Source organism: Arachis hypogaea, chromosome 2, assembly GCF_003086295.3.
Source record: "Arachis hypogaea cultivar Tifrunner chromosome 2, arahy.Tifrunner.gnm2.J5K5, whole genome shotgun sequence".
In the NCBI taxonomy this organism is placed as follows: domain Eukaryota; kingdom Viridiplantae; phylum Streptophyta; class Magnoliopsida; order Fabales; family Fabaceae; genus Arachis; species Arachis hypogaea.
The window spans coordinates 7,788,940-7,932,291 of NC_092037.1; the positions used below are offsets into that span (position 1 = coordinate 7,788,940).

At 30.6% G+C, this 143,352-nt stretch overlaps 12 protein-coding genes and 3 long non-coding RNA genes across 27 annotated transcripts in view; 7 read left to right on the forward strand and 8 right to left on the reverse strand.

Moving 5' to 3' along the window:
• Positions 1-2,036: 2,036 nt before the first annotated feature.
• On the forward strand, positions 2,037-5,378 carry LOC112735765 (uncharacterized). Of its 5 annotated transcripts, none has more exons than XR_011870847.1 (3): positions 2,039-2,181; positions 4,111-4,298; positions 4,390-5,378. XR_011870847.1 is itself a non-coding variant. In XM_029291226.2 (3 exons), exon 3 carries the CDS (start codon positions 4,129-4,131, stop codon positions 5,242-5,244), a length of 1,116 nt encoding a protein of 371 aa, XP_029147059.1. In that variant the 5' UTR covers positions 2,039-2,181; positions 2,845-3,425; positions 4,111-4,128; the 3' UTR covers positions 5,245-5,378. The 5 variants fall into 5 exon arrangements, 4 of the variants coding, with proteins under 4 accessions (XP_025641060.1, XP_025641066.1, XP_029147059.1 ...); XM_029291226.2 differs by adding an exon at positions 2,845-3,425 and having other exon boundaries at positions 4,111-5,378; XM_025785284.3 differs by adding an exon at positions 2,273-2,369 and having other exon boundaries at positions 2,047-2,181; positions 4,111-5,378.
• A 9,317-nt stretch (positions 5,379-14,695) lies between these two features.
• Positions 14,696-21,239, forward strand: LOC112735793 (acid phosphatase 1). The gene is made up of 3 exons (XM_025785290.3): positions 14,696-15,300; positions 15,661-15,873; positions 20,806-21,239. Exons 1-3 carry the CDS (start codon positions 14,906-14,908, stop codon positions 20,981-20,983), a joined length of 786 nt encoding a protein of 261 aa, XP_025641075.1. The 5' UTR covers positions 14,696-14,905; the 3' UTR covers positions 20,984-21,239.
• A 12,398-nt stretch (positions 21,240-33,637) lies between these two features.
• On the reverse strand, positions 33,638-37,648 carry LOC112735804 (uncharacterized). The gene is made up of 5 exons (XM_025785296.3): positions 37,061-37,648; positions 36,255-36,416; positions 35,897-36,076; positions 35,425-35,595; positions 33,638-34,083 (listed from the first exon to the last, which is right to left on the reverse strand). The coding sequence occupies exons 1-5, from the start codon at positions 37,367-37,369 to the stop codon at positions 33,745-33,747; spliced, it is 1,161 nt and encodes a 386-aa protein (XP_025641081.1). The 5' UTR covers positions 37,370-37,648; the 3' UTR covers positions 33,638-33,744.
• Positions 37,649-53,353: 15,705 nt separating this feature from the next.
• LOC112735816 (serine/threonine-protein phosphatase PP1 isozyme 1-like) lies at positions 53,354-57,439 on the reverse strand. Its single transcript, XM_025785303.3, has 3 exons — positions 56,971-57,439; positions 54,929-55,488; positions 53,354-53,744 (listed from the first exon to the last, which is right to left on the reverse strand). The coding sequence occupies exons 1-3, from the start codon at positions 57,137-57,139 to the stop codon at positions 53,577-53,579; spliced, it is 897 nt and encodes a 298-aa protein (XP_025641088.1). The 5' UTR covers positions 57,140-57,439; the 3' UTR covers positions 53,354-53,576.
• An 8,242-nt stretch (positions 57,440-65,681) lies between these two features.
• LOC112735829 (uncharacterized) lies at positions 65,682-74,471 on the forward strand. The gene is made up of 15 exons (XM_025785310.3): positions 65,682-66,081; positions 66,674-66,801; positions 67,020-67,152; positions 68,528-68,684; positions 68,763-68,841; positions 69,116-69,156; positions 69,246-69,362; positions 70,497-70,577; positions 72,485-72,547; positions 72,621-72,672; positions 73,288-73,362; positions 73,460-73,507; positions 73,932-73,967; positions 74,052-74,126; positions 74,233-74,471. The coding sequence occupies exons 1-15, from the start codon at positions 65,922-65,924 to the stop codon at positions 74,290-74,292; spliced, it is 1,305 nt and encodes a 434-aa protein (XP_025641095.1). The 5' UTR covers positions 65,682-65,921; the 3' UTR covers positions 74,293-74,471.
• Positions 74,472-75,187: 716 nt separating this feature from the next.
• Positions 75,188-80,436, reverse strand: LOC112735840 ((+)-neomenthol dehydrogenase). Its single transcript, XM_025785318.2, has 6 exons — positions 80,108-80,436; positions 78,974-79,747; positions 77,147-77,387; positions 76,608-76,682; positions 76,346-76,522; positions 75,188-75,697 (listed from the first exon to the last, which is right to left on the reverse strand). Exons 2-6 carry the CDS (start codon positions 78,991-78,993, stop codon positions 75,320-75,322), a joined length of 891 nt encoding a protein of 296 aa, XP_025641103.1. The 5' UTR covers positions 78,994-79,747; positions 80,108-80,436; the 3' UTR covers positions 75,188-75,319.
• A 1,305-nt stretch (positions 80,437-81,741) lies between these two features.
• Positions 81,742-84,632, forward strand: LOC112735853 (uncharacterized). The gene is made up of 4 exons (XR_003168579.2): positions 81,742-82,184; positions 82,287-82,331; positions 82,461-82,535; positions 82,620-84,632. It is a non-coding gene; the product is annotated as an uncharacterized lncRNA (long non-coding RNA).
• Positions 84,633-91,315: 6,683 nt separating this feature from the next.
• On the forward strand, positions 91,316-92,350 carry LOC112735863 (uncharacterized). Its single transcript, XR_011869273.1, has 3 exons — positions 91,316-91,405; positions 91,583-91,683; positions 91,921-92,350. It is a non-coding gene; the product is annotated as an uncharacterized lncRNA (long non-coding RNA).
• A 2,558-nt stretch (positions 92,351-94,908) lies between these two features.
• Positions 94,909-99,268, reverse strand: LOC140178282 ((+)-neomenthol dehydrogenase-like). Its single transcript, XM_072214036.1, has 5 exons — positions 98,797-99,268; positions 97,161-97,401; positions 95,843-95,917; positions 95,581-95,757; positions 94,909-95,401 (listed from the first exon to the last, which is right to left on the reverse strand). Exons 1-5 carry the CDS (start codon positions 98,814-98,816, stop codon positions 95,024-95,026), a joined length of 891 nt encoding a protein of 296 aa, XP_072070137.1. The 5' UTR covers positions 98,817-99,268; the 3' UTR covers positions 94,909-95,023.
• An 8,188-nt stretch (positions 99,269-107,456) lies between these two features.
• Positions 107,457-112,662, reverse strand: LOC112735873 ((+)-neomenthol dehydrogenase). Of its 5 annotated transcripts, none has more exons than XM_025785329.3 (7): positions 112,495-112,662; positions 111,797-112,037; positions 110,612-110,686; positions 110,161-110,337; positions 108,624-109,010; positions 108,455-108,492; positions 107,457-107,933 (listed from the first exon to the last, which is right to left on the reverse strand). In XM_025785329.3, the coding sequence occupies exons 1-5, from the start codon at positions 112,512-112,514 to the stop codon at positions 108,633-108,635; spliced, it is 891 nt and encodes a 296-aa protein (XP_025641114.1). In that variant the 5' UTR covers positions 112,515-112,662; the 3' UTR covers positions 107,457-107,933; positions 108,455-108,492; positions 108,624-108,632. The 5 variants fall into 5 exon arrangements, with proteins under 5 accessions (XP_025641114.1, XP_025641117.1, XP_025641126.1 ...); XM_025785332.3 differs by having other exon boundaries at positions 107,457-107,938; XM_025785341.3 differs by lacking the exon at positions 108,455-108,492.
• Positions 112,663-115,251: 2,589 nt separating this feature from the next.
• LOC112735928 ((+)-neomenthol dehydrogenase) lies at positions 115,252-117,860 on the reverse strand. Its single transcript, XM_025785352.3, has 5 exons — positions 117,687-117,860; positions 117,266-117,491; positions 116,661-116,735; positions 116,336-116,515; positions 115,252-115,771 (listed from the first exon to the last, which is right to left on the reverse strand). The coding sequence occupies exons 1-5, from the start codon at positions 117,704-117,706 to the stop codon at positions 115,397-115,399; spliced, it is 876 nt and encodes a 291-aa protein (XP_025641137.1). The 5' UTR covers positions 117,707-117,860; the 3' UTR covers positions 115,252-115,396.
• A 1,577-nt stretch (positions 117,861-119,437) lies between these two features.
• On the reverse strand, positions 119,438-121,384 carry LOC112735973 (uncharacterized). 2 transcript variants are annotated; one of them, XR_003168662.3, is made up of 7 exons: positions 121,259-121,384; positions 120,756-120,821; positions 120,515-120,573; positions 120,311-120,358; positions 120,085-120,214; positions 119,836-119,994; positions 119,438-119,745 (listed from the first exon to the last, which is right to left on the reverse strand). It is a non-coding gene; the product is annotated as an uncharacterized lncRNA (long non-coding RNA). The 2 variants fall into 2 exon arrangements; XR_003168658.3 differs by lacking the exon at positions 121,259-121,384 and having other exon boundaries at positions 120,756-120,897.
• An 833-nt stretch (positions 121,385-122,217) lies between these two features.
• LOC112735952 ((+)-neomenthol dehydrogenase) lies at positions 122,218-130,041 on the reverse strand. 4 transcript variants are annotated; one of them, XR_011870867.1, is made up of 6 exons: positions 129,328-129,881; positions 128,642-128,776; positions 128,303-128,345; positions 128,097-128,210; positions 123,284-123,363; positions 122,218-122,548 (listed from the first exon to the last, which is right to left on the reverse strand). XR_011870867.1 is itself a non-coding variant. In XM_072214049.1 (4 exons), exons 1-3 carry the CDS (start codon positions 129,796-129,798, stop codon positions 128,337-128,339), a joined length of 615 nt encoding a protein of 204 aa, XP_072070150.1. In that variant the 5' UTR covers positions 129,799-129,881; the 3' UTR covers positions 128,075-128,210; positions 128,303-128,336. The 4 variants fall into 4 exon arrangements, 3 of the variants coding, with proteins under 3 accessions (XP_072070150.1, XP_025641150.1, XP_025641147.1); XM_072214049.1 differs by lacking the exons at positions 122,218-122,548; positions 123,284-123,363 and having other exon boundaries at positions 128,075-128,210; XM_025785365.3 differs by lacking the exons at positions 122,218-122,548; positions 123,284-123,363; positions 128,097-128,210; positions 128,303-128,345 and adding an exon at positions 129,899-130,041 and having other exon boundaries at positions 128,394-128,776; positions 129,328-129,706.
• On the forward strand, positions 124,548-127,557 carry LOC112735940 (zinc finger CCCH domain-containing protein 48-like). Its single transcript, XM_025785357.3, has 7 exons — positions 124,548-124,669; positions 124,900-125,443; positions 125,534-125,821; positions 125,901-126,047; positions 126,133-126,312; positions 126,436-126,533; positions 126,633-127,557. Exons 2-7 carry the CDS (start codon positions 124,904-124,906, stop codon positions 126,772-126,774), a joined length of 1,395 nt encoding a protein of 464 aa, XP_025641142.1. The 5' UTR covers positions 124,548-124,669; positions 124,900-124,903; the 3' UTR covers positions 126,775-127,557.
• Positions 130,042-142,243: 12,202 nt separating the features above from the next.
• The window catches only part of LOC140176522 (uncharacterized), a 1,297-nt gene continuing 188 nt past the window's right edge, over positions 142,244-143,352 (forward strand). The window contains exons 1-4 of the mRNA XM_072208058.1: positions 142,244-142,493; positions 142,611-142,831; positions 143,012-143,158; positions 143,247-143,352. The exon at positions 143,247-143,352 is cut by the window's right edge and continues 188 nt beyond it. Of these exons, the coding sequence (XP_072064159.1) occupies positions 142,244-142,493; positions 142,611-142,831; positions 143,012-143,158; positions 143,247-143,352 (724 nt within the window). The remainder of the gene's footprint in view (positions 142,494-142,610; positions 142,832-143,011; positions 143,159-143,246) is intronic.

Sequence of the window (143,352 nt, forward strand, 5' to 3'; positions counted from 1 at the left end):
GTAGGGTAAAGATGACGTACCTCTAAAGAGGGGTAGGTCCCTTCCCATTTATACCTTGTACTTCAGGTGGGCCCGCCTCTCTGAAAGCTTTTGCCATCTATCCAGGTCCTTATTGAGGGGCAAGGTGGCGCGCGGGTCACCTTTTCATGCATGGGTCATGGACCCGTCAAGTAGGGGTGTTCAAATTTAAACCGATCCAGAATAAACCGTTTATCCAATCCAATTTAAACCGAAAACCGATTAAAATCGTACTAATTCGGATTTGATTGGATTCTATTTTTTGCAAATTGTTGGATCGAATCGGATTTTGAATCTAATTTTCATAACCGATCCGATCCAATCCAATCCAAATCGCACAATGTGCTACAATATTATTATTTTATTATTATATTTACAATTATACTTATAACATGTTCAATTTTTTATATATTTTTATATTATTTATGTATTATTATTATTTAATAAATATTTTATATTCAAAATTTTATTTATTTATTTATTTTAACTAATCTATAATTTTATTTCTATTGTTATGTTATTGTTGGCTTTTTAAGATATTGTTGAGACTTGTTATGTCATTGTTGATTATTTAAAATTTGATGTTGAGACTTGTTATATTTATTTATTTTTTTTAATTTATAAAACCGCAAATCCAATCCAATCCAAACCGCTTGAAATTGGATCGGATTGGATTGTTTTTTTTTAAAAAGCATCCAATACAAACCGCACCGCAAGTTAAATGAGTGTTCGGATCAGATGAATTTTTTACTCAAAACCAATCCAAACCGCACCACAAACACCCCTACCGTCAGGTTGATAGTCCGTAATACGGACCTCCGACCCTTATTGAGTTGGGCCGGAACAAAATTAAATTAAAGTTGAAATTAAAATATAAATATATTATATTACAAATTTAACAACTAAACTATGTCACTTGACACTAAAATTAAAATGAAATATTTCTCTCCAAACTTAATAAACTCTCTTCCTCCACCATCTTATCCAGTATCTACCTCTCTTCCCTCCTCTATTTTTCTTTATCATTCACGCTCTATATATAACTTATAATTTATATTACTAATTTGACAAATCAAAATGTGTGACGAGATTTTCTTTCATTACAATTAAAATAAAATCTTTTTATCCAAAATTAACAAACTCTCTCTCTCTCCTTCTTCTTCGTTATCTTTTTCTCTCTCTCTTCTTTCTCATTCTCTATCTCTATTTACTTTTTTTATCTAAAATAAATAAATAAAATTAATAAAATAATATAATTTAAATAAATTCATAAAATTATAAAAAATATTAAATTTATAATTAAAAACATTTCGTAATATTATTCACATAAAAAATATATTATTATATGCATATGTTTTTATTTTTTATTTTTATTTAGATTTAAATTTTTACCGCTTATATTTCTAATATATATTTTCACTTCTCTTCTTTCAAATTTTTATTACATATAATTTAGAGAGAATGCTAATGTTATGATTAATAATTAGAACAAAAAAATTGAGTTAATTTTACAACTATCAATATAAATTTTTTTATTACTAATATCTAATTATATTTTATACATATAGAGACAAAAATATTATTTTTAAATATTAAACATGAAAATTAATTATTTTTATTTGTACAACAAACTTAACACTTAATCAAATATAAAATTATACACATTAAATTATTTTAAGTTTTAGATAATAAATATTAAAATTAATTATTAATAAAAAATTAAACTCTTTTACATAAAAATAATAACTAAAAAAATTATTATTTAATTTTTTATCTACAAAAGTTTTTATCTTCTATAATCTTTTTATAAAAATAATTTAATTTTATAAGTCTTTTTTGTAATAATCTATAATATTAAAACAAAAATAACATAATTCAAAAAATTTATATTCCCATCATTCAATAAAATGGACACAAATACTAGTAATTATGTAAATACTCACACAAATATTTATCAAATAAATTCTTTTACAAGTTAATTTCTTTTATTATATACATTGATTTACTCTAGGTTTTATAAGAGCCAAACATTAGCACATTGGTTTTTTAGCCGGGCTCCTCTTAGGACATACATTCGACATTGCTGGTTGACATTCTTCTCTTCTCTCCAAACTTTACCTTTCTGCTATTGGCTTCACCTTCCTTCCTCAAAATCAAATGCAGGTTCCTTCTCTTTCTCGCCCCAATTTCTACCCCTATCTCACCTTCAATGATTCACTAACCATCTTACTGCTATTTACCATTTTTATTGTAGTTTTTTCCCCTTCGTCTCATGATTTTTGCGACAAATTAAGGGTTAATTAACTCTGGGAAAATTGCATTTGATGAATCCTTTCAAGTACGGTCAAAAGGTGTGCGTTTGTGGGATGGGATTTGGGGCAAAGTTCTGACATAAAATGTTTCTTCTTTTTTGAATGAGTGTTATGCCAATTCAATAGATAATATATGCTGTTGTAGATTCATGCATGTTAGGTCTCTATTGTTCCATATAATATTTCAATCGTGTCTAACAATTTAACAGCTTATGAATGGGTTCTCTATGTTCTTCAATTCCCAAAGAGGATTATTTTGATGCATGTGAAAATAGTACTCTGTGTCATTCACAAATCAAGCTCAATAATAACTGTAAGATAGGGCACTCGCTATTACAGCTTAAGTCCATTGTTCCTTGATGATAGCTTCAAGTTCCCTATGCTCTACCAGCTAAGGGGCATGCAATGAAATTTTCTTGAATATTGAGATCCTGTTTGTTTAGTTGTTGTGAAATGAAGCAATCTGCCACTTTTCTTTGATTTGTGTTCCTTTTTGCACTTTTCGTTTGTGCAGCGAGTTTTGCTACAATAATCGAAGTCTTGAATTTCAGTGCTTCTGAAAAAGTATTAAACATCATGTGGAGGACAATTCCGACTGCATACAAGCACATTAGTATATATTAGCATAGTGTCTGACTCTATAACTCTTTTTTAACAAGCACCTTCATAGATAGTCCTATTCTCCTCCATTTGAAACTTTCTAGGTTTCCTGTTTAAGATATTGGAGTTTGATAATACAACTTTGAGTGGTATGTGGCATTTGAAACATTCTTAGACTTTTCTGCTGGGGCTTTTAAACATTGGAAAACTAATGTTCAAGACCAACTGAATTAGGTCAAATGCCACAATATATAGCAGCTTTGCTTGATACTGGCTGATACACTTAGTGCATAACTGGATTAGTGATAACAAATTGTGTACAAAATATGATAGATCTATCTGCACTAGCACATAGTATTCTTTTTTAATTTCAGAAGGTTCTTCATCACTTTCAACAAATTGAACTTTACAATTATTTTGTTGAAGTAGATATACCAACTTATGGCTTGCTAGCTTGGAAACCTTATCATGATCAGACAAGTGTGAAGCATTGTGGTTGGTTGATCTGAATTCACTTTTGTTGTTTACTGGAAGTTTCCATCTCTGGTTTAAAATTGGATTGGGCTGCCTTGCTTCATTCCCATTTTCCTGCTTCTTTGGTTTTGTTTTGCTGTCTTAGAAGACACATTGACATATCCATTTAGTAGACCCCACCTTGTGGATAAGGACTTTGTTGTTTGTTATTGTTCTTCTTCTTCTTATTGAATTACTGTTTTAGTTTCTCAATCCCCAGGATGGGTTTCTCAAAGTACTTGCTACTTCCTTCTCTTTCTATATAGGGGTAAAAATAGAAAAAGAAAAAATAGTAGCCCTGGTAATGTAAGAGTGGTATAAGTGTTCAACATAAATTGGTCAGTGTATAAGAGAAGAGTGGTAGTGCTTTTGTTGGCTTCTTCTCTGGTGTTTGAATTTGCTGGGTAACTTGTTGATATTGTGTTTTACAGCATGCATGGCTTATGCCAATCTGGAAACATAAGTAGTGCAAGTTTTCTTGATGGTTAACTTATAATTATTTCCAAATACTATACCTTTGATATGGGAATGAGATATTCTCAATTTTTACAGTGGCTGCTGATTTTGCTAATTGAATACTCAATGCAAATCTAAATAATTTATTTGATTGCTTGATCAATGGTATAAACTATTATCAGTTTAATTTATATTTTTGGCGAAAATGCAGTGATTAAAACACTATAATATGGACAAGCAGAAGGATGTTAATGCGACAGACATCTGCTCCTGTAGTTGCTCTCAATCTCAGATCAAAAGGCAACTGAATGTTGCTAGTACAGTCTGCCTCACTGAAGACATAATCTTTTTTAATATCTTGACTAGGCTTCCTGCTACATTCCTCTTTTCAAGTGCAAGGTTAGTTTGTAAGGCTTGGGCTGCTATAATCTGTAAAACTCAATTTGTTGATGCACACCTTCGTCATGCAAAATCTGGTGTTTTCCTCCAGAGCACAAGACCAACATATGGTGCTCGCTTCCTAGAGTTTAAAGACAATGGAGCGTATCAAGTTACCCGCTTAAGTTCTAAATATCCAGGGCGGATTTTGAATAGTTGTGATGGCTTATCACTATTTTTACAATATTCTACAGGAGCTCTTCATGTTTCGAACCCTGTTACCAATCAGGAGGAAAGAGTTCCGTATCTACTAGGGGGAGATAACCCGATGTACCCTCCATGTGCTATTGCCCGTGTTCCACGTGGAGAGTTCAAGTTGTTTGCAGCTAATGTAGAGAAGCAAGCTGGAGTTTCTGTTTGCCATTGGTATGTTTTAAGACTTGGAATAGATAATTCATGGAGAAAAATTGGTACAGAATCCGGCGACTTTGATTTTAAATGCATTCCAATTTACACCGGAGGTTATGATCTCTACTGGGTAACCGAGCGCAGAGTGATTGTGATGGATGTTGCCAAGGAAACATTTAAGACTTTTCAGCTTCCCCAAGAGCTACAATGGCACCCGCATTACCTAAAGATGGGGGATCATCTCTCTTCCATTATCTTTGTAGAACAAGGATTTCAAGTATACACATTTGAGCCAAAGTCAGGAAAATGGACTTTGTATCATCAGATAGGGCATCTCAATTATCCCAACGGCCATGAAGTTCTGTCTGAGTTCTTCTGTGTTTGGGTAAACCAAGAAGTAATTATTAAATCAACTCTTGCACCTTCTTTGAGGACATTGATTTTTGGTTACAATGTGAAGACAAGAAATCTGAGGATGCTAGATGCCATAGAGGTGGGTGCGTATGACTTGGCGCATCATTCCAATAGTTTGGTTACATGGAAAACTGCTTTGCCATAGCCGAGAGCAGAAATTCTATGTTGTCCCATGATATGTGCTTTCTCTGTTTTGTTTCAATAACATAGTTGTCTGCTATATGGAATGTTATATATGCGACATTAACTGTCTATATAGTTTGGTGTTTTTCTTGTGCATGCTCAAGGGTATTGATATATGCAACTGACATATTATATTAGTTTATCCATTATAATTTTTTTATATATTATAAAATGAAGAGATAGAGGATGATGTAAATTAATAAATTATAGAATTTGAATGGGTTATTCGTATTTTTTGGTGACTGAATGGGTTATTCGTATGTAACTAAAAGAGATACCTTCAAAAACTTTTTAAGGTATGTTTTTCTACATTGCCATTATATTACCTGCATAATTTTGAGTTGAATGTATTTGTTGCATAAAAACCTTTTTAAAGTAATAAATTTAAAATCTGAACTGCTATCATTATAATAATGTTGATTACTTGATTTAAAATGATAATCTACTTCCATTACTGTTAACAACATCTCGGTGAAATTAATTCAAACTTTTATTATGCTAGTTAAATTCATCCAAATACTATTAATAGGCTAATAGCTAAGGGTGAAATTTATAGTTGCTTTTTTTTTTAATTAAAAATCATAGATAGGTGAATTTAAGAATATTCATAATGAACTCCTGTAGCTAAGGCCACCACCGAGAAAGGGTCGACCTCATTTTGATCAAAGAGGAAGACATTTCTTCTCAACCAAATTCGCCTAAGTAATAAACCTGCAAAGTCCAATCTCTCCTCAGCATAATCTTAGCTTAAAGCATAGAAGTGTCAAACCAGGGGGGAGAATTATTTGTTAAATGTAACCATTTGTAATTGTTATGAGATTCCAATTCCAATGTGGTTTGTGGAACTAAAGAGTGAAACCTCAACCGGCTCTTAACAAATTCACAAAATTTTTTTCTGTCCCTTAACGAAAACATAATTTCATTGCCACCCCCAACAATTAATTTTGTGAGATGTTGTCTACGTGGCCAGTTAAGTCAACAATTTAATGGACAAATTGCCCCTTCTTCTTTTCTTTTCTCCTCTCCTCTCCTCCTCTATGCAAACCAGAATACCACCATGCCAACTCTCCTCCCTCCTTCTCCTCAACATTATTTTCGACCACTATCATCACTAACATCCACTACCATTCTCTGTTATCGCTGTACCAATCCACTGTCACTTCTTCCTTCTTCTTCTTTGCACCAACCTATTGCCATCTCCTTTTAATTGAGTAATTTTATTTTCTTAAATACTTGAATTTGATTTGGGATATATTCTTACGAGTTGTCCTTTTTTGAATTCTGATGATTGAGTATAGATATTTACTTAAAGTATCGATTTTTATGTGAAAGAGTGATTTGGTGATTATGGGTGCACTGGTATTTTAATTTGTTCAATGTAAGGTTCTCTACTTGGGATGTAGATTTGAAATTTAGTGTGAAGCCAAATAGAGACAGGGGCAAGCTAGTGAGAGAGGGATTGTGAGGATAAGGAGAAGAAAAAGGGAGAGAGGATAGCTGTGACGGCGCGGGATTACCGATGGTGAACAGGAAAGTAGAGGAGAGATAGGACTTCGTGGTTTTGGTTCGGTCAAAAAGAAGAAGAATGATGGCAGTGGTGCAGCGAAAAAAAGAGAATGGTGGTGGATGTTGGTGATCAGTGGCGAAGCTAGACAATTTTTACTAGAGAGCTAATATTTTTTTAATTTTTTATTTTAACAAAAAAAGTTAAAAATAACTCTATATACAATTTTAATTAAAAATAACAACTAAAACTTAAAATTTACTTTTATAAGATAACTGAAAATATTGTATATTAAAATAATCAAACACAAATATCTGAAAACTAATTTTAAATATTATAAATATAAGTTGTTACATACTTGTTTTTAGAATCTTCAAATACTATTTAATTTCTTTTTTGGACGTTTCCTGCAAAATTATTAAAAAAATGTATTATGTTTCAACCTTCATGTAAATAATTTAAATCACAACCATAACTTATGCAATAAAAAATTAGTAACAATATTATTAGAATTGAAATAAATTAAATTTTGCAACTTACATAGATAATTGAGCTGGACGTTTTTTCCTTGATTCAAAGTCATCTATTATTGAATCTGTACTGAAAGTAGCTACAATTTCTTTCTCAATGTAAATGACTAAATTATCTGCAAAAAATTCGTCTACCATTTTATTCCGAAGCCTTATTTTAACAATTTTCATTGTCGAGAAAACTCTTTCTGCTGTTGATGTAGATACTGAAAGAGTCAAGACATTGCGAATTAGTCTATCAACCAAATGATAAGTTCTTAATTTTTCTGTTTCTTTCAATCTTTGACATAACTCAAAAAGTGTCCCAACATCTTTTAGATGATTCGGTATATCAAACTCATAATGTTGCAATTGAGCATTCAAAAGAATCCTTTCTTGATCAGAAAAATCTGAAGGATAAAACTTTTAAGCTAACTTGCATATATTCTGAATATTAAACAACTTAAAATTGTCTTTAGGGTCCAAAGTAGTACTTAAAGTCAAAAGCTCCATGATTTTCTCATTGAATCTACTATTTAACTCTTGAATTTGAGAAATCAATTGCCGCCAAAAACACATCTACTCGATAATGATGCTCGATTGTTATATTTGGTTGACGAGATCGACCTCTTCCAACCGTGTATTGTATACTCATATCAGGGATATCAATTTCATGTTTCTCACAAAACTTCTTAACAATCTCAAGTAAATTATCCCTCAATTTTTGAAGAAGTAGTTTTGATGTGGAAACAACATGCATTGCATTTAAAATATCTTAAGATTTTTGTTGTAATGCTTGGCACAAAATATTAGTAATCCCCATAATTTCCTTCATCAAATGCAACAAAAAAATAAATTCAAACGAGGATAGTACTTTGTTGACACTATAAGCCTCACCTCTTTGAGCAAAAGTTGTACCATCATCAATAATGTTATTAAGAATGGTATGAGTAGCTGCAAACATTCTTATCAAGCTACAAAAAGAATGAAAGTGAGAACTTCATCTTGTATCTCCAGCTCTTTGTAAAGTGCCCATTTAGTTTGCACCTTGACCTGTTTTTAGCTCATCATTGGCAATCAATTTTGCATTTTCAATTTCTTGAGTTTCTTGTAGTTGATCATGTCGTTTGCAAGATGCACCAATAATATTGACAAAAGTAGTCAATTGTGTAAAAACCTCATGAATTTGAAGTACTTTCCTTGAAGCAGCAACCAGTGCTAACTGTAATTTATGAGCAAAACAATGCACATAATATGCTTGTCGGCAATCATTGAGAAATAAAGCTTGTAAACCATTCTATTCCCCTCTCATATTGCTAGCACCATCATACCCCTAACCTCGAAGATTTTCAATTTGGAGATTATAAATAGAAAGCACACTAACATGTACAAGATCAAAAAAGCGTTCACGAACAAAATTATTCATATCAACAAATCTCAAAACAATAGCCATTTGCTCTTTTTTAGATTCATCACGGGCTTCATCAATGATAATACAAAATTTGACATCTCCAATATCCTTTCTAATTGAGTTTCTTACCATTATAGTAAGAACATGTAGAATTTCTTTCTGAACATCACTTGAAGTATATTTAGCAAATCTAGGAGAATTTTCCAAAACAAGCTTCTGAATACTACTATTGTAAAAACCCAAAAACTTTAACAATTCAATAAAGTTACCTCGATTATCTGAACTCGAACTTTCATCATGGCCTCTATAAGCGCAACCTTGAAAAATCAACCATCTAATATAATCAATAGATGCTCCAAGTCTACGTCAATTATTCTCAATTTTCTCTTATTTGTCGTTTCATAAGTATATCAACATGTTGTGATTGCTTCATCAAATCATCACATGATTTTGTTGTCCTATGATGGGACGAATTGGGACCTTTGCCAATGTGATTCAAAAGAGGACAATCTTTTTCACTATTTACCTTCTTCCAATTCCTGAAGCCGTTTTCAATGAAAGCATTTGATTGAAGATTTCATAGCAAATAGGTAGCATGGTAAACAATATACAGCATCATCTTCAATAGAATACTCTAACCATGAAGGATATAATTCAAACCAAGAAGCTTGAAAACGACGACGATGATTTGCATCGCTCAAGAATGGATACTTATCAAGTATTGGTTGATTTGGTCCAGCTTTAAGATAAGTTCGATGAATTTCATCTCTTTTACTTGGATGAAACTTCCAAATCATTGGTCAAATTCTTGGGTCTCTTACCAAATGATATACTTCCATTTGTTCAGGATTAAGTCGTGAGTGCTTTGACTTTGAACTATCTTGTTGAGGAGCTAAAGTATTCATGTTTGATGCCTCAAGTATTGAAGAGGTTAGTATTGATGTAACAACATTAGAAATATTTTCACTCTTCTGGCTAGTCTTTTTGAAAAAAGTATCTATTGTTTTCATCTTGCTCATAATTCAACTAAATTCTTACAATTAAGAATTGAAAAAGTCTAGGGGGCCAGCAACTTTGTTAAATTCTGGCCAACATGTAACCAGCAAAACAAAGTGAGACATTGGATGAAATCTCACACCAATCTCACACCATTAAAATTATCATTGATGGCTATTTGATGGTTACAAATCATAAAAGTTACTGCCCCCTAGCATTGCTCTTAAGAATTTACATAGATAATAAGATAAAGATTATGCAACTTAACTAAACTCAATTTATTTTATTTTTTACAAATCAATAATATCAATGTCACAAACAATTAATAATGAGGAAAAAAATTAAAAACAGTACAAGGATAACATTATAATTACATGATTATCATCTTCAATTTTTTTCAAAAACCTAAATTATTATTATAATATTATAAATTAGATAAATAAATAAATATATATAAATTATTCATACAAACAAATAAAATAAATAACTTACAAAAGAAAGAAAAATAAAAGATGATAGGAAGATCAAAGATTATTTGCTATCTTCTAAGTTGTAATAATAATAAAAATATGGAATAATATTTTATTTTCTGATTGAAAGAAGAGGAAAAAATAGAAGAAGTGATTTGTTGACTTTTTTATTGACTTTTTTATATTTTTCACTTCTAATATGGATTATGTCTTTTTTTTTTAATTAACCATATGATCCACTGTCCATAACCTAAATAACACACTACTTTTCAATCTATTTCTTGAATGGAATTACGGACAAGATATATTTTCTAAAGGAGGGAGGCCTACTTTTTTTTAAGGGGAGTCACTCTTTGATTTTTTTTATTCTTATAAACAAATTTTTTTTGGGGGCCACTGTCTCCCCTAGAACATATGAAGCTTTGTTCTTGATAGTGATGATGGTAGCTAAAAATGGTGGAGAGAAAAAAGAGAAAATGCAAAAAAATGTAATAGATGTTGGTGATGATTAAAAGTTAGGTTAGAATTATAATTCTTTTATTGACAGAAATTTTGACAGAAAAATCAGAATATCTAACAAAAATAATAAATAGGAGTCGCAATAGATTATACTTTCGTTAAGGAATAAAAAAGATTTAATAAAATTGTTAAGAGTTAGAGTAAAATTTCACCCAAAAATTAAATTACAAAATCTTATCCATCTCACAACTATTTTCGATAAGTTATCCATCTCACTTCTCCGTGTAAAGATGAGTAACGTTTCAAATGAAGAATTTTAGTTTGAGTCATATTAGAGTTTTAAAAATTAAGAGTATTGTTTGTACGAAAAGTATTGGTAAACAATATTAGTATCCGCCAATGACATATGGATATCAATATGTCCCTTACTATTTTGATAACCTTTTGTCTCAAATCTAATTTTAATTCACGGACATCATTTTGTTTGTTACGTTCATTACAGTTTTTAGTATTTTTCCTTTGCAAATTTGGCAATTGATAAAATATATTTTTCCCAACTTGTAAATACAAAAAACAATTAACTAATTTAGGTAGGTCACTCATCCGTATATTTAAATAAATATCAGAAATTTTGAATTTTATTTGTGGCTAATAACAAATTTTTATGTGAAATTTAGATTTAATTAACACCCGATTGACTGATATCGTAAAAAATAAAAAAAATACAAAAAATTAGCAAAAGTTCCTTCTATAAATGTTTTTTCTTTCAATTTTTCTAAATTTTAGAATCAACAATAGCCGCCAATAGTAACGGCGAAGAAAATATTCTATTTCTAATAAATGTTTAAAGAATTTAGTGAATTATGTCAAAAAATAGATAGAAATTATTATATTTAATAAAAAAACGTTAAAAATTAATCTGTTTATTAATTTTTTTGGATTAAAATGTCCATTTTTAAATTTTTGGGAACGCCATTTGAATAAATATTTTGCCAAAAAATAATGAATTGAGATTAATTTGTCTATCAGAATAAAATTTTAGAGGTATTTTGTTTATTATTTTCTTCTTAAAAATTAAAATATCTACTTTAAAATCTTTGGAGATTGATTTAGATAATTACTATTTTTTTCTTATTTTAACTTTAGTAGTTCAGATTCCGTCTAAGAAAGGTTAGTTTTGAAAATATATATATCACGTGGAATAATATTATTTTATGATAATTTTTTTTGAAATAAAAAGAGTTCAACACAATAAGATGGAGCATTAAACTAAAAATAAAATAGCAAATAAGTGACAACTTAAAGTTCATATCAACCTCTAGTCATTTTTGACATTGTCATTAATAATCAAAGGGTTCACCACTAATTCATTTATCAGAGAAATTAAAAGACCTATTCATAATTTTCACTACATTTAGTGATATTTTATGATAAATTAGTATAATTTGACCAATAATAGAGTGATATTTTAGTTTAAATTTGATAAATTAAAAATAGAACAGTACTACATTGCCAATAAATATTATTTTTTATCAGTATTTATTTAATAATAATTTATATCCATATTTACAGACATTTTTATACATAAAAAATATATAATTTATATCTATATATTTATTAGAATATTATACATATAAATTAATACAATTTGTATCTATATTTTTTAGATTTTAATATATATTAATTAATAAAATTTATTTATTAAAAATAATTTAATATTTATGGTGGTGAAATAATAATAAAAAAATACTAAAATTGATGGTCCCAAAATATTTCTCTTAAAAAATACTCCAGTTATTATTTTTTTTAATTGATTCTCATTATCATATTTGGTTATAAAATATAAAATACTATTTGATCTTAACAATCCACAAAATAATTTTTAAATGGTAATTAGGTGGGTGTAATATCTCAAAGTGATTAATTTGGATGATATTTGCTAACATAGTGATAAAGAAAAAAAAAATACATAAACAAAAAGACAAAAATTAAAATTGAATAAAAAAATATTAAAATAAAAATAAAAATAAAAATATAGGTTAAAATTGAATATAAAAAAATCATTCTATTTTTTATTTAATCTTTTGATGTACTAAAAAAATGATTTTTTAATCTAATTTGTCTACACCATTATTTTGAAACTGAATTGAAAGGATCCACTCAACTTTTTATTTAGAGAGATTTACTCAACTTTATTTATCCACACAATGATTTTATCACAAAATCAAGAAGTGTTTTGACACTCTTCTCATCACTCGATATAACAATTATAATAGTTTGAGTAAAATGACAATTAGGTTCTTGAAAATTTCGACTTCGGACTAATTAGTCCCTAAAGAAAAAAAAAGTACTAATTTATTTTTTCAGAATAGCAAACAGTGGACATATGATGCTCTTCTATCATTTCATCAACTAAAACTTAACGGTAATACTTATATGTACTGTTAATTACTCTAACATGTCTATCTATAAAAGATAGTCATGTAGATAACAATTTTTAGAAAGAAACTTCACTTGTTTCGATAGAATTTGTGATAAATAGATAGCAATTAATAAATGATATATAAAAACTCAAAAGATAATAAATGTTTCACTGTCCAGAACTACATCGTTTTTCTGCTCGTGTGATAATACACCACTGTAAATTACAAAATACATGGACAATTAGATTTTGTTTTACGCTATTCATTGACAGAAAAACATACATGTCCACTGTTTACTATCTTAAAAGACCTAATTAGTATTTTTTTTCAAAGACTAATTATTTTAAGGTCAACATTTTCGAAGATCTAATTGTCACTTTAGTTTAAAAGATATCTAACTATCTATAACTTTGTTATTAGGTTAAAATAAAAAATTCTAAATCCACAAATATAAAATCTAATTTAATAATTAAATAAATAAAATTAAAATACATCAAATTAAATTAAATATCCTAAAAATATAAACTAATAATCTTTAAATAATATTTTAACTCTTTATACCACAAATATTTAAAATATGTATTTTATATATAGTTATATTTTGTGCATATTACAAGATGATGGAGTATTTCTATGCGTCTTGCTACTCAGTTCAGCCCATTCATGCTCGTTTGGAAACGTGAAAGAGTGACCTCTATTCCACGCATATAGCTACCTATGTATATGTTTGAACTAAAATTTATAAATAAAAGTTTGTATGATTTTCTAAACTTCATTTTAATAAAAGGTAAATTAGTATTAATATGATTTGTATTTAATAACTCTATATTAAAACTATTATAGTAAAATAAATATTATCTAGATTATATTATTTAGAATTATCTTTAAATAAAAAAATAAAATATTAAATAAAATTTTTATATTATTTTATTATTTTATTTTAATATTTTTTTGTATAATATTTTTTTTATTATTTTTAGTACTCTTATTTTTAGTATTATTTTTAGACTATAATTTTTTATTAATTATGATTTTGTTATTATTTATAGTTCATTTTTTATTTAATTTATATTATAAAAAAATTATAATAATAAATAGTATACAAAAATTATAATGACAAATTTTATAAAATTAAATAAAAAAATAAAATTTATATATTTTTTATAATACTCTCAATATTCTTTTATTTTATATTATTTTAGACTATAATTTATTATTACTTATAACTCTATCATTATTTTATAATTAATTTTTTATTTAATTTATTCTTTCTAGTAAAATTAATAATTTTCAAAGTGAATTGTTCATTATTATTATTTTTTTACTAAAGTTATGATTGAGATTTGAATTGAGACCTCTACTTGAAATAGGCATTGTTCATTATATTTCTTTACAAGAAAAAGAATATAAAAAATACATAAAGACTATAAAAAAATTAACCAAGTCTTAAATTAATAAAATCTAAACAAATTATTGCCAAAGGACTTTTATCTATAATGAGTCAACTATAGTCTAACCAAAATTAATTATATTATAATTCAATTAAAATTCAGATATTATTGAAATTAAAAAAAAAATAAAAAATAAAAAAGGGAAAGATACGCACCTTTTCCTTTCGATTTCTATGAAACTTCGCTATGGACGCAACGCATACAAAGTTATGTCAATAAATGCGAGTGGGGAACTCGTCATCAGTGTGGCATCATTCTTAATGGAAATTATAGCTGTAGGACTCCGTCACCACTACACACATTTTTCATTAATCAATAATTTCCCCTCCTTATCTTTCTTTCTGTCTTTTTTTCAATAAATTTGTTTTCCATCCTGCCTCTATTGTACCAAAATTTAAAGATGATGTTAATGACGAATAAGATGGTGCGACGAGCATTTGCGGCACTGATGTATTTGCTGATGTCATCACTGGCGAAGGTGGAGGCGATGTTGCGAAGACGGAGACAAAGGCAGAGTGAAAATGATAACAACGACGGTTATTGCCTGAGCTGGAGGTTAGGAGTGGAGGCCAACAATGTGCGGTCGTGGAAGACAGTGCCACTGGAATGCTACAATCACGTGCAGCAGTACATGACTGGTGGTCAGTACCTGCAGGATATGAACCTCATCGTTAACCAAATCATTGCTTATGCTTTTCAAATTACTCTTTCCCCTGATTCCATGGATGCTTGGATTTTGGACGTCGATGATACCTGCATCTCTAACCTTTCTTACTACCAGGGACACCGATTCGGGTACTTCTATACTCATTCTTTGTTCACTCTGGTTTTAAACAGAGTTTAATAATTTTGCATTTTTTTCAATTTTAAATGTAAATTATGAATATATTATTTTTTTATCTTATTGTGAAATTCTATTTTCATTTAGGAGAATGAAACAACTAAAATTTAAACACTAATTTTTTAGTTAAAACAAACAAAAAATCACTTAAAATATATATTAAAATACAAAATATATATTAAAAATAAATTAAATAATATATATTTATAAAAAAATACATGTAGAACTAATTTTTTATATATACATAAAATTTTCGTACTCAATTATGTTTTTATTTTGGCGACATTCACTTATAAAGATAATTATATGTGCAGATGCGATCCATTTGATTCAGCAAAATTCAAGGCATGGATTATGAAGGGAATGTGTCCAGCAAATCCTGCCGTATTACAATTGTTCAAAACACTGAGAGAGAGAGGATTCAAGGTATTCTTGCTAACTGGAAGAGACCAAGCAACACTTGGTAAAATTACCACTGACAACTTGCATAACCAAGGTTTCATTGGCTATGAACGTCTTATTTTGAGGTAATTTATTCTTATTACTTTTATCACGGTTGCTTTTCATTATTTCACTCTTAATCTTATTAATAATGGATAATCTTTGTTCTGTGTTAAATTTTAAAATATATATTGTTCGACTATTTTTATATAAAAATATATTATAATAAATAAATATTGTTTAAATTACATTATTTAAAATTACATTTAAATAAAAATTATTAAAAAAATATGAATTTATATTATTTAAAATCGCATTTTTTAGCATTCTTTTTACTATAAATGTTTTTGAAAAGAACTTAAATTTATGGGTTAAAATTTAATATTTTTTAGTTATAATTTTTAGTATTCTTTTTTTGAGTACTCTTCTTTAATTTAATTTAGTCTTTCTAATAGGATTAATAATTCATATTATAAAAAATTAACAACAATAAACAAAATACACTTTAATTCAAGAACCCACTATAAAAACGAGACAAAACCAAACAAAAAAATAACAAAATTCAATTAAAAAATTTGTATTAATAGAAATGATTAAAATTTTTATATGAATATTAAGTACTAAAAATTTCATTAAAAAATAATATACATATATAATATATATGAATGAAGGATAAAGTTGGAAAAAAAACAAATAATTTTTTTCAATCATCTTGTTAACAGTAACCATTGAAGCTAAGATACAAGTTATAATTTATTACTTCAAGTAAATGAAAGTTAAGATATAAAATTATATTTGTATTAAGGAAAAAAAATCAAACAAAAAATAGAGACTTTTCAGACAATTAAATGTTAAATTAGACAAATTTATATTGTAATAAATATAACTACTCTATTTATATAGTTTAAAGAGAGTGGTTTTGATAAAAAAAAATTTTAATTATATACAATGCAATTATTAAAATAATTATTAAATTTTAAAATAATTTATAAACTACAAGATATAAAAATAACACATCTTTTTTATGGTACTTTTGATATTTAAATAAAAATAAAAATAAAAATTATCAGATTATTTTAAATAAAAAATATTTTTGTTCTTTTAAAATATAAATTAATTAATAAATTATTAAAATTTATAAATAACTGTAAAGTTAATATTAATACAAAATAAAAAATACTTAATATAGAAACTAGAAAGAAAAAAGTACATACTATATACAGCAATAAATTGAGTCTTCTGTATCTTTCGTTTTAAATATCAGATCATTGAAAATAAAAGTCAAGAATAAAAAATATATAACTAAAAAGTTACATAAAAGCATAAACTACTGTTAGATAAATGATGTCCTTAATCACCTAAGACACAAGACAGAACAGGTGGCGTAATTGATGGTTTTGAAGTGGATTCCAATTATCGATTGACCTTTGAGTAATTGTAAAGTTCCTAGAAGCAATGATCCAAAAGTCACTATCCTCTAATTTTTTTTAACATACATGTGGACAATCAAACTTCCAACAAGTACTGCACCACATGCATTTTCTTCCCTTAATTTTATAACTACTAAACCTTTATTCAGCTTTTCAAAATCTTAAATTAACCTCCCTCTCATCATTATTTTTAAGGATAAGTCTAAATAGTTGTGTTAGTTGTTTGGTGTAAACCTATTAAATATATTTCGAATACGACACATCTTTTATGCTTATTTAATATATATATTTTATATTTAATTGTATTTTAATAAAAATATTTTTTTAAATATATTTAAATATATCTAAATATAAACATGGATCAGTATGTTTAATTTTATTAATCTATATATTTAAAATAAATTTAAAAATAATATACATTATTAATTATTAACACTCCAAAATTATTTAAAATATTGTACATAATTTAAAAAAATAAAAAATAAAAGTGCAATAAAATATTAAAATCTAAGTATAATTTATACAAAATTTCTTTATATTATATATATATATATAAAACATAAATTTAACATGGGTGTGTATGTATATTTTGTATCTTATTCCATGTCCATATTAGTGTGGGAATCATCATCTATCTACGTGCACTCATGCTTTGCAATTTCCAGTTTTCCACGCATGCGTGCCTCTATTTTCTTTCTTTCTTTCTTTGGCATTCATCATTTTTAGGATTTGTATTCAGAGTTTGCATTATGCACGCATGGACTAGTCTGCAAATTAAATAACATAATAATAATCTTCAAATAAAAGTGGTTGTGGTAGGTATATATATATTGTTACAGCTTCATATGAGCTTCCAGTTTCCACACTTAAGAGTATTATTATTCCATTCAAGATAATAAGATCAATTAGAAGACACCATTTATTCAATATATTTTATAATAACGTGGTGAGAATGAGTTTAGAGAACTGTATAATGGTAGGGCCACAAATTCGGTTTGTCCAAGGCATTATCATTTTCCGTGATTCTATTTTTTTTCTCTTTTTAACATTTAGTGGATGGAGGAAACTTCCTCCTTACAAATGAAATAATAATATTAATATATATCAATGTGGATGAAGGACCAATTTTAGAAAAAAAAAATTGATATTTGTGTTTTGACTGCATATGCTAAATTGTCTTTAATGCCGACCCACTAATCTTAAACTTTATTGTTTGAGATGATGATTTAATTCACAGTAACATTTTTATTGCATGATATTATTATTTGGTAGGAGAATAATAATTCCAATCTTTTCATTTTTAATTTATTCGGACCCATCATATTGACAAAATCATTTCCCTCCTATTGATTTGTATGCTAGATAAATAACGAGAATAACTTAGTTTAGATATGACTAATTAACCGCTAACTACTACCAAATTGAAAGTCATCGTAACAATAAACGATAAAAAAGGAAAAAAAATAAATAATAATAAAGAAAATGAAAAAACAATCAGCGTATGTTTCATACTTTCATGTGTTTTTTTTTGTGACTTTATGTCTTATGTGTTTATTAATGCTATGAAACACGGACACTTCTGTTGTGTTCGTGTGTCGGACACATTTCGGACACGACATTTATCGACACTTTTTCGATATACGTGTCTGTTGTGTCCAACCGTATTTTAATAAAAAGTAAAAAAAATTTCTCTGGACACGCTTAGACACACCTAAATACCATTACGTGTCAGCGTGTCCAATCTTATTCTTAACATATATTCTTGAAATAAATTTAGATATAGTATATATTATTATTTATTAAAATAAAAAATATTTTAAATACTTGATATAATTAAAATAAGATATTAAAAATAATTAAAAAATTAATTTATATTTTAATATTAATAAAATATCAAAATATCATTACGATTTATCTAAAAAATACTTTATATTTTATATGTATATGTGTCCATATATCTTATAATATTTTAAAATTTGCATATCAACATATCTCATGTCGTATCGTGTCCCGTATCCATGTATCATAGGTTTAATGAAACATTCTAATTATTAGTTAACCATCTTTCCCTTCAGTTTATGAATATCGTTCTAATCAAAGAAAAAAATAGCTAAACTGTAATATAACAAAATTAAAATAAAGTAACAATTGTAAGGCTAAATTATGTTCATTAAAATTATAAAATGATAATTAATTTAAAATATACTAACCTTTTAAAAGGACACATGTATAGTAATAAAACGAATAAAGTAAATTAATAGAAACACTCTTTTTTTTTTCTTCTAAGCATTTCCTCACGAATTAGTTTTAATTAATAAACAAACTACACAAGAAGACTGAAAATAGAAATCATAATAAGTCGTGGACCAAGTCTACGACGGCATGCATGCTAACTGCGCCGAAATTGACCTTTTCAAAGTCAAAGACAAGGAGTACTTCTTATTATTAGTTTCCTCTTTAGTTTAAAGGTATAATTGCTCATTCTAGAATAAATTTGTATAATTTATTTTGAACGTTTTGTTCTTCTATTAATAAAAAATATAATTAATAATTGAATAATAAATCTTGTATAAAAAATAAGTGATAAGTATTCAAGGAAAAATTAAAATAACATACAAAAACAAAGAAAAATATTAAATATTATTTTTTATTTATAATATTTATTATTTTGAAGATCATAGTTATCAAAATAAAATAAAAAATTAAACCGGTCAAACTATTAATTCACTAGATTATTGGTTCAATTGTTAGGTCATAGATTAAACCCATTAATCTTATCAAAATTAAATAATTATATAAAATTTAATTTAAATTTTTATTTTTATAATAAATATTTTTTTAGTTTTATTTTGTATTAAATTAATTATTATTTTTAAATTTTAACAACTCATCAATTAGTTTATATTTATTATACTCTTTAAGTTTTTCTAGGTTTATATTTATTATGTTCTTCAAGTATTTATAGAAATAAAAAATATACTATAATTAATAAAAAAATTATCTTTTTCTTTAAATTTATAAATATAATTTAATTTTATTTATGTAATACATTTAATAAAAAATATCATGTATAAAAGATAATATTTTTTAGTTTGACTAGGTTTTATCAAATTTGACCGAGTCGAATTTAATTGGTTTGACCTTAACTGATTTTTATCATATTTAATTAAATTTGATCGGGTTAATTATTTGATCATTTTAAATAATTACCCAACTCGGATTGATAATCGAGTTTTTATTTCGGCCGACCGGATCAGACCGAATTTGATAATCATATTAAAGATTTTATTTTTGTTTAGTATATCAATATAATTATCAATATTAAATACGATTAACAATAAAAATTTTATAATACTATAAATAAGTTAGTTACATCAAATAATTTTTCAATTAATATAAACATACGCTATAAAATTATTCTTCCCAAAAATTTAAGTTAATAAGAGAAAATAATATAAATAGTTACCTTTCTGAAGTATAGATAATTAAAGTGACAATATTGTGAAGAAAAGGAAAACCAATGAGTAACAAATATCATCTAATTTAATAGATGAGTTCCACTACTAATAATTGAGTGTGATTTTGTAGGACGGCAGAATACAAAGGGCAAAGTGCAGTGAGATACAAGTCAGCAATTAGGAAGGAGATTGAAGGACAAGGTTACAGGATATGGGGCAACGTTGGAGACCAGTGGAGTGACCTCCAAGGAGAGTGTTTGGGCACTCGTACTTTCAAGCTCCCAAATCCCATGTATTTCATTTCTTGATGAATTACCTCATCAACTTTTTTTTTTTGCTAATTATCCTTCTATATAATTCAAGTATCCTACCTCTCAAATGGTTATTATTGGTGGTCCAAAATGATTTTTCCCCAATTTGTACTCAGGAAATTATGCTTAGTTTGGCCACTCAATTAATTTAGAGCTTTTCCTTATTATTAGCCGTATTTTAAATTTTAAATAATATATCACTATGCTACATCAAGTTTAAAGTAAAGAAAAAGTATTTTTGTTATGAGTTTCATGAGGTTAGTGTCTAAAAAAGAGTGTTATATGAGAGTGTTAGTTAACACTTGAAGGAGTGTAATAAGACTTTAAGCTTTTACCATAATAATGAATTTTTATGGTGATAATTATCTTATAACTAATAGTCAAGAAAAATTATACTACAAATGTTTTCTTTAGTTTTTGATATTATATTTGTTTTTCTTATACTAGTAAATGACAATACATATATGCCCTCTTATAATGATCACATATAACCACTGTTAATATCTTATTTTTCGTTCAAGTGGCCTTTTGTTATCTTTTTACCCAAAAAATTGGTGAAATTCTCCTTCTACCTTTTTGCTAATGTTTCTAAAACCTTCAACTTTCTTTTGGAAAAGGATCTTCAAGAAAAACTAATGGTACATGGGAAAGGCACAAGAAATTTAAAGGGTTAAAAAAATAAATTAAGATAAAAATAAATTAGATAAGATTTTCTTTTTGTTCTTAATATTTTAAAAAAAATTAAGAATATATCAAATATTTAATTTGATTTAATTTTGCACCTAAAATTTAAAATAAATTTTAATTCTATGGTATGCTATCATCAATATTTTTATATTCATGCAAATTATTTTTACAACTTTTAACCTTTCAATTTTATTCTAAATTTTCTTTTTCCAAATATAAATTTACCTCATCAAACACTTATTACTAATTTGTCATTGTAATGATGTCCCTGGTTAGTATTGGGATCCAAATAATCGTAGAGAGGATAGCACCAAAGTTGAATACTTTTGACTTGCTCAAAGAAAATTTTAGTAAAATAATGGAACAAATGACTATTTATACCCATAAATAAAAGAAGATAACACTGACATATGTATTCATAACAGATCGAAATTTATTTTATATTCACGGAAGATGTCTTTCGCATGATAAAAATATTCTGTTTTGGTTATACACTTACTTCGTTATTATCCGAATTTACGTGGCACCCCAACCTGTAAACTCCGCGAAATAAATAAATAATTAGTCAATAAATTAATTATTATTCAAAAAAATTAAAAAATTTATTTTTTATAATTTAGATGAGTAGAAATATAAAAAAGATGAATTTTGACACTAATTTTAAAAATTTTGATCTAAAACCGAGCTAACAAGCCAAACCGATCGAATCGAATTCAAACCGGGCCCAAGGCTCAACCCATTCACTTTCTTATAAGTGGCTTCAGCCATTTTTCTCTCAAGCAAAAGGGAATTCACACAGAGGAAGAGAGAAATTAACGTCGAGAAAACCCCAACCTTCACCATCGAAATTCAATTGTTCATAACTTTCAATCTGGAGCTCCGATTGATGAGTCGTCAGCGGTCATGTGTTCGTCTCAGAATTTTCTTTAATTCTACCTGAACAAAGTGGTAAGAAATTTGTATTTTTTGTCCAGTTCATTTTCTCCTCAAATTCGTAGGTTTTGAATTTAGATATTGAGGAATTGAATGATTTTTTGATGGTTTAGGTGAATTCTAGCAGCGAGTAATTACTGAATTTTGTCCAATTGATCCGTGGGTAAGGTAAAAAACTGTTAAACCCTTGTGAATCATTGAATTAGTAAATCCTATGATGATTATAGTGATATTGTGTGAATTAGATTATATTCTTGTTGATTGGAGTTCAATTTGACGGTTTGGAATGAAATTCAGGTGATTAAACTTGAGAAATTGACGTCTGAAAGTTTGGAGCTTGTGAAAAGAGAGGTTTTTGAGGTGTTCCAAGTTTAGGAAGGAATCGACTAAGGTATGATTTCGGTTTCTCGTAGTTAATGTTTAATGTCACGTAAAAACTTAAGCTAGAAGACCTGAAGATAGGAATGAATTGAATGAATTATTGATGGATTGTGAATATGGTTTATGATGTATGTATAAAGGATGAATGAATTTATATGTGTTGGATTATGACTTTGATCGGTATAAAATAATGGCGATTGTTGATGTGTTGAGGATTGATGGCGAATTTGTGAAATTGAATTGAATGGATTGGTTGAGAGATGTGAGAGTCAGTTTTGTAAGCAGTTTGATATTAAAGTTGGTTGTTTTTTTAACAAGATTTAATATTGAAATTGGTTTGATTTTGAAATAATTTGATATTAGGAATGATTTGAATGACTGAGAGGTGTTTGGTTTGGTGGTTGGGACTTTTAAAGGGTGACAAAAGTCTAAGTTTTAGAGGAGATGCTGTTGAAATTTTTATGAAAAATGGAAGTTTCGTTTGAAGTGGTTATTTAGAACGATTTGGTTTTAGGGAGTTTATGATTTGATTTTGAGTTATTAAGAAAACAATTACGTTTTGAGTTTGATTTATTTAGAAAAGAATGAATTAAGTTTTGAGTATGAATTTTTTATCAATGATGATGACATTGGGAGTAATTGTTGACCCTCTGTCGCAAGATGTGACTGTGCACTTTAACTCCTCGGGTTCCTCCATGGGCATATATATATATATATATATATATATATATATATATGAATTTGAGCTTGGGTGTCTCACTCATGGATAAATTGAGCTTGGGATTTTTCCATGGAATATTAAATTATTGAGTTTGGAGTTTGACTCCATGGAATATTATTGAGGTTGGAGTTTGACTCCATGGAATATTATATTTGAGATTGGAGTTTGACTCCATGGATATTATTTTTGAGCTTGGGATGCACGCACAGAGGGAAAGTCCAACGGTTAACTACTTGGATATATTGGGCTGGCTATATAATATTAACCGACAGATAAGACTCATCAGCCATAGGATATGCATACATCATATGCATTTGTTTGTTTCGTTTGAGTGTGCATTGTTTTGGTTTGCATAACTGCTTAACTATGCTTATCTGCTACTTGTTCTGCTTGCTGTAATTGCACCTCTATCTGTATTTTTCTTGTTTGAATTGTATGTGTATATTTTCTGAGAGACCCCTTTTGGCGGAGGTGTGGGGAGGGTTGTTCCACTGGTGATTTGGAGGATTGGAAGAGATAGAAAGTGGAGTGTTAGGTTAAAGTTAGATTCAGAACTTGAAATACCTTAGATAACTTACTTAATTTCTGGTTTAGTTGAATCTTTAAGCTGAAATCTGAGTGTCGGAGTTCTAGGAATGCCTCTGGCTTTACTGGGACCTTTTATATTAACTATGTGGGAATCTTTACCATGCTGAGAACAGGATCATTCTATACATTTTTCTATTGTTTTTTAGATGTAGGTCGAGAGTCACTTCGCTTAGCAACTGGAGTTTCCTGTGCAAGTGAAGTTTGGTTATCCTGGGTTGTTGTATTTTGTATTGATGCTATGTATATATGTATATAGATTCTCCTCCGTATATATTTTATGTTTGTCCCTCCTAGAGGTTGACTTGGAGACACATGTGTTTATTCTGTAGTTTTAGTTACATTATGGGTTGTATAAATATATAATTACATACTTTGGCCAACCTTAGTTTCGCAGGTCGAGTCTGGAGCTTGATATCTGTATTTTGGAACTCCGATCTGTATATTGTGTTTTTAGCTTTCTTTTGATCTTACCTATCCGTTTTACGATTAACCTTGCGAGTGTGACATGATTTTCTATTTTCGCTTTTGCTTAATTTTTTCTTCAAGGCTCCTAATTATAAATTCTTTCAACTATATTTATGTATGTATTTTACTTTTAGAGGTTGTAATACCTTAGCACCTCTACTTTACTAATTAAGCGTAAGGCTCTGTGTGGTAGGGTATTACACAACCCTCTAAAGCCTTATCCCTCTTCAATTCCATTTCTAATTTCAACCACCCATCTCTATTCCATGGTGGCAGCTTCCTCCTCCTTTGCCACCATCGCCGCTCTTCCATCCCTTCGCACCTTCGCCTCATCCCCACGCTCTCCTTCCCAACTCTCCCTCTTTTCCAAACCCTCATCCATTACCAGCGCTTGACTTTTTGCAATATCAACACCATCTATCAACCCTAGATGTGACGCGATTTCACAGGGAAATGGGACCCCTCTAAAATCGATCTTTTCCACTCCTTCCCCTCTCGAGCTACTCAAGTCTTCTGAAACTAATAGTAAGTCTTTCGAATTCCACATCAAAGTTTCAATCTTTTCAAGCCCAGGAAACTGACGATATATTATAGGAGAACGTGGTTGCTCCTTGCAGTCTTCTATGGCTAGTTGCTCGCAGTTGCTCACAGAGAACATGGTGAACTTTGTGATCTTGTCGATGGTCCCCTGGCTTCGTTAATCGTGGCACTGAGTGCGGCGTTCAACACAGAAGTGGGGCTTGGGGGGGCGATCTTGATGAGCTTGTTTTGGATGTTGACGAGGCATGAGTTTTGGTTTTCGATGTTCATGCAGGCTTGTGCAATCATGGAGTTCATGTCTTGGGTTTCGATGCCTGATGAAAGTGAAGCCTCAAATGATGAGGGTAAAAGCATGAGGATGAAAAAGAGATTAAGTAAAGTCATTATTATTTGCAAGAGTAGTGGAAAGGTAGTAGAGTATGTGTTCGTGTTTGTGTTGTTCAAAACCAGAGTAGTGGCGAAGAGCGGCGGTGGTGGCAGAAAAGGAGAAAGCTGCCACTATGGAATAGAGATGGCTGGTTGAAATTAGAATTGCAACTGAAGAGGAATATGGCTTTGGAGGGTTGGGGTGCCACGTAGGTTCGGATAATAACGAAGCAAGCGCATAACCAAAACAGGATAATTTTATCACACGGATGGCATCTTCCGTGGGTACAAGATCAGTTTCGATCTATTGTGGGAACATATGTCAACATTATCATCTTTCATGGGTACAAATGATCATTTATTCTAAAATAATGGGACTGGTTGGTCTTGGTTGTGGAAATTAAAGATTTCAAAAAAATTTAAGATGCTTATTTGGTTGGCGGTTAATAAGACCCTCCCAACTACTGTTTTTCGCTTTAGATAGAAAAGGTCTTGCTGATTCTAATATTTATCCTCGATATAACATGACCCGGTCCTACATTGTCTTAGGGAGTGTAAGGCAACCAAAGCAATCTGGAGTGTCTTGTTCTCCAGAGAAAGGACAATTTTTATGAGTGGTAGGTTAAGGAATAATATCAAGGGAAGAGAGTTTATCTTTTCATCAACAATTTGGTGGATTTGAAGACATAGATGCCAACATATTTTTGGTGCCGTTGTTGAGTGGTCTGATAGGAGGATGGCTAACCTAGCAAGATCTAAGGCAAATGAGATCCAAGGACAAAGGTTCTTCTTCTACTCGGCTAACTCTCCATAGCAAAGTTTGATTTGGCGACCTCCTCCATAGAATATGATAAAAAATTAATTGTGATGTTAGTATATATTATGATGAGTAGGGATGTGCATATTTTGGGTGTCTATTAAGGAATTATGCTGGTGCTTGGATTCTTGGTTGCTCTGGGGCTCTTCCTGTGTGGACCATAAAGAAGTGCAAACTCTTTGCGGTCTGGCATGGCCTTGTCCTACCGTGGGAGTGTGGCTTCCAACAAGTTATATGTGAAATATATAGTTTAGACGTCTTCCTTTTTCTGGGTGGTATTTGAAATTCTGATAATGCTTGTGACATAGATCTTATAAACAAAATTCAGGAGTTGCTGATTCGATATTAGAATGTTCAGTTTGATCTTATCAAGCGTGATGCTAACAATACTACTGATTGACTTGCCAAAGTTGGTGCAAAGGATAGCAGAGATTACCTGATGTGGTTAAAGCCTGTGAAGGCGCACTAGACCACCTTTTCTAGAGGGACGTTGCTAAAGCTTTTTAGCTTTTTCTCTTGTTGTCTTCTGGTTCTTGTTTAATTTGTTGATAATGATGTCGGGATGTCGTTTAAGTTACCAATCTAGGCGAGGTTAACAACCCCACTATGGTGAAAGTAGCTAAGAACCCATCTTGGTTGGCTAAGCCAAGGATGCACTTCTTACCCTCAAAAAGTCTAGAGAAAAATAAACACACAACTTATTTAATATATAACTCAATCAACTCATTCTCATAAGCAAAAGGGGTACATATGCATATTTATATTAAAAAAAAACCTTCATGACTTGGACAATGTGGAACTAAATTATAACACAATATAATAATTTATGCTAAACTAGGCTGCTTTAATTAACGACACAAATGTAAAGACATATGCTCTTGCATCATTCTCCCTGGGTTGGAAAGGGCTCATGCATTATCCTCCATGGGTTGAAAAAACCTCCGCTTGTGTTGGCAAAAGATTCTATTGGTGAGTGCATTTGGTCTTGAAAGATGTAAAAAGACATAGCTCAACTTGATTCTTTTGACCTTCTACATGTCGTAACGGAGTTAATATGATCTTCTTGCCATCTTTGATAAAATAGTATGTATTTTTGAAACCATCATGAATAGCTTGACAAGCATACTGTCAAGGACGTCCTAACAGTAAGTGACACACGTCCATCCGAATGACGTCACACCACACTTTATCCTTGTATTTACTTCCCATAGAAAATTGGATTAAATATCACTTTGTTACTTTAACTTCATTCTCCTTTTTTAACTACTGTAACTTGTAAGGATGAGGATGTAATTTGGTTGGAAGCTTAAGTGTGTCTATCATATAATTTGAGATAACATTTTCACAACTTTCGCTATCTATGATGACCTTGCAAACCTTATCTTCAACAGTGCATCTTGTGTGAAAGATGTTGTGGCGTCGCCAACTCTCGTCTTCTATTACCCTTGCAGTTAGGGGCGGAGTTAGACTAATTATTTAGGGGGCCGTGTTTAATAGTTTACTAAAAATATTTTATATTGCTATTTCTAATGATAAAATTAAAAAAATATATATATAATCTCAATTAAAGTAAGACAATAATATATAAAAGGTACCACTTACAATTTTGTATCATGAAAAGGCTATTTGACGTTTTTTTTCTATTTTTAAAATCATCTATTATTGAATTTGTGTTAAAAATATAGTTGCTAATTTTTTTTCTATATAGATGACCAAATTGTCTGCAAGAAATTCATCAACCATCTTACTTCGGAGTCTTGTCTTAACAATTTTCATTGTTGAAAAAATTCTTTCTGTTGTTATTGTAGACACTGGTAGAGTCAAAACAAGACGTATTAATCTATCAAATATGTGATAAGTTCTTGATTTTTCCGTTTCTTGTAACTTGTTGCACAATTAAAAAAGTGTACCAATGCCTTTCAAATGATTTGGTATATCATACTGATAATGTTGCAACTGAGATTTCAAAATATTTAGCTCATTAGAAGGAAAGTCAAGGGGATAAAACTTTTCAGCTAACTTGCTAATTTCTTCAATGTTAAATGATTTGAAATTGTCCTTAGGATCTAAAGCACAACTCAAAGTCAAAAGCTCTATTATTTGCTCATTAAATTTGTTATTCAACTCTTGTATCTGGGAGTCAATTGTTGCTAAGAATACATCTATTTGATAATGATGCTCAACTGTCATATTTGGTTGATGAGATCGACCTCTTTCAAAAACATATTGTGCACTCATATTAGGGACTTCAATTTTATGCTTTTCACAAAAATCTTTAACACTTGCCAAAAGATTGCACCATCCACCATCTTTTAATTGTTGAAAAAGTAACTTTGATGTAGAAAAAATATGCATTACGTTAAGAATATCTTGAGATTGTTGTTGTAGTGCTTGAAAAAGAACATTAGTGATTCCCATAATCTCTTTTATCAAGTGCAAAGTGAAAACAAATTCAAATGACAATAATATTTTACTAACACCATAAGACTCACCTCTTTGTGCATAAATTGTTCCGTCTTCAATGATATTATTGAGAACAATGTTGGTAGCAGTGAACATTTTTACCAAACTGTAAATAGAATTAAAGTGAGAGCTCCATCGAGTATCCCTAACTCTTTGTAAAGTGCTTACCTGATTCGCACATTTGCCTGTTTCTAATTCATTTTGAGCAACCAAGTTTGCATTTTCAATTGCTTGAGCTTTTTATAATTGATCATGTCTTTTTGAAGAAGCACTAACAATAGTGACAATAGAGTTTAATTGAGTAAAAAATTCATGAATTTGAAGTACCTCTCTTAAAGCTGCCACCAGTGCTAATTGTAACCTATGAGCAAAACAATGTACATAATATGCTTGTAGAGAATTTTTAAGAAACAAATCTTGCAAACCATTCCACTCACCCCGTATGTTGCTAGCACCATCATACCCTTGACCCCTAATATTTTCAACTTGAAGATTATAATGAGAAAGGACAAAAATCAATTCTTTCTTTAAAGTTGTTGCACAAATATCAGTGACATGCATAAGATCAAAGAATCTCTCTTTAACAAAACCATCTAGAGTAACAAATCTCAAAACAATGGTCATTTGCTCCTTTTTAGATTCATCTCTAACTTTATCAACAATAATACAAAATTTGGCATCTCCAATCTCTTCTCTAATTAAATTTGTCACCTTAGTAGCAAGAATATTTAGAATTTCTTTTTGGACATCATTTGTAGTATACTTAGCATTTTTTAGAGCATTTTTCAAAACATTCTTTTTTATTCTTTCTTTGTAAGATCCCAAAAATTTCAATATTTCCAGAAAGTTACCTATGTTGCTGGAACTTTGGCTTTCATCATGTCCTATGTAGGCACAACCTTAAAATGTCAACCATCTAATGCAATCTATAGATGCTCCTAGTTGAATTCGATTATTTTCAATCTCTTCTAATGTTTGCTTATGAAGAAGTCTGTCGATATGTTGTGATTGTTTCATCAAATCATCACATGATTTTAGCGCCTTATGATGGAATGTGTTGGGACTTTTGTTAATGTGATTCAAAAGAGCACAATCTTTTCCACTATTTACTTTCTTCTAATTCCTAAAATCATTCTCAATAAAAGCATTTGAACCCGTGTTGATTGAAGGTTTCTTAGCAAAAAGAAAGCATGAAAAACAATATATGGCATCATCTTCTATATAATATTCTAACCAAGATGGGAACAATTTAAACCATGAAGCTTGAAAATGACAATAATTTTTATCACCAAAAAATAGATAGTTATCAAGAATTGGTTGATTTGGCCTAACTTTAATATAAACTCGACGGATTTCATCTCTTTGATTTGGAGGAAACTTCCAAATTATTGGTCGCATTCCAGGATCTCTTTTCAAATAAAAAACATCCAATTGATCAGGAAGAAGTCGTGGACACTTTGAGCTATTCAATGAAAAACTTGAAGTAATGAAATTTGATGACCCCTCAAGTATGGAGTAGTAATAGTAGAAATATCTTCATCTCCTTGATCTATTCTTTTAAAAAATATATCAATAATTTTGAACTTACTCATAATTTAAATGGCCAAATAAGTTCCTATAATTAAAAGTATGTTTTGCAAAAAGTGAAAATTACAATCTATAATCTTTATAAAATATAAAAAGTATATTTCAATTTAAAATAAGATATTAAAATTTAAAACAATAGTACTAGCATTGTAGTATAAATAATGCAAAATTATAATTAAATAGTTAATTAATAAAAAAACTAAATAACAAACTAACGTATAATAACATAAATTTAATTAACAAATAATAGTAAACTAAGTAAATAATCAAATATATAAAAAAAACATAAAAAAATTAGGTAAGACTAATAGAAAAATAATAATAAAAAATATTAAACAAAAAATTACAACGCTAGATATATATAATTATTCTTCTTATCTTTTCATTCTATAACGTAACATTTACTAGTCCTTAAGAAATTGTAATATTAAATACAATTCATTTACTCTATTTTTGTTTGACTATGTCTTTGTTGTTAGTTCAATAATTTTCTTGAAATAAAAAAGAGTAAAAATAGAATTTTTTTTTTTTGAAAAAAAAAGTGAAGAACCACTTATTGAATTACTATCTTTTTTTTTAATCCGCAAAAAAAAGAAAAAAAGAGTTAAAGGGTTGAAGATAAAAAGATTAAAGAGATAAAGAAGGAGAAGAATAGAAAAAGTTGTTACTGCTGCAAAATAAAAGTAAAAATTTTGAGTGGACGAGGATATTGGAAGAAAAATAAAAATTTATATTTTATTTTGTAAATAAAGTGAGCTAGGCTTAAAACTATTATATTTTATTAACACTATATAAGAATGGATTTTTTTATTATGGATTAAAGGACTAATAAAGTAGCATTAGTTGAAAGTTTAGAGATAATTATATATATAGTTTTGTTAATTGTCATCATCCACTAATTTTATGAATCAAAAAATAAAATTTAGGGTGGGGCATTATCCCTTTCACTCCTATTTGTCTCTGCCCCTACTTACAGTATTCAAGTTTCGACAAACTACTAAAACTTTTCCACAATCGGCTAGAACTTCTTTAATAGCATAGTCAACCTCACATTCCTCCTCTTGCTCTTTCATTGGTTCTTTGTTTACCATTTCTTCGGTAAGAATAATAACCTTTCTATTTGGACAATCAGCAGCAATATGCCAAAAATCTTGACATTTGAAGTATTTCTTATCTGATGATCCACGATCCATGTTACTTTTAAAAGATCCTGCCCTCACTTCTTGTTGAACATCAAGGATGACTTCTTTGTCTTTCGGCAACTGAGTGTTATTCCTTTGTATCTTTTGCTTTTCAATCTTTAATGGTAGCCTAATGACATCATCCAAGGTCCAATATAATTGCAGCTGAACAACATCAAAAATTTTTTGACTCAGTCCTCCTAGATAACAAGCAATTGTTTGTTCTTCAGGCTCTTGAATGTCACATTTCATAAGCAACTCTTCAAAGTCTATTATATATTCTTCTACGGATAATGACTTTTGCTTTAATGTTCAGGAAGGAACTTGCGCTTGAGCTCAGACGCATTTTATCTCATGTCTTGATCTTTCTTCTTCCTTCTCTTTCTTGCTGACGCTTGAGATTCTCCCACTAAACTGATGCATGCTTGTTCAACTTGATTGCTATAAGCTTTACGCGCTTGTCGTCCAAAATGTCTTTTAACTTGAACACTCTTTTCATTGTACAAATCCAATCGATAAAATCATCTAGTTGGAGTCTTTCTTCAAACTCAGGAATATCAATTTTAATTCCTAAGTCTTTAGCTTTCGTGTGTCGTGCTCTTCTTGTGGACAAATCTTCAGACGAAGAAGAATAATGAAATGGATTTCCATTATCATCTTCGCTAGAATAATTATCTTCATTCTGCTTGTCATGATTCTTTTGAGCGGCTTCATATTTTGCAAGTTGTTCTTGCAACTCCTTAACTTGACGGCATAACTCCTCCATTTCAATCTCTTGAGTAGTTCTATGTTTTGGAGCCATCTTTTACTACTATGCAATGAGGTTGATGCTTGGACACCGATGTTATGATGATGATGATGATGACGATGATGATGGGAATACACCAATGATAATAATGATGGAAATGCACTAAGATCATCAATAACGGTAAAGGCACCAAAGAAGAGAAAATAACAATATTAGCCGAACTCCGCAGAAGACAATTTGCACTAACAACGACTCGTACTAATAGCGAGAGCACCTCACTAAAAATCCATACCCACGAATGAAATAAAAATTTTACTGGAATAAGATGATGACCGACCTTGCTCTGATACCAAATTGATGTTGAGACGTCATTTGGGTTACCAATCTTCGCGAGGGTAACAATCCCATTATGGTAAAAGTAGACAAGAACCCATTTTAGTTGACTAAGTTAAGGATGCACTTCTTACTCTCAGAGTCTAGAGAAAAATAAACACAGAGCTTATTTAATATATAACTCAATCAACTCCACCTCATAAGCAAAAGAGATATGTATGCATATTTATGCTAGTAGGGGAGGAAAAAATTTTCAAGACTTGGACAACGTGAGACTAATTCATAACACAATATAATATATGCTAAAATATACTACTTTAGTTAACGACACAAACATAAAGTCATATGCTCCTTGCATCAGATAATAGCAACATACAGTTCATAGAGTTAGGGACAATGACAATGATAATGACTAATGAGTATGGTTGGAGTTGGAGTTAAATTAGAGTTAATGTGTAGATTTCGATATATATTTAGGTTTAAAATTAGAGAAAAGTAAAACTGTGGAAAAAATTAATAATGACTCAGTATAAAAAAGATTAAGCGTAAGAATAGAATTAAAATTTATTTTCAAATAATTTTAAAAACAAAATTAAATTAAATTAAATTAAACGTTAATAATATTTTTTGAAATCTTTTAGCGACAAAATATGTACTTTGAAAAAATTAAAAAAAAAAGTGAATATCTGATTAAAGAAACTTGTTACAAAAATCACAAAATCGTCTGACTCATGAACAAGTTACAAAATCACTGAAAAATGAGTGTTCTGCACACACAACAACTAACCCGAACCCTCTATTCTTCTTTTACGTTTGTTAATTGGTAATAACGAGGAGAAACTGTATAAGAACTTTTTCTTTTTCGAGTTTTTGATTGGCCAAAAGTGTTACAAATTACAATGAATACATTATGCATATTTATTTATATGCATATTTATAAAGGTTTCATTATTTTTTTGCTTGCTCATCTACAGAAGCTGAGGTACAAGGAGAAACCTCATTATGATCATCTTTCGATACATTCTTATTATCTTCATGATCCTGTTCCTCTTTTTTTTCTTGTGGTCCACGAAAGATGGATAGCATGCCATTGGTATCTATAGGATATAGTTCTGTGACTTCATCCATGCCCTCCTCATCATCATCATCTAGAGACACTACATCTTGCATACTCAGTTGATGGTACTCCACGATCTCCCTTAGAAAACGATTTTCACGACAGCATGTCTCATTCTCATTCGCCAACCGAGCTTTCTCCGCCAGCAGCGTCTCTAATTGAAGCCGAATCTGTCAAATAAACAGTTTAATATTAGATAGAATAATAAAAAATTTTAAAATTACATAGAATTTTAAATAGATTAAATTTTAATAAGAATAAAAAAATCTTTTTTAATTGTTTTATTTTTTAAAAATGGATAATGTATTTTTTTTAGGAATTTAAAATTAGTGAAGTTCGATCTCTGTAAAACAACTCAAAAAACAAACCTCCTTTTTTCTCTATAAATAGAATAATAGAATAAGATATTGATAGAATTCATACGATTCTTTTTTGTCCTACAATGCTTTTGTGAAATTTGCTTCATTTTTCATATTATATTTGTCATTTAGTTTAGTTTTAATTTCAATTTTTCATTTTTTATTTAAAAAGGGAGTCTTTATATCACACTACACAGGACCTTGTTTCAAAAAAAATACGCTATCTGAAGAGTTTACCTAGACTAACTAGTAAAAAGTTTATAATCGGAAGCGAATTTAAAAATCAATCATGCTCTCGTAAAAAATCTCAATATCGTATTCGTTTAGAAGAAAAATAAGAATTGGAATAATTAGGAATTTTTCTAAAAAAAATACGAAATTTTACTTTTGGCAACAATATGTTAAAAAGTAGTAGTCCCTTATAAAGTCAAATTAATAAATTCTAAGAAGGAATATTGGAAGTCAATTTATTTAATAATTTTTAATTATTATATTTATATAAATAGTCATTTTATTTATTTATTGATTGTTATTTATATAAAGATATTTTGATAGTTAAGATGTGAGAATGTATTCATATGAATAGTGATCTTACTTATTTATTTACTGAAAATATTATATATATATATATATATTATTTAATTAATTGTTAAATTAGTCAATATATATTTTGTATTAATTTTACTAAATATATACTAAAATCAATTATAAAAAATATAAAATATATATTAAAATATAAAAATATATATTAATAATAAATTAAACTACTCACGTATTTATATTCAAATATATAATAATTAATTTTAATGTATACATAATATTTATTTATTTTGTTTATTAATATATATTTTATATTTTAATATATATTTTATATTTATAATTAATTTAATAATTAATTTTTTTATATACATATAATATGGCTGCCTATTTATATATGAAGTTATATTTTTATTCATAATTTTTTTAGAATAGTGCTAAGACTAATATAATTTATTACTTTTGTCATATAATTAATTAATAATATTTAAAAGTATTAGACTATTAACTAAAATTATTAACCAATATAAACTAAAATTGCCGATGAATTTTAAACTTTTCTCATTTCTTTGATGTAATATAATGAACAAAAAGCAATGGAAGAAGATGATGTACCAAATCATCATCTGCACGGTTTTGTCCCTTCTCACGACCCTCACGGTCCCGAAGTAACTTGTTCTCTTCTTCTAGTTGAGCACACCTTGCTTTAGCAAAAGCCAAATCTGCTTTAACGGTTTTTAGCTCCCGTAGAAGTAGTTTTGCTTTAGCAGCAGTTGCCATTGCCACCTGTAACCCAATAAAAAAAACACAAGTTGTGCTTGTCATGTCATATTAGAAAGGTAGAAACTCACTATAGTTTAAAATCGTTAGATGATTCAATTAAATTATCATCTCTAACTATCAACTTCACATAAAAATAAACACAGGTGTTTCACCTGTTAGAAACAAAAACAAACAAATAAATAAGAGAAAAATACAATGTCCTCTTCTTCTATTTCTCTACCCTCTGCGTATGAAACATATATGCATTCTGCTCTGTTTTATATATGGATGCAGATTATAATTAATTACATGGTTGCCACCTTACGTCGCGGGATGCCTTGAGTTGAGTTTCATGGATAGCGGTGGGGTTGGATGTGGGGCCTCCTGATTGCTGAGGCCATGGATTCCACGTCCCAGTGTCTTTATTTGAGTCTTCGCGATCAGGAAAACTACCATTTACATTCGCCTTTATTAATTGACTTCTCAGCTCTCCTGTTTTCCCTTCCTGAACCAACCAATTCAAACAAAATACTGTATTAGTAGTACAATAATACTACACCACCAAGAGATTGTATCGTTTTAGACCATCAATTAGTTACATTAATATTTTACATTATAATAAAGATTAATAATTAAAATTACTAAATTATAAAGGCACAAAGGAGGCATCTAAATCTAGTCACCTGATAAGGTCGAGCAGCTGGAGCAAAGGTATTATTATTAAAAGATTGCAATCTTAGTTTATCGTTGTCGTCCAGAATATCCTTGCCTTTTTGAGCCACCACTCCCCAGAAACCAGACTTGGGGTCACCTCTCCCTAAAGCATCTCCGCTAATATCATATGACTGCACGCAAACTTCGTTTCGTTAAAGTATAAAATATGTACCATTTGAACTAATTTCACATCTAACTTTAGGCTAAATAAAAAAAATTAATTATTTTATTAATTTTTATAATTTTATTCAATTTTTATTTAGATTTTTATATTTTTTTAATTGAATCTTTATATTATCTCAAATTTTGTAATTAAGTTTATGTTATGACAAAAATATTGTAACAGAATATTTTATTAAACAAAATAAATATGTCTATTATTTGATTGAATATTTTTTATAGTTTAATAAAATATTCTGTTAATTTTAATATTTTTGTCAAAAAATCTGATAAATTATAGAGATCTAATTGAAAAGATAATAGTGCTACGGGGCTAACATATTTTGTGATTTATAGCCATTAATTAGCTATTATTAATACTTTTAATAGTATGAGATTATATTTAATGGTGTGAGATTACATACATTTTTTATGATTAAATATCGACTAAATTTTAATGAGAGTGCTGGCTTCTGAAACTTTCTTTGGAAAGAAAAAAAATATAGAGAATTAATTAAAATTTTAATAAAATTATATAAACCAACGCAATAATTAAATCATAGAAATAAATCGAGGAATGATGATGAGCGATCGTAACAAATAATAATAATAAAACCTTGGATCGGTGATGTTCAGGGGCGGCAAACGAAGATTTAGTGGAGGAAAAAGAGAGGGAGGATGGATCACGAAGAGAGGCTTTGATGGCCTGAGCAGCAGCGAGAGAGGATGTCGAAGATGTTGGAGTAAAGGAAAAGGAAGAGGACAAAGTTGCTGACGAACGAAGATGACGAGAAGCATCGTTCATGTTTGTAGTTGCAATTCCATTATTTTCCAGCGATGAATCCAATGGTTGTTGCTGCAAATGAAACTCTTCCTTGAAGGTGGAAGCCCTTGACAATCCTGCTTGCTTTCTTCTATACGCCATTATTTTTTATGTAAGAATGCTCAGACTCAGCCACGGCGCGTGATCACCACGGGAACAGCCACTGCATCTACCGTGATGACAAAATAATTATGTATTCAATTCGGATTGAATACAATACCATACCACTTTCATGTTTGAATTGCATACCAACTCTTTCGCCTATAATCATATTGCAACACACAAGTGGCTGGTGGATGCCACCTTCAACGCAGGACTCGTAGAATTTCATGGGAACCATCCTCCGCCTCTCTTTTATTTATTTATTTATTTATTTTTCTTTCACATTATTTAACCACTATTAATGGTCATCAATAATATATATAGATTAACATACAAAAATCAAATTTATAATGGTTTTTGTTGCGAGCAATACTACAAGAAGAGCACACAACTTATTATTTTTAGGCAATAGTTCATTAATAATGCTACGGCCCAGCCCAGCTGGCACTTAGGCCGATTCAGCCCACGGGTAACCCGATCTTTTCGGTCGAGCTCGTGCACTCGACTCGACCGGTCTACGATCTGGACACCTTCGTTACTAACTGTATCACAGCTGTGAAGAAGGAAGCTTCTAGGAAAGAGGCCTCCTCCTCTGAGGTCTGTCCTACTGATAGGATATTTAAGGGGAGGGTCCTACCCCTCCCCCACAATACATCACTCTACCCTCAGCTCTCACATCACTTATACACATTACTGACTTGAGCGTCGGAGTGTCATTGCAGGTGACGCTTTCCTCTCCACTTGAAGTGCTCGGAAGCTCGGCTGCTCCTTCGCCCACACCACCAGCTGAAGACAGGCGGGAACCCACCTCCCCATCTCGAGGCCTCTACGAACAGTCTAGTACCCGACTTACCGTACAAATAATATTTAAAAATATTAACAAAAAAATACTGTTAGACTACTGGACTAATAATATTAAATTATTAGCAAAAAATACTTAGCAATATAAATTAAAATACTAATTTTAAAATTTTTCTCTTTTAGTATAAGTAAATATTTGAGGATAACTCTGGAATGAAAGTTGGCAACGAGATTGATTAGAAACGATTGAGAGTTGTAATATTCTACAAATAGAGTTATTTGTTATTTGGAGATGATATCTTTTAGTTTGAGACTTGAAATAAAGAGATGTTATTTGTGAAACAATCGATGCATTTACTTTTGTTAATAATTCTCACGATAACTCTAATTTTGTTGATTTTTTTGGTGCTGAAAATTTGAGACATTATGTTTTGAAAATAGCGTGTTGACTTTGGATTAATTTTGAGAGATATAAATAAAGTGACACATATCATAGCAAAGATGATAATGAGAATTCATACTCACCAAATAAAATTTTTGTGTCTTAAAAGGAGGTTAAAAGTAACAATTAATAAAACAGTCCTACTTTTTAAGTAATTTTTTATTCTTTATTTTTTCTTTCTTATTTTTTTCTTTGTTACTTTTCAGTTACCATAAAAAAAATATTTGAGGAAATTAGTATTAGCTATTAAGAGAAGTTTTCTTTTATGATAATATATTAGGAGAGATTAATTGAAAAAAATCTAATATATATATCTATTTTTTATGTACCGATAATATAAAAAAATTTATATAAATATCTAATTAAATATTTTTATATTATTAAACATAATTAATTTTTAAATTTAATGTTTACAAAATTTTATAATCAAATGGATTTAGTTAATTATATAAAACTTTTATTTATATAGTGTCAACATATATACATACGCGCATGCGTGCACATATATATGTATATGGGTGACCAATATATATTGATATGTTTAATAAAGAGTAAATAGCCAAAATCGTTCTTGAAAGATACTCCGATCTCTATTTTGGTTCTCGAAAGATAAAGATAATCAAAATCGTCTTTGAAAGATACACGATTGATCACGTTAGTCCTTCCGTCAGTTAGATGATGACGTGTCACGTTAAGTGCCACGTGGCATATGATGACGTGGATGGCTAATGCCACGTGTCAAAAGATAATTGGTTGACATGTCAGATCAGTGACACCTGACATGCCACGTGGCATTTGACATGTAAAAAAGTTATTTATAATCAAAATAATCCTTGAAAGATACCTCGTAAGTCATTTTTATTCCTGAAATTTTAAAAATTAATCAAATTAGTCTTTATATAAGTTTTTTTTATTTTTTCTTGATAATATTAAATTTAAAATATTTTTTGATACTACTAATTTTAATAGAAATGTAATTGACAATTAAAAAAATTAGTAATTGTATCTTTTCTTCTTAAAAAATTTTTCAATAAAATTACTCTCTCCTTTAATTCTTCTCAAAATCTCTGTTATTCTTTTCTATTCTAAAACTTTTTTTTACATTATTATTACATTTTGCTGGAATATATATATACTCAAAAGTCAAAATATTAAAAGTCAAAATTCAAGAAGATTCACAAATTTTGCTTCAATTTCAAACTTTACAAAATATTGAAAATTTGTTGGTTAATTATTATTATTATTATTATTATTATTATTATTATTATTATTATTATTATTATTATTATTATATATGCTAAACGAATTGCTTCTTAAGCTATTACATGCAATGATCATAATAAATTTTTGTGTGTTTCATATGTTTGAGATAGATTATATAATTTTTCTTTTAATATCACTACCATTACATCCTATATGTAAGTAACACCGTAATGGAAAAAAAAATATGTAGTAAAAAAAATAGTGGTATAACTTTGTTTAGGTTAACATACATAAATTTTGATTTTAAATATATAACTTTGTTTAGATTAATAAATACATTCATTTCAATTTTGAGTATATATATATATTCCAGCAAAATGTAATAATAATGTAAAAAAAAAGATTTTAGAATAGAAAAGAATAAGAGAGATTTTGAGAAGAATTAAAGAAGAGAGATAATTTTATTGAAAAAATTTTTAAGAAGAAAAGATACAATTACTAATTTTTTTATTGTCAATTACATTTCTATTAAAATTAGTAGTATCAAAAAATATTTTAAATTTAATATTATTAAGAAAAAAACTTATATAAGGACTAATTTGATTAATTTTTAAAATTTCAAGGATGAAAATGACTTACGTATGAACTTTGAAGGACTATTTTGATTATAAATAACTTTTCTACATGTCAAGTGCCACGTGGCATGCCACGTGTCACTGACCTGACACGTGGCATGCCAGATGTCACTAATTTGACACGTCAACCAATCATCTTGTGACACGTGGCATTAGCCCTCCATGTCATCATCTAACTGACGGAAGGACTAATGTGACGAATCGTGTATCTTTCGGGGACGATTTCGATTAACTTTATTTTTCGAAGGGATGATTTTGATTAACTTTATCTTTCGAGGACCAAAATGGAGATCGGGGTATCTTTCAGGGACGATTTTGGATATTTACTCGTTTAATAAAAGGGTTAAGTATAATTTTAGTCCCTAAGATATAAGTTGAAAATTTTTTTCGTATTTAATCTTTTTTTGCATACAAAATTATCTTTAAGGTTCAACATAATTTTAAATTCGTTCTTTGGACCAAAATACCCTTCTTTTCTTCTTTTTCTTTTTCTTCTTCTTCATCATCAGAAGCAAAAACAGAAATAGAAAGCTAATGATACCTCTTCCTATTCTAGAAAATAGAAGCAGAAACAAACACTTCATCATACTCATAGTCTCCTTCATGGTCCTCATTGCTGTTATCATTGCCGCCATCCTAGGCACCGTCTTACACAGCCGTCGTTCCTTCTCCTCCTCTTCCTCTGGCCTCTCAAAGGAGACATCTTTGCAGAAACAAAAGCATAAATAACCGCTCATGGACATGCAATAAGATCAAAGAAATAGAATCCGAATCAGAAACACAATAACAATGAAATCATAATCAGAATCAGAAGTAGAAAAAATTAGAAGCAGAAGCAGAACGAATCAGAAACAGCACCCTAGAGAGGACCAGCGGCGAGGACCGAAAGCACTGGCAACAGTGGAGGACGCAAAGCAGTAGAGGTGCTTTATTGACGGCATTGGGTTCAACGGACGGCAGCGGTGGCAGTTGGCGCGATGATGGTGATGCATGAGCATCTTCTCTATCTTTTCCTAATGACTTTGCATTCAAATTGTTGAGTTTAATCAAGATTTAAATATCTTTAGCCACTATAGATGCTACCTTGAGTTGTGTGTAATTCTATTTATTTCAGGTAGCATTCAAATGGATTTGACGGAGTTTTGTAGCAGAAAAAGAAGAAAGCGAATGATGCTATCAACCCTGACTTCCTTGCACTCAAATAGAAATAACTTGAACTACAGAGGTCCAATTGACGTGATTCTAGCGGCATTGGAAAGCTAACTTTTAGGAATTTTCAACAATATATAATAGTGCATATTTCTTCTCTAGCAATCTCTGCCTTCTCCATGCTGAACTTGGCTCCTTCCAAGTTCAGCATGGACTTGAAAACTCCAAGAGAAATCACACTCATCTCTCCACGTTGAACTTGGGATTTGTGGATTCAAAGGAAAGCACAAGTAATACACTGTATCATCCATGGTGAACTTGATATTTACCAAGTTCAGCGTGGACATTAATGTATCAAGTGGTCCCCAATACGTCAAGAGGCTGCATGAGAAGCAATTAATAAATTTTGATTTAACTTTATTTCTTTTATAAATAGGAAAGATATTATTTAGTTTTAGGAAATATATTTTACATTTATTAGGATTAGAAAAATCTCTTCTCTTCTACCTCATTTCGCAATTTACAGTTTTTACGAATCCTAGTTTTCTCTCTGAACCATGAGCAACTAAATCTCCACTGTTAAGGTTAAGAGCTTTGTCTATTGTATTGATTGATACTATTACTTTTCTGTTTTAATTTATGTACTGGTTTATAATTCAAGAATTATTTTCATTCTTTATTTCATGAATCTGGGTGGAACGGAAGTATGACATTGGTTCTAATTGAGTTCTTGTATAACTTGGAAAAGCTCTTTACTTGAACAACAGTTTGAAAACATATTCTCCTAAATTTTAATTATCTGAATTTAACGGGATACGTGACATATAATCTTCTTATATTTGGGTAATTAGGATTTTTGTGGTATATAAACTAGAATTGAACTTCACCCTCTAATTGGAATTAAGTGACAAAGGAATTGGCGGTTGATGAATTTTAGAGGAGACTAAAAAGGTCTAAGCAATTAGGATTTAGTCATATATAGTTTGTCATGAATTAAATCTTGCATGATTAAAATAGTTAGTAAGAAAAGTCAATCCGAAAAATAGATATCTCTAAAGCCTTAACTGTTTTTCCATATATTATTCACAACTTGTTTACTGCTTGCTTTCTAATATTATGAACTCATTGTTAATGCTTTTGAACTCTCTGAACATCATTTTCTTTTTGTCTAACTAAGTAAATCAATTAATCATTGCTGCTTGGTCCATCAATTCTTGTGGGTCAACCCTCATTCACTTGAGGTGCTACTTGATACGACCTGGTGCACTTGCCGGTTAGTTTGTGGTTATAAATTCCGCACCAGGCGGCGACACTCCTCCTCTACCTTCAGCTAGCGCATCTCTCTCTCTCTCTCTCTCTCTCTCTCTCTCTCTCTCTCTCTCTCTCTCTCTCTCTCTCTCTCTCTCTCTCTCTCTCTCTCTCTCTCTCTCTCTCTCTCTCTCTCTCTCTCTCTCTCTCTCTCTCTCTCTCTCTCTCTCTCTCTCTCTCTCTCTCTCTCTCTCTCTCTCTCTCTCTCTCTCTGCACGGTCAGCGACAGTGACAGATCTAGCGATGATGGAGTAGCTCAGAACGGCGACGACGATGCGGCTCAACGGCGACAATGAGCCCAATATGACGATGGCGGCCTCCCTTCCCCCTCGCATGATTTCCTTCTCCTCATCTTCCCTCTTCCTTTCTTCTTCCCTCCCCTTGCGTGATCCCTTCCCCATTTAACCCGTTTTCTTTTTTTTTCTTTTATTTTTATAATTTTTTTAGTTAGTGGTAATTTAATAATAAAAATTAACATTTTGATAAAAATAATAATTTTAAAATTAAGTTAAATTTTAGAGATGATTTTGTATGCAAAAAAAAGGTGAAGACAAAAATTTTTTTTAACCTATATCTTAGAATCAAAATCGTACTTAATCCTTGATAAAATCAACATTCTTCAGCTTAGAATGTCATTACAATCTTTTTTATTATTTAAGATTTACTTATACAGTATTTAAAAATATTAGTTATACATATATAAAAAAATTAACGAATATAAAATAAAACAAACCCTAATTAACAAATATAAAAAAAGTAATTTTTAGCTATTTCAAATTGATTTTTTATTATCTTCTAGATATTATTGTATGTTTTGACTTAAGATTTTATGTATCATTTTGGCCTAATGGTTGTCTATATTATGTTATAAATTAGTAACTATTCAATACATTAATATTTTTATTCTTATTATTCGATATGAGATAGGTAAACAAATATTTTGTGATAAATGGCTCTTTGCCAAGTACAGATATAATCATATAAAGCAATAAACAAATTAAAGATTGACACATGTTTTTGAATTTTGAGAAATTAGTCGCTGAAATTTTTTCCTAGCGTTGAAATGTCTCCATACCCATTCTTATCATCGAAATATATCTTATTAGCCCAAAAAAAGAACAAGTTCAACTTCAGCTGAAAAAACTATAGAAGGATGAGCCTAATCACAAAAGAACATGTATACTATTGTTGTAACAAACCATAAGAAAGTGGTTTGGCGCGGCGCGGCAGACACATGCGTTGAACACTTTAATTTAGTGCTGAAAACTGCGATTGCAGAGAAAATGGCGTAGATCATAATGATGAGGATTGGTATTAAACGGAATAAGGCCTTGATTCTTCTTCCCTACTTGAGTAGGAGAAAGAAAGGGACCTGTTCTTGCATTGCCATTAGAATCTGATCGACATGCGTCTTCAAATGCTGCACTACGAACTTCACATTCAAGTATTTTTCTTTTCGCTATGTTTTTGGCCGTAGGTCCTAAATCTTTAGTGAACAGCATCAAGCTATCTTTATACCCAACATCTCGCTTATTAACCTACATAACAAAATAACACAAACAACCATGAATAATAAGCATTTATGAAAATATATTATTTACATGTTATAATAAAAAATTTTTATGAATAATAATCATCACTTCAAAGGAATCAGTAACAGAAATAAAAAAGTATAGATAACAAACAATATTTTTGAACAATGTGTAAACAATGTAAATTAATAGGGTTAAAAGAGTAAATTTAATTAATAACATTAAATTAGGGTATAGTGTATTTTTATTTAATTGGTAGTTGTTCATGTTGTTCAAAATAGTCATTGTTTACCTAGCACTCTCCAACAGAAATTTGTGACACATAGAATTAAGTAATTAACTTAGCTTATCCTGTAATTATGTCACATAATATTTAATGTGATAAGTCATCATTTAACTTATAAAAAAAATCAATTTAATTTATGGATATATTTTTCAGAAAATAATATAATTACTAAAATCTTTTAAAAATTAATTTAAAAAATATATTATTTTTTTATGAATGAATTTAAATATTAACTCAAATAAAATTCTTCCAATAAAAAATGCATGGCATAAAAGGCAAAACTCACACGCTCAAGTTGGTTCAATTTACCATAAACGGTGGTAAATATTGACTCATCCTTAGTAAAAGACAAAGGCTTATAAGTACAACGCTTGTCATCCACCAAAGTTTTATATCCATTGCCCTCTTTAGAGCCTCCTGCATACAAATATATATATATATATGGCTACTTATATAAACATCTCTTCGTGTCAAAATAATAACTAAAAATTATTAAATTCAATTTCGTTAAGTAATTATTAAAAATCTAGTTAATAACAAGCCGATAAGTATTTTTGAAATACAAAATTAATAATTATTAATTTTAATTGTTTAAAGTTCGCTGGTTAAAAATTATTTACATATACTTTTTCTTATATATATATATATATATATATATATAGGTGCTGTCTGTGCTGACTAGTTAGGTTTGGTGACTAGCGTGGCTATCCCAAGTTAGCCTGTAATCAAGTGACACGTACTGGGTTGAATAAAAATGTTGACTGCACGAGTCCAAACTTAGGGAGTGGTAACTATGCTAATGACATGGTAATTATAAGCTGTTTCACTCTTTTTTTTTTTGTGAAATTTGGGCCCATACAGATATCACAGAAAACCAACTATCATAAAAAACAAGCCAATTAATATTATGAACAAAAACTAATTTCCTAAATTCAATGACACTAGCACACACTGAACTTTAATCTCTCCAAGCCAAGACTTAAAAAAACAGTTCAACTAGTTATCTAAAAAAAATGATCTTTTATTCATCATTTTATTATAATATTAAAAAATATTAAAATAAATTCATCCAATAAATTTAGTATTTTTTTAAAATTGAATGCATATTTAAAATACAAACCAAAATTTAAATTTTAAACTTTAAAATTTATGTTTTATTTTTAATATTTTTAATTAATAATAAATTATAATTTAAATACAAATTATAAAATCAAATTAAATAAAATTTGAAATTTTAATTTTAAAATTAATAAAGACTTTAAAATGAAAAAATACTAGTGCTCAAATAAATAATAAAAATTTCAACTAATACTATGATAAAAATATGTTAAATATATTTTTATTGAATAAGATCTATAAAATTTAACTTAATTATTTATTTTAATAATTTAAAAAATATTAATATTCAAATAAGTAACGAAAAAATCTAACTAATAATAAAAAAAGAAATATTAGATGCATTTTTATTGAATAAGATATAAAAAAAATAATTTTATTTTTAATTTTTAAATTTAAATTTTAGATTTATGATTTTGGATGTGTTTTAAAAATATTTTATATATAATTTAATAATTTTAGATGTGTTATAATTGAAAAAAAATTTATTAACATACATTTTAATAATTCAAAAAATATTAATGTTCAAATAAGCAATAAAAAAATCCAACTATAATAAAAAATAAGAAATATTAGATGTGTTTTTATCGAATAGGATATAAAAAAATTAATTTTATTTTTAACATTTGAATTTAAATTTTTTATTTATGATTTTGGATGTGTTTCAAAAATATTTTGTATATAACTTAATAATTTTATATGTGTTATAATTAAAAAAAAAAAACAAATTTTATGAATATAAATTTTAATTTTAAAAGCGTTAACATTTAAATATATAAATAATAAAAAAATCCAACTAATAATAAAAAAAATAAAAAATATTAGATGAATTTTTATCGAATAAGATTTTTAAAAAATAAAAAACGTATAAAAAATAAAAAATAATAAAATATCTATTTTACGAAATGGGTAAAAAATAAAAAAAATTAATATTTAAAATTTAAATTAATTTTAATTATTAATATATTTATTTACAGAATAAAAATATATTTTAATTAAATAATATTATTTAAATTAAAAAACTGATTAAAATCTAAAAATTAAAAAACAACAAGCATCTTCCAAAAGAAAAAAAAAAGAAAAAAAAGCCACGACTTGAAACCAACTGCGGTAAAAAAAACACAAGTTACTGCTTACTATGTTAATCAAACGTTAATGGTACACTCTCACAATTCAGGTGTTATCATCCTATTGCTTGGTCAGCACATAGCCATTTGTAGCCACCACTAGTATAGCCACCAGAGACACAACCGTGTATATATATATATATATATATATATATATATATATATATATATATATATATATATATATATATATAGAGGATCTTATTCTCTCGTCTTGCCTACTTATAGGAACCTCAAGATTATTATCTCTACCTTCACCATGCATAGACATAACAACTTTTGGTGTGTGTTGAATTGAGATTATGGATTTCATGTCTGCAGTTGTTGTTGAATCCCTAAAACCTCCTTGGTTTCTCCGACCAACAACTTTTCGCTTCGTTTCTGAGAACTCCAATTCAAACTTGTCTGGGCTACTTTTTAATACATCAAACACTTTCCTGGCTAGTTCTTTTATAGCACGAGCCTGCAGAATTATGAAAAGGGCTTTTAAGTTTTAACTAATTAAATCATCTCATCAAAATTGGCCCACTATATATTATTACATACCTGTCTGAAATATATGGTACCAGAAGAATTAAAATGCATTGCATTGTTGAATATTAAAAATACATCGTGCTGCGGCATAATGGTCCAAACACAATAATTGATAGCGTGTTAGATTAACCGAAAAAAGATTATCACATTCACATTAAGTATATATTATATATAATTAATTAAACCTCAAATTGTTCTAGACTCTTATACATCCCTTCATGTAGTTTAGCCCTCATTGTGCCAAAATCCATAGGCTCTTCAATTATAGTGTAATAGTCCTCAACCTTGCCACAAATTACATTAAGGTAACTTAATTAGCCATCTAAATCCCTTATTAGTGTGTGTGTGTATTATAGTACCTCATACATACCTCATTTGGATCAACCGGTTCAGCAAATATATCATAGTTGTCTTTCCTGTATATATATTGTTAAAGATATTAAATAAGTAAAGAGGAAAACTGTATTTAAATTTTATATATAAATATATACACCAATCAAACACCTTTGTAAAGTGTCAAGGACAAGTTCAAGTATTCGTTTCTCTGGAACATAAACAGAAGATGTCACCTTAATTTGTTGATCTGATACATACACACACACATAATGATAAGATTAGTAAGTTTCATTATTATAAGAATTTATTTCTGCAAATCTATTTATTTATTTGGCTATAATATATAAAAGTTGATACAAAGATTATATATAGCACATGAGGTATTGACATGTCACAACTCTATAGCATTGTCAAATATCTGATTTCAGATCATCAATATTCATGTAGGTGGCCTCTTTTTTCATTGCTTTCATATGCTTGTAAATAATTTTCTTTTTATATTGGGATCATTAATTTATCCCCTAATTTATGTCTTCATAAACAGTTATATACTTATGTGTCCACCAGGATAACAAAATTCAGCGTCACCATGACACCATAGATCATTATGTTATTCATCATCTACTATGTATAAAGAAAATTAGAGAGAAGTTTAGTGTATAAATTATTTTTAAGTGAATTAAAGTATTTATTATATGGATAAAATATTATTTTTGTCCCAAATATTTATATTAAGTCTTAATTTAGTTTTCAATATTTTAAACGTCCTATTTTATTTCCAAAACATTTCAAACATTCTATTTCGAACATTTTAAATGTTTTGATGAATAATTGCTAAGATTTATGTTGTTTTTTTTTTACGAAAAAGAGATCAAGAAGGAAAAATGTTAAAAAGATTTTGATTATATTTTTCCAACATACAAGAAGACATGACTTAACAATTATATTGTTAATATCTATGTCACTCGTTCTGTTAACTATTTATGTCAAATTTAATGGTAGAATAATATTGAATCTGTTTAAAAAATTTTAAGACCGAAATAGAACGTTTGAAATATTAAGGATCAAATTAAAATTTAATCCAAATATTAAAGATCAAAATACTACTTTACCCTTATTATATTAACTAGTCTTATATTTAATAATCAAATTATACATATTTAATGATAACATGTTAATAAATAATATACAATAAAATAAATAACATAAATATTATTTATACATCAAAATTAATTATTAAAATCAGTTATTATATATTTATATATATATATATATTATTTAATTTATTTTTAATATATATTTTATATTCATAGCTGATTTTGAAGTACACATATCAAGTTGAATAAAGAATGAAAATGACATAGACAAAACATTACCACTTTTCTTTTTGACATGTTGATGGTCGTGAGAATGTTCCTCAACCTGCAGGTACAATAAATTTTGTTTAAATCGTTTCTCAACTAGTAATTAAGCATTGCATGTTTCTGAGAAGGAAGGAAAAATCGAAATGCAAGGAAGACCTGTTCTGAGGCCATGAACTCTTGAAGTTTTCTCTTGTTTGTGGTTCGGTTGTTCTGAACACCATGGGATTTGGCCCCTGACGGCCTCATCAATTCAGATATTCGAGGACTTCTTCTTTTCCCCTCCTTTGCTGTTGCTTTTCTCAACCTTGTCATTGTTCCACGCCTTGCAAAGAGGGAGCTTCCTTGGAACCTTTATTTAAACCCAAAGAATGTTTAATTTACTGCATTTGGGTGATATCAAAATCATGCCTAACTAGTATTTCTTTTAGTTTCAATAATGTTGGGGATATCTCAATTAATATATATGATAGTGACAATGATCTTGTAGTAATTTTTGTGGGGCACTTGGTCTAGGATTATATTATTCAGTGTTGTGATCCTCAAATACAGCACGAACAAGTTTGGTATTTCCAGTGTTAAACAGCATCATCAGGGAATGAAACTATGAAAGAATCTATATGTACCATTAGGGGACGATCACAGTGAGATTTAGATCATTTTGAAATATAAATAACCACATTTAATCGGTATAATTTGTTGCCATTTGAATTGAATATATTGATTTGCTTTATCTTTAATTTACACGCTTTTATGACACTAAGGAAGTTGCCTGTTAGATATTTTGATATTTCTGTTAGAGCATTTTCTATGTGATCAAGAGTTAATATTTATATTGGTTCTCAAAATTATATTTGTGTTGTTAATTGAGTCTCTAAAATTTTGATTTATTCGGTTTGATTTTTCAATTTAGCATTTGTAATTTATGTTAGCCTCTAATTTTATTTTTGTCACATAACCGTTTACAGTAGTATGCCGAGATTAAATGATGATAACTCTGTTAGATTTTTTAATGGCTATATCAAGTGGCAATTGAAAGGTTTTTTTATCTCTATTTGCGAAATATGTAGAGTTTGTTTGGAAACCTATGAATTAGAATTCACTCAAGAATGAGAATTTTTTTCTTGTTTTAGAACAAATAAAAAGAAATGATTTCAATTCCTTTGAGAATTCAAATTCTCACTTATCCTTCGTTTACAAATCAAATCAAAAGGGTTCTGATTTTGAAATCAATTCTCACACTAAACAAGCTCAATAAGTTAAATGTAAAAAATATCTCTATTTATAATTGATTATTTCAATTTTGCCTAACACCTATTTAATTCTCTTTCGTCTCTTTATTAAGGATAAAATTGTAAAAGAAGAAAATTTAACTCATAAGAATTTTTTTTTGAACAAACGAGCTCAACACAATAAAGTGGAGCAACAGAAGCAAAAGGCTCAAACTATAAAGTAATAAAACAACCTGAACACAATCTTTATTGTTATCTTTGGATTCCACTCTCAATAACTGGTCAAAGATTTGTGAAACACCTGTTGTACATTGGCTTCCTTGTTATTAAATATCCGTCCATTCTTCTCAAGCCATACATTCCATATAACTGAAAAAAAATCCTATGTGCCATTTGTTGCACTCCTCCCTCCTGCTAATGATACCTGTGCAACTCTCAAAGTGTTCTTTCAGTGACTCCGGGACAGACCACAACCTCCCAAGTTCAGAGATCCATTCACACCACACCTGCCAGGTAAACTCACAACCAAGAAATAAGTGGTGAATATGTTCAATATCTTTTTTACATAAAACGCACAAGTTATCACCGTGGCTAATAATACTCAATCTATGCAATCTTTCTTTTGTATTTACCCTTTCTATCAAAGCAAACCAGATAAATAACTCCACTCATGGCGGAACTAAACCTTTCCATATGGTTCTGGTAAAACTGTAGCTGGTGATTTCCTCTGGTAGCGTTTCTGACTGCACCACCTGCACAAAAGAGTTAGTTGAAAAATGCCTTCCTTGTCAATCTTTCATACAACTCTATCTTACGTATCACGTGGCATCTTTACCGGCCTTAAAGACTCGAGCAATTGATACACTAATTCCAACTTCCATTGGTATAGTTCTTGCCGCCGTTGGAAGTTCCAAATCCACTCTAACCCATCTCAAAATCCACAATCCCCTATAACAGATCCTGTTTGGTTTGAAATAGAGAAGAGTCTCAGAAAACTCAGCTTAAGCGGACCACTTTATAGCCAAACATCTTCCCAAAATCGAGTTCTCCTTCCATCACCCACCTCCATGGACAACCCAGCAATCACCTTATCTCTCACAATATGGTCCTTGAACTGCAACTGACATATATCCTTCCATGGACCTCCTCTACAAGGCAATGCTTGAGCTGACAGCATCACATTGGGGTTCAAGTTGTGATAAGAGCATACAACCTTCTTTCATAAAGGACACTCCTCTTTTAAGAAACGCCACCACCACTTGAAAAGGAGAGCTGTGTTCCTTATTACGGCATCACCCACCCCCAACCCATCCAACTTTTTAGGAGTTTGAACCACTGCCCACTTGACAAGTGTCATACCATGTCTACCTTCCTCCCTACTCCATAGGAATTTTCTCTACAATGAAATCAACGTTTCTGCCACTGTCTTCAGCATCTTATATAGACTCAAATAGTACACCGGCAGACTATTCAACACAAACTTTATCAGAACTAACTTGCCCGCTTTGTTAAGGATTTTTGCCTTTCACAGCCTAAGCTTCTCTTCTACCTTATCAATTACCGGTTTCCAAGTGTTGACCCGCCTTGGGTTAGCTCCTAAAGAAATTTCCAGGTATCTCATTGGAAGGTTTGCCTCCTTACATTCCAATAAATTACACATATTGTGAGTCCACGGCTGTTCACAGTTGATTGGGATTGGATTTATCTAAGTTTATGCTTAACCCCGACATCATCTCAAAGCACCTCAGCAATCTGGTATAATTTTTTATAGTCTCCTCCTTTGGTGGGCAGAACAATATAGTGTCTTCATCTGCAAACTAAAAATGTGACAACTCTATATTATCCTTGCCAACTAGCAAAGACGAAATACGTTTGTTTCTGACTACCTCTCCTATTATTCCGTGCAGAACATCAACAACCAGAACAAACAAAAATGGACACAGTGAATCACTCATATAAGAATTATTCCAAATTAAAGAATTGAATTCTTTTCTATTAATACGTTAAAACCCTAATTCTAATTTCGCTTAAGGGTTTTAAAGATTTTTTAAGAACCAAATTGATGTTAAAAGTTTCAATTTGCCACATCAGATCGTCGTTAGGAAGTTCAGTGTAATAGTCATCAGTCATCTTAGTACGACATTAATGATTCTGTGATAGAAACAGGATTAGGGACTAATGTGAGTCATGGATACCAAATTAAAAAAATAAATTGAATAAATTGAAATTTTAAAGATCAAATTGAAATGTAAGTAAAACTTCAAAGACCAATTTAAATATTAACTTTGTGAATAACTTTAGTTGTGATCTCACCAATTATAAAATATCATTAAAATATTATACTATTAAAACTAATAATTGATCATGATTATTATGATAAAAAATGCTACACTCTTTAGTAGTTAAACAAATTTTAATTTTGTATTTATTATATTTATATCAATGACTCATTTAAAATCTATAATTTAAGATTTAAGATTTTGAATTTAAAAAATGTTGCACTCCTTATTTTCTCCCACATGCATTAGCATTTTTTTTTGTTCACTCTAGTAACAAAATAGAAGTGAGACTTATCAAGTTTTATGAAAGTGTCAGAGGTAAAACAATTTCAATTGCATCCATTAAAATTGTTTTTATATTTCGTCTCTCTTTCACAATTAATGGATTCAGTTAGGTTTATCCTTCAACATTCTTCTAACTACTTTTTTTTTTCATAAGTTATAAATTTCCATGCCCAAAAACATAAATAATATTACCAAACCTATTTAGGGTACAAATTTAAGGGTACAAGTACTATTGCAGATGGGACTTTTTTTTTTTCAGAATAATTGCTTCCACTTAAATTGTGTGAAGTTTTGTAGAGAAGAAAACTAAAGGATCACTATGTTTGCGAGATGAGATTATGAAGGGCAAGAAAGGAAGAATTAGAAGTTCCCAATAGTAATTATAAATTCATTTTACTCTTCAAACATTTTACTTTCTTTCTTGTTTTTTTCTCTTTTCCTTTTAATCTAAATTCACAATCAGCTTCTAAGTAAACAAGGGGATATATACAACTTTCTGCAGAGTTCAAAATAGCTTTTGCTTTGTCCGTTTTCTCCATTGTTGTTGTGTTACCCAAAAATAAAGAAGATTGCAGCTATTGCTACGGGGTCTTTGCTGTCAATGGTTTGAGAATCTGAAAGGAACAGAGTAAGGTTTCATCCACACACATAAGTGCTCCTGCATTGTTGAACTCTCCACAATAGTTTGGTGCTGAAAATATGGTCACTAGCTGCCTATCTGCGAAGAATTGGTACCCATCTTCCACAACCTGCAAAAAGAAAGTTGTGTCTGTTAAAAATGGAAGAGATAACAATAGAGAAAAGATTTGTATATATTCAAATTGTGTACAATGATAGAATATAAAAAAATATTTATAAGTGTTAAAAAAATTGAAATAATAAAAATATAATATTTTATAATAAATATTCAAATATATTAAATAATTCTAATCAATATTAATTGATTCTAATATATTTCAAGAGAGTCCATGTTAATGATTGTATTATGAAACCATCTCTTTTACAAATTTAAGTTGGTAGAGGCACAAAAATAGTTCCATATTTATCAAGAAATCTCTTCTTAAAATTTAAGTAGAGAAGAGAAATCACTTCGAATTCAAAACTTTTAGATAAGATGGAAAGACTATATCATTTGAGTTATAGTTCGTTGGCAGAGAAACTATTGTAAATTTGTGATATAAATAGTTATATATTTAATACATTATTTTTGTACCATTTTTTTAGTACAACTCTTTTAGTAGAACTATGTATGTGTTTTTTTTTTTGGTCTTTATGATCTAACGTTACAATTTTTAGTCATAGTACTCGACATTTTAAAAATTTAAACTATTATATAAAGGTGACGTCTATAATATTTATAATTATGGTGGCTATCAAATTATGTTACAAGTGTTGTTAAAATTATAGTGATATTTTTTTATATTTTAAAATATATTTTTTTAATTTTTAAATTAAAAAATTAGAAAAAGTATAGATAAATAATAAAAATAATAAATAATATGAACAATAAATATATCGGATATTCAATTCACTAGTTCACTAGATATGCAGATAGTTACCTAATATTAAGATTTAGGTAGATAATTTAGGGGGTGTAATGTGTTTTTACTTTATTGGACCAATTTTATAATTCATTGTTCACATTGTTCACAAAAATCATTATTTACCTAACAAAATCCTAAAAAATATTATTAAGTAATAAGAAAATATTACTTTAATGTTAACAGAAAAATGCTAAAAAGTTAGTAAAATTTATTATTTTTAGTAAATAATTCGTTAATAATATTTAAAAATTAAATTAATAACTAAAACTACTCCTAAAAGGTAATAAATTTTTCGCTTGCCTTTAACTTTTCTCTTTTAAGACTATGTACCTTGAAGAAAGGCATAGATAAAGTGCAAAAAAGTTTAGGAGAAGAGTAAGAGATGGAACCTGGTGAGCTCGACAAATAAGATCGAGATCATGTTTCTTCAAGAACTCAGCAACCTTATCAGGTCCAAAGGTGTATGAAACACCTCTATCATTCTCTCCCCACCCTATGATTTGCCTATCAGGATCTGCCCAAAGAAGATCACACAAGAGCCCTTGATCTGGCACATCCACTGGCCTTTCAATGGCTTTGATTTGATCCAAGTTCTCAATCTCAGGAGATATCCCTCCATGCATGCACAGGATCTTCTCATCAATCACTGCAGCCACTGGCAAACAGTTGAAGCAATCTGTAAACACCTTCCATAAACGAACACTGAATCTCCGCTTGCACTCGTCGTAGAATCCGTATATTCTGTTGATTGAGGCGCATTCATGGTTTCCACGCAGAAGGAAAAAGTTTTCAGGGTATTTGATTTTGTACGCTAGAAGGAGGCATATTGTTTCTATGCTCTGTTTTCCTCTGTCCACGTAGTCTCCAAGGAACAGGTAGTTTGATTGCGGCGGAAAACCGCCGTATTCAAACAGCCGCAATAGGTCTGGGTATTGCCCGTGTATGTCGCCTACCATATCATCATATTATTAGGTATTAGCTCAAAACATTCATCAAATTTCATAAAATCTATCTCCAATATAAATTGTAAGAGAAAGTTTAAAGACCAATACTTTTACTAAAATTTGACTAATATTTAACTAGTAAAAGAAAAATGGGTAATTCTATCTTATTAAATATAATTTTATACTATTAAAAATATTAATAATGACTAATTAATAGTTATAAATCACAAAATCTACTGACCTCTTAACACTCCTCTAAACTATATTATCAATCTTCTTAGTATTTTGGTTATTTTTAATGTAGTGAAAAATATTTAACAGTAAATTTTTTCTTATGAATAATATCTAAAGAGTAATATATAGGTTAATTTTTTTGGATATTGGATAAAAATTGGTGTAATCTTTTAATATTGGAAATTATGGTGTTTTACAAAATTATGGGGGCTATAGAATTCGCAGAGTGCGAATTGTCGGATTAATGTTTTTTTAATTTATAAAGACAATACACAGATTGCGTATTGTATTATTTTAATATTAAATTACAATATACAGTCTGCGTATTGTCGTATTGTGCTTGCATAGAGCAGCGCCTCCATAACACTGTAAAACTCTATTTTTTACAACATTAACTAAAACTCTCTCCACTCTTCCATATTAAAATAAAAAATTCCTAATATATAAGCTCGCAGAATTTATTTATTTTTTTCCCGGTAATTAATCAGTAATTTTTAAAAATATTGACTAAAAATATATTGTAGTGTTGTAGAACTATTAAACTAAAGATATTGAATTGTTGATAAAAAATACTAGCCAATATAAATTAAAATTATTGGTCCTCTAGCTTTTTCATATCTAAATTAGTATAAAAAAGTTTGATCGGATAATTTAATTTTATAAACTTTTAATTATTAAATTAGTTTTTAATATTTTATTTTGCTAGACAAATTATTTTTTATATTAAATTTTCGTAAAAGATTAGACAAAATAATCCGCATTAGTATTTGATAAAAAAAACATATTTGTTCTTAAAAATTTTTAAAATTTTCATATAAATACTTTTATATAGACAAATAATCTAATATAAAGACTAATTTATCTAATAAAATAAATTCTTGTGACTAATTTTGGTGATTAAATTTGTCAAAGACTAAAGAATCTGATTAAAAATTCTTTGGAATATTATTATTTTTTTATACAACAATCAGTTACATTTTTCTTTTCTCTTTAAATTTTGTTTCCCTCCTCTTAACCTTTAATAATCTATGATTGTGGATCAAAGAAAAGTTAGTTTCTAGCCAAACCGATCTAATATATATATAATACTGTGTCATACCCTGTTTTGATCGGTTCAATATGGATTAAGAATTCATTCTATTTCCACATGCAATGCAAACATAATTTCAATGATTCATGGATATTAAGAAGAAGAAAAGAGAGTATTAATTGAAATTAAAAAAAAAAGGATGGAATATAAGATAATATAATACCACAAACATTGATGGGAGCTTCCAACTCGAGGAGGTTGGGTTGGCTAAGAAGGATTTCTTTTGCGGTGATACAAATGTTGCGAATTTCTGACTCTACAAGATGAATCCGTTTGCCAACATTCTTCTTTGCTTCCAAAAGCCTTTCTATCAAACCATCCAATCCATCCATTCCCCGATTCCTCTCTGACCTTTCTTTTTTCTATACAATAAACTAATTTATTGATCTTCTCCTATTGGTATGAATCGGATCACAGAATGCAAAATAAGCAAAGAGGATCAGAAAGAAATGGTTGCTATTTTATGTGATATACAAGAAACAAATATTCCAAAAAAATAGCAGATTTGTTGATATATTTGGGATATATTAAAGCAATGTTTTACTCTCTCTTCCTCTCTTTTTCTATATATGGCTAGAAAAGAAAGCGGAGGATCTAAAGTTGCCAACTAATGGCAAGGAGAAAAAGTGCATACTGTTTTCTTAACCGAACCAAATTTAGAAAAGAGGAAGAATCTCATTTAGTAGGAAGATAAGACCCATTTCATTTTGGATTAATCTCTACGTACATGTGTTTTGCGCTTACAAGCTTTACAAACTTGAAGAGAATGAAACCCATTAAACGCACTGCTTATGTTACATGCCTCTTTAACAGACTTTTAAATCAATTCAAATTAATTAACGCACAAATATATAACTTCCATTTTTCAAAAGATTTCGTTTCTTTTTTCGAGTTTTTTGCCAAATTTGTTGAATCTCCTTCGTGTGTTTTCTCTTTGCCTTTTCATTCGTTGTTTTATCTGCATTTATCACTGGTTTCTTCTTCGTCGTTTACGGGCGTTTTCTCTCTCTATATTCTTGCTTCGTTTTTTTTATTTTCATAGTTTATGAAATCAAACTTTGAAATCGTTTTGAAGATAATGGAATTTCAGAATTACACCCAAAGGATTTAAGAAATATACCCAAAACATGGGGGAGACAATATATTTCTTCTTGAATCTTTTAATGTTTTGCTGGTTAAGCATGAGGCACATGGCAGAGACAATCTAGAAAAAAAATCTAGAAGAACAGTAAAACAGTATCTTGAATAATGTTTCTTCGCTTTTTCTAGTGATTTTTTATAGAGATTTGTATCTTTTCTTCCTGATTTCTTCTACTCTTCGCGAGGAGTTGGAACGTTTCTGCAGAATCGTAGTTTGTTTCGAATGTCGCTTGAATCTTGACGGTTTGCGTTTTGATTGAGGAAGAAGAGGAAGAGTGCGGCATAATGAACATGTTGTGGAAGGATGATTAAGGCGCATGCGTTGGACGCTCGATTCTAAAAGAGTGGTGCGCGTATTTTTTTCTTAGACTTGGGCCAACTTATATAGCTTATAAGCCAAAAGTAGGTGTGGAAGTGAGTCAAGCCAGCTCATAAGCTAGCTCGAGCTCGACTCGTTAATAGCTCGATAAGTTAAGCTCGTGAGCTAGTGAGCCAAGCTTGAGCTTGGAATTGAGCTCATAAATTAAATGAGCCAAGCTTGAACTTGGATAAGCTCAACTCATTAGCTCGTGAGCTGACTCAATTATATATATATAATTATTAATACATATATCCTATATGCATTTAGTCTATATTTTTAATATTATATATATACATATGAAATAGTACTATATAATTATATATTAATGATCTTAATTATTTAAAATTTCATATTTATTTTTTACATATAATTTTGATGTAGGACATAAATAAAAAATTTATAATTTATTGATAGATAACAATATATAAAATTGATCTTTTTAAATATTTTTTAAAATATATAAGTTATAATTTATTGATATAGAATTATAGATTATGTATTTATGTTTCTATTATTTGAGCCAGCTCGTGAGCTCGAGCCAGCTCGTGAGCTTTCGGTGAGCCGAGCTTGAGCTTAAGAAATAGGCTTGATTGTTAATGAGGTGAACCGTGAGCCAAGCTCAATTTTTGTGAGCCGAGCTTGAGCTTGGTCTAACTCGACTCAACTCGGCTCACTTTCAGCCCTAGCCAAAAGACTTGTATGTGTAGCAGGCCTGTTTCATTTCGAAGTATTTTAGTTTTGTTTATTTTGAGAAGTGTTGCATATTTATTTCTTTGTTTTGTTTCTCTTTATAATAAATATTTTTTATAAAATATACTTTTACAAGAGAGTTAATATTTAATTTCGTCATAAAATTTAAGGTCAGATTCAAATTAACTCATCAAGTTTTAATTAACTTTAATTGAACTTTTCTAAATTTATAATTGTAATTCATATTAGTTCCGGAGGTCATTATTATCTATTAATAATGTGCTGATTTGACACGTTAATAATTATAAATTTAAAGATTTAATTTGGTCAATTAAAATTTTAGAGATTAATTTAAATCTCACTTTAAATTTTAAATACCAAATTAAATATTAATTAATGTATAGACAAAAACATAGGTTTATATTCTAAAATTAAGGACTTTCATAATTTAATTTTGTTGATCTCAAAAATATATATAATTAGTATAATTGAGATTTTTAAAGACTATTTTAGTACATATAATCAATTTTAAATCCACTTTAAGACTTAAGTCGAATGAAGATTATAAAATCGTGTCCAAGTATATACCAATATCAATGAAATGTACACTCAATTTACTTGAAGATACCAATTTTTTAGAATCTAAACCCGCCAACTTGCTAATGGATCTGAACTTGAGACAAAGTGCTGCCTAAATTCAAGAGCCGTTGAGTAATCCTTCCTCACATGGAAGATTAGTTGGCAGGCTAAACTTTGAGGTCAGAAAGGACTAATCTGTTGCGGTACTGAGCTCCATTTAAGGGTTTGTCGCTGGCCAATAGGTTGCTGCATGTATAAAGCGAGATTCGAACCCCGACACTTGCTTAAGCGGACTAGTGAACTAATCACTAGACCAACCCAACCTGATTACATTAAACTATTTTATTAGCAAGCCACTCGCTACCCCGCCCATATGGATGCAATGCACCATGTCATAACCAAGTTAGAAATGGGACTTGGTTTATGTTGATTTTGACTGGGCTAGGTGTTCGAAGAAGTGTGATTGGTTATTGTATGTTCATTGGGAATTTATTGGTGTCTTAAAAGTTTACCAAGCAAACAATGGTGTCAAAATTTCCGTCATATCTTTCGTATTTTCTATGATTCAGTTCCAGCTATATAGACATTGTCATCAATTCTACTTTTCATGAGAGAATGAAGTATGTTAGAATATAATTAAAACTAATTAAAATAGTTAGTATTAATTATATTTATTTAGTACATTTGTATATTTATTATAGGATATTATGTTTTTATTGTTTTAATTCTTCTAATACATATATATTTTTGTATATTGTATCACTGCAACATTACTCAATAATACATAATCACTTTTTTTTAGATTATTCTCTTATTTCTAACATAGTATCAAGAACATAGATTTTTTTTTCATGAAAATTAGTTTATAGCCCCTTGTTTTTCTTTTTTCGGCAGTATTTTTTGCCCTTGTTTTTCAATCCTTTTCCAATGCTTTGGTTCGTCACTATTCTTATCACCGTCTTTGTCTCGTCGTTGCGAGTTCAACAAGTCCAGCCTTGTTGCCGGAAACCATCGGATGCGCCACCATAGGCTGCCTCAAGGTTGTTGTCCATTTGCTTATCTTCCTCCTTCCAAACGCATCCAGCGCCGTTGGATCCACACCTAGGATCAACAGCTCAAAAGCATCACATGTGTCCAAATACGGCGCCTTCAACCGACTCGTGTTTGACCAGCGCGTCAACCCGGCGCGGTCCACTTCCTGACCCGCGCGCCAACTCCTCTCCGCGTCAGCATTGGTGTGTCTTCCTCTTCCTCTCGCATGTCGCCACATGTCCTCCTCTGCTGACATGGTTATTGACGTAGCAAATAGTGGGACCATTCTAAGGTTTTTTGGTTAAATATTTCAATTTTGACTTCCGTTTCCTCAATTTTTGCTCCGCTCTTGCAATTTTTTTTCATATCTTTCATCTTTGTATATACTATTATGGAAAAATCAGATGCTTTGCTGCCACAGATAGAAAGGGTAAATTCTGTCTAAACTGTAACCTTTATGGGCATCTTTTCTCAGACTGTCCTTCTATTGAATGTCGCAAATACAAATAGAAAGGTCACATTAACTACAATTGTCCAAACCTATTTTGCCATTATTGCAAGCTCTTGGAACACTTGATTACTACCTGTTCTACTTGCCCATCACGTTCAGATCCAAACAAGTATCATTCTCGTCCTAACTACTCTAAGAATATGTCTGCTTTTACTACTGCTGCTGTTGCTAATGAATCCACCAACTCTACTTCTCTTAACCTACCTTTTGTCTCTCCATCTGGTATTGAGTCTCTTAAGCAACTTTTCTCCTTTTCTGGTAATACCTATGCTGTTTTTTCCACTCCTCTAGGTAATTATAAATGATATTTTGATTCTAGTTGCTTTCATCATATGTCTCCTTTACGCATTTTTTCTCGTCTTTGTTTACCACTACAAATTTACCTTTTGTCAACACTGTTAATGATTCCTTCTTGCATGCAACACATAAGAATTTTATTTCATAGTCAAATCTTATCCTCCATGACACTTATTTTATTCCAAAAGTAAACTTTAATCTTATCTCTGTTGCTCAACTTGTTGATCTCGATTTTAATGTCAATTTTTCTATTTTTGGTTGTCGTGTGCAAAATCGTTGGACGAGACAGATCATCGGGACTGGACGTAAGGTTGGAAGCTTGTTTGAACTCGAGAATCTTCACATTTCTTCTCCATCTACACTTCACCTATGACATCGTCGTCTTGCCCATAACTCCTTAAGAAAATTGCACCCTCTTCTATTTAAAGGTGTTTTAGGTCAAGTTAATCAAGAGTCTTTTGATTGCATTTCTTATCAAGCTGCAAAACAACCAGCATTATCTTTTCATAATAATCCATCTCCTGCTTGCTCTCCTTTTGATCTTATTCAATCTGATATTTGGAGCCCTACTCCCACCATTTCTATGGAGGGGCTCGATACTTTGTAGTATTTATTGATGATTATTCACATTTTACTTGGGTTTATTCGATGACTAATCGTCATGAGCTGCCTCAGCTTTATATTAACTTTACTACTATATTTAAAACTTAGTTTCCAAGGTTATTAAAGTCTTCCAACGCAATAATGCTATGGAATATCATGACTCCAAACTTTTAAATTTTCTCGCTGAACAGGGCACTTTGTTTGAGTTTTCTTGTCCTGATATCTTTCAACAAAATGGAAGAGCTGCAAACACCGTCACATTCTTGACTCTGTTTGTCCTATGCTTATTTCTTCATCATGTTCTGAGCGTATTTGGGATGAAGCTGTTCTCACTGCTGTCTATACTATCATTAGACTTTCTTCTTCTGTCCTTGGTATAACATTACTCCCTTTGAGCATCTTTATCATACCTCTCCAGATTATAGTTCTCTTCGTATTTTTGGTTGTGTTTATTTTGTCCTTCTTCAGCCTCATGACCATAATAAACTTGAACCTCGGGCTCGCATATGTTGTTTTCTTGGTTATGGCATTGAACACAAGGGTTATCGTTGTTGGATCTCATCTTTCGACGTATTCTTATATCTCGTCATGTTGTATTTTGGGAGCATCACATGTTCTCTAGTTTCTCCTCTTTTGAGTCAATTCTTTTTACTCTGTCCCTGTTTTTCACTAACTCCCATATTAATCTTTTTCCTAATGGTGATACTACAAGTTCTATCTCCAGTCAATCTCTCAAGCCTCTTACTCTTCCACTTTCTCCATCTACCAATGATTCCAAACCAGACGATGATCTTGTCTTGTTGTCATGCCGTCTTCCTCCATTCGTTCTTCTAGGGTAAGAAATCTATTTCCTCATTTTTCTACTATTCTTCATTATCATGAACCTAATTCATTCCGAGAAGCCTTTACAAATTCAAATTGGCAGCAAGCAATGCAAGAAGAAATCCAGGAATTTAAAAAAGCACACACTTGGGACTTGGTTGATCCTCTTTGTGATCAAGAAGTTGTGGGTAGTAGATGGATATATAAGATCAAGAGTCACTCTGATGGTTTTATTGACCATTATAAGGCACGTTTGGTTGCTCAAGGATGTATATAAGAATATGGTATTGATTATGAAGAGACTTTTGCTCCATTTGCTCGTTTCACATCTGTTCGCGCTCTCCTTACCATTGCTGTAGTAAAAAAATGGGCTCTCAATCTGATGGATGTGAATAATGCATTTCTTAATGGGGATTTGAAGAAGAAGGTCTATATGAAACCACCTTTGTGATATCCTTATCCTTCTAGCAAAGTTTGTCTCCTTCGTAAGGCACTTTATGGTCTTAAGCAAGCTTCTCGTGAATGATTTGAAAAGTTTGGCACTACTATATGCAATCTCGGTTTCACTTGCAGCCCTCATGAGAATGCTCTCTTTATTCGTAAAAGTGAATGTGGGGTTGTTCTTCTACTTTTATATATCGATGACATGAGTATTACTGGAGATGATGTTTATGGTATTTCTGATCTTAAAGCATTCATTCACCACACTTTTGAGATGAAGGATCTTAGTTCACTCAGTTATTTTATTAGCCTTAAAGTCATATCCTCATATGACGGTATCTATCTCTCTCAAACTAAGTATGCTTCTGATATGCTTGCTCGAGCTGGAATCATGGATAGTCGCACTGAGTCTACTCATTTTGAGCCTAATATTCGGTTTACTCCTATAGATGACACTGTTTTAGATCATCCTACTTTTTATCGACAGTTTGTTGGAAGTCTCGTATACGTGACTGTCACACAACCCGACATTGCATATCCAGTTCATGTTCTTAGCCAGTTCTTGTTAGCTACTCGTACTACTCATAATGCGGCAATTTTTCGCATTTTTTGCTACATTAAAGGCACTCTATTTCATGGACTTTATTTTTCTGCCCATTCATCTTTAACCCTTCAAGCATACTCTAATGCTGATTGGGCTGGTGATCCCACTGATTATCGTTCTACTACTGGTTATTGTTTGTTTTTTGGTGACTCTCTCATTTCCTGGCTAGCCAAGAAGCAAATATTCACTACTCGATCAAGTACCAAAGCTGAATACCATACTCTTGCTGACACTACTGTTGAGGTTGTCTCGATTTATTGGCTTCTTGAAGATTTGAGTGCTCCTCATTTGTCCCCAACTAATGTTTTTTGCACAACCACAGTGCTATTCAAATTGTCCATAATGATGTTTTTCATGAACGCACCAAACACATTGAAATTGATTGTCACTTTGTCCAATAACGTCTCGTTATTGATGTTGTTCGTCTTATAGCTTTTGGGACTTTGGATCCGACTAGTGATATCTTCACAAATCACCCTATTTGTTTTTAGACTCTAGTGTCCAAATTGAAAATGGTATCTTTAGTTCCCACTTGAATTTAAAAAGTGATATTAGAGTATAATTAAAATACATTATAAATTAAAATCCATTAACATCAATTATATTTATTTAACATATTTGTATATTTATTATAGGATATTATATTTTTATTACTTTAATTCTTTTAACATCTATATATATTCTTATATATTGTATTATTACAACACCACTTTTTTTTTGGGTGACTATTACAACACCACTTAATAATACATAATCACTTTTTTCAAATTATTCTCTTATTTCTAACAAAGCACACTTAAAGATATTGTCATTTCATTCAAAAAAAAAAAAACCGAATTTATCAACTTCGTATATGTCAAAACCCAACATCAACTAACAAACATATTCACCTGGATCTGGATTGGTTATAAGCATTTCCCCCCTGCATCCGGTTAGTGAACTAGAAGTTATGTATATAGTGTAACTTGAACTTCGTAATAATGATGATCTCTCATTTTTATCTTCACAAATCATAATTCTCTTGCCTTCAATATTAAGGAGATTAATAATAAAATCATAGTACGTACGTGTATATAAAATATTAGTTATTAAATTAATTATTTATATAAAATAGATATTAACATATAAAAAATATATATTAAAAATAAGTTAATTAATATATATATTTATATATAAATATATAATAATTAATTTTTAATATACATATAATAGTTAAAAAGTGTTTTCTTTTGTTTAAATAATGATCTATTTTTAAAATTCAATTTGATTTAAATAATGGTCTATTTGTAAAAAAAAATAGTACAATATTTACTAATTTTGTTTTACTAATAACCGTTATATTAAAAGAGAAGGTAAGTGAAAAAAAAATGAGTCTAAGAATAAAATAATAATTTTAGCTAAGATGGATATACTGCCAAATATCAAGATTATAAATGCTACTATTAAAATTTGTTTTTGGCTATTATTTAATTATTAATATTTAAAAATATAAAATAAAATATATTATTAAATTATTAAAATAAAAAAATTAAATTAAAAAAATTAAATTAATAATTAAATAATAACTAAAAATAATAAATTTTGACGAGTGATAGTCTTAACAATTTTTTTATTAAAATTCTTAATAGTAAAATTTTTTAAATTTTTTATTTTAATAAATACAGTAAAAAGTTAATTTATAAAAAAAATTCACATAATAATTTTAGCACGTGCCTTAATCCTAAAACAATTATTAATAATATAATTTGTAAGTTCATTTGTTTATCTAAAATTAAGATACTTCTAATAATTTCAAGTTAATTATTAAGAGGTCAAACTAGATAAGCATAATCTAGTCCAGTTTACCGTTGACGACGGTTCTACTGCTCATACCGCTGCTGCGTCTTAGTCTTTGGTTACCAGAATATTCCAAAAGAATAAGCTACCTTCTTCCGTAACAATCACACTATCACAGCAAATAGAACCGTAGAAGAAACTACAAAGCGCTGATCTGATCTCTGATCTGGTTTCTGATCAGATCAACCTCCGATTCCGATGGCTTCCACGGAGGGTTTGGTACCAATAACTAGGGCTTATCTTGCTTCTTATTACGACAAATACCCCTTTCCACCTCTTTCTGACGATGTCTCTCGCCTTTCTTCTGAGATTCGATCAATTTCCAATGACTTGCTCCGTCAGCATCCTCCTAACCAAGGTTTCGTTACTAACTTGCTCTTTCAATTATTATTATTATTGCTTAATCTCCTGCTAATTCCGAATCGCCAGAGCTAGTTGCTTTGCAGTAACTGCATTGATTAGTTGTTTTATTTTATTTTGGAGGAGAAATGAAATGGCTTTTAAGTGGAAGTAGGAGAAGGAACTGGTTTAGGATGTAACATGGAATTCAGAGTTATAGTTACTTTTCAAAGTTCAAAGCCTTTCCTTCACTTTCAAAACCTCATCTCGGAAACACCGCCAAGGGCAATTCTAATCTGCATTTGGTCCGCTTTCAAAGATGTTTGCCTAGTTAGCTGGAGAATACACATAATACAACTTTTACTTAATCACATTGTTGGAAACTTGTAGGAAAATTAGGATCATGCAAAAATTCTGGATGTCTTAGTGCACCTTATGTTGATGTAAAATTAACATCAGTTTTCATACTTAAAGATTGTTTAGGGGGAAAAAAAAGAAAGAAAGAAAGAAAAGAAAACTTGTTTATAGTGGCGGTACCTTCATCTTTGTGTTGCCTTTGAGTATAAATATTTTTTGCTTTAGAATGTTATTCAAGGGTTGTATAATTTCAGGAGAAAGCATGTTAATAAAAGAAGCAGATGGCCAACCACCGCATAAAATTGATGAGAACATGTGGAAGAATAGAGAATACATTGAAGAGACGATTTTTTTACTTGATAAACCTAACTGGCCAGAAGCGGTAATGTATACATTTTTTATTTCGCTTTACCTTTTATATGTGATTGACTGGATTTTTTGAAACCAATATGTGAATTTACGAATGCAGAGCATGGGGCATTCTATAACTTCCCTTCGGCATAATCTACATACTGATATTTTAGCTTCTATGAATTAATATGAAGCAACCATAGGTGAAAAATTTTGCGCATTCTTAGATACCAGCTTTTTTTTTTCCAGCTGAAACAGCAGTCCTCACCTAGTGAAGTAGAATATGCTGTTATACTTGGGCAGCTGAAAGATAAACTTTATAGTACTTTGAAGTTTTTGGAATCTTTCCAAGCAAAGAATTCTGAGCATGTGTTTAACACAGGTACCTCTTTGCTTTCGTATTAAATTGTAATGGTTAACATACTTCTGATTGCCTGTGTATTTTTGTTGCATACTTTATTCTGCTTTCTTTCTCATATATGCCTTTTATGTTATTAGTCTTAGTGGAAATCAAGCAGCAACACTGGGTCTGTTGTGTGTGTGAGGAGAGATGGGAAATTCTGTTTGATTTACGAAATGCATGGAAAAATTATTATAACTGTAATATACCTTCTAGAAGAAGTCAAGAACACCAAGAAGAATTAGCCCATTTGAAAAAGCAGTATTCTTAAAGATTCGATAAAGCTTTTTATGTTTGTTGTCAACTACATAATACGGCCCTCCAATTTTTTTCGCACTTGATTAAAAAACAAGACATTATAATGATGTAGCCAACTGTGGGGTGAGGATTATTATTATTAATTTTCCATGGTTGATGTCTCGACAAGTATGAATCTGTGTGCTAAAGGAAAAGATGATTCGGAACCTGTGTTCTCTTCCTGAGAAAAAGAGAGTATTGGAGCAGCAAATGCAGATATTTTCTTTGTCTGAGTAATATATTAGGGAATAGGATGATACTATCTTATTGCATCGTTCCTGGGCTTGCAAGCTGAATTTGTTGCTTTAGATGTTATACTGCTAAACTATGGCATTAAAGCAGTCAATAGTAGCTGATATCGGTTTAGTTACTCTAGTAATACTGTAATAGAGTGAGTTAGTGAGATACTTAAGAGAGCCATAGCTAAGAGTTAGCTAAACAGATTGGACTAAAAAAGTGCCAGCTAGGGTTAACAGCTATAACTAAAGTTAGAATAGAACCCTATGGTAGCTTACTCTGCGAGTCAGTGTCACTATGTAGATAAAGCTTAGAGTAGAGCATTGCTCAATGATGAATAACAGAATCAGTTTCCTCTCTCTCTCTCTCTCTCTCTCTCTCTCTCTCTCATAGATATGAGTTTCTATGAAATAGCCTTAGTCTTTTAGTTGGACTCAAGAACTGATTTTCTGAAAAAAAAAAAAAAAGGTTCTGGTGAAGAAATGGCGGTGTGGAAGATGACCTTATTGTTAATTTAAGATCTAGGTCCTTGGATAAGTGATTTCATGACATTAATGATCTTTTGGTTTCACTTCTGGTTTATTTGTTTAGAATAATATAAACAAGTGAATTCCAAAGTGAAGGACTTTGTTGGTTTTTATGTTTTATAATCTATTTAAGTCATGTATTAATCATGTTTGCATTCTTTTCTATAAAGAATTAGTTTTGATAAGCTCTATGAATTGCTTCATGGTCATACTTTACTTTCCGGTCATTCTTTCATTTTGATTCTGCATTAGTTTGTTGAAATTCCTATTCAACACACATTTAAATTCATATGCAGTTATGACATATTTACCTCAAGACTTTCGAGGAACACTCCTCAGACAGCAACGGGAGCGCTCGGAGAGGAATAAGCAAGCAGAGGTTGATGCTTTGGTAAATTCTGGTGGTAGCATACAAGAGCGATATGCTCTTCTTTGGAAACAACAAATGGATAGGTGAGAGCCTTAACAATTGTATGTCTCTTCTTGTTCATGAAATAATAAGAGATATATAAAGCAACTTAAGTGTCACAGGAGAAGGCAGTTGGCTCAGCTCGGTTCTGCAACCGGAGTCTATAAAACACTTGTGAAGTATCTTGTTGGAGTTCCACAGGTACGATTATTGTGGATTGTTAATATATGGCTGTCCTGTCCTCTGCTCCTTATTCTACATGCTTATATTTTCTCGTAGTGTCAGCCTAAATTAACTTTAGCACTTTTGGCTGATACATGGACTTATTCAATGATTTCAAATACTGGGTTTAGTACTGTTCAAAATGTACACATCCGGAGAAAATCGTCATTTGAATTTTGTGACTGAGTACACATTATCTTCACTTGGGTATTATTTGTATTCTGAGACATCTTCTTTTCTGTTTGAGCTGTAGGTATTGCTTGATTTTGTTAGGCAGATAAACGATGATGATGGGTAATAAATATTCAAACTCTCATCCCCGATTATGCATGCCATCATACCATATAAATAACAATAATATGTGAATTCTTTTGTGATTGTAGGCCCATGGAGGAGCAGCGTCATCGCTATGGACCACCATTATATAGCCTCACTTCGATGATTCTTTCTATTCGACTCTTTCTTTCATTATTATGGATACGATATGGGGCCACGAAACTGTAAGATACCTTGCATCTTTGTTAATTTATTGTTAATTTTTTATGGTTGTGTTTTAAACCACTGTTCTATGGCTGTTTAACAAGATTGCTTATGTGTTAATGTTCTGTCTTCTAGCTTAAAGGGTTAAATGTAAATATAATTTTTTATGAATATGAAATACCCGGGAATTGTGTCAAATCTCAGTTTATTGCTTGGTCTTTCTAATAGTCTAATAGAATGGCTTGTTGCTATTGTCAAAATGTGAATGTGATTAGTCGAACCCCAGATGGCAAACCCATAAAATCCTGCATCTTACTTGAGAAACCACCCAAATATAGACCAGAGCAGTTCAATAGTACCCTGGATCAGAACTTATCAGCAACCAACCCTTGAGGGCAAGTGCGGACCATATTGATAGACTATGGAAATGGAAGTACCATTAAAGGAATGGCCATGAACCCAACAAACTCCCCTGCATAGCTGGATGGAGACACTTAGACATGCACAATATACACAATAATGCTGCACCAACTGCTCCTGGGCATAATCATCCCTGGATCACAGTCAAGGCATCCTGCTATTCCCTAGATTGTATGTTAGGACATAAGGCAAATGGAGGAGAAGGATGTATTTGTTATTAGACCTTGACCCTGGATGTTGAGAATGAAGCTCATTGATTTGCTATGATTGTATTTGGCATCAATTTGTGGCAATTATCAAATGATTTTTTATTAGTTACTTCCTTTTAAAAAAAAAAGAAGATAAAAGATATGATCAGCTTCTTAAATCTAGCAAACACCGCTAATTGAGTTTCAGTTGTCAATTTGAAGATATGTTATGTTTTGATAGGTACATAACTGATTAGACAAAGGATTGAGTGTTACGGAGATTTGGAGTTTGTTATGTCTTAGAATTCATAGAACTCTGAGTTCAAAGATTTTGAAACTTTGTTTTTTAAATCTTGCTAAGAACATACATCTTACTTCTCTATCATAATCCATGGGCCGTGGAAGGAGATCCTCCTAGTATGTAGAGAGATTTAGGGGCTTTGTTTGTTTGATTCCATTGAAGAAGTGATATTCTAGTAATTATTTTACAATACTAGACATCATGGTAATTCTCCATCTCCTGCTTTATCTGGATATTGTTAATAGAAAAAGGGAGCAGCTGGCTCTGCTGGAAGAAGCTGTTGAAGTCTACACCAGAGAGTTTGAGAGATTCCTGAAATTTATTAGGTATTGTAATGCTTTAATGCTTCTGTTCATATTGCTTATACTGCAATATCTGTTTATAGTTGTTTATACTCGTGTTGAATTGGTTCCATGTGGCCTCCCCACCTAGTGGGATAAGGCTTTTTTCTAATGGTGTTAAATTGGTGATACCTATATCTGATTCCATCGTTACATCCGATATATATTACTAACTTTATAACAAAAATGTGCCACATGACACTCTCTCATTGCAATTGAATTGAAATCTCTCTCCAAAATTAAAGAGGTCTCTCCTTCCCCCTCTTCCCTTTTCTTTGTCTCTTCCTCCTCCACTCATTTTATCTTTCTTATATATTATTACTAATTGCTAATTAGACAACTAAAATGTATCACATAATATTTTCTCATTACAATTGAAATCGAAATCTATTATATATTGTTAATTTGAAAATCAAAATGTGTCATATGGCACTCTCTCATTACAATCGAAATAAAATCTTTTCCTCTAAAATTAAAGAGTTCTCTCTCCCTTCTCCACTCACTTTATCTCTCTTGGCTTTTTAGTTAATATGCTACAATTTCTAAAACTTATTACGAAATGCACTCTTTGCAAACTATTTATTCAGATGCCTCTGTTTTTCCACAGTGGCATCTATTACGGTTTTTTTGGTATCCTGACTGGAAAGCGCTTATCCAGGAAGTGCTTCTAACAAAGACAATGCTGACTCATAAAGCGTTCACTATACAAGAGGTGCTGGAGCAGAACACGAATCTCATATCCCTTTCTTTTTCTCATTTAATAAAATCTTTAATATTTATTACAACAACGTTAGATATTATTAATTTTTAAATTTATAATAAAAATTAAATATTGAGATATAAAATAAAAATTGAATATTGAGATATAATTTATTTTGAAAAAATTAGAATTCCGTAATAATATTACGGACAAAAAATATTGTTCTCATTGAAAACTTTAGGGAAATTAATTTACGGCCTATATTTGATGGTTTTCCAGAATACAACTATCTGTTTCAAAATTGTGTATGGTGGTGTAGTTAAATTGGTGATACCTAACTCTGGTTCCACATTACATAATATTGGTTGACATTCAGAATTTAGGGAAATTATTTACAGCCTGCTAGTATATTTGATGGTGGTTTTTCCACAATACAACTATTTGTTCTGATAATTTTGTTTGCGTTTAATAATTTTCTTATTGAAGGACAGTTCAATTTCATCTGAACTTTCTTAGTGATTTATATGATCTTGGAATACCTTGTTAAATGTATGATTAACCTGAGGAAACTTAAAAATCAGTATCTATAAAGTGATGATGATATTTGGGCTGTGTTCTCCCCATGCAAAATGATAGTGAATTTCAATGTGCTTTTATCTTTTCATTGAGGATTGGACTTCCAAATCAAAGTAAACCTGTCCTCTATCTGTAAAAGCTGGTATAAGGTGAATGTTAGCATATATAATATAAAAAAAATGCATGAATATCTGACCTAGAATGGGTTGCAAACCTCCTGTTCTGTCTATATTGAGAACTTTGATAAAGAGAATAAGGAGTTTGCTAGTCTTGTTCTATATCCAATATCTCCAAAGTCTTTCCTCAGCACTCTAAACACCTCTCACCTCTCCCCCTACTCCACTACTATGTATCTTTGCAAAGTTTTGTACAAAATATCTCCTTGCCTCTCCTACTTTTATTCCTTTTAGAACCAGTGCCTACAAATAGTTACTTGTGCTAACATTACAAGAGAGTGGGAGTAATTAATAAGCATTGTGATTTGAAGTTGTTCAGCACTATCAGCTGTCTTAGCCATCAGTTCACATGTTGCAATTCCTATTACTTGATACTCAACTTTTAGGCTCTACCAGAAATTTTTGTCACCGTTGAATAACTAGCAAAATGTTTTTATCAGTGAGGTCTTTGCAAATGCACCTTTTTTCATCTCAGCAGAGGTTGCCGGTGCTTTGGATGCAAGGTAAATATTAAAGCTTGCACTCATGTATGATTTCCTCTATTTTGATGTTAATTTTCAAGTTTTTCAATTTCAGCAAAAATGATGACTACAAAGAGATAACTGTTCCAGCTGGCAAAACTTATGAGGTATATTTACAAGTCTTGCAAAATATCTTCATTTCTATTTTTCCTTAATTGTGACAGCTGCTTATTTTCTTTTTGCATCTGATCATCCTTTTGAAATGTAGGAATTAAAATTATATTGATACAGATGTGAATAGGTGAAAAAACCGCATAATTATCTGGTGGTGATCTAATTGAATTCATTTGCACTTTAAAAGGTTGCATTTGAGGGAGACCTATAAAATTACGAACAACTGAAACAAAGTGATGAATATGAAACTATATTTGGTCATGTTAAAGTTTGTAGTATTCATTGGAGATAAGGAAAAGACAGTGATGAAAGACTAATGCTATCAATATGTAGAAATCTTAGACAAGAGTAATACAAATCTACTAAAAGAACAAAAATCCTAAAATGATCAGAGTTGCCATTATCATGGGTAGCTATCAACTGAGAAGCTAGAAAGAAAGGGAAATCATGTGACTGAGTTTGTGATTCAATTCAATTTTTCTTTTCCACATAAACATGTAGCATCTCTTTTTTTTTTTTTTTGACTTTATATTTTAAAATTTAAAATCCTGTTTATATCATGTTACTGGACAGTTTCAGTTGAATGAATTGGACTTGTCTTTTCTTAGGTTTTGCTCTCAGTGGACTCCGTAAACTCGTACATTGCATGGGATTTTTCATTAGTACAAGGCAAGATAAATATGGTATTGCTACAGTACAACATTTCTATTTGAAGAATTCATGATGTTTTCCTTGCATCTGTATGAGGTGAAATTTATGTTTTCTGTGATTTATTGTCAGGATATTGGATTTAGTTTGGAGTTTTTAAGTCCTTCTGGCGACAAAACTGTAAGTTATTCTGCTTTAATATATGCACTGTTTTGTTCCCTTCCCCCCAAAACACACAAAAAAAAATGCAGTGTTTTATTATCTTCTTTAATAGGATTACTAGTTTAGGACTTTACCTATTGGACACGTTGAGTGATTGAAAAGCTACCCTTCACAGAAAGCTCTTACTTTGATTAATTTTGCTCTTGTATGGAGAATCCCGTACCCTCCAATTACTTGTATTATTTTCTCATTGAATTAATGATATTCTTCTTCGAAGAAATTTTGCATTGTGTTTTCAATTGATTTTGCCAGAAAGCATTTCTCATGTCATTCTTAAATCAGCCACTAGCATCTTCAAACTATTGGACCCACCACCAGCCACTTTTTTGTTTGTTTGTTTTGCCATTGCTGACTTTCATGGTGGTTGATTGTTTTGGCACAGCTGATGTTACCGTACCGCCGCTACGAGTCTGACCAAGTGAGCTTTCATGCTTGTAGCAACTTAAAAACTTTACTAAGCATTTGACATGTAAGTTCTCATCTTACCTCCATATAATTTTAGGGAAACTTCTGCACATTGATGGGTGGAAGCTATAAGCTGATATGGGACAACACGTACTCAACCTTTTTTAGAAAGGTATGCAAATTTTACTTCGCTCATTTCATGCTGTTACACTTTTTTAGTCCGATATTTTTCATTGTACTAAACGGGAATTTTGTTATGTGCATTATATGAGATGCAGGTAGTGCGATACAAGGTAGATTGTATACCACCAGTAACAGAGCCCGTGGAATCTGACTGAAGCAAGGGAAGGTTATTATTCATTTTAATCTTGCTGTAAACAAAAATTTCCATTTCCATTATATTCACCGCTGGATTAATAGGCATTAATGTGTCTATTAATCCTCTTTTTATTTATTAAATGTGTGTAATAGTAACAACAGTAAGATTAATGAAGATGATAATTATTTTACATTTTAATTGAAAGATCTTGAATCTAAGTTTTAGGAAATATCTGCACACAATTGTGTGTGTGTGTGTGTGTGTGTGGAGGGTAAGGAAATATCTGCACACAATTTCTTTATTGTTTAAAGCTGTGTGGGTAAGGAAATATCTGCACACAATTGTGTGTGTGTGTGTGTGTGTGTGGAGGGTAAGGAAATATCTGCACACAATTTCTTTATTGTTTAAAGCTGCATATTTTATTTGCTTATATTATGTGTATACTGTGTGTGTGTGTGTGTGTGTGTGTGGAGGGTAAGGAAATATCTGCACACAATTTCTTTATTGTTTAAAGCTGCATATTTTATTTGCTTATATTATGTGTATACCTTATGATCGTATTTGAAGATTGATCAAGAGAATTTATAGTTTAGAATTTAGGTTTTGTTTGGTTTCTATTCTAGGATGATAGACACAAGAACAATATTGAAACATAGAAAACAAATCTCTTGATTTTTGTTATAATGAATAGAATTTTAAAAAGTGAATGACTAAAATAAATTCTTTCTGGTTTAAAAAAAAAAAATTCTAAATTTCTAACATCCTAATTGTTTGTCATCACAATCATTGTATATGGGCAAATTTTTTTTAAAGTTTATTTTTATAACTTTAAAAAAATATTTGCTCAGTATTTTTTTAAAAAAAAAACCTTAGTTATCCATAGAGGTGCATATCTATTTACTAGATTCTATAAATTGCAAATAACATCATAATTTATTACTTTGTTAACGAAATAAACAGTACCCAATGTCACATAAGAGTAAATTATTACATGTCGAAAGTCTTGAACGAGAAGTAATGATCATCTATGCAGAATAGTATATGACTTAATAGGAATGCACTTCACTCCTGTTATAAAAAAGACCAGAAGGACTACCATTTGGAAGTAATGCTAATCTCACAACATTAGCAGCACCTTCTTCCACCGTATAAAAGCCAGTATTTGCAGTGATATCAGTCTTAATATAACCAGGACAAAGACAATTGACGCAAAAAGTAGGCAACATTTTGGCAAGAATTCTTGTATAGGCATTCATAGCAGCTTTGGACAGAGTGTAGGCACCAAAAACCGCAGGCCAGCCTTTGTCTTTTAATGACCCTTCTTTGAAATCTTTCATAAACTCCTTTAACACCACATCCACTCTCTCTACAGTAAGGTTTTCGACATCACTTAACACCCCTTTGCCCCATTTGTTTGATATACGCTGTGTTTAAAATAAATAAGTATTTTTATGGTCATTATTTGTAAAAAAAAAATAATTAATTAGGGAAATACTTTTTTATTACTATTAATTGTAAAAATGGTTGTTTACTATTTTTTCTAGTCACTTGTCAATCAAAAAATAAAATTTCTCTAAGACATTTCTTGCAGTTAAATAATTGTCAAAAAACCATTTTTAATAACAGTTCGATTGATATTGGGTGATTATTGATGACCAAACAAAAATGTGAATAAGTGTTAACTAAATGTTTTTCCTTTTCCATAACGAATACTTTTAACTATTTTTAATAATTAATAACCTAAAAAATTTCTCTACTAAAATAATTATTTTTACGGTACATAAAAAGTTGTACTTTTTTTTTTCCTTGTAGCAATAGCCTCCTAGAGCATACATGACATAGTCTTTAACAAACTCCGGCCCAATCTAATCCATGGATACCCTAATTTTTATAATGATTCAGGAAAAAGGGTAATGCTATATTAAAAACAAAAATTTAATTAAAAAAGCCAACAAAAAAATTATTATATGTAATGTACATATTTATTATAAATTTAGTAAAAAAATTTACTTTTTATTCAATTCTATTCTTCACCAAAAGAAATTCTCTTAATAAGTTCTAGTATACCTTACCTCTAATATTCCCAAAGAAGATGACACGTTCACAATTGTTGGTGAATCAGATAGCTGGAGGAGGGGAAGAAGAGATTCAGTGGTTCTTTTAGAACCGTAATAATTTATTTGCAAACATTCTTCGCCTAATTCATATGTTTCAATCCTTGCTTTTTCTAGTTCTTCTTCAGATAAATCCTGAAGATTAAGAACAGGTCAATCATAATTAGTAAACATTATTTATTAGAAGATAAAATATTTAGTCCTGCCCAGCGATGCTTACCTGGGGTGTCAATATTACTGAAACGATTAAATCGTTGTCTGTAATTACAACTCCACTAATCCCTGCGTTGTTAACCTACAAAATGCAACACTTACAAATCATCATCAAAATGAGAACTTTGAGAAGTAATCCAATATAATTAGTATACTTTAACTTGGCTCTTTATACTTTTTTTTTTTTTTACTTGAATCTTTACATTATTTTTAATTTTATAATTAGATAATTTTATGTCAAAAATATTAAAATTAATAAAATAATTTTTTCAAAAAATATATGCTATGTTCTTAATTTTAGATATCTTTAATCTGTAGAAAAATATTAAGTTAACTTTAATATTTTTTATAATAAAAAGAATCTAATTACAAAATTAAAAATAATATATAAATTTAATTAAAAAAATGTAGAGACCTAATTAAAAATTTAACAAATCATAAGAACTAACTTAATTAAATTTTTAATTAAAAAACGCGTGTTGGTTATTAAGAAAATAGTACTGATGATATTTACTATAAATGGTGAAAGGGTAGGGAAATTGTTACCAGAATATCAAGTTTGCCAAATTTGGATTTGATGAAATCTGCAAGAGAAGCAACACTTGCAGGATCAGCAACATCAAGCTGGTGAAAGAACACAAAATCAGAGAGATCTTTGAGGGTTTCCAAAGCATGAAGGCCTCTCTTCTCATCTCTTGAAGTCAACACAACCTTCACTCCATTTGAAGCCAATTGCCTTACTACCTCCAATCCAATTCCTTTGTTTGCTCCAGTCACAACTGCATACCTGCTTATCAACTCAAATCACACTCTACCTTTCAGTATTTTTTTATTCTTATAATTTTATAAAAAAAATAAAAACTGAAAAAAAGTTAAAATAAGTATTTATTTAATTTGTAAAAATATTTTATATTTTCATTTAATTTCTGTATTTTGTTTTTTAATATTTTGTTAAGATTGTGAAAATAAAAGTCCTAAAAGTAATATATTTAAAATAAAAAAAATAAAATTCCATAACTCTTATTCTTTCTCTCTCTCTTTTTCTCTCTCTCTCTATATATATATATATATAATTTTTATTCTATTTTCTCTTTTTTTTAATCTTGATTATAGAAATATATCAGTTTTTTTGTCCGTAAAATATAACAGGTATATTTTCACTAAATTATATTGTAATGGAATATAATGAAAAATATAAAATACTTAGTTGCAATATAAAAAACAACAAATAGTTGTAATAACAAAAAAAAAAGCGTGTTATTCTAAATTTGAAAAAAAAAATTTAATATAATATTTGTTGTTATTCAAGTTCATCAGTCAATATATATAGATGTTTGTAGGTATAAAATATTTATAACTAATTTTCTATTTTTAAAATTTTTTCTTGAATTCTCATCAATAGCAATAAAAACTTTTTTGAAAGTCTCTATCCGTCATAATCAGTTAACACTTTCTATTTTTTTTTCATATTTATTTCATCAATTTGGAATCATTAGACATAGCACTTTTCATATTTATCTACTTCTTAATCTAATTTTTTTTACAATAATCTTTAATAGAATCTATTCTTTTTCTTCTCATAATAATTGTACAATAAATTACAATATCAAATACTAAAAGAAAATCAATAATGCTAGAAAATCAAGATAATTTTAGCCAAAAACTAGTCAAATGCTTTTGGGTAAATCTAAAATCTCTATATAAATGGTATTTATGCTAGATCATGTTTCTTTTTTTGTAAATTGGATAGTTCTAAATCTGTTTTCTAATTTATCATATTTTAGACATTTAAAGAGAGAAGGAGAGTGAAGAAATAGAAGCTAATTAAATCAGTTTCTGTGATACACGTTGCAATGATACTGAATGTATCTCTTCCTAATTTGAATACGGTGAAACATTTAATAACCAATATTTTAAATCATAAATAAATAAAATTAATTACTATATTTATAATTAATTAAGTTGTTCCATTCTTAGTTGATTTGCAGATGGTTCCATATACTTTTTCAAAAAAAATATAATAAAATACAAAATAATTCATCAAACATGTAACATGCAAAAAAATAATACAAAAAAAAATAATGAATTTACAATACAAAACAATCCATCAAACATGTAATATACAAGAAAAGAAAATAAAATAATTCACTGTAATAAGAAGCTATACCTAGCAAGTTTAAAGGGAAAAAAAAGAGAAAAACATTGTAATCTAATTTTAATTAGGAGATACTACCTAGCAATTTTTTGTTGCAAAATTAGTTAAAGGATAATGGATAATGGATAAAATAAGAAATATAAAGCAATCATATATACCTATACCTTTATATATATAAACTATGTTATTGAAAGTTTGAAGAAGGTGGTGTACTTCACCTTTGTGGAGCTTCTTCCATCTTCAGTTTGAAACTGAACAAGGCTTATATTATTAGCTTAACTTGTCCTCTTTACCATGCATGAAAAAATGATATTTTAATATTAAGCCATTTTTCAATGATAATTTCTCATAAAGCTAGCTCTGAGTGTTTTTGTTTTAGTGAGTGTAACTATATATAGACTTTGGAGATTAATCTCGTCCATCTTATATAAACTTTAAATAATATAAAATATATAGCAGATATTTATAAACTGATGGGCCAATGGATAATACAATTATATCTCTTTTTATTTATTTATTTATTTATTTATTTTTTGTGTGGTGAAACAGTGAACACGTGCAGAATTGGAAACAGACACATTCTTTCACGGAAATATTTGCTGCCTTCATTTGTCGGGGGGTTCCGGTAAGCAGGTTCAGTCAATTCTTGCCCATTTTTATTGGCTGGTCCCAAAATCCATTATATCAAAAAACAATCGTCTAATTATCTAGAGTAACTCTAATTCACTATAATTTAAGAATTATCGTTGATTTTTCACCAACTCCAATTTGTACCATCGAACAGCCTTCTTCTGATGCCATTTTGTTGCTGCTGACAACACCAATTAGCGCCGCTGCTGCTTTCGTTCGTGAGCAAATGTGCATCTTTAGAACGCAGCTCAGCGCCATTGCTGCTTCTGACTCAGGTCACCCTCGCTGCGCCTATTCATCCTCTCTAGAAACCATTGAAGTTGCGCCGCCATCTCCATTCGACCGTTCGAATGCGCCTTCTCCTGCTCTCTCACATCCAGAAAAAACACATCTATATATTAAAGAAGCATTTAAACAAGTTTTAAATAAAAGACACCTCTATTAAAAATCTATTCAAACAAATTTTAAGTAGAAAATACATCCATTAAAAACGGTGAAAACTCAGGTCCAGTCGATTTCACGTGAAGTTGATACCTGAGAGTTGTTAGCTAATTTCACTAATTTGACTAAATTTTCATCTAACGGCTTTGAGATATAACTTCACGTGAAGTCGAATTCACTTGAGTTTCTACCGTTAAAAACACGTCTAAACAAGTTTTAAACAGAAGATGTATCTTATATGGTTAAGTACGGAAGAACATGCAAACTAAATCACTACTTACCTTGTGAACATGTTGATTATCGTTACCGGTCATATACGCAACATTGATGGCTCCATCGACGAAGCGGGAGGAGATTTGCGGGCTGGAATGCAACCGAATTTGCGGGCGGAGCTTAGTGCAGGGATACGGGAGAAAGTGTGTGCAGTTTTAATGGAACGTTGCACGCAACTATCCAGCAAATTGAGGAGGCCGTGGGTAATGTTATGAAGGGCGTTGGGAGCGACATTCCGGGTGTTTATACGGCGGAGATGCAGACGGGGTGGATGTCAGCGTCCGACGGTCTGAGGATGGAGGGTTGCGTGGGCAATTGAACAAAAACACGGTACCGTGAAAAAGAAATGGAGAGGACGCGATAATTAAAAGGTTAAAACTCAGGTCACGTGAAAATTGATATCTGATAGCCGTTAGATGAAAATTTAGTTAAATCAATCAAATTATCTAACGGCTTTCAGGTATCAATTTCAGAGAAAATCGAATTTTTATCTAATTAAAATCCTAATTTTTCAAATTTTCATTAATAAGTAATTATTTAAATTTTATTTTTTAAAAATATAAAATTATTAATTATTAATTGTAGTTATTTAAAGTTAGTTGGTTTTTAATTCTACTTTTTTTTTTTTGTGATATACCATGTCATAGTTTAATGTTTATAATTTATTATTGAATTGGAATGAATTTAACTGAATCCACATTTAATCAATGATAAATAATTGACAAGTCAATATTGTATTATGAATTAGTGTATAACTCAAATGAATGAATAAGTTTAGAAAATTAATTTTTAATTAGTTATATAGTTAATTTTTATTATAATTTTTTTATTTTTATTTTTAGAAGATTTAAAATAAAAAATTACTGATATTAACCGAAGAAAAAATTTAACTTTTTAATCTAATATTAAACTATTAATAAAAAGTTGTCAGTTAATAAAAATCCAACATATCATGTCTGAGAGAGCTTGAGAATGGAACTTTTTATTGCATTCTCTAGAGAGTTACCTTATGTGTGGTTTTTCATTTAATCATTTATTTTTTTCAAGTAAATTTTGCTTCTTATTTTCTAGAGTAAAGTATTAAATTGGTTTCCCTACGTTTGGTCATAATTTTGTTTTGGTCCTTAAAATTTAAAGTGTCTTATTTAAATTAAAAAAAATTTCATTTAGCTTCAATTTAGTTCCACCGTGAGGTCAAAATTAAATAAATAACGAAATGTCCTACATGACAGCAGTATAAAAGTAAGGTTGATAATTTGGAGAATAAGTACAAGCTCCAGAGGCACAAAATTAACCATGGATGCATCAATACATTTATTTATAATTTTTTATAATTTAAATGAAATATTTTCTACAAAACTAAGAAAAATGATAAATACATGTATTGATGCATTTACGGTTGATTTTATACCTCTGAAGCTTATACTTATTCTCTAGATTATCGACCTTGTTCTTACACTGTTATCATGTAGAATATTTTGTTAATTATTTAACTTTAACCTCACAGTGGGTCTAAATTGAAGCTAAATGAAACTTTTTTTTATTTAAATAGGACACTTTAAACCTTAAGGACCAAAACAGGATTATGTCCAAACATAGGGGACCAATTTACTACTTTACCCTATTTTTTATGAAACAACTTCTTCCTTCAATTAATTCTCTTTCATCCTCTACTTCAATATTTATTTCCTCTTCACTTAACAAGTGCCAAAAACCTAAAATTTTAAATTTGAATGGTAGAAAAAGGAGTATAATTATAACCTAGCATTCATTGTTCAATGAATTTGTATAATTGCTTCTTCCCTTATTTTTTTTCAATTAGTCATCGTGGTTGCGTTGGCATTGCAATGAACATCATGGTAGGAGTTACTGTGGTGGATAAGATGGCAACCGCTATGATGGTGGAGGAGAATATGGAGGTGATGGTCACGACAGAGTTCGTGGTGGTGGTAGTTTCAAATGAGAAATGGTGGAATAGAGCATATCAGTGAAAAAACTAAGCGGTGATGATTTAGAGCACATGCAGCAAGACTAGGAAAGCATAGAGCACATCAGCGGCAAGAAGAACAGAGCGATGAGATATATGTATTTTCTGTTATTGTTTTTCTTCTTTGATATGATAATAATTCAAAACTTTAATGTTATTTAATGTTCTAATTAGCTAATGTCTCCTTAAAATCTAATTAGGTAAGAAAGGCTGGTGGTGTCAGGTGGAAGTCTATGTCTGATGCTGTGAGCAAAGCAAACCTGTTCTTGCTTCTCTTTTATTATCCTTTTCTCCAGGGAACGATTATTTCCACTTTTGTTGTAGTTATTGTTTTATGATTTACTCTCCAATTTGTTATTATTATCGTTTTTCAGTAACCATATCAAGTAAAGGCTGAGAAAAATAAACTAGCATATGAGGAGGATATCAAGGCCTACAACAAAGGATTGGTAATTACTTTAACTCAATGTTGTGATTTTCTCTTATATTGTGATTTATACTAATTCTATGGTTGAACTCTTTTGATGTATTAGAATGAGAGCGAAGATTCTGATAAGTCAAAATTCAAGTAAATCGACGATGATGAAGAGGTGATGGAGCTTTGAACTTTATTTTTAATTGTGAAATAGATTCTGACATTAATTGTTATTATTTGTTGTTATTGTTTTTCAATTGATGCTTGAGTTATTATATTTTTATTCTTAGGCATTTTAATATCACAAATGATATTGCATGGTTAGTACACAGAACAGTAAAATTTTGGAATTTAAGAACCTTTGAACTAATTGAATCTACTAGACAAGAGGTACCTAATTTTTCTGAATATTCCTACTTTTTTTTAGAATGGATCATTATAATTCGATATATATGTCATTAAAATGCATATCTAGCACTTTTCAGTTGACATTTGTGGTAACACCTTCATCAATTTTATAGTTATCTCATTACAAACTTCATGAAAATTGTTTCATGACTTTTGTAGTGGATCACCAATCTTAACCCTTATAAATTATAAACTATTTTATTCTTAATTTCTGTCATTTGTATCCTTGCGTCTACCAAGCTTAATAATGTCTTATATTCACAAGAGGAAGCTCTGGAAATTACCATTTAAGAAGGGTTGTTGAATAAGATATCATGGGAGCAAGCGCAAGAAATAGAGAAAATGCCAACTCTTGATGAAATTAAAGAGGCGGTGTGGAGTTGTGGATCCACTAAGACTCCTAGTCCTGATGGATTTAATATGTTCTTCATCAAGAACACGTGGGATATTATCGGGGTCGAGTTTAGTAAATCTATGCTGAACTTTTTCAGAACAAGCTACCTCCCAAAGAATCTCAACATGACGTGGGTAACATTGGCTTCAAAAGTGGATGTGCCTTCAGATATGAAAGACTACAGGCCAATTAGTATGATTGGAAGTATCTACAAAGTCGTATAAAAAATTCTGGTCAAGAGAATGAAGGGAGTTATGAATTGTTTGGTGGGGGAGGTTCAATCAGCATTTATTCAGGACAGACAAATCTTGGATGGTGCTCTCATTGCATGTGAAACAGTAGCATGGCTGAAAAAAGAAAAGAAAAATGGAGTAATTGTGAAGCTGGACTTCAAGAAAGCATATGACATGGTAAGGTAGTCGTTTCTATATCACATCTTGGAAAAAATGGGGGTTTTGAGTAGTTTGGAGAGGATGGATACAAAGACTTCTCAAAACTGATGCTATGTGAATTATCATCAATGGTTCACCGTCGGATCCTTTTCCGATGAAGAGAGGACTCAGACAAGGTGACTCGATATCACCTTTTCTTTTTATATTAGTGGCTGAAGTGTTGAATCGGATGTTAGAGTTGGCAAAGGAAAAATGTTTCATCAAAGGATTGGAGGTGGGTAAAGATAAAATACTGCTTTTCCATTGACAATTTGCTGATGATATTATCCTATTTTGTGCGCCGGACAAGGGAACCTTTCTGGCGTGTTTTAGTATCATGTCAGGATTAGTAATCAATTATCAAAAGTCAGTGCTTATTCCAATAAATATTTCAGACTCAGAAGCAAGATGTCTATCCCAAGAATTGAAATGTCCGGTAAGTTGTCTTCCAATGAAGTATTTAGGGATTCAAATAGAGGCTAATCCGAGAAGAATTGAAACATGGAAACCAGTATTAGACAAAATTGAGAAGAAATTAAGTAAGTGGAAATCAGGCTTATTATCAAGGGCAGGGAGGATAACTATGATAAGAGCGGTGGTCAATCACCTACCGCTTTATTATCTGAGTTTGTTCAAACTACCAAAGACGGTGGCAAAAAAGATCATCTCTCTTCAATCAGACTTTTTTTGGGGTTCCAAAGATAGAAGGAAGAAGATGCCAACAATAAAGTTGTGTGACATTCAAAAACCAAAGGAGTTTGGCGGTTTGGGGGTGGGTGATATCACAATCAAGAATGCGGCATTATTGTTCAAATGGTAGTGGAGGTTTGCAAAGAAAGATAAACCACTATGGAAAAAGATTGTTATCTCTTGTAATGAGGGACATCTGAATAACCATGTGTTGGAAAGTGATTTGCCAAAATCGAATGGACCGTGAAGAGATATTGTACAAGTGGTAAATGAAGATAATTTTTTTAAAGAAATAGCAATGAAAGGCTTCAGAATGTGTGTGGGAAATGGAGGCAAGACAAAATTTTGGGAAGATGTCTGGGTGGGCGAATGGTGTCTGAAAAATAAGTTTCCAAGGTTATATTCTATTTCTTTGCAAAAATCTGAGCTGATCTCAAATTGTGGCTTCTGGGATGGTCTCTATTGGAACTGGAAACCTTTTATGGAGAAGGCGTTTCTTTGAGTGGGAGAGTAAATACTGTGAGGAATTACACACTATTTTACATAATGTTATCCTTAATGCAGGTACCGAAGATGATACTATCTAGTCTCTTTCTGAGGATGGGTGTTTTTCGGTGAAATCACTGATTAGTACCGCCTTGGGAGAAAAGCTGCGGGTGACAAAATCAAGACATTTTTTTGGCAATATTTGGAGAGAAATGGTACCACCTAGAGTGGAGATGATGGGATGGTTTGCTTTACTAGGTAAACTAAATACCAAAGGAAGGATAATTAGGATTAATATTATAAGTAGAGATGAATCTAAATGTATGCTGTTTAATGCAGATGAGGAGGTTGAGGATCACTTGTTTGTGCATGTTGTGGTGTTTAGCTTTAATGTTGGAGGGTGTGGTGTGGGTAAGTCCGAGTATTAGAGAGTTTTTTGAAGCTTGGTGTGCACAAAAGGGTATGGCCATGGGGTTTAGAAAATGGGTTAATCTCTTCTTTGCAATTATATGGGTGACATGGAGAATTAGAAATCGTAGAGTCTTTGAGTTAAAAGAAACGAAGGAAGAGGAGGCATGGGAGGAGATAATGAGTCATTAGAAGGGGTGGGAAAAGATTCAAAATAAGAGGTTTGTGTGTACAAAAAATCAAGTGAGTCAAACTCTTTCTCTTCGTATACCACAATCGGCTCATAAACTACATTGGTGATTATGTATTGAATTTATTCTAGAAAAATAGAGATATGCAGTATGCGGATATGTTTTTGGTACTAATAACAAGTCGCTGGCCATTGTAAGTGAACTAATATGTGCAGGTAACAGGTTAATAGCAGTTGTCCATGGTGTTGAAGTTGTTGTACAATTTATTATTGAAGAATCATTAGGACAACTTGAGGAACTTGTAATAAGAACTGTAGAAGAAAGTATCATCAAATGGCAAAGGGAGGATACTAGGAGTTGCTAGACACAAAACTTTGAAAGAAACAAGCTAAGAAATTTGCTGCAAGAAGTCAGAAACATTGAGTTTATATTGACAAAGTCCAAGGAATTTTCTTTAATTGAGAATTGGAGACAAATAACAAAAGATAGTGATGAATTCTGTGATCTGGTATAACTAGTAATGTGTGTTATATATGATTTAGCAGTTATAATTTTACATATATAATTAGTCTTCTAGTGTCTTAATGGCAATGCCGAAGAGACACTACGGAGATTAATGAAATGGTTATGTGGATTGTTCGAGGAAAATGTCTCTTTAGGTGATTAAGTATAATAGGTGTTTAGGAGATAGTCTTTTTGAGATTATGAATCGTTTATAATTTGTCTAAACAATCCTCTCCTTTGGAGCGAGATTGCTAACAATAATCGGAAAAAAATGTGCTCGAAGTGTAGACCAAGTTGATTTTATTAATATATATAGCACCTTGCTTATCTTAAATCTCCTGAGAAAAGAATAGGATTTCTTGCATAGGTTGTCTTTTGAGAGTTATGATATATCTCAAATTTGACCCCTTCAAAAATTACGTTGCTTGAATATAGGATGATTCTTTTATGCATATAAGTTAACTGATTTTTTTAGGTAGTATTGAGAGTTGATGATATTAAATATGAATTTAAGTAATATTTATTAATTTTTTCATTTTTTTATATGGTAATAAGTATATCTCTCTTATTAATCAAAATTAAGAGGAACAAATAGGGACAGTGATTATGGTTGTATTTTGACATAGATATATTTGTATGACGTTGATGTGTGCATGTGCCTTTGAATTATATGCATATTTCTAGAATTTTCATGTTTAAATATTAGTAAAAAGTATTGTCATAAAGGATGCATTTGTTTGTGATTTTGGGATGCAGAAAGTACCTTTCTTTTTTTCATAAGTTTAGTATTGTTTAATATGTGATTGTGGTATAGATGTTCTGGACGCGTGCAATTTTGGATGTGAAAATTTGAAAATATTACTATATTTTAAATAATATGCAATGTGCATTATTCTCTTATTGAACCAGTGAAATCAAATTCCATATCGACTTTTTTTTATACTAAAATGAGACCTGCGCGATGCGCAGAATAGTAAATTAATGATAATATATAATAAATATTAAAAATTGATATATTTTGTAGAATTAAATTAAATATATATAAATTAAAAATATATTTAAAAGGTGTTTTATTTAAAAAAAATTGTAGTACAAAGTATTTATATGTTGGAGTTGTACAAGGTGAAATTTATATTTGGTGGTTTGATTTTTGTATTTGTTTTAATTGATGGACTTAGTCTTCTTATGTGGTGCTCGCCCTCCTTTTTCTTTATTGGTTGTTATTAGAGTTGTTGCTTTCTTCTTTCGGTCGTAGGTTCTTATGAATGCATATTCTTTATGAATTGTTGAGTTGTATGCACTTTCTTTTGTGTTGTTTGTTTCATCTTTGCATGTATGTTCTTCGTTCGAAGATGTGTCTTGAATTTGTATGGTTTTCTTTCTCCTCAATCTCTTGATGGGTATGTGATCTTCGTCTGATGATATTAGTATTGGCGAAGTTGGTTCCTATAATGAATGAATAATTTAAATTAGAAATGAAAATTATGTCTTGAATAAGTGATTTTTTTGTATTACCTATTTTATGTATTGTAATGGATGTTGAGGTTCAGTATTTTTAGTTGGAACAAATGTCTTGGTAACAGTGTATTGTTGAGAACCTTCTTTGAGATTAAGGTCATTTAGTTTGACTTCAAATATAAGTGTGAGGTTGCACAAGTTTTTCAATTGGGGTGGTGATTCAATATCATTACTTTCCTGGAGTGTCATTAGATTTGAAATAGTTGTGCCCAACAATTTTTTTACTTCGCCATCAAATAATACAAAAGTTGTTGTAGCACTTTGATCTGAAACTTTTAATTGAATTCTGAACCTAAAATAAGTATTAGATTAGTAACTAATAATTTGATAGATGCAATTATAAAAAGTATATAGAATTATCTTATGGTTGGATATTATGGTGTTTGATTACATGTGTCACAAATGTAGTTGTCTCCTTTTTTATATGCTTTCTTATGACACTTTTCACATTCAACATAGTTCCATCCAAATTTGTCATCAATTTCATTTATAGTTGTTAAAATTGTGAAGATCTTTTCCTATTTCAACATTCAATTTATGTTATCATTAGGTATATGGTATTTGAGTAAGTATGAATGTATGATGCATGTTGTGAGTTTTTTTTGTCATACCTAATCATCAGATTCCCATTGCATGGCCATTAGATTTTGAATAGTTATTCGATTTCTAATCATTTTGCTCTGAAGATTTGTGTTGGCATTGTCTTGGCTTGGTATCTCCATTATTTCTTCATATTAATTAGTCCTGTTTAGGATTTTGTTATATTTGTTAAATTGAATAATTAAATAAATTAATTAATTTTTAAGAGACTTATTAGTTATGAAATACTCATAAGTCAGCTATGCGAATTATTCAAACATACGAATTAGATCTCTCACAACTTTCTCTTTAAGAGGGCTACTTCCATTATCATTGTTGAATACTCCTGATCTATTTGATATCTCATTAGCTGTGTCATGGATATAAAGTTGTGCAAATTTACCTTTCCTCCCATATAAAGGAACCAAAGATCCAAGAAAATGGTCATTTTGACCATTAATGTAAAAAGTATATGGCCACTATGTTTATTAATTTTATGATCAATTTTTTCATCCATAGACGTAAAAGCAAAGGCTACATTATAGATGCGAATATGTTTCCTAAAATTTTTTGCAATGTTGCTTCCATGGTAATCTAGTAAATTATGTAGCAAAAGAGTTGGAGGTTTTAACAATGGCAATTGGACTCTTCCTTCCAAGCAACAAATAGAGAATTTCGAATGAGTTGTATTTCTGATTTTATGGGTCCTTTCTTCATTCCAAAGGGAGAAACTATTACTGAAAATAGGTATACTTAAATTTTGAGTAGATCGAACAGATCTCTTTTGATTTAATAATTACCTTCTTTTGCGTTTTGCCTCTCGAAACACAGCATATCTTTCCATCTCATTATTTGTATTATCTGCGGAGTTGAAGATATACAATAAAGCCACAATAGGTCTTGAAAGTGAGCTATGAATACATGATGATTGTCCACCTGTAAACAAAAAACTTTGATAAAAAGTAGTTTTAAGCAGAAAATATACCATGAAGAAGTATTAAAAATACAAATAGGCTTCTCAATTTATTTCTCAACAATTGGATTGAACTAATGAATTAGACAATATTACACAATAAAACTGGAAGGATATCCATATTTTTTTACGGATTGCAAAATTACTATTGATGTGATTTTTAAAAAAATATCTCTTTTTCACATATTTCTATGATTTTAAATACAATGCAAAAGATTTCATTTTCATCCTACATAATGACAGTAAACAATTACAATAAACTATATGAATTTTTTTCTTATTAATTAGCTATGAGTAGCAATAATTAGAACAAAACATGTCACAAAATAATTTGTACTCACCCAAAGTGAAAGCTGAATTGGCAATACTCCTTAACTTAAGACATTTCTTTCTCTTCGAGGGTTACAAAATTATTATTAAAGTCATTCTTTTCAAAAATTATCCCTTTTTCATACATTGATAGAATTTTAAATATGATACAAATATTTCATTTAAATCCTACAGAATGATTCGTAAACAATTACAGTAGAATATTTTTTTACCAAAAATCAATACAAAAAGTAGAACAAAATATATTATAAGACTCTTTTCTACTAACCTGAAGTGGAAGCTAAATTGGCATTTCTCTTTGACTTAAGATATTGCTTTCTCCTCATCCTTACTTGTCTAAATTGGATATATCTAAGTGTTTCAAATAACTGTATTTTTACATTTTTAACATAGGCATCAAAATCACCTTAGGAATCAATTTACAATAAAATAAAGAAGGTGCAATCAAAATTATGTTAAACAAACCAAACTGCATAATCATATGTTGGAGGCACATATCCTCTTGTCTTTTTTTCTCGAAAGAATTGCTCTCCGTCTCTTTAATCTAGCTATTTTGGATATTAAGTCTTCCACTCTGTCATTGCCACTGAAAATCCTTCTACAACAAAGAGAATTAAGACATGGTCAAAGAATGATAATCCATTCCAACTAAATTGTGAAAGCAATACAACACATGTGGAATAATAATTTGAAAAAGAGGAACACATAAATGTAAATTGTGGAAGCAGTACTCTACATGTAGAATAAAAATTTATAATTTGATGCTCAAATATTGCAATAAACAGTATATAGGGAGCAATAATTTTAAATGGATATTAATTTTGGTTGTGACTGTTGGATAGAACCCGTTGAAAAAGAAGAATACATAAATTTGTGCTACATGCAATGATTTCAAAATTAAAATGTTACTATTAATTACAAATAAATAGGGCTATTGAAAATGTTATTGAACAATAGAATGAAAAGAGTAAAGGAAAAATTGCAAAATCTATAGAAAAATACCTGGGATCTAGAATCGAGCTCCGCCAGAAAAATCGCAACAGGAGGACTGGAATTTGGCCTGGTTTCTGCAATTTACACAATGCAGCTCCGCTGGAGATGGATATCGTGATGGACAATTTGTTTCGCGAAAAGGATAATGGCTCATGAGACTAGAAGAGGATGTAGGAAATAGGATTTTGGTATGGAGAGGTGTTGAGAGGAAGAAGGTTTTGAGAAATATAAGAAAGGTAATAGGCTTTTTGGTATTTTCAGTTTTTTTTTTTTTTTTCTGAGCAAATGTTAATTTGTGTTTTTGTTATTTTAGAAATAAGGATTGATTTGGAAAAAATTATTTATTGTGTTAAGCTGTTGGTTTTTATTGTGTTTTTTAGTGTTTTTTTGTATATTTTTATTTTTTTATTTGAAAATAATAGCTGATTTGGTAAGATTTGAGTGGTTGATTCTAAAATTTTGTCAAGTAAGCGATGCTGCTGACATGGCATTAGTAGGAGAAGAGAAATGGCTTAAAAATAATGTGAATAAACTTATGTATCTACTTTTATATATTAAGAATAGACGGTACAAACGGGAATGGATTTGCAATTAGCAAAACATCAAGTAAAATTGAAGGTATTCATGGTAAGTCGCTAAATGAAACCGAAGTGGCAGTAGCTACTGAAGAGAAAGGAACTCATGCTTTTGAAATTAATCCTTCTCAAATAACTTAGTTGTGAGCTTTTCAAAGATACTCTTTTGTTCTTTTATTGTTATACCAATTCTTTTTTTTTTTTTAGTTTTTCATCATCATTATTATAATGATGATAATCATGACGATTACCTTTTAATGGTTATTACAAATAGTCAATGTTGGTTCAGCTAACAGTTTAATTTATTTCATATATGATTGTTTATGATTAATCATATACACGTTTTTATTCGCGGTTCTGATTTGTGTTGCTCAATTATTGTTGGATACTGAGAAAAGTATTTGTGAATTGTGATACACATATTGTAAATATTTGCTCAATTCTTGGTTCTGATTTTTTTTTCTTTTCCTCCTTTTAAGAAGTTATTGTAGAATCTAAGTCATCACAATTATTTTTTCGTTTTGCTATTTTCAACTTTTTTTTTATTATTTTTCAATTCAGATTTTCTTCTTATAAGTTTTTTATTCATTGGCTAAAACAGTTGGGATTGGTTAACACCCGAATTTACAAAGACATTTGAAACTATGGATGTAGATGAGTTTGAGAAAGAACTGTTTGCAACAGCCAGCAAGTGATGCTAAGGTATGATGATTGAATATATCTTCAATAATTGAGGGGTAATTGCATTAACTATATGGTAAGTTCCCAAATATTCAATACATAAATTACTTTCAGCTATTCTTCATATCTGTTTTGTTTGCCCCCATCTCTGTGGTCCGTGGAGGAAGTTTCATGTAAATTTAATCTTCTTCTTTTATTTTCTGTTTTGATTGTTTATGAATTAAAATCATAACATTGATTTAATATTGGTTATTTCAGTAGGGTTTAAGCTATGATCAAGAAGTTTTGCATTCAGTTAGCAAGAAGAAACCACCACTTTCTTCTTTCAAATTGCTGAAGAACAATGGAACCTCCAACTTTGCTTCTACACCACAAATCAACAATAGCTTCTGTTTCTTTAAAGCGAGATAACAGTAACGTTGCTACTACCCCAACTAGCAGCAACAACAAGCAGCCTTAATTATTAAAAGTAAAATCAAATTATAACCTATATAATCCTCACTATGTAGCTTGCAGAATTATGATCTTTATTATTTTTCTAATCTTACTCCAATAATTATCCATTGTGTATCTTTTTTAGCTATAGTATTATTTTACTCATGGTTCTCAGTTGTTCATCATTATTTATTACTAACAAACCAGATTATATGTATATGTTTTGATATTTGAATAAAAGTTATTAATTAAGTAGGTGTTTTCTGTGTGGCTTGTTGTTTGGTAGCTAAAATTGACTTTCTTTTAATCATCCAATGATATAGGGACACATGTGCATTAGACAGTCAAACGAAAGAGTGCACCAACTTTTAGTCAAAGCTAGCAATAAGTGCTAAGTGCGGTAACATTAAATATTTACTCTACGGACATGAGGGAGATTTTGGGTTCCAAAAACAAGACTTTAATATGGGCCAAAGTTTGGGTCTGACAAAAACATATAGTTAAAAAATTGGCTGGATATCCAAAAATTTCTTGGACAATAACTAAGATTTATAGTTCAAAAGGAGAGGTAAATTATGAATTTCGTTGTAGACGAAATTCAAAAAAAGAGAATAAAGGGGTTCTTATATGTCTGATCTAAAAAGAAAAGGAAAAAAATTATGCAATAATTTTTTGCTATGTTAATTAGGATAAACTTTAAGAATGATATTCGATTGTTGACTTACTGGCTCAAATTAGAATAAGAATTTGTTTATTGTGTTAGAAGCTAAAACTTGAGTGAGAAAAATTTTAAAAGAATCTTTTGTTGTTTTTAAGGAGACAAATTATGTAGCAGTATTAATTATATCAATAATATTTAGAAAATAATAAAAATTAGTTAAATACAAATAATTATAGATGTATAATAAAATAATTGATTAAATTAGAATTTCTAATATTAAAAATTTTTTATTATCATAAAGCATAAGTAATCTTAAGTTTTAATTTAACTGGTTTGAAAATTGTATTTATAAAATTCAACAATAATCAAGACTCTTCGGACAATGCGCACGCTTTTGATTTAAGCCAACATTTCATTTTTAAAAAAGTGTGGGCATTATCCGAAGTGTCTTGATTATTATTAAATTTTACAAATATAAATTTTTCAAACTAATTAAATTAAAATTTAAGATTATTTATGATTTACGATAACAAAAAATTTTTAATGTGAAAAAATTTTAATTTAATCAATTATTTTATTATACATCTATAAATATATATTTATTATATTTAAAATTATATAATTATTTTAATAATAATTATTAAATATTAAATAAGATAATTTATAAATTAGATTATAAACCTTAGTTATTGTCTAAAAATTTTTTGGTCATCCAACCAGTTTTTCAATTATACATTTTTGTTAAACCCAAACTTTGGCCCATGTTAAAGTGTTGTTTTTGGAACCCAAAATCCCACCCATATCCCTGCAGTAAACTATTAATATTACCCTACTTAACACTAACGGCTAGTTTTGACCGAAAGTTAGGACACTCTTTTATTTGATTTCTTGCTGCACGTGTCCTTATTCTATTGGATGGTAAAAAAAAGCCACCCTTAGCCATTGAACAACAAATCACCTCAGAACTCACCAACTAAGTATATTGATTTCTCATATATGTATTCATTTATGAATTGTTAATGTCATCATTGCATGGGTCATGCACTTTTTTTTCCCTTCCATATGCATGAGGCAACATGGTAATAAAAATAATGTGTATCTTGAAAAGGCACAATAAGTCAGTGTGTTAGTAACACTTGTTAATGTAAACTTTTTTAGTATAAATTCTAATTTTTTTCCCTACCAAGTATAGAAATAGTACATTCAGTAAAGGATGAAAGGCACATTGGTGAATTTTCGTTTTACAGCACCCAGACCTGTAAAATTTTTTCATGACACATGACATATTATTCAGATAATTCTGCTAAGATTTTGACCGAGTTATTTTCATGAATGCAAATTTAGTTTAAGATAAGAGCATTCACATATTATTATGATGAAGCATTCTTTATTTAATTCAGCTTTTGTTATGTGCATTATATGAGATGTAGCAAGAGAAGGTTATTATTCATTTTAATCTTGCTGTAAACAAGAATTTCCATTTCCATTATATTCACCGCTGGATTAATAGCCATTAATGTGCCTATTAATCCTCTTTTTATTCATTAAATGTGTGTAATAGTAACAACAGTGAGATTAATGAAGATGATAATTATTTTACATTTTAATTGAAAGATCTTGAATCTAAGTTTTAGAAATAGTAAAAAATCTCGTCTAATTCCCATTATATATATAGATGTGCAGGGTAAAAAAATATTTGCACACAATTTTTTTATTGTTTAAAGCTGCATATTTTATTTGCTTATATTATATGTATACCTTGTGATCGTATTTGACGATTGATCAAGAGAATTTATAGTTTAGAATTTAGGTTTTGTTTGATTTCTGTTCTAGGATGATAGACACAAGAACAATATTAAAACATAGAAAACAAATCTCTCTCTTTTGATTTTTGTTATAATGAATAGAATTTAAAAAGTGCTTAAGTCTCATGTTTAGTTTAAACGACAAAACAAATGACTAAAATAAATTCTTTTTGGTTAAAAAGAAAAAATAAAAATTCTAAATTTTTAACATCCTAATTGCTTGTCATCACAATCATTGTATATGAGCAAATATATTTTTGCTTGTCATCTTAATTGCTCAATTAAAAAAAAAAAAAAACCACAGTTATCCATAGAGGTGCATATCTATTTACTAGATTCTATAAATTGCAAAATGCATCATAATTTATTACTTTATTAACGAAATAAACATTGCCCCAATGTGACATAAGAGTAAATGATTACATGTCTAAAAGACCAGAAATTCAGAATATTATATGACTTAATAGGAACGCACTTCATTCCTGTTGTAAAAAAGACCAGAAGGACTGCCATTTGGAAGTAATGCTAATCTCACAACATTAGCAGCACCTTCTTCCACCGTATAAAGGCCAGTATTTGCAGTGATATCAGTCTTAATATAACCAGGACAAAGACAATTGATGCAAAAAGTAGGCAACATTTTGGCAAGAATTCTTGTATAGGCATTCATAGCAGCTTTGGACAGAGTGTAGGCACCAAAAGCCGTAGGCCAGCCTTTGTCTTTTAATGACCCTTCTTTGAAATCTTTCATAAACTCATTTAACACCACATCCACTCTCTCTTCAGTAAGGTTTTCAGCATCACTTAACACCCCTTTGCCCCATTTGTTTGATATACGCTGTGTTTAAAATAAATAAGTATTTTTATGGTCATTATTTGTAAAAAAAAAAATTAATTAATTTAGTCAAATATTTTTTTACTACGATTAATTGTAAAAATGGTTGTTTACTATTTTTAATAACAATTCTATTCTTCACCAAAAAAAAATTTCTCTTAATAAGTTCTAATATACCTTACCTCTAATATTCCCAAGGAAGATGACACGTTGACAATTGTTGGTGAATCAGATAACTGGAGGAGGGGAAGAAGAGATTCAGTGGTTCTTTTAGAACCGTAATAATTTATTTGCAAACATTCTTCGCCTAATTCATATGTTTCAATCCTTGCTTTTTCTAGTTCTTCTTCAGATAAATCCTGAAGATTAAGAACAGGTCAATCATAATTAATAAGCATTATATATTAGAAGATAAAATATTTAGCCCTGCCTAAAGATGCTTACCTGGGGTTTCGATATTACTGAAGGGATTAAATCGTTGTCTGTAATTACAAGTCCATTAATCCCTGCATTGTTAACCTACGAAATGCAACACTTGCAAATCATCGTCAAAATGAGAACCTTGAGAAGTAATCCAATATAATTAGTATATTAATTAAGGGAATGACTTAAGTTTACCAATATACAGTTGAATATTCCTTTTTTTTTTCCCCCAAGTTACACCACAATAAAGACCTATCAAATTTATTTCCCCATTTTACCCAAAACAATAACATTAAGGGTAAAGTACTAAATTAGTCCCCTACGTTTGGACGTAATCTTGTTTTGGTTCTTAAGGTTTAAAGTATCCTATTTGAATCTAAAAAAATTTTATTTAGCTTCAATTTGGTTCCACCGTGAGGTCAAAGATAAATAATTAATGAAATGTCCTACATGACAGCAGTATAAAAATAAGGTCGATAATTTGAAGAATAAGTACAAACTTCAGAGGCACAAAATCAACTGTGTATTTAACATTTTTTTTAGTTTTATAGAAAATATTTCATTTTAATTATAAGAAAAATGATAAATAAATGTATTAATGCATCCATAGTTGATTTTGTGTCTTTGGAACTTGTACTTATTCTCCAGATTATTGACCTTGTTTTTATATTGCTGTCATGTAGGACATTTCGTTAATTATTTATCTTTGACCTCCCATTGACCTCCGGTGGGACTAAATTAAAGTTAAATAAAACTTTTTTGGATTCAAATAGAACACTTTAAATCTTAAGAATCAAAACAGAGTTACGCCAAAATGTAGAAGACCAATTTAGTACTTTACCCTAACATTAACATTATTCGTATGCCAGCCAAACAGCCTTAATTAATATTGTATTCAGATTATGTTTTAATTTTAGTATAGTTAGTCTGTTAATCTTTTTTATTAAATTTATAATTAAGTCTCTATACTTTTTTATTTTTTTTAACAGGATTTTTACATTATTTTTAATTTTATAATTAAGTTATTGTATGTTAAAAATATTAAAATTAATGAAATATTTTTTTCATAAAATATGTGATATGTTCTTAATTCTAAATACATTTAATTTTATAAAAAAATATTCAGTTAATTTTAATATTTTTTTATTAAAAAAAATTTAGTTACAAAATTAAAAATAATGTATGAATCTAATTAAAAAATATAAAAATTTAATTAAAAATTTAATAAAATTATAACAACTAACGTAATTAAACTTTTAATTAAAAAAACGCGTGTTGGTTATTAAGAAAATACCGATGATATTTACTAAAAATGGTGAAAGGGTAACGAAATTGTTACCAGAATATCAAGTTTGCCAAATTTGGATTTGATGAAATCTGCAAGAGACGCAACACTAGCAGGATCGGCAACATCAAGCTGGTGAAAGAACACAAAATCAGAGAGATCTTTGAGGGTTTCCAAAGCATGAAGGCCTCTCTTCTCATCTCTTGAAGTCAACACAACCTTCACTCCATTTGAAGCCAATTGCCTTACTACCTCCAATCCAATTCCTTTATTTGCTCCGGTCACTACTGCATACCTGCTTATCATCAACTCAAATCACACTCTACCTTTCAATATTTTTTTATTCGTAGAATTTTATAAAAAAAATAAAATAAAACTGAAAAAAAAAGTATTTATTTAATTTGTAAAAATATTTTATGTTTTCATTTAATTTCTGTATTTTGTTAAGATGGTGAAAATAAGTCTTAAAAAATAATATATTTAAAATAAACAAATAAAAGTCTCTACCGGGTCATAATCAATTAATACTTTCTATTTTTTTTTAAAATTTTTCATATTCATTTCATCAATTTAAAATTATTAGACACGGTACTTTCCATTAGGGCTGGAAGTGAGTCAAGCCAGCTCATGAGCCAGCTCGAGCTCGACTTGTTAACAGTTCGATAAACTAAGCTCATGAGCTGGTGAGCCAAACTTGAGCCTGGAATTGAGCTCATAAATTAAATGAGCCGTATATATATATATATATATATATATATATATATATATATATATATATATATATATATATATATATATATATATATATATAATCGAGACAGCTCACGAGCTAATGAGCTGAACTTATCCAAATATATATATATATATATATATATATATATATATATATATATATATATAACAATCTTAATTATTTAATATTTATATTTATTTTTTACATATAATTTTAATATAGGACATAAATAAAAAAATTATAATTTATTAATAGATAAACAATATATAAAATTGATCTTTTCAAATATTTTTTAAAATATATAAGTTATAATTTATTGATATAGAATTATAGATTATGTATTTATATTTCTCTTATTTGAGTCGGCTCGTGAGCTCGAGCCAGCTCATGAGCTTTTGGTGAGTCGAGCTTGAGCTTAAGAAACAAACTTGATTGTTAATGAGTCGAGTTGTGAGTCAAGCTCAATTTTCGTGAGCCGAGCTTGAGCTTGGTCTAGCTCGGCTCACTTTCGGCCCTACTTTTCATATTTATCTTTTTCTTCTAATAATAATTGTACAATAAATTACAATATCAAATACTAAAATAAAATATAATAAAAATACAAAATAATTCATCAAACATATAACTTGCAAAAAAATAATACCAAAGAAAAAAAATAATGGGTTTACAACACAAAACAATCATCAAACATGTAATATCTTAATATCTAAGAAAAAAAAAATAATTCACTGCAATAAGAAACTATACCTAGCAAGTTTAAAGGGAAAAAAAAAAAGCGAAAAGCATTGTAATCTAATTTGTAATTAGAAGATACTACCTAGCAATTTTTTGTTGCAAAATTAGTTAAAGGATAATGGATAATAGATAAAATAAGAAACATAAAGCAATCATATATACCTATACCTTTATATATATAAACTATGTTATTGAAAGTTTCAAGAAGGTGGTGTACTTCACCTTTGTGGAGCTTCTTCCATCTTCAGTTTGAAACTGAACAAGGCTTATATTATTAGCTTAACTTCTCTTTAGAATGAATGAAAAAATGATATTTTAATATTGAGCCATTTTTCAATAATAATTTCTCATAAAGCTAGCTCTGAGTGTTTTTTTTTTTAGTGTGTGTATATATAGACTTTGGAGATTAATCTCGTCCATCTTATATAACTTTAAATAATATAAAATATATAGCAGATATTTATAAACAGACGGGCCACATTCTATGGCTCATTTTTTTTCCAAATGGAAAAAAGAAAACACGATGTAACATCATGAAATGGACGTTTGGCAAAAATATTCAATGTATTTTGAGTTTGTAAATTTTTTTTTTGTTTTTGAAATTCACAAACGGAGGCTGTGTTTTGAGTTTTTCTTTTTTTTTTTTGTTTCTAGCCAAATGTAAGTTGCATTTTTTGTGAAGGTTTTTTAAACTGTGTTTTTGAGGGTGTCAGAAACCTTTTTTAAAGGCAACAAAACGCAAGTTGTGTTTTAAGAGTGACAAAAGACTTTTTTTAAATGGCTCAAAATGTAGGCTGTGTTTTGCATAAATAATAATATTTTAATCGAAAGTCTTGTCTATAAATATGTTTCTCAGCTTCATCTTTCCGCACCCCTCCTCTTACTCTTTCTTGTATATAATTTAGAGTTGAGTTTTTTTGGCAATTATTAGTTGAGCCAAAAAAGTCAGGTTAGGTGAGGTTGTGGTTATGGAAGGTGTTGTAAATTTGCGAGTTTATAACGGTGAGGTTATACGAAACACAAACGAAGGAGTGATTTTTGTTTGTGAATATCCATTATCGTTTGCTATTCCATGTACCATGAGTTTTATAGAGTTGTAAAATGGTCTTTGTGATAACATATAAAGTCACATTTTGAAAAGGGTGAGCAATATTTTATACAGAAATTCTGTACCAATATTTGGTGGGCTGATACAGTTTCAAATAATGTCCATTACTGACACGCAAGTATGCAACATATGTTCTGTATTTATCAACAAACTCGTTTCACGTGCTGATGATAGAGTTGTACGTTGAGTTTGAATCGCGTGCAAGAATGGATGTGGTTGGCGAGGATGTCAACGTTGATGAACTCGAGGATATAGATTAGGAAGAAGTAGATAACAACGACAGTGAAGAGGATTTTAAAGTCAACTATGAAGTCGATGACGAAAATGATGACGCAGACTTGGCAGGAAATCCGGCGGTACAAAATGAGGCAGATGCGATTGTAAGTCAGCACCACTTGGCGTTCCGTCTTTTATGCAGATTCTGGATCTCGAAACTATGCATGCCCTAGAATTTTCTGAGTATGCGAATATCAGTATGTTATCTTATGGTTATTAATTAAAGTTCCGACTACCATTAATTTTATTTGCATTGTACTAACAGTGGTTCGTTTGTCGTAGGTGAAGGCAATGTTGCGGCGGAAGATGGTGAGTTTAGTGTCGGAATGGAATTTGGTTTCAGAGAGTCGGTGATATCTGCAATCAAAAGCTACATTATCTCTAGAGGAGTTGATTACACTGTGTATGAGTTTGAGCCGAAAACATTCTATGCGAAATGCAATGGTTATGGTGCAGGGTGTGATTAGCTTATCTGAGCTAGTTTGATTCGAAAGAAGAGTTGTTGGGAGATTAGGAGATACAATGGCAAACACACGTGCACCATGGGGACGATTTCATAAGATCATGCCAAGTTGGATTCAAACACAATTGCAGATGCCATTAGGCCGTTGATTAAAGCAGACCCGTCGATAAAGGTGAATCTATTATTGCAGAAATTCACTCCAGGTTCAACTACGCTGTAAGTTACCGCAAGGCATGGTTGGCAAAGCAGAAAGCTGTCGCAAAAATTTTCGGTGATTGGGAAGTTCCTTACCAGACTCTGCCAGTATGGTTGAAAGCAATGACTGTGAAGATGCTAAGGTCTTGTATTCAAATAAAAACACTCCCCATTTACCATTAGAGTGACGAGGTTCAAGGTGTAAGAGTTCTCCATCGAGTTTTTTGGAGCTTCAATCCGTGTATTGTTGCATTCAGACACTGCAAGCCACTGGTGCAGGTTGATGGCACACACCTGTACGGAAAATATAAAGGTGCACTTCTAGTTGCGGTTGCACAAGATAGGAACCAAAGCATTGTGCCCATTGCATTTGCGATAGTCGAGGGTGAGACAGCAGACGCATGGGAGTTTTTCCTAACCAATTTGCGGAGATATATTGTTACCATTGATGGCGTGGGCATTATTTCTGACCACCATAACTCCATCGACGCTGCAATAGCTCACAGTAACGGTGCATGGTCACCACCACATGTACTGCATCAGGCACTTCGGGTCCAACTTCTTAAGGAGGTTCAAGGCTCCGTATTTGCATAAACTCATGGTTAACATGGGTATTTCATTTCGCTATTATGGTCCTATTCATAGTAATTTTGTGGTATCTGCTTATGATTAAATGATTTGTTCCACAGGCTATTCTAGGACGGAACATAAGTACAACAAAAACTATCAGAGGCTAAAAGAGCGGGGTGAGGCATATACTCAATGGCGCGATGACATCGGTCTTCAGAGATGGTTGTTGGCATTCGACGGGGGTCATCGTTGGAGACATATGACGACAAATTTGGTAGAGTGCATAAACTCTGTCCTGAAAGGTGCACGCAACCTTCCTGTGACTGCCATTGTTAGGTCTACTTTTTATCGACTGAACGAATTGTTTACTCGGAAAAGCGCCGAGGCTCATGAGTGTGTCCGCAACAGATTCGCGTATTTAGAATTTGCCACGAAGAGAGTTAAAGAAAGCTTTTAACGTGTAGAAAACATTGTGGTCATTCGGTTCGACCGGCGCAATGAAATGTCTGAGGTTTACGAAATGCAAGATGGTTCCATTTACACTGTTAACCTTGCACAACGACATTGCACATGTGGCCATTTCCAGGTCAAGCGACTCCTATGTTGCCACGTTCTGCATGTTGCGCTAACCAGCATCTTGATTGGCAAGTATATGTACATGACATTTACAAGATGTCTGAAATTTACAAGGTGTATAGAGGCGAGTTTGTTCCGATGGGTGACCCATCTACATGTGATAGATATGAAGGAGCGAAGGTGACCACCAACTGGACATTGAGGCATGCGACAAAAGGAAGACCGAAGTCAACCCGCTACTTGAATAAGATGGATTCGCAGGATATGCGTGGTCCTCACCGATGTACTATATGTGGACGGGAGGGACATAGCCGTAGCCGATGTCCTCAGCGCGCAAGTCCAAGCTCCACTGGAGGTCATTAGTGGTTAAACTAGTGTGTAAGATTTTTATGTTATTGCGCAGTTTATGTATGTATGCGTTAAACACTAAATAATAACTAAATATTCAGATTAAAAGTGCAACAAGATAATCTCAAACAGAGTTATACGAGAACAAAACTAAATACAGAATAAGAATACGAGAACAAACAGAATCATCTAAATATAAAATACGAGATACAATACTGAATACAAGATACAACAATGAAAACAAAGCTAAACTCAACAAGTACAAGATCAACTGCAACATATTACTTCTTTGGCGCCTTTTTCGAATACAAGGATGGGGTATATTTGTCCGGTGGCGCAGTCTATATCCGTAAATTATACGAATGACCTTGAGACACACTGGCATCCAAACCACCGCCAACGTCAGCAAGACCACCGACATTTGGCATGCTCGCACCGCCAGTGTTGTACAAACCGGAACCACTCATCCCCGGAGCACTCGCTCCACCATAATCATACCAGTGCTGAAGATCAAGTCCCAAAAATCCCTCTTCTTGCTGCGGGTCTTCATTCAAATCGAACAACAAGATTATCTACATGACCCGACGATTGATCCATGTCGAAGTCATTGGCATGACCTGATGTGGCGTGACAACCAGCTGACTGCTGAGAAAGAGTAGGCCGTTCCTGCTCTGGCGTCGAAAATAGAAATATAGGACATTTTTTAAATATTTTTTAGTCCCTATAAAATATAAATATAGGACATTTTTTAATATTAGACACACACATGGAAACATTTTTGCCATTGTTCCTTATAAGTACTTTAGAATATACAGTTTAGTTTTTAAAATATTGCCAATTTCACTTTTGGTCCTTACAAATATTTTTTAGTTTCATTTTTCACTTCTTATTAGATCTAAGTGGTGGGAGCAAAAAATCTAATAAAGAGAAGATGGACGAAAACAAATATAAAAAACTGTAGACGGGAAAATAAAATCATATTTACACCTAGAAAACTGTTTTTTGGGAATTCTTAAGTTAAAGCTCTTTATGTGAAGAGCATACTTGAGAATACTACTACCAAACAATTCAAGGAACTGTTCTCTCATCATGGAGAAGTAACAAAAGTAGTCATGCCACCTAGCAAAGCCGGAGGGAAGCGTGTTTTGGTTTCATCTATTATGTAGAGAGGTCAAGTGCATTAAAGGCCGTAAAAGACTCGGAGAAATACAAAATTAATGGTACTTCTTTATGATTCAAAGTTATAAATTGGGTTCTGTCTGACTTATATGTTAAAACATACACCTCTTTGTGATGGATTGGAACTTCAGGTCAATTGCTCGAGGTTGTTCTTGCCAAACCTCAAGTTGAGAAAAAACCTGATATGGGTTACGGCTACAATCCTGGACTTGCACATCTTGGGTTTGGTGGTGCCTTTGCTGGAAATCCGTATGGCTCAGTAGTAGGTGCTGCAGGAGCTGGATATGGTGTTGCTCCTAGCTGGATGGTTCTGATGGTATTGCCAAATGGCAAAATCGGCTATGTCTTGTAAGTTATTACTACTCTTGGACTCAGGCGTGTTTGAATTAATACTTAATTGAACTCCCTGTTTTCTGATATTTAATAACAAAAATGCTCATTTTTTAATTTTTAAAAAATCTTGTGAAAATGCTTATTTTCAAGAGTAAATGCTTAAATTAGTCTCTTAAATTGTGCACACGAGTCAAATTTTGTAGAAATCTTTTAGTGTAGCAGAAATGTTTACAAAAATATATTAACTATATCTTGTGCTATCATTTTGTCAAATTGATGCTTAAGTATTTCAGGAAAGAAAATTGATGCTCTCTAGCTTTCATTACTTTTTTGGGCAAGGTAAATTTATGCTATACCTTAAAGTTGAAAGAGAAGTAACAATTGTGTGTTTTGTGCAAAGAACAGGGAGATGGGGTTGCTTTCTACTCTATTACCACATGAAGTTTGCATTTCTTGTTTCGCTACAATTTCCTACTATTAATATAAGCTTAATCAAACATCTGCACATTACTGCTTTCCTTGTCGTATTTTCAGAGAATTTGCTTCGTTAGTTAGTTAGTTAGTTAATACTATCTTTTTTAGCTCTTGAGCAGGATATATTGTATTATGCTATTTTACTTCTCTTTTAGCTGTCCTCTTCCACGGGATAACATTTCCGGTGTATTGGGTAGTAATAAATTAACAAAACCACATGGTGCTTGTTGAACAGGGTGCAAAACAACTCTATACAGATCATTTGCGTCCATTCCTGTTGAGGCATCAAGCTAGACTTGATTAAGTTGTCGATGTTGTGTATGGTGAAATGGTAAAAATCTATTTGTTAATTTTGTTATCATTTGAATTTGAAAATGCATTATTTCTTTTATGTTCTTTTGAAAACAAAAATATGTTTTCCCCTTCCTTTCCACAGAGTAAATCTGTCATTGCACACCAGGTGGAATTCCAACTTGCAAGATCTCTATAGATGAACATTTTAGTGACAGGTATGCATGTAAACTCTGTAGCTCTATTTATACCATTTGATCTCCTATTTCAATGCAATACACCAATCTGTTGTTTCGAAATGAACAAAATGGTTAAATGAAAGTTAGCATACAGGAGCTATTTTAATTGATTTAATTTTTCTATTTATTGTTTTGTGTTTGTTTAAATTCAATAGATTTGTTCTGAACTTGTGCTTGGAATATGGCAGTGTAGATTTAAGCTCATAGTTTAACTAGGAGTTTCGAAATTGATTGCAGAGTAGGATTTATGTACCCCTACATAGAAAATGGTCTTGTGGTTTTGATCATCATAATGGATTAATTTTTTTTTCATATAAAAGATATGTTTTAATTTGTTGTTAGTTTTTCGCATAAGAGATCTCTTTGATCATGTTATCTGTATATCCTATCAGCAAAACAAATGGTTAGGAGTATCATTCTACCGATTAGAAGGGAACCAAATCGTATCGAAGGACAAAAGAGGCTGTAGGTTCAGGATTCTGAATCAGACGAAGAGTGATCTATTTGTTTCTCGTCATTAGACAAGCATCGATTGGATAGTTTTAAAATGCACAAATATTGTAATATGTCTATAATTTTGTCTTAGTTCTGAGCTTTAAATTTATCTGTTTTCTTTCATTTTTCCTTTGTTTCCATCATTGTACATAGGAAATTTACATACTGTATCAAATAAGAACAATGTTCTTGGCTATTAGTTGAACCTGGGAGTGAGATAGAAAAATAATTAACTAAAGTAATATACATGCATCATTAGTACCTCACCTAGTTCATGTTTAGATTCATAATGTGTTATAAAAGTATGGGAGAGTATGTATAAAGCCTGTGTGATGCATCTGATTGAGGGTAACTAAGCATGCTTCACATGGCTTATGTTTGCAGTTTTACTTCATTAATTCTTAGCAAGAGATTTACTATATTGATATTTTTATAAATATATTATTTTATTTTTCAATTAAATTTGTTGTTTTTGCCACAAGTTTAGATTCAATAGATGAAAAATATTAAGATTCATAATATTAAAAAATTTAAAAAAGGCCAAAAAATATATCTTTGAAATTAAACAAAAAAATCAGTGTTTTTTAAAAGGAAAATCCATTTTTTTAAATTTGTATTAAATTTAGCGGTGGTTTTATAACCGCCGCAAACAGTCATAAATTAAAAAAATGTACAAACATTGCGGCGGTTTGCAACCGCCAGTAAAAAAAAAGTCTAAATCCCAATACTTGTATATCGCGGCAGTTTAAAACTGTTACTAAATTCGTTGCTACAAAATATTGATTCAGCGGCGGTTATACCAGCGGTTGCTAGAAACTGCCGCCAAACCTAATCCTAGCACCCATAACTAGGACGGTTCGATGAACTGCCGACCTTTGATTTTGCGGCGGTTCAAAACCGCCGCTAATCATAAAAAAACTGCCATTAGGTAGCGCATCTCTTGTAGTGATAAGTGTATAACTCAAATGAATGAAAAGTTTAGAGAATTAATTTTTAATTAGTTATATACTTAATTTTTTATTATAATTTTTTTCATTTTTATTTTTAGAAGATTTAAAGTTTAGAATTAAAATTAAAGATCTAAAATTTAGAATTTAAACTTTAAAATAAAAAGTTAATTTAAAAAAGTTACTGAGATTAATCGAAAAAAATTAACTTTTTAATTAAACTCTAAATGAATGTGTGTCTAGCATCACTTTTTTTTTTATAGATACTTAGTTACATATTTTTTAAGTGAGTAATACCTATTGTTGAAATTGTTCTTTAAGAAGGCATGTGAATGTTGAATTAGCTATTTTATTTGGCAATTAAATCAACTTGCACTATATCACCGCCATTGAAATTATCATAAATGATGACTAAATAAGCAAATAGCTAGAGTTGCATGAATACAAGAATCAAGAAACAATTAGAATATATGAGTCAAGAGCAACATGATTAATAGTCCAAATATATGTGCTGAAAAGTGTGAAAAAGTCAAAAGAACTAGAGTTCAAATTGAAGAAGGCATGCAAGTGATATATCCACAAGTTTCTTGCCGCCAACACTTAAGATAGTTTATTATATTAGAAAGTACTTTAGTTACAAGTGTAATATAAAATCACTGCCAATAAACATCTATAAATAGGTGGTATCATAATTTTGTAATGTGTGTGTTTCTTGAAATGAAAAATATAATTATATGAATTTCTTCTTTTTATTATTTTATATGAGTATTGGTAAGTTTGAAAGATGAAAAATTTGATAACGTTATTTATGTGAGTGAGTTATCTTGGGACTAACATAATATAGGTATTTTACTTTCATATTTTCTTAACTTTAATTTTGTCTTTTATAAATAAATATATTTTAAAAGTTAAAATTTATGTTTGTTTAAGCATCGTCTAATCTTCTGATGAAATAGAAAATTACGCTGGCCTAAACTATTCAAGGAATTAATTCATGTTCGAAATTTTAAAAAGGCAAAAACTGAAGGTTATACTTTTTTTTTTTTACTATCGTTTATGTTAAAGACACCAGTCATCTACCAAAATCTAAGGAATGCAATTCTAAACTCTACACCAGTTTAAAGGTTCCGGTGATAACAAAAAAGGATCTTTGTCTTGTATATAGGGATGTCAATGGGGTGGGGCGGGGGTGGGGATGCCTCTTTGCTCCCCGTCCCCGCCCTCAGAATTGATTCCCATTCCCGTCCCGATCCCCGCCATGGGGATAATTGTCCCCATCCTCATTTCTCACATTTTCCGTGTTTTTCGCGGGTCCCATTTTCCATCTCCTTATGTTAAACATTTATATAAAAATTATAGTAAAAATAAAAAAAACAAACTATAAAACATTATTACAAACATATCTTAGCCAATATTATAAGTCCAGAAATACAATATAACAAATCATAGTTCATAAGGGGGTAAGCACTGAGTAAGAAAAGTGTTGGTAGCGACTGGTGAGGGGGTATGCTGCTATGGCTGTGACTGTGGACACAACTATGGGAGATTGAGAGTTTTTAACTTCTCTGGAGAGTTGGGGCTTCGAAACGGCGTTAAGTGGAGTAGTAGGAGAGAATGAAAGACATTCAATAAGGTAGGGTTAGGGTTTTCAATAGGTAAAATTACTAAAAAGTCCCTATATTAGAAATAAATTTAGGGTATTTAAATAAACTCAAGAATTCGGAGAATTATTGGGGACGGGACGGGAATCCTTGCTCGGGTCTCCGTGCCTGTCTTGTTGGGGGGATATTAGTCCCCATTCCCATCTTCACGTAAAAAATTTCTCGTCTTCGAGTCCCCATTCGAGGCAGTCCTCATAGGAATTTCTGCACTTTAGAAAATTTTGACACCCCTAGTTATATAGGATCGGATCAGACATAAATATATACATCATTGTAGTTAGTTGATATTCTAATTGGTTTTCTATATTTTTTTCTCTCTTAATTATATCAACAATGAGTAACTATGTATTTTCTATGACAAAAACTAAACCATGGTCACTACCACCATTGCTACGCCACAATTAACTTAACTAAGTTAATTAAGTTAGTCGAGTAATCAATTTATTTATTTATAAAAATAAGTGTCCATAATTTGATGATTTCTATCTTATATATATAGTAATTTATTAATCAATAAATAATTTCTTAAATAAAATTCAAATTTACGACAGATTTATTCTTCACTTATCAAATTAAAAATGTTATAAAAAATCAGAATTATTTACTAATTTTTACAAGACGCGACATATATCATCAATCATCATTATTCTTAATTGTCCCATTACTTTATTAAGAATACACAACATATCATGTAACTAATGTCATGAATGATCAATAAATATCACCAGAAGCAATTTTCGCGTCGGTTGAAATCTTAAAATACCTACATAACAATATCACACAAGCATAAGTTATTACACCAATGCATATATAATATTACAACATTCCCTCTATTCTTTCTTATTTGTATCAATATTATTAATCCAAAGACATAAAATTAAAAGTCCATAATACCTTGAATAATTAATAGAAAGAGATTTGACTCCGATCATAAAAGAAGCCAGAAGGACTACCATTTGGAAGTAGTGCCAACCTCACAGGACTAGCAGCACCTTCTTCCACAGTTATGAAGCCAGTATTTGAAGTCATATCAGTTTTAACATAACCAGGACACACACTATTGATGCAAAATGTAGGGAACTTCTTAGCAAGAATTCTTGTATATGCATTCAAAGCAGCTTTGGAGAGAACGTAAGCACTAATAGCCTTAGGCCATCCTTTGCTTTCTAATCTCCCTTCTTTGAAATCTTCTAGAAACTCATTCAATACCATATCTATTTTCTCTTCTGTAAGGTTATCAGCATCCTTGAACACCCCTTTAGCCCATTCATTTAATACACACTAAATTCAGAAAAAAGAAAAATATAATATCAGGTCATGATAAAACATATACAACTATATGAAGAAAACCACTCTTTTATTTATTAAATAATAATAATAATAATAATCATAATAATAATAATGAATATGATATTAGTTAAAACAATAAGTACTTTATATTCTAACTAAGAAATTTTAGATTTAAATTTATCTAAATAACAAAAATGTATTTTTTATGAATTATATATAATAAAACTAAGAGTTTAATTTTGATACACTTTATACAGTCGTACAATCGCAACTATTCTCTTAGATGACTATTCATGTGATCAATGTAAAAAGTAATTATTTTTACTAATATGACGTTAGGGAGCCACTCACATAAAGACGCTTAAAATGTCTCTTTTTAAAGACGCTTTTTAATAATTAAAATTTAACTTATATAATCGATCAAACTGTGTTATTTTTGTCAAAACTAGACCAAACAAATTGATTTGACCGAAAAATCGATAAATCAAATCTTGAATCGATCTAAATTAATAATCTTTTTTATAGAAAATGGCTATAATACTCTTATTATAAAAAATGACTAAAATATTCTTATTATATATTACTTTTGAAAATTCTAAATTCTAATTCAATGATGGCATAGAGAGAAGAGAAAAATTAGGATTTAGAGTTTTTAAAATATGTAATAAAAATATTTTAAGTTATTTTTCATAATAAGGGTATTATAGTCATTTTTTTAAAAAATATTAATTTAAATTGGTTTAAGATTTGGTTTATCGATTTTTTGATCAAACCGATTTATTTCGTCTAGTTTTGACAAAAATAACAGAATTTAATCGATTATATAGGTTGAATTTTAATTATTAAAAAAACATCTTTAAAAGAAGACGTTTTAAACGTTTTTACGTGAGTGATTCCCATTACGTTATGTAATTAGATGTGTACATGTAAAACAGTTTTCTTCTGATAGTGCATCAAAATCAATTTCTAAAATTAATAGTGTTTTTAAAAAAAATTAGGCATCAGCTTTTGTGCGCTACTCTCTCATAGTACCTTTTTGTTCTAAATGATTTTGATTTACTCACAAGTTATACAAAATTTAAACAAACAAAAGGTAATTTAAAAATATTTAATAACTTAAATTAATAGGTAATAAACGTACCTTTAACTGTCCCAAAAAAGATGATACATTCACGATTCTTGGTGAATCGGATAATTGGAGAAGGGAAAGAAGAGATTCGGATGTTCTTTTAGCACCATAATAATTTATTTGCAAGCAATCTTGTGCTAATTCATATGTTTGACTCCTTGCCTTTTCTATTTCATCGTCAGATAATTCCTACAAATAAAGAATAATATTAATAATAACTCAATAATAATAATAATCATAATCAAACATTATACTTGAAGCTGTAATATTTAATTTGTTTATTAAAAAAAAGTTTAATAAATAAAAAAATAAACTAAAAATAATTAAAATTATTTGATTTAATATTTATTAATTTAATAATAATTAATAAATATTAAATAAAATAACTTTTTTTATCTCTTTAACATAACATTAGCATTAGAAAAATGAGAGAGACGCTTCATAATTTGATATGCGTGCTTACCTCGCCTTTCAGTATTAATGAAGGGAGTAAATCAGTGTCTTTAATCACAACTCCACTAACCCCTGCATTGTTAACCTACAAAATGCAACATTTTTTTCTTGAAGAAATATCCCAGCATCATTAACATGAGAAATTGAAAGGTATCAAGACCATCAATTATTACAGATATTGAACCTGGCCTAATGTAGAAACTTTTTTTTTTTTCAACTTTCAATTATTAGTCTCACGAAACACTCCTAACAAAACAATCCAAAGCAAAAATCATTCAGATTTGGCAGCAAGAATGGGATCCACAGCTGCTGCCGTGACCAATCAGATTGTTACAACTCTATTCAATTAGATCTATATCTTATAAAATAAAAAATAATAATACAAAATTTTTAGCCAAATATTTCAATTTTTAATAAATTTTAATTACTAAAATTAAAGTAGAGTCGTGTGGATCGCACACAAGTTGATTATTAGTAAAGTAATGAAGACCAGCAAGCCATATCCACCTAAAGAGAAAAAAATATTCTCTGATAATTATTTCAACAAATTTGATAATTATCTCAAAAGACAACGAAATTTTTAACAAAAAAATATGTAACTCAGTCTTTGAAATTTATTTTTATGGGATTGATTAATTTTTGTACTAAAAATAATTAATGTTATTTTTTTACACAGAAATTAATCAATCCAAAAAAATTAAAAACTAAGTTGAATATTTTTTTTTTGTCAAAAATTTTGTAGTTCTTTCAAGATAATTATCAGGATCGAGTAGAGTATTGCTTCCACCTAAATTATTGCAAGGAAGATCCGTTTCACATCACATTTCTTATCTATGTTCCCACGTGTGTACTTTAATTCTTTTTTATATAAATAATTATAAATTTTGGTTTAGCTCTCTTTTAAAAATTTTATTTTAATTTTTTATTATAAAATTATTTTTTAATCGTTTTTAAAATTTTAATCTAGCTAGCTCTATTCTTATATTTCTTCCTGTTAATTTATATTTAGTGAGTAGTAGTCATAACATATATAAATGACTGATTTAACGATTAGCTCTTTTTATCTACCGTTCTAATCATATCATTTTAGAAAACAAAATATTGCCCTTTTTTTGCACTGTGTGTGCTATTTTCTTTCTGTTTTTTTTTTAGTTAGAAAAAGAAAGACTTAAAATCAAAGTAGCCATGTTATTACCAGAATATCAAGTTTGCCAAATTTGGATTTGATGAAATCTGCAAGAGAAGCAACACTTGCAGGATCAGCAACATCAAGCTGGTGAAAGAGCACAAAACCAGAGAGATCTTTAAGGGTTTTCAAAGCATGAAGGCCTCTCTTCTCATCTCTTGAAGTCAACACAACCTTCACTCCATTTGAAGCCAATTGCCTTACTACCTCCAATCCAATTCCTTTATTTGCTCCGGTCACTACTGCATACCTGCTTATCAACTAACTCAACTTACCTTACACCATTAAAAATAAGAATAAGAAAAAATATAGATAGACAATGAAAATACTAAATAATGTGAACAATAGATATGTCGGATGTTCAATTCAATAGGTATGCAGATGATTATGTTCATTATTTTTAATCGAATGGTTATTTTTTTTATTCGATTTACTCATGTATAGTTAACAATGGATGGATGTTCAATTCACTAGGTATGCAGATAATTATCCTAATGTTAAAGTTTATGAAGTAATTTGAGATAGAGTATTTTTTTACTTTATTGGATCAATTCACAAATCAATTGTTCATATTGTTTACAAAAATCATTGTCTATGTAGCGAAATCCTAATAATAATTAACATTCAGAACGAAGAAAGTTGGAAATGTAAGATATTATTAACTGCATATATATGGTGTTGGAAGTTTGAAGCTAGATTAACTTTACCTTTGTGAAGAATCTTCCATCTTAGTTTGATGAACTTTGAGCAGTTAACAGAGAGAGAACAAGGCTTTGCCTTAGCTATCTATATATAGCACAGCTGTATGTATATATTTTAGCAAGAATTTCAAAATTTTGGAAATGTGTTGTAATAATTTTATTTATTAATGTTAATTATAAAATATATATTTTTATAAGACAATAACACGGATATGCTATATAAATAATAATATAGTTTTAAAATATATATCTATCAAGAAATCAAAATAATTTTACTCCTTGATGTCACAAATGGACACCACTCACTAACCGATCAAAAAACGGAGTGACTGTGACTGATGGATGATTTGTCAACGTTAAATATCAGGTTGAGAAATTATATTTGTCTTGTTTGTATACTATATATTATTAAATGTATTTTTTTATTTAGTTATTTTTTTAAAAGATATAGTTTAATAACAATACTTTTTTAAAATTTTAGATGTATGAAATTATAATATTAATATTAACACTACTTTTTATAGTAAGATTGACAAATTTTTATTTTCTTTAATATTTCAATATTTAAAATAATAATAATCATTGGTGCCATGTATAAAATGCGAAATCAAATTAAACCATTAATTTAATGCAAAATGAAAGAAACAAAAAAACACACGCTCAGAGAGCACATGCATGATGCATGCATTTGAAAGGGGATGAGGAGCACAACATTATTATTATTATTATCATTATTATTTTATTATATTCCAATTGATTTCAAATTCATGCATTCAACAACGGCAGGTGGTAGATTAGTCTCCATCCTCTAATAATAAATAAATAACTATAATGTGAATTGGTTCAAGTGGAGAGCGACTCGGTATGGCTTAAGCATGGTTCCACATAGTCATAGTCATAGACTCATAGTCATAGTCACGTGCATATTTCAATTTGGATTAGCCATAGCAAAGTTGGCAACCTAAAAAAGTATACCCAAGAATCAATTCATTTTCAGATTTTTTTTTTTTTCCGTTCAAACCTATAAAGTTTATAATCTTGCTAATTAATGTAACAAATGGACACCATTCATCTACCAAAAACAGAGGAAGCTGATTCACATTACAAAAAATAGAGAAAGTACAGGGAGTCAATAGAATGTTTGTACAATGTGTATAATGAGAATTTAGGGATGCTCGATTCAGTAGAATATTAAATATTTATTATTTCTGATATCCAGATAGTTATTATGGATAGTATGAGTGTATTGTGTTTGAGAAATTAGTAGTATTTTATCCTGGATGCTCATTTTTTAACTCGTATTAGGCCAAATAAATAACTTATTGTATAAATACTCTATTAGCTTCCTAGCAGAATTCCAAAAAATAATAAATGATACTTGACATGTGATGTTCCACACAACTACACAACATATGTGGTAATAATTTTTTGGTGAATTTTAGCCAACCCTACTCCCTATAACTTATTTAATTATTAAATATTTATTGATAAAATTTAATTCTGTTATTATAATTAACGTTAATTATACTTTTAAAAACTAAATCACTAAACTAAGGTAAAATTTATTTTACAAATTATAATAATTTTCAAGAAGACTCATTTCGTAATTTTACCAAATTGTTATCACAAAAGAAAAAAATCAAAAGGGTTAAAAAGTTCAAATACAAAAAACAAAATGAAAAAGATAAGGAAGCAAAAGGAAAAACATGGGATAAGAGAAATTGAAACATTTGCATCCCTTGTAATCTCCTCATTTACAAAGGTTGTGCTCTCCTTGTAAATCCATTGATTCTGGATATTGTTTTTTTTTTTTTTTTTTTTAATTGGGGATAGTTGTCACTCAGCAGTTTCATATATAGGGGTGAGGGAGTAGAAAAACCGCTAAACATAAAAAGTATATAATAAAACACCACATCAACATATATCATTTATATCCAACTTAAATTCTACTATATTAAGCATAATCAATTAAGATAACACTATTAAATTTCAAAATATTTTTATTAGCCTCATGCAGGATTATGCAGTAGCAATGCATAAACACCATTATTTTTACCGTTTGTTTTTATTATTTTTTTGGGGTCAAAACTAATTTATAAATTGGATCATTTAAAAAATAAAATTTAAAAATTACAAATTGACACTTATTTGGAAATTCTTTTAATTTGAAAAAAAAATTACTATAGTTGAGTTATTTAATTTTTAAAAGTAAGGAGGAAGAGATGGTTAATGTTAATTAATTATAGTGACACAATTAAATTTTACTAAAGACAATTGAATACATTATAGAGAGTAACTACCTCTCTGTTTATAAAAAGGTTGGCTAAAAATCACCCAATTTCTTTTATTCATAACAATTCCGTTAAGTAGAGTCACCAAAAAAAAAATTTCTGCTAGATAGACAATAAAATTTCTGAACAATGTAAAGAGTAGATTGAAAATTTGACCCAATAAAATTTTTAAAAAAATTCACTCTACCCAAAATACCTAAAAAAATCTCCCTTCAATAATTTAAAAATTTTAACTAAGCACTAGCTTCTTCCCAAAACCTTCTGCCCTCGCCGCCTCACCAGCCAGCCCCTTTCACCGGCATCACTCCCTCCCTCACCGGACATCATCATCATCTCCTGGTTCTTCACGCCGTCGCTTGATCGCCAACCAGCCCCCAACGTCATTGTTTACCATCATCATTGTTTCCCTATACTTTCTAATATTCATAATAGTCTTATTAGTATACTAATAATAAGTAGTTGCACACGAAGATTGATTACCAGAACAAAGATTAATTTAATTTAGTCATGATCTTCGCAATTGAATTACGAGACTTATGTTTGTAGATTTGGATGTCATACCCCATATTAAATGGTACAAGAAAATGAGAATGCATACATAACCCAACTCAATTGGATTAGAATGAAGAAACTTCATTCTGAGAATAGAAAAGGCCAGAAGAAGCATTTGAAAGCAATGCTATTTTGACAGGACTAGCAGCACCTTCTTCTGCCGTTAAAATTCCAGTATTGGCAGTTATATCAGTTTTAACATAACCAGGACACACACTGTTGATGCATATAGTAGGGTACTTTTTAGCAACAATTCTTGTATATGCATTCATTGCAGCTTTTGAGATAATATAGGCACCAAGAACCTTAGGCCATCCTTTTCTTTCCAAACACCCTTCTTTGATATCTTTCAGAAATTCATTCAACACTTCATCAACTCTCTCTTCTGTAAGGTTTTCAGCATCACCCAAGATTCCTTTAGCCCATTCATTTGATACACACTGAATTATTATTAGACATGGAAAGCAATAATAATAATAAGAGTTACAAAACAGAATCATAAAATAGTAATGGAGAATAAAAAATAATAAAATACGCTTATTAGTAGAGCAACAACCAAATTTAGCGAACCAATCTAAGATCTACTAATTTTTAAAAAAAAAGTTTAGTTATTCTGTTGGTTTACATAGCTTCATCAAAATTTTAATTAGATCCTTATAGTTTAAAAGTTTGTATTGACTATTGAGTCTCTGTATTAGATAAAAACTTTCTATTCGGTTTTTTCTAACCATTTTTTGTTTAAAAAATCAATTTTATTTTAAATATTTGATTTTGTGTTTGATGTAGAATGAATATGGAATATTCTAAAAGCAGATATTTTAGCCTTAGCGTGTTTTTTTCTGAAAATTAATCATTAGTAAAGATTTAATTACAATTTTTTACCTAATATAAAGATCTGATTATAAATTTTTAAACTATAAATATCTAATCACATAATTGGTAAAACTATAGAGATTCTTAGATAATTAAACCTTAAAAAAACACAAAGAAAGAGAGTATCCTACCTTTAACTTTCCTAGGGAGGATGATACATTCACAATTCTTGGTGATTCAGATAATTGGAGAAAAGGAAGAAGGGCTTCAGATGTTCTTTTAGCACCATAATAATTTATTTGCAAGCATTCTTCAGCTAGTTCGAATGTTTGAACGATTCCGGCTTTCTCTATTACATCATCTGATAATTCCTAAAAATTTCACCCAATTCAATATACCAAGAAAACATCTTAGATTAAAAGCTAAGATTGTGTTTGGTTTATATTTTTTAAATTCTAAAATAGAAAATGCTGAAAAATAAAAAAATATGAGCCAAACTGGCTGTAAAATTCTTACCCTGCTTTGGAATAACACTTGAGGGACCAAATCATTGTCCTTAATCACAAGTCCACCAATCCCTGCATTGTTGATCTACAAAATGCAATTCTTTTCTTCAAGAATAATATTCAAACATCAATATATATGACAAGGAAAAAGATAGAATCCATTTCAGTTGAAAGCTACCAAGTCAAGGTTATTAATTAAGGCAATGAACTCATTCCTGGTTAGTTAGTATCCAAAATTAATAACATAAACCCTAAACATGACTTGATAGTAATTAAACCTCTTAGCATGCAGAGCTTCATACGAGAAGTTTAATTTATTACATTCAGAACAAATTAGTCAATTACATTGTTTTAGTGGAATTGTAAGAAAAAAAATCCTTAACATGCAACTAACAAACATGAAAATAAATGAGAAAATCCCAAATCATACAATAGAAAAAAAAAAATATATATATATAGTTAGTTGACTAAGTCAATGAAACTTATTTCTGAGTAGGAAAATGCAAACATGGAAATTTTATTTTCACATAATTCATCTTGTATCCCCTTTCATGCAAACAAAAAAAGAAAAAGAAAGTGCTATATATATATATGGAATTTAATTTGTCAAGTTACCAAAATGTGGAGTTTTCGAAATTCGGATTTGATGAAATTTGCAAGAGAATCCACAGTAGCAGGATCAGCAACATCAAGGTGGTGAAAGAGATCTTTGAGAGTTTCCAAAGCATGAAGGCCTCTCTTTTCATCTCTTGAAGTCAACACAACCTTCACTCCATTTGAAGCTAATTGCCTTACTATTTCTATTCCAATTCCTTTATTTGCTCCCGTCACAACTGCATATCTGATTAATTTGGAAAATAATGTAACTTCATTTTTCTTAGAAAAAAAATACTGGAAATAAAAACTAAAATGAAACAGATCCTGTTTAACATCAAATAGGGTTTGAAGTGGGATGAAGTATATATAAAAAAAAAGAGCATTGAAAATGCTAATGTCTCCGGCAAAAATACTACAAGAAAATGGTGCTGTACTTTACCTCTGTGGCGCTTGTTCCATCTTTAATTTGAGGCTTTGTTAGTTTCTAACGGAGAAATCAGAGAAGATAAGTTAAGGCTTCAGTTCATGAGCACCATTTCCATGCATGTATGCCACTTGCCATGATCTCCGTCTTACAAGTTTGCTGAGACAACAATCAATTTGAGTATAGTTTGTTTTGTTTTTAAGTTTGATTAATTTGTTTCAGTTTTATAACCGTTAATTAAGAAGTTAGCCTTTTACATAAATTATGGTAGAAACTCACCACCAGTGAATTTTATATAAAATTAATAATTAAAAATTATTAAATAAAAATTTAATTAACAATTAAAATTAATTGTATTTAAATTTTTATCGTAAATTATTTCTTAGCATGAATTACTATTAATAGGATGCTGACTAGAGATTATTGTCAACAGTTAATATTACTTGGCATGCTAACTTAGTCTGATTTTTTTTTAATTCTTGTTAACTTGGTCTGATAATGATACATATAAATGGTTTGTTAATATGTAGTGATTGCGCATAGGGTTGGAAGTAGATCGAGCTAGTTCATGAGCCAGTTTAAGCTCAACTTATTAATAGCTTGATAAGCTAAATTCATAAGCTAATGGACCGAACTTGAGCCTGGAATTAAACTCATAAATTAAATGAGCCGACGAACTTGAGTTTTGATAAACTCAACTCATCAGCTCATGAGGTGACTCAATTATATATATAATATTAAAAATATAGATTAAATGTATATAAGATATGCGTATTAATAATTTAATATATAATTTTACATATATATTAATTTTCTTAATTTATTTAAAATTTTACATCTATTTTTTATATATAATTTTGATGTAGGTCATAAATAAAAAATGTATATATGATAGATAGATAATATATAAAATTTATCTTTTTTAAATATTTTCAATATATATAAGTTATAATTTATTAATATAAAATTATAGGTTATTCTTCTATTATTTGAGTTAACTCGTGAGTTTGAACTCGAGCCATTTCGTGAGTATTCGTTGAGCCGAGGTTGAACTTACGAAATAGGCTCGATTGTTGATGAGTTGAGGCGTGAGCCAAGCTTAGTTTTCATGAGTCGAGCTTGAGCTTGGCCTAACTCGTCTCAACTCGACTCACTTCCAACCCTGAGGGCTATGTACGCTACTCTCGGATCATCATCATTTATTTTCATTAAACACTATAAATAAAAGGCTAACTACATATTTAAAATGTACATAAAAAAAACACCCATTCAACTACACTTAAAAAATGTAGCCAAAAGTAAAAATAAATGATGCCTTAAGCAAAGGCGACACTTTTCGCACTACGAAAACGCTTTAGTGGGAGATGTCTATTCGACCGTTGCTTATTCTCAAAGGCTACTCTTTTGACGTTTGAGAATAGGATGCGCTTTTTAAGTGATACTATTCAGAACCAAAGACTTCTATGCTTACCAAAATAGGCTACACGTATCCTTGCTACTACATCACCTACCTATTCTATATAAGTATAGCCTTAACTCCCTTATTGTTTTTTTTATTTTCTGAATATATATATATATATATATATATATATATATATATATATATATATATATATATATTCTAATAATTTTTTGTACAACATAATATATAATAATGTGATTACATATATAATTCTGCATTTTTAATTAAATGAGTTAAATATTATAAAATAAAAATAAATATATAATTATACTAAATAATTTCTTTAAATAATAAAAATTATCCGTAAACAAAATAAATTTATAATGAACCAAAAGTATTGGAATGAATATAATTTTGAATATTCATACATCTCACAGTAAATTAAGCATAGCCAAATCAAAATAAGTATCAGATCTCTTAGAATTTACTACTAATACTCTACGAAAAACAAAAATATTATATCCTACATAAATATCTTGTAATAAAAGTCATTAGTCAATCATACATCTATTATTTCTCAACACTACTCCATCTTTACATCCATAATTTTGTGCACAATCTAATTCATCAAGAGCTTCTCCTGCTCCTCTACCATCATCTTGAAGAATACGCCTGGAGCATTAAGCATTGACCATTAGCAGTTTGTAACTGTTCATAGTAAAACAATCTTGAACTTGAAAGAAATAGCATGTTTATATATACCTGTGAAGCATTAGTTCCATCTCTCCATCTCTAATGCTCGCTCCACCCGTGGCATGATCAACTAAGATAGAGAGTTCAGATTTCTAATCCTTAACATAAATTGCAAGATTAATAGAGTGAAGGAACTTGAAGGGGCCAATCTTTCCTGTGATCACGAACCTGTCTAAACAAGTTTGAGTCAGAAAACTTTGAACATCTTTAACTAGAGGATTTTTATTACAAACGAACAAAAATTGGCATCAGAGTTACCCTTTTCAAAAAATGTCTTCCATTAGAATCAGTATAGAACTCCTTGTTTGTAGCCATATTTGCTGTTATTTAAGTGATCACCTCTTTCTCAACTCCATTATCAGTTAGAATTGGACTAACCTTCATAAAACTATTTGTTTCATAACCTTAGACAATTAACAGCATAATATTCTATTTTGGCTGATGAAAAAAGCGGTTTCTCACTATTACAAAGAAAGAAACTCACAGTGTATTCAACTTCAGCATGGTCTTTGTTTTTGTAAAGCCTAATAACCTTCAAAAAATAAATGAAACAAATAAATAGGATGCAAATGACGTGCTTATGGACAAACCAAACTCATTTAAGTATTTTGAAAATAATAGGATATACCATTATATGTTGAAAAAGAAAAAAGACAATAAACACAAAATTATTTTAAAGGACACTGACCTGGTAAATCCAAGAGCTAAACTCTTGATGAATCTCATCAACTAGTGGCCCGCGGATTACTTTGTAGGGAACGTGCATGCATATCAAATAGAAAACAAATTTAAATATAAAAGCTTCAAAGGAATTGAAAATTTAATATTGTGTGTATTGAGAAATCATGTAATCACAGTTCTTTTGCTATGTTATAACTAAAGAAGGCACATATATTAGTAGTAAGATTGAGCAGAAGTTTCTCTCTTACCTTCTAATATTTTTGCTGCTTGAATCCATAAGAATTGTCACTCTTTTTTTTGTCTTCATGAATTGGCTACGTAGGTGAAAAATTGAATCAGAAACAAAACTTCAATATATATAAATGAATCTAAAAACTAAAAGCTAGAAGTAATGGAAGTGCTACAAGAACCAATTTCACATATGAAATTTTGGACCAAAGGGCAAAAAACTGAAAGTATTCACTTATAACTTTATTCACTTCTTAATAATCATGCCATTAGATTTCAGCAGCTACTAATTCTTAACCAAAGGGCAAAAAATAATTACAATTACATTTACATCTATACGAGAATTAAATTAAGTGTGAAATTTAAACTGAAACTTGAAGTAGATTCACAAAAATCAGATCTGATTATTGAATGATTAATCAAACCATGAAACTAATTATTGAATATTAACAGATCCTATGCCATAAATAATTAGAAAATTGAATAAAAGCTTATGAATCAGAACTATCTAATATAAGTGTACATCAATTGTTTCTGTTCCCATCTTCAGTTATTCTTCTCATAACCTTAGGAAATTAAGCGAACAAAATTAGCCATAACCCATAAAACAGACAAAAAGTGAAGACAATGCAGCTTGGAAAGAATAGAGAATAGATCAGGCAAACAAAAATCTATTATAAAAGGGAAAACAAAATAAGAATTATAATATGAAGAGTGATCCATTTAGTCTAGTTGTTGGCTTTGCTTTCAACAAGGCTCCAATGATTCTTAGAACTTAGAGGCAATTGATTCTGTAAGGGAGATCAACCAATTCATGAAACTCTTGCCAGAAAAAGTGCATTGGCCTTTAAAATGTATGGATTTTTACTTTGCAGTAGCGGTGTGCATGCGAGGGTGAAACTGGATTTGATGTGGTCCGAAATATATACCTGACCTATTTATTAGACTCAAACCCGACACTAGACCCGATGAAACCTATACACTTTCGGGCCACTATTATACCGGGTGAAAATCGGACCGTTAACATTACATTACCTTACCTTCTTATAAGCTAGCATGTGAAAATATCCAAATTTCCAATACTCCAACCATTATTTGACATGGTAAAATTCACTTAGAAAAATATAACAAGAACCAACTCTTCTCTAAAATTAAAGCATAACCATAATCAATACTAATATTGTCTAATAACACCAAATATTTAAATCAATACAAATAACACAATATTATGCATTAATTAGTCTAAAATCTTATGCATTTTAAACATAAAACATTAACTTATAGTCTTATAATAACTAATAACACAAAATATTAAGGTTTACAAGACCTAAATTCTACATAAGAATAACCATCATCCATCACTAATAACACAAAATATTAATTGTGTATGATAACCGGGCCACCGGGCCGATTTCGGGTGACCCGAACCATGGCCCGAACCTGACTCGAAATAATGATTGGGTGTATTTTTGAGACCCTTACCCGACCCTAGACTATGTGAAATCACACCAAATTAGCCCCTAAAGTATTTGGGGCTGGGCCGGGTTTTCAAATCAGGCCGGGCCATGCACACCCCTACTTTTCAGGTCAACAAGCTTCTCACCATCCTTCAAATCCAGCTGAAATGAATGTCAAGGGTCAACTACTAATAGCAAATTAGTTTGCAAAGATGATAATATTCACAATGATCAAAATAAGATCATTTTTCGGGAACTGGATTTCCATTTAAAATGTTAAATAAGGTTCACGCCATTTGCCAAACATTCTGGTCTTCCTCAGTGAGAAGATCACAAAGTACAGGATAACTCAAGAACTGCACAGTGAAAGGTAAAACGAGTTATTTATCATAATAATAATCAACAATAACTTATTGTAACTATGCTAAAAAAATGAAACTTTAGTAAGAATAAATCAAGTAGGATTGGGAAATACTATTATGATTAATGAAGCAGCATTGAAAAATAGAAGGAAAATAAAAAACGTCTTATATGTACTACTATTCATGATAACTTTGAAGTAGCTTCCAAATTAGATGACTGCATTAAATCACTTTAAAATAAAAGTACTACTATAATCATACTCTGACACTTCAAAATGAAATCACTCAAATATATCATTATTGTTTAGGGGCTTATTTTGATTAATGTTCAATGTAACAGAACTACATGGAGTCAGAATCACTGACTTTTAGAAAGGCTTGTATTCATAGTTTCAAATAGACATACATGATTCTGGATCATGTTTCATCAAAACATGAAGCAAATCTCAAAATAATATAACTATATAAGTTCCAACATTACTAAAGACTCACATTACAAACCAAAATATCATCCAACAAAAACAATAACAAATCAGCATACACACGGAAGCAACACTCCCAAATATAAGAACCTCTACAAAACAAGCAATGCATATGAGTACTTCATCAAATTTTCTTGAAGTTAGAGAAATCGTAAGAAACATCAACACTGGTGAAACAACACATGCATTTTCACAAACACAAAGAGAGCAACAAGAACAACAAGGAGGACTGATGAGTGATGAGTACCTTGAGTTCTTTGGATCCTGACCTAAAATCAGCACAATCAGTGGCATCAAGCCACCATTTTTGAAGTTAGTTCTTCATCTCTACAATGATCAAGGAAAATAATAAAATTAAATTAAAAACAAACAATGTCTTCCTTAAATTAGATAAGGCCATTTCAGAAACCAATACACATTCAGAAATAACACCCACTCAGAAGCTAAAATTCCCAAATTAAAAACCCTAAAATCGGAACCCTAAACCTCCCAAATTTCAGAACCAAATGAAAACCAACATATGTTATAGAGTATTATATTATATTATTATTCATAAGTGATGTTAAAAAAATATAAATAATATACTAAATTCTTGCTATTTAATCTAAACGTTAAAAATTAAAATAATATTTTATTTTATATTAAATTACATTATATTACTTTTTTAAATACTAATGGTGTTCTTTTATTTTTTACACTAATTAATAATTTAAATATAGCTCTATTTAATTACCCGCATAAACGTAAGAGTAAATTGCTAGTATGAATAGAGAAAGAATAACACGTTCAAAAAAATATCAATAATAATAAAAGTAATAAAAATGGTTAATTTAGGAGTAATATGTTATGTTGTTATTAAAAACTTTTGCTCTAAAATAAAAAGCATACAATACTTTACTTTTTATATTTGTATCATAAAATATTAAATAATTGCTAACTTGTATGAAATTTAAATAATTAAATAGGACTATAATAAAGAGAATATATAAAATAAAAAATCTTTTTAGATTGAAAACGAAAAAAAAAACTTTAGTTACTTCATTATCAAATTGTCAATTATTGTTTTTAGAATAGGATTTTGATCACGAGTAAATTAACTAATTAAGTACACTTGAATTTTGTTAGGATTGGATAGTTTAGATTTAAAAAGAGAATGTTTAGTTTAGATTTAAAATTTTTTTAATATAAACTAATTTTTATCGGTGTAAAAATGACACAAATAAAGAAAAAAAATGCTAAAATTAAAGTATTATAAAATGATTGAACCAAGATATTTTTATTATATTTACAAAATTAAATTTTACAGTAATTGTGTATCGAAAAAACAGTTAGAAAACAAAAAATGTAACAGAATCAGTTTTGAGCTATAAATGAATTTCATAATGACACTATTTAATATTTATTGATGATTGATTTTTCTCGGTTTAATTTAATTTCTGATCTTATGAAATACTTTTCTTCCCACCGTCAACGAAACCTATAAATAAAGGACCTCATATCATCATATGGTTTCCAATTTTCCTTTACACTATTGTACAAACACTCTGTTACACTCTCTTCTTCGCTGATTCAGTGATTCTAATTGTTATCAGTTTGATTGCACTTTCCGAACTCAATTCTACTCTTAATTCAGGTTTGCTTCTTAGCACGTTACCTTCTTTGGAATTTCTTTATTTTCTTCCTTAGTGTTCATATTGTATTTTACTTAAGTGGTGGTGTTAAGTTGGGTTGATGGAGAAGTGGGTTTTGATGAGGGAATGGATTCGGCAGCTTCTTGTAATTGGATTGTTGTTTTAAGTTTTGGAAGAGATTAATGAGCAATAAAGGGTGTTATTGATGGGAAAACTGTGTTTTATTTCGTAGTATCATGGCTATTATAACAACAACAAAGAGGAGTGAACGGTTCCGTCGTACAACACCACCAACATGCAAGTATTGGCAAGCTGGGAGATGCAACAGAAATCCTTGTCAATTTTCACATAGCTTACCAACCTCGCCGTCCAATGTATACTATAATGCCAATTCGACATATAAGCATTCGAAGATGGCCAGTTCCTCTGCTAAGAAGGCCTTCAAGAAGCCAGAAAATTGTGCACTAAGGGCTGTTGAGTATAGACCAGAAGCTATGTCTGTTGAGAAGCCAACTAAGTGTGAACAAAAGGCTGTTGCAGATGTGGAAGATGTGGCCACTGTTGCTAAGTGTGAACAAAAGGTTGTATTGATTGAAAAGACTGCAGACGTAGAAGATGTGACCACTGTTGCTAAGGCTTCTGTGGGTAAATCACGCAATATTTGCAAAGATTGGATGACTGACAATTGTGTGCATGGTGACTTGTGTCAGAATTTGCATTCATGGTTTTATGGCGATGGGTTTTCTACACTTGCAAAGCTTCATGAACACAACAAGGTATATACATGTCTTGGTTTAATTTGAAAGTTAAGTGAATATTGCAATTGAAATAAGTTATTTAAACTAATATTCAAATTTTGTTGACAGGCAATCACTGGGATTGCACTGCCGGCTGGTTCAAACAAACTTATTTCTGGTAGCACTGACGGCACAGTTCGGGCATGGGACTGCAACACTGGCCGTTGTGTTCACATGATCCATCTTAATTCTCAAGTTACCTCACTCATATCTGAGGGCCCATGGATTTTTGCCGGTGTGAAAAATGCTGTGAAGGCATGGAATATTCAGACGGGTGCAGATGTTACTCTTGATGGACCTAAAGGGCAAGTCCTTTCCTTGAATGTTGGCAATGATATCCTCCTTGCTGGAGCAGAGGTAAATTAAGATTTGTTTATAGTTAGCCAGTTGCTACTGATTAGAATTATGATATTTAAATAATTTATTTAAATTGCAGGATGGTGTTATTTATGCTTGGAGATGCAGCTTTGAGTCTCCTTTCAAAATGGTTGCAACACTAAGTGGTCATAGTAAACCTGTGGTTTCTCTTGCTATTGGATGTCACAAGATGCTTTATTCTGGATCCATGGACCATACCATTAAGGTATTTATTTATTTATTTATATGCTTCATGTAATTTGCACACTATTCCCCTTTAGCTAAGCAATTTCTTACCCTGCTATCTACAGGTTTGGGACCTTGATACATTACAGTGCACAATGACACTTAACGGCCATACCGACGTTGTCACATCACTTATTTGCTGGGACAATTTCTTGTTATCGGCTTCATCTGATTGCACAGTCAATGTTTGGGTGTGCACCGAGGAGGGAACTCTAGAAGTGACATACACTCACACTCACGAAAATGTAAGTTGTTCAACCACTAACGTTTGTTCACAAATATGTCTTTAAACTGATATTTTGATTTTGTTTAAGAAGGAGGTGATTGGTTTGTCCAATTCATTTATTTTATTTTATTTGTTATTATAGGCTGTTCTTGGACTGTATGGGATGACTGATGCAGAGGCCAAACCAATATTGTTCTGCTCGTGCAAAGATAATTCAGTTCGTATGTATGAATTGCCGACGTGAGTGATGATAAATCTTTCATCTACTTGTCTTGCTACTTTTACTGGGCGTGTTTTTTTTTTTAGTGTTGTAGCTACTTACTGTGCCTGCTTCTACAGGTTTCTAGAGAGAGGTCGACTATTTACAAGACAAGAAGTTCGATCCTTTGGGATAGGCCCTGGCGGACTCTTCTTCACTGGAGATGGGACTGGTTTGCTAAATGTGTGGAAATGGTTAGAAGAGCCTAAGGTGCCAACATAGGAAAATACATAAGATCTTGAGTTACATGATGAGTTATTCTAATTATTTTAATGTGGTGACCTTATCTTTATTCTCTGAATGTATGAATTAACTGAGCATACTTGATGTTGGGGTTGGGCATATTGGTTCTTGAGGTACAAGAATTTAGAGAAGTATTATTGATTCTTGAAGCAAAAGAAACAGTAAAATAAAATAAAATAAAAAGTCCAAGGCTTTGAGCATCAATGGTTAGGAGGGTCAAAATTGGCCTAAAAAGCTCAAAAGAGTTGTTCTTCCTAACTATATGCTTGTGGTGTGAAAGTGTCAAGTAATTCTTGAGACTGAACATTTAAAGTCGTGACCCAAAGCTATTAAAGAGTACGCTTAAGGCTCTGAGCACCACTGTCTGGGAATTTGAGCAAAGCTAAATTCGAATCCAAAGGGTTCCCCCAGTTAAGTGCTTGTGGTGTTTATGTATCAGGTGATAATACTTGAAAACAAAACACTTAGAGTCACGGCTAGGCTCAAAGGTGCAAAGCACCAAAAGAAATAAAAGCTATGTTCAAGAATCAAGAAAAACTTAAAAGAAGAGAGTCAATAATATGATCCGGATTCTAGTTCTAAGGGATACCAATATTGCTGAATTTCAAAAGAAAGAGAGATGCCAAAACTATTCAGAAATAGAGATTTAATAGCCCCATTGAGTAATTAGACCTAGCTTCATCTGACAACTCTAACTTCCAATGTATAATGTAACATTCTATGTATTATACAATTCTCAATAAGACCATCAATTTTGAAAGTATGCGTGTTGTTTTAAATTTTCATTTAACTTCTGAAATTATAATATCAGTTTTGATTTTTTTTAAGGAGAAAGAAAGAAAAAAGTGACCAATTGAAAAACTACATAATAATAGGCAACATAATTTTGGACTGTTAGAACTTCTCTGCAGCATTTAGGTCCCTTGGTAGAACCTGAAAGCAGTACACCCTTACTTTTTTTAATTACAAGCTTCAAAAAGTTATTTATAAGTATAAACCCTTTTGGTCATAGGATATTTCCAAGATGGAAAATTGGACTCTGAATTGGAAATGCACTCAAGCTTTAAGTTCATGGTTGAAAAAATGTAAGGATGAAAATCTTGAGAGTTTGAATAAACTTTACCGTTTTAATGATGATGAGCATAATAAGTCTAATGTGCCAATTGAATTATTTGAGAAGACACCCAACTTGGAAACAATGGAAGTAAGCTATTACTATGATGAAACCCTCAAAAATATATTGCCCTCCCATGATGAAGCTAGTAATAAGGAGATTATTGGAAACTTAGAAAGAATTGTACCTCTTCAAATTATGTGTGTTGCAATCCATCAATGGGTTAGAATAGTATACTTGTCAAAGCAGCTGTCTTGAATGTCCAAAATTGATAACACTAGTACTACAATCTTCCTCCAATCTGAAAGAATTGCACATAGAATCATGTAAGGCAGAGGCATCGTTCTGAAATATACCGCGAATCAAGTTTCTAGAAGGATTCAAGTTTCTTACAACTCGAGTGATGATTCGGTCTTCCACCATGATCTTAATGCTGCTGCAGTATGACAGTTTCTAAGTCAGGTAATAAATAAATAACTAAAGATTCTTCTCCAAACAAAATTTTATTATGTCCAAGTTTGAAATAATTTCTACACTTGGTTATATCAACTGAAGTGATGAACAATTTATTTTCAGTGATTTCAACTTTAAGCAACAGGATGGAACGGAAATAATTTCTACACTTGGTTATATCAACTGAAGTGATTTCAACTTTAATCATTTAACCCTTTTAGCAACAATTCTTGTATATGCATTCATAGCCGCCTTTGAGATAATATAGGCACCAAGAACCTTAGGCCATCCTTTTCTTTCTAAACACCCTTCTTTGATATCTTTCAGAAATTCATTCAACACTTCATCAACTCTCTCTTCTGTAAGGTTTTCAGCATCACCCAAGATTCCTTTAGCCCATTCATTTGATACACGCTGAATTATTAGACATGGAAAGCAATAATAATAAGAGTTACAAAACAGAATCATAAAATAGTAATGGATAATAAAAAGTAATAAAATAAGCCTATTAGTTGAGCAACAACCAAATTTAGCGAAGAAATCTAAGATCTACTAAGTTTTTTTAAAAAAATTAATTATTCTGTTGGTCTTCATAATTTTATCAAAATTTTAATTAGATTCTTATCGTCTAAAAGTTTGTTATTGATCTCTAAATTAAATAAAAACTTTCTATTGGATCTTTTTTAACTATTTTTTGTTAAAAAATCAGTTTTATTTTAAATATTTGATTTTGTGTTTGATGTAGAATGAATATGGAATATTCTAAAAGCAAATATTTTAGCATTAGCGTGTTTTTTTCTGAAAAATAATCAATAATAAAGATTTAATTAAAATTTTTACCTAGTATAAAGATTTAATTACAAATTTTTAAACTATAAAAATCTAACCACATAATTAGTAAAACTATGGAGATTATTAGAATAATTAAACTTAAAACACACAAACAAAGAGAGTATCTTAGCTACCTTTAACTTTCCTAGGGAGGATGATACATTCACAATTCTTGGTGATTCAGATAATTGGAGAAAAGGAAGAAGGGCTTCAGATGTTCTTTTAGCACCATAATAATTTATTTGCAAGCATTCTTCAGCTAGTTCGAATGTTTGAACGATTCCGGATTTGATGTGGAGTTTTCGAAATTCGGATTTGATGAAATTTGCAAGAGAATCTACAGTAGCAGGATCAGCAACATCAAGGTGGTGAAAGAGATCTTTGAGAGTTTCCAAAGCATGAAGGCCTCTCTTTTCATCTCTTGAAGTCAACACAACCTTCACTCCATTTGAAGCTAATTGCCTTACTATTTCTATTCCAATTCCTTTATTTGCTCCCGTCACAACTGCGTATCTGATTAATTTGGAAAATAATGTAACTTTATTTTTCTTAGAAAAAAAAATACTGAAAATAAAAATTAAAACGAAATAGATCCTGTTTAACATCAAATAGGGTTTGAAGTGGGATTAAGTATCTAAAAAAAGAGCATTGAAAATGCTAGTGTCTCCAGCAAAAATACTACAAGAAAATGGTGTTGTACTTTACCTCTGTGGCGCTTGTTCCATCTTTAATTTGAGGCCTTGTTCGTTTAGGGAAGAAGATATCATGAGCACAGAGCACTATTTCCATGCATGTATGCCACTTGCCATGATTTCCCTCTTACAAGTTTGCTGAGATAACAATCAATTTCAGTATAGTTTGTTTTGAGTCTTTAAATTGATTAATTTGTTTCAGCTTTATAACCGTTAATTAAGTTAGTATTTTACATAAATTATTTCTTAGCATGAATTACTACTAATAATAGGATGCTGATTAGAGATTATTATGAACAGTTAATACTATTTGAAATACTAAATTGATCTGATAATGATACATATAAATGGTTCATTAATATGTTGTTATTGCGCATTTTTCAGAGGGTACCAAAGCTATATACGCCACTCTTGAGTCTTCGTAATTTATTTTTATTAAACACTATCAATAAAAGACTAATCACACACTTAGAAAATGTTTAGTTTGTATTTTCATTTTTTATTTTTGTTTTTAATATTTTTTATTTTTTGAGTTTTATAAAAAAATGTGAAAATAAGAAATAAAAATAAATACAACTTTAAAATATATTATTTAATTATAATTTTTATATTTCTTAAATTTAGACTAATTTAATCGTTAAAATCTCTTATAAATACTATTTTCATTCGAATCAAAAGTCTCAGTCCACATTTCAAAAGTCTCGGTCCATATTTAAAAAATCATACCAAATAAATACTACAAAATATATGTCATTCGATACATTTACCATGAATATCGGCCTTCTATATATTAAATAACAGTGACAAAGTTAATTATTCATTGGTCAAATTTATCACTAAATTGAAACCTCGCGAAAAAAATTGTGTGCTGCTTATTAGTCATGAAGTAAAAATTTGTTCTACAAAAATCTAACTACAATACTACATATACTACATACACACTTTATCTTTTGTCTCCACTTCTTTTATTCATTTTTTTTTAAAAGACTCCTCTCTTCATAACTATTCTTGTCCACTAGCAAGATAAAGACAAATAAAGACTACAATAGCATAAATATAAAGGTAAAATATATTTAAAATATTATTTGAATAAAAAATAAAGTCATATTGATATTGTTTAAAACTATATGAAAATTTTTAAGTAATTAAAAAATTGCTATTAAAAAATGTTATAAAAGTATTCTATTATATTATTATTCATAAATGATGCTGTAAAAATATAAATATAAATAATGCACTAAATTCTTGTTATTTAACTCGACTGTTAAAAATTAAAATAATAATATTTTATTTTATATTAAATTACATTACATTACTTTTTTAAACACTAATGGTATTTTTTATTTTTTACATCAATTAATCATTTAAATATAGTATATATTCATCTTATAATGGTCTTTATTTATTTTACTTGCGTAGACGTACGAGTAAATTGCTAGGTTGGATAGAAAAAGAGCAACATATTTAAAAAAGATATCAATAATAATAAAATAATAAAAGTGACTAATTTAGGAGTAATATGTTATGCTGTTACTAAAAATTTTTATTCTAAAATAAAAAGCATACAATATTTTGTTTTTTATATTTGTATCATAGAATATTGAGTAATTGCAATTTACATGAAACTTAAATAATTAAATAGAACTATAATAGAGAAAATATATAAAACAAAAAATTCTTATCAAGATTGAAAAAGAAAGAAAAAGTCTTAGTTATTTTATTGTCAATTATTGTTTTTAGAATAGAATTGTGGCCACAAGTAGATCAAGTGCACTCGAATTTTGTTATCGACAAAAATACTCTCAAATAATTTTAAAATGTGATAAAAAAATCCAACATTAAATATGTATTTTCAAAAAATATCTTAGAGATTGAATTATTTTGATGCAATTTTTTGCAAGTATGATTAGAAAAATTAGATATTTTTATCCTTAAAATTTGGTAATTTTTCTCTAAGTATATATTCTTTTGTGATTTTTTCCAACAACCAATAATACTTTTAAAAAATCATAAAAAAAATATACTTAACAAAAAATCACCAAATTTTAAAAATAAAAATATCTCAATTTTCTAATCATACTTGCAAAAAATCGCATCAAAATTCAATCTGTAAAGCATTTTTTGAGAAATACATATTTAATGTTGAATATTTTTGTCGTGTTGGATTTTTGACGGTTTAGAATTTTACTATTGAAGTCTCGTTGCAAGTATAGTTTCTAAACCAATAAAAAATTCTTTCATACAAAAGATTGTTTGTCACAAGTAACAAACCCCTAATTTTATAAACCGAAGTATTCAAACCTCGGGTCGTTCTCCCTAGGAATTACAATAAAGTGTCTTGCTATTGGTTATGAGTTATTTTTTTGGGGTTTTGATAAGAAACATGAAAGATAAATGGCAAGAAAGTAAACTAATGGCTAAAAAGGTCTTGGCAAGGGTTGGTGGTCAAGGATCTCTATCCTAAGCACTAACCACAATATGAGAATTGGCAAGGATTAATCTCATTAAATCATCCTCTAACTAGTAGTAAAGGAAAGTCAAATGAGCTATATCAATCCTAGTCCATAAGTCCTAACTCTCCACTAATTCAATTAGTGAGAACTAGAGTCAATGGCTCCCAATCATCAATCACTTGGACATTAGTAACTCAAGAGGTCCTAAGTTGCCTTTCCAAGCCAAGAGTATAAAATCCTACTCTAAAATCCAACCAAGCATTTCATCAAACACTTGGAAGGCATAAAAGGAAAGCATAGTAAATCAACAACAAGAATAAAATCTAACAACAATCAAATGTAAAGAATTAACAACAACAATTAAAGGAAACAAGATCTACATGAATTACCTCTTATTGAATTGAAAAAAATGGAAGGAACAATAGTAGATCTACAACAAAACATAAGAACAACATAAAGAAAATTACAACAAAAGAATGGAAGAATGGTGAATCTAACAACAAGGAATTGAGAAGATAGAAGTAGAAGAAGGTAAATTAAAATCTAGATCTAAGAACTAAACCTAATCCTAATCCTAATCCTAGAGAGAAGTGAGAGCTTCTCTCTCTAAAAACTACTTCTAAAACTAAACTATGACTAATGGTACCTAACTTATGTTTCCCTCTTCACTCCTTGGGTTAAATAGCATCAGAAATGAGTTGGATTGGGCCCACAAGGCTTTAGAATTCGCTGGCCACGTTTTGCTTTAAGTGAACCAGGTGGCAGCAACGGTGTGTGCACGTACTTTGCGCGTGCACGCCACCATACGTGTAGCAACTATGGCAAATCTTATATCGTTTCGAAGCCCCGGATGTTAGCTTTCTAACCCAACTAGAACCGCATCGTTTGGACCTCTGTAGCTCAAGTTATGGTCGTTTAAGTGAGAAGAGGTCGGCTTGACAGCTTTCCGGTTCTTTCATTTCTTCATGAGTTCTCCAACTTTTCATGCTTCTTTCTTCATTCCCTTGATCCAATCTTTGCCTCCTAAACCTTAAATCACTTAACAAACATATCAAGGCATCTAATAGAATCAAGGAGAATTAGATTTAGCTATTTTAAGACCTAAAAAGCATGTTTTCACTCTTAAGCACAATTAAAGGAGAAGTTATAAAACCATGCTATTTCAATGGATAAATGTGGGTAAAAGGTTATAAAATCCCCTAAAATCAATACAAGATAAACCCTACAAATGGGGTTTATCAACCTCCCCACACTTAAACCAAGCATGTTCTCATGCTAAAACCAAGAGAAAGCAAAGGGATCAACATTTATTCAATGAAAACTAACTAAATGCAATCTACCTATATGCAACTATCTACATGAATGCAATTGCTTGGTCAAAATAAATTAATTCCCAAGAAGCATATATAAGCACAAGGGCAAAAGGTATTAACAACCATGCCAAACCACAATTGAATTGAGCTATTAAATATTTTTACAAACTTGCATGAAAGGAGATGATCATTGGTGGAAACATGTAATTGAGCATCAAGCCCTCACCGGATGTGTTTGCACTCTATTCGCTCAAGTGTTTAGGGTTGATTCACTCAATTCTCTCCTAATCATGCTTTCTAAGATTTGTTTTTCTTCTAACAATCGACATATATTTCATGCATGCATACATCTATCATGAGGTCTTTTCCTTAGGTTGTAATGGGGTTAGGGTCAAGGTAGGATGCATATTTGGTTAAGTGAGCTTGAGATTTGAATCTTTGATTAACCTAGACTTGCCACCTAACCTATGACAACCTATACAATTAAGTTCTAACCTAACTACCCATCCTACTCACTTTTTCACATACTCATGCATTTTCTTTTCTTGATTCGTAACACTTATGCATTGATTCCCTTTTATTGAGCTTCACTTTGGGGCATTTTGTCCCCTTTTTATTATTTTTCTTCTTTTTCTTTCTTTTTCTATTTTTTTCTTTGCTATATTATTTTTCTTTTCTTTTTTCTTTTGTTTTTCTCCTTTTTTTTCTTTCTATATACAAGAACCTTAATGCATAAGGTTTTACATTTGATCAATACATGAGTATGTGCCCAATTTCCAATATTTTCAATAACAATACAAAATTACCCTTTTATTCACCCAAGGTTCCCACACTTGAATGATACTCACACACTCTAGCCTAAGCTAATCAAAGATCCAAATAAGGACATTTATTATTTTTCGCTTTAAGGCTTGTAATGTGCTAAAATTAAGAACAAGTGGGTTAATCGTAGGCTCAAATTGGCTAACAAAGGAATATAAAAGGGTTGGCTATTTAGATAAGTGAGCTAATGAAATGATGGTCTCAATCATATAAATGCATGTATACACAAAATAATGGACATAAAGAATCAAACAAATCAAAGATTACATTCATAGAAAGAGAATAATGCACACAAGAAGGAAAATAAGTGGTTATAGGATGTAACCACACCATTAGGCTCAAATCTCACTTGCTTGTGTTCTTAGCTCAAAAATATGATCCACAATATATATATATATTTCAAGCAAGTTCTATGAAAAGTTTTCACTCAAATCAATTAAGGTGCCCTATAGATAGAAATCTTGAAAATTTTCATTATTTTGACTAAGCTTATTGTGTATACATATGCAAAAATTAAGAGAATGCAAGTAAAAATCCTAAAATCCTAGAATGAAATGCAAAAGTGTTGGGATTAGAAACTTGTCACCCAAAATCGCCGAACGGTCGGACGACCTCCCCACACTTAAAAGTTTGCACCATCCTCGGTGCACTCAAAGATGAACAAGGGGGTACGGCGACTCTCCGGATTGCTACATGTTCTTAGTCTTGCTTCCGTTATTGCTCGTGGTGCATTCATCATGAAAAACAAAAATATAACACCATAAGGTAGGGTAATACAAAAGCAAGGAAGCATAATTGTTGGAATGAGGTAAATCACTAGAATTGAGTGAGTGAATTAGTGTGACATTAATGACAAATAAGTGTGTGAATTCTAAATTGCGCGGTTTAGAACACACATTAGCATAAAAGTTATGTCACAAAAGAAGCATGCACTTTACTCATTCTACTATGCTTGAGATGCTTTAAGTGAACTTGTAAGGTAAAACAAGCATTAAAGAAGCATGAAAGCATTCAAGCCAAACACATATGGATGCATATAATCATAAAATACAATGCATTAAGGTAAATGCACAACATCATCCATCAAGAGGTTGCCTAATCACAAAATAAGGCTCAAATCACATGGTGGCCAAATCATGTAATTCAAGAAGAGTTACAAGCTCGAAGGCAATTCTCATCACTTGGTATTTTTCAAAAGATAAGCATGAAAAACTCAAGACCAAGTAGCAAAATATAACCTCAATCATAGGATCCAACAAAGATTATCTAAAAACATTAATGCTAAATTAGCATGTAGGCAATAAGGGGGAAGCAATGCATAGTAAACAAAGTCAATAATCCAACACTTATGATGAAAAGAGAGAAAATAAAATGAAAACTAAACTAAAACTAACTAACGAACTAACCGACTAACTAATTAACTAACTGAAATTAATGGTTATCAATGGTGTTTGGAAGTGTTGGATGAGGGGTAGGAAGAGGGAAGAAGAAAGGGGAAGGAAAGAAATGGAAAGAGGAGAAGAAAAGAAATGTGGTGAAGGAAGGAAATCCGCGCATACGCGCGCATGCCGCGTGAGCGCGGATGATGGTGTAATGGACGCGACGCGTACGCATACAGAGTGCGTCTGCGTCGATAGAGGTCGTCCGAGAGGATCGGTGCATGTGCGCAGCGTACACGCGCGCGCAGACTGAGTTGTGCTGGGGGCACGGTGTCAGCCTAGGATTGGCACAACTCTCTGGAAAATGTACCAGGAGTGCAGGTAGCGCAATCGACGCGCGCGCGTAAAGCGTGCGTGCGCGTGCATTACGCATTTAGCTTCAAGGGTGCGTACGCGCGGATTGGTTTGTGCCTGAGGCCTAATTTTCGCACAGTGCAGGCCTAACTCTCGGGTTATTTGGCTGAGGGTGAAACTTCTGTATCCACGCATGCGCGCCATGTGTGCGTGCGCGTGGATGGTCGAAAAATGCTTGTGTGCGCGTACGCGCAACGTACGTGTACGCGTGGATGGTGCTCTGTGTTTTTTTTTTTCAAAAAGTGTTGCTATGTTCTTGCACCAATCTAAGCATTCTAAACCTCTAAACAGCTACCAAAACACCATAAAACCTTATTTAACATACTAAACTACCAAATATACTCAACAACCAATGAAAACAAGAAATTAAACTAATTCTACCAATATGTACAAAAGAGAAAATGAAAGGATTTTACCATGGTGGGGGTGTCTCCCACCTAGTACTTTTATTTATTGTCCTTAAGTTGGACTTATGGGGAGCTCCTTATCAAGGTGGCTTGTGCTTGTATTCATCTTGGAACTTCCACCAATGCTTGGTTCTCCATTGTGCCCCAAGATTTCTTATGGATTGAGCCAAGTATTGATGGAGTTCTTCACAAGCTTGGGGCTCCCAAATTTGATCCTCTTCTTGTAATCCGAGATCCCACACTTTGTTTTCACACCCGTCTTGAGGTTGATCATCATTATTAGTCCATCCGGGTGGTGAACAAGATGAATTCTCTATGAAGTGCCCAACAATCCTCCTAGACCCATCTATTTGAGCACTATTCCCACCTTTGTATTCAACTCTTGAAGTATCGACCAAAATGAGCCTTGATTTGCAACGCCAACCACGAAACATCTTTCGCTTACGCTTCATCCCACAAAGCATCCTAAGTTGACCATCCGTTTCGAGCAAGCCATACTCAAGTGGGACAATAAAGCTAATAGAAATGAATTTTACCCACTCAAGTGAAGGAGTAGATGACAACCTAGGCAAAGATGCTTCCAACGATCTTAACAAAGCGTATTCCACTCCCGTTCTTCTATTTCTAAGGACTTCCACCTCTTCACAAGATTTCTCTAATTCAATCCTTTGTTCATCAATACTATCTAAGCCTTTTCCCTTAATCAAACTATAATTAGGAGGGTGAAAGAAGTTTACCTCCACAACATTTTCAAATGCACCGGGAGAAGGTTCTTCAAGTTCAAAGGATTCTCCACCACTAGGACTTGATGCTTGCTCTTCATTGCCATGGGCACTCAATTCTTTCTCTATCCCATCCAAGTCTTCATATGGAATATGCCTTGGAAGATGTGCACTTTCCTCCCTAGCATCAATTTCAATCATCTTGGAGGGGTTTTCTTCAACTCTATGTTCCCATGGGGGCTCCGCATCTCCTAAGTCTTCTACCACTTCTTCCTTGTCCTCAACAATTAAAGCTTCCTCCAATCGTTCCATTACAAAGCAACTTCCCTCATTTCCCACCGGAGTTTCCAATCTCTCCTTCATGCTATGTTCTTCATTCGATTCTCCACATGTAGCCATGGGAGTTCCTTGAGTGTTCAAGCATTGGGAGGCTAATTGATTTGTTACCGCATCCAAGGCGGCCATGAAATTTTGCACATCCCTTTTCATCTCTTCTTGCCCTTGAACAAGAACACCAAAGGTCTCATCCATTAGAGATTGGGGTGGGTGGAAGGGTTCATCATTTTGGGGAAAGGGTTCATAATTGGAAGGTGGTTCTTCTTGGTAAAATTGTGGTGGTTCTATGTTTTCCACTCTTTCCACTTGTTGGACAACACACTCCATGGTTGCTTGAAATTGATCCAATGCTTCCTTGAGACGATCCCTTGACTCTTGTTCCGCTTGGATATCATGGTAGGGATCATATGACTCTTGGATCGATGGAAATGAATATTCTTCCATGTGAGGTTGTGGTTGAAGGTAAAATTCATCTTGTGGTTGAAAATTGTCATTTATTGGAGGTGGCTCTTGAAAATATTGATGTTGGAGTGGTGGTGGCTCTATATGTGGTTCATATGGTTCATATGGTTGTTGGTAGGGTGGATATGGATTAGGGTCATATGAAGGTGGTTGGTAAGAAGGGGCTTGTGAGTATGGTTGAGAGTTATGTTGAGGATATGGTTCATAGGCATATGGTGGTGGTTCTTGAAAGCCACAAGGAGATTCACCATAGCCATTGGATTGATATGCATCATAGAATGGCTCTTCTTCATAGTGCATTGGTGGAGGTTGTTGCCATGAGGATTGATCATATGCATATGGCTCTTCCCACCTTTGATTGTCCCATCCTTGATACACATTCTCATTGAAGTTCTCATCACCTACAACATAGTTGTAATCACACTCATAGCCAAAGTGAGAATTCATGGTAGCAAGAGCAAATAAGAAACAAAAACTAATAAGGAATAATGAAACAAAATACTAAGACTAGCAAAAACTAACAAGCAATCCAAAAATCAAGCTATTCACAATATTCACATATATACAATAACCAATAACATAACACCATTGCAATTTCCCGGCAACGGCGCCATTTTGATGATTGAATTTTTGACGGTTTAGAATTTCACTATTGAAGTCTCGTTGCAAGTATAGTTTATAAACCAATAAAAAATCCTTTCATACAAAAGATTGTTTGTCACAAGTAACAAACCCCTAATTTTATAAACCGAAGTATTCAAAACTCGGGTCGTTCTCCCTAGAAATTACAATAAAGTGTCTTGCTATTGGTTATGAGTTATTTTTTGGGGGTTTTGATAAGAAACATGAAAGATAAATGGCAAGAAAGTAAACTAATGGCTAAAAAGGTCTTGGCAAGGGTTGGTGGTCAAGGATCTCTATCCTAAGCACTAACCACAATATGAGAATTGGCAAGGATTAATCTCATTAAATCATCCTCTAACTAGTAGTAAAGGAAAGTCAAATGAGCTATATCAATCCTAGTCCATAAGTCCTAACTCTCCACTAATTCAATTAGTGAGAACTAGAGTCAATGGCTCCCAATCATCAATCACTTGGACATTAGTAACTCAAGAGGTCCTAAATTGCCTTTCCAAGCCAAGAGTATAAAATCTTACTCTAAAATCCAACCAAGCATTTCATCAAACACTTAGAAGGCATAAAAGGAAAGCATAGTAAATCAACAACAAGAATAAAATCTAACAACAATCAAATGTAAAGAATTAACAACAACAATTAAAGGAAACAAGATCTACATGAATTACCTCTTATTGAATTGAAAAAAATGGAAGGAACAATAGTAGATCTACAACAAAACATAAGAACAACATAAAGAAAATTACAACAAAAGAATGGAAGAATGGTGAATCTAACAACAAGGAATTGAGAAGATAGAAGTAGAAGAAGGTGAATTAAAATCTAGATCTAAGAACTAAACATAATCCTAATCCTAATTCTAGAGAGAAGTGAGAGCTTCTCTCTCTAGAAACTACTTCTAAAACTAAACTATGACTAATAGTAACTAACTTATGTTTCCCTCTTCACTCCTTGGGTTAAATAGCATCAGAAATGAGTTGGATTGGGTCCACAAGGCTTTAGAATTCGCTGGCCACGTTTTGCTTTAAGTGAACCAGGTGGCAGCAACGGTGTGTGCGCGTACTTTGCGCGTGCGCGCCACCATACGTGTAGCAACTATGGAAAATCTTATATCGTTTCGAAGCCCCGGATGTTAGCTTTCTAACCCAACTAGAACCGCATCGTTTGGACCTCTGTAGCTCAAGTTATGGTCGTTTAAGTGAGAAGAGGTCGGCTTGACAGCTTTCCGGTTCTTTCATTTCTTCATGAGTTCTCCAACTTTTCATGCTTCTTTCTTCATTCCCTTGATCCAATCTTTGCCTCCTAAACCTTAAATCACTTAACAAACATATCAAGGCATCTAATGGAATCAAGGAGAATTAGATTTAGCTATTTTAAGACCTAAAAAGCATGTTTTCACTCTTAAGCACAATTAAAGGAGAAGTTATAAAACCATGCTATTTCAATGGATAAATGTGGGTAAAAGGTTATAAAATCCCCTAAAATCAATACAAGATAAACCCTACAAATGGGGTTTATCATTACCCGTCAATAAATGTATTGATAACTTGTATATTTGACTTAAAATTCTCCTGGGTGGAAAGGCTTGACTTCAAATTCACGAATTTTAGATAATACACTAAGTAAGGAAGATAATCAAATTGTTCTTCAATGTATTAATTTTCTAATAATTTTTTATTTTTAATAAACATTCTTTTAGTATTAGTTAAGTAAATAGTTTAAATTCTATTTTTAGGTAAATTCTGCTTAGCAAATATTGGATATCTGTTGAGGTCTGATTTTATCACTTTATATCGAAGTACTTGATATCATTTAAAAGAATATTTACGACACCCTCCTAAAAATCTAAAAGAGTTATTCAATTTAAGACATTCACTACTGCGCAATGTAATTGAAAGAACTTTTGGGATTGTGATAAATAGATTTTCTATCATAGCAAAGATGACTAGATATGATGTAGACATTGTGAGCATAGTTGTTATAACTTGTTGTATTCTATATAACTTCTTAATGAATTTGATCCATACGAAGAACTTATTACACAAGTTGAAAGGAATAAATTCTATAAATGTTGAAATTTCTAGAAGTGAAAATGGACGAATGAGAGAAATTTTGAGAGACTCTGTAGCCGCACAAATGTGGAACGATTATATTATTGAATGAGTTTTAAGTCTTTTTAAAAGGCTATATTATTAAGTATTTTTGTATTAAACTTGAGTTTTATGTATCATTTGAATTATTACTTGTTTATACAATGACCATTAGTTTATGTATCATTTGATGTTTATTTTTTACATATTATATTTTTAATTATTGGTGCATTTTATGATATAAATTTGTTATGGACATAAAGATAGGTAACAATATGAATACTCAGAAGGTTGTTGATGTTGAAGGAGGAAATGAAGTAAATGCATATTTTAGATGGATCATAGACATTGATGGTTTGTTACTTGAAGATCTCAAAGAACAAAAGAATAAGGGACAAAAGGAAGATAGAGCATTTTTAGTAGAAGCTTATAAAAAAATAGTAGAAGAAATTAATGAATTTTTTTTTAAGTATCAATAAGACCAAAGTACAAAATCGTTTAAAGATTCTCAAGAAACAAATTAAAAGATACTAGCAAAAGAATTAGTATCCAATAGTAGAATATGATCGAATGAAACTGTTAAGACAATTGAGGTTACTTCAGAAGTATGAAAATCTTTAATAAAAATATGTATGACATTTCTATTTAATATTAATTTTTTGATAGCATTTGTACGTATATGTTCTAATTGTATACTAAATTATAATTATTTTTCTTTTGTTTTCAATCTATTCATAAACTGAGACAGATTAAAGGAAAACCTAATGTTGAAGCTAGCAGTGGAGTCAGGTGTGGTTTTTTATGACGACGAAGAAGATCTTATGGTGATTCTACAAAGTTAGAATGAAGAAATCGCAGCAAAAAAGAAGATGGCAAAACAAAAGGAGAAAACAAGGAGGAGCAGACCCAAACAACATAACAAGGTGTGTAGAAATTATTATAAATGATTTATAGTTGTTGAAATGTTAGAGGCCTAGGAGGGTATGGAAAGTGGAGTATGGTGAAAGAGTTGAAAAAAAAATATAGGTTGAATATGCTAGGTTTGATTGAAACCAAGAGGGAGGCTGTGACTAGATTTGATGTAGCACGCTTGTGGGGTTGTGATACGGTGGATTGGAATTTTGTGGAATCTATTGGTGCATCGGACGGTTTATTGATAATGTGGAATAAATTTTTATTTAAAAGATTGAACTGCTATAAAGGGAATGGCTGGTTGTGCGTTGAAGGTGTGCTGACAAAAAATAATTTCAAATCTGCTTTCTGCTTGGTGTATGGCGCACATGTTCGGAGTGAGAAACTGGTGATGTGGGAGGAGTTAAGCTGCATGGTCGGTCTTTGTCAGGTTCCGTTCTGCTTCATGGGAGACTTCAATGAGATAATAAGGTTGGAAGAAAGGAAAGGCGCTACTAGTCTACCGGCATCTACGGAGGATTTTAAGGAATGGGTACAAGATTTACAGCTAGTCGATCTACTGTTAACTGACCGGAAGTTCACATGGTTTCGAGGTCGATCTTGTAGCCGCATTGATAGGATCTTGGTCAGTTTGGAGTGGCTTGAGGAGTTCCCAGATACTCGTTTGAAAGGAGGACCGAGAGGCCTATCAGACCATTGCCCATTGATTTTAGAAGATTCTAGATTTTGTGTGGGTCCAAGACCTTTCCGAAGTTTGGATTACTGATTTACACATGAAGGGTTTCTGAAGTTGGTAAAGGATGAGTGGAGTAATTTGGGAGACGACATATTTACAAACAAGTTGAAGGCACTGACAGTACCGCTCAGGAGATGGCATGCGGCTAATTTTGGAGACATGGACAACAGGATAAAGAAGTTTGAGGAAGAGATCAAGAAGATTGATGATATGGTTAGTGCTGGCAGTTATGACGGAACAATGGAGGCTAGACGTAAGGCTCTGGTGACTTGCTATGCGAAGTAGTATGTCAGAAAAGAAGTGCATTAAAAGCAGATGTCCCGATCCAAGCATGCTAGAGATATGGACAAGAACACTAGGTACTTCCATAACCTAGCATTGGCAAGAAGGAGGAACAATAGAATCGATTCTTTAGTGATTAATGGAAGATTGGTATGGAATCAGGCCAGAATAAAGACTGCGATTATGGATTTTTATAAAGAGCTGTATAGGCAGGAGCAGGACCCTTTAATTGGGATCCGTGATGGACTGGTCAAGAAAATTACTAATGAAGAGGCAGCAGTACTAGAGGAAATACCGTCGATGGAGGAGGTACAAGAGGCAGTTTGGGATTGTGAGTCCCGTAAAGCTCCAGATAGTGATGGCTATAACATGAAGTTCATAAAGAAATGTTGGTCAGGAGTTTACTGCTACTGTGTTGGGCTTTCTTCAGAGTGCTAAGCTACCCGCAGATGTTAATGTCACTTGGGTGGCACTAGCTCCAAAATTTGAAGGGGCCATGGAAA

What these genes read in the sequence shown, in the direction of transcription:
- LOC112735928 (XM_025785352.3), bottom strand. Translation starts at nt 117,706, where the DNA reads ATGGAACAAGCGCCACAGAG. An exon ending in ATGGAACAAGCGCCACAGAG is followed by an intron (nt 117,492 to 117,686) that starts GTAAAGTACAGC and finishes CAAATTAATCAG; the next exon opens with ATATGCAGTTGTGACGGGAG. An exon ending in CCTCCCTAGGAAAGTTAAAG is followed by an intron (nt 115,772 to 116,335) that starts GTAGGATACTCT and finishes ATAATAATTCAG; the next exon opens with TGTGTATCAAATGAATGGGC.
- LOC112735793 (XM_025785290.3), top strand. Translation starts at nt 14,906, where the DNA reads ATGATGTTAATGACGAATAAGATGGTGCGACGAGCATTTGCGGCACTG. An exon ending in TACCAGGGACACCGATTCGG is followed by an intron (nt 15,301 to 15,660) that starts GTACTTCTATAC and finishes TTATATGTGCAG; the next exon opens with ATGCGATCCATTTGATTCAG. An exon ending in TATGAACGTCTTATTTTGAG is followed by an intron (nt 15,874 to 20,805) that starts GTAATTTATTCT and finishes GTGATTTTGTAG; the next exon opens with GACGGCAGAATACAAAGGGC.
- LOC140178282 (XM_072214036.1), bottom strand. Translation starts at nt 98,816, where the DNA reads ATGGAAGAAGCTCCACAAAG. An exon ending in ATGGAAGAAGCTCCACAAAG is followed by an intron (nt 97,402 to 98,796) that starts GTGAAGTACACC and finishes GATGATAAGCAG; the next exon opens with GTATGCAGTAGTGACCGGAG. An exon ending in CTTCCTTGGGAATATTAGAG is followed by an intron (nt 95,402 to 95,580) that starts GTAAGGTATATT and finishes TTTTAAACACAG; the next exon opens with CGTATATCAAACAAATGGGG.
- LOC112735873 (XM_025785341.3), bottom strand. Translation starts at nt 112,514, where the DNA reads ATGGAAGATTCTTCACAAAG. An exon ending in ATGGAAGATTCTTCACAAAG is followed by an intron (nt 112,038 to 112,494) that starts GTAAAGTTAATC and finishes GTTGATAAGCAG; the next exon opens with GTATGCAGTAGTGACCGGAG. An exon ending in CTTTTTTGGGACAGTTAAAG is followed by an intron (nt 109,011 to 110,160) that starts GTACGTTTATTA and finishes TTCTGAATTTAG; the next exon opens with TGTGTATTAAATGAATGGGC.
- LOC112735816 (XM_025785303.3), bottom strand. Translation starts at nt 57,139, where the DNA reads ATGGATGGATTGGATGGTTTGATAGAAAGGCTTTTGGAAGCAAAGAAG. An exon ending in AGCTCCCATCAATGTTTGTG is followed by an intron (nt 55,489 to 56,970) that starts GTATTATATTAT and finishes ATGATATGGTAG; the next exon opens with GCGACATACACGGGCAATAC. An exon ending in TTATTTGTCGAGCTCACCAG is followed by an intron (nt 53,745 to 54,928) that starts GTTCCATCTCTT and finishes TTCTTTTTGCAG; the next exon opens with GTTGTGGAAGATGGGTACCA.
- LOC112735940 (XM_025785357.3), top strand. Translation starts at nt 124,904, where the DNA reads ATGGCTATTATAACAACAACAAAGAGGAGTGAACGGTTCCGTCGTACA. An exon ending in AGCTTCATGAACACAACAAG is followed by an intron (nt 125,444 to 125,533) that starts GTATATACATGT and finishes TTTTGTTGACAG; the next exon opens with GCAATCACTGGGATTGCACT. An exon ending in TCCTCCTTGCTGGAGCAGAG is followed by an intron (nt 125,822 to 125,900) that starts GTAAATTAAGAT and finishes TTTAAATTGCAG; the next exon opens with GATGGTGTTATTTATGCTTG.
- LOC112735829 (XM_025785310.3), top strand. Translation starts at nt 65,922, where the DNA reads ATGGCTTCCACGGAGGGTTTGGTACCAATAACTAGGGCTTATCTTGCT. An exon ending in TACAAGGCAAGATAAATATG is followed by an intron (nt 73,363 to 73,459) that starts GTATTGCTACAG and finishes ATTTATTGTCAG; the next exon opens with GATATTGGATTTAGTTTGGA. An exon ending in GTCCTTCTGGCGACAAAACT is followed by an intron (nt 73,508 to 73,931) that starts GTAAGTTATTCT and finishes GTTTTGGCACAG; the next exon opens with CTGATGTTACCGTACCGCCG.
- LOC112735765 (XM_025785275.3), top strand. Translation starts at nt 4,129, where the DNA reads ATGGACAAGCAGAAGGATGTTAATGCGACAGACATCTGCTCCTGTAGT.
- LOC112735840 (XM_025785318.2), bottom strand. Translation starts at nt 78,993, where the DNA reads ATGGAAGAAGCTCCACAAAG. An exon ending in TTGGCAAACTTGATATTCTG is followed by an intron (nt 76,683 to 77,146) that starts GTAACAATTTCC and finishes TGCATTTTGTAG; the next exon opens with GTTAACAACGCAGGGATTAG. An exon ending in CAGTAATATTGACACCCCAG is followed by an intron (nt 76,523 to 76,607) that starts GTAAGCATCGCT and finishes CTTAATCTTCAG; the next exon opens with GATTTATCTGAAGAAGAACT.
- LOC112735804 (XM_025785296.3), bottom strand. Translation starts at nt 37,369, where the DNA reads ATGGCGTATAGAAGAAAGCAAGCAGGATTGTCAAGGGCTTCCACCTTC. An exon ending in CTGAACATCACCGATCCAAG is followed by an intron (nt 36,417 to 37,060) that starts GTTTTATTATTA and finishes GTTTGCGTGCAG; the next exon opens with TCATATGATATTAGCGGAGA. An exon ending in AACTCAAGGCATCCCGCGAC is followed by an intron (nt 35,596 to 35,896) that starts GTAAGGTGGCAA and finishes ATTGGGTTACAG; the next exon opens with GTGGCAATGGCAACTGCTGC.
- LOC112735952 (XM_025785362.3), bottom strand. Translation starts at nt 129,798, where the DNA reads ATGTTAAACAGGATCTATTTCGTTTTAATTTTTATTTTCAGTATTTTT. An exon ending in CCTCCCTAGGAAAGTTAAAG is followed by an intron (nt 128,777 to 129,327) that starts GTAGCTAAGATA and finishes CTAATAATTCAG; the next exon opens with CGTGTATCAAATGAATGGGC.